At 41.7% G+C, this 144,179-nt stretch overlaps 1 protein-coding gene across 1 annotated transcript; it reads left to right on the forward strand.

Annotated features, from left to right (window-relative positions):
• Positions 1–37,705: 37,705 nt before the first annotated feature.
• Positions 37,706–115,513, forward strand: LOC113409635 (chromodomain Y-like protein 2). The gene is made up of 7 exons (XM_026663778.2): positions 37,706–37,778; positions 79,464–80,058; positions 95,266–95,483; positions 106,355–106,527; positions 111,677–111,887; positions 112,536–112,679; positions 115,181–115,513. Exons 1-7 carry the CDS (start codon positions 37,755–37,757, stop codon positions 115,337–115,339), a joined length of 1,524 nt encoding a protein of 507 aa, XP_026519563.1. The 5' UTR covers positions 37,706–37,754; the 3' UTR covers positions 115,340–115,513.
• The last annotated feature ends 28,666 nt before the right edge of the window (positions 115,514–144,179 follow it).

The following is a 144,179-nucleotide window of genomic DNA, read 5'->3' on the forward strand; positions in this document are numbered from 1 at the left end:
ATGATGATCCAAAGAATCTCAGCAGAGACTATGTAGAAGTGCAGCCAGGCAGGGAGTTGCTAGGAAAGCTCTGTGACAATCCTCCAGGCAGGAGAAGGCTATGAAAGGCCAAAGGGAAGACACATTCAGGATTCCCATTTTGAACTAATTGACTATTTGATGAAGTGATAACATTAATGGACATTCAGCATTATTGATACGAAACCCAAAGTAGCTAGATAAAGCCAAAAAATGTACAGACACTGTTAGCAAACTGCTGGGAGGACACCACAGAATATCCACCCCTTTCACAAACAGAGCGGCAAACACACAGATAAAAGTATCTGCTACGATATGAAAACTGGGTCCTAGACACATATTTTGGTTGCTTCCACTAAATACTTGAATGAAGAATTTCCTAAAATGGTCACTGATTTTGGGTGCTCAACATGAGACACATGGAGAATGACTTTCAGAGGTGGCGAACATCCAAAAACAACAAGAAATAATCTAGAAATTAAACATTGTGCTGCTGTAGTCTAGCCTGTCCGAATTCTCTGTCTCAGCATCGGCAACTAGTGCCTCTCTCTGTGTAGTAGAGAGTCTGAGGAAGTCAATAGGAAACATGGCACTGCATAGTGTCTTGTAGAAGGTGTGACAACTTCTTAACTTCCTGTTGAAACTTGTCTACTCTGGCACTTTACAGTGCTGCACTTTCTCGCTAGGGGTGTGAAAAAACACCCCCCTGAGCGCTGCAAGTTTCAGTGCTGTGAAGTGGCAGTGTAGACAGTGCACCAGCACTGGGAGCCACACTCCCGGCTCTGGTAGCTACTCCTCTCATGGGGGTGGGTTTTTTACAGCTGCCATGTTTTTACACAGCCATGTTCAAGCACTGTGAAGACATACCCTTTATGGCTCAAGAACTAGCAGAGACATCAAGTAACTTACACCTAATCCACTGCCAGCTGAAGACAACCAAAAGTCAACATCTTTATTGTAATGCAATGACTAAACTTAACTGGAAGGAACTTGGTGTGATCCGGAAAGGACTCCATGTGGAATCTGTTTTGGGTGGGGATGAAAGATGTCAAACAACTGCTTTGGGTAAAGACAATGCTTCCCCCCCCCCCTTTTGTCTAGATGTCTCTTTGCGGGATTCCAACATATATCGGATGCTGTCTCTACTGACACAGGAGGATAGCAAATCTTATAATTTGGTACATTATATATTTTCTCCACACACTGTACATTTTGTGGACAAACCTCTGAGACACAAACCCTCACAGCATATTAGCATTAAAATATAACATCAGTGCCACAGTGAAACAAATATAATTTTAAGAAACATCATCATCATGTCACCAGCATATCGCCCCAGAAAAAAATACTATAAACACCGCTGCTAAAAGTGTAATTTTTATTCTTCTTTTGTCACACACACAAAATGTCTCTACTCTCAAATTAATGCCAGTAGACACAGGCCCTACCCAAGTACTGCTCTTATCCTCTCCGCAAGGAGATTATTCCCATGATTTCTTCATGCACAAGTCAGCCAGGCTGTGACTTTTATCGATCCACAAAAAAAAGCATCATGCTTAATATTACATAAAATACCACAAAGCCTGGTTTCCAGGCACAAAAGCAAGAGAATTCACAGTGAAGAATGTACAGCTTCTTTTTCAAAGGGATCTTTGACCTGTGGTCAGTTTGCATCATTCTAATGTCAATCTAATGAAAATAGCAGCCAAATTCTGCTCTGTGTTGCACCCAATGAATATTGGCTTCACTAGAAGACACAGTTACAAGAATACCCGATTTGTGGAGTTCATCAGGGTATCATTTCTGCTACTGATGGCATATACAACGCTCCCATTGATTTCAATGATATTTAAGTGCACATAAACGCAGGCAGCATGTGACCCTGGATTTGTATGATTTCCCACTGGTCTGAGACCTCTAAGAGCATTTAATTAACAGGGTTATAAGCACTTTTTGGAAAACCTAAAATAGAGAATTTTAAAAGTTATAACACCAAAGGTTCCTGAGAGAAGAAAAAGCCTTCTTTAGATACAGGGATGCTGGAACAATTTGTATAGTGGGGGTGCTGAGAGCCATTGAACCAAACTGTAAACCCTGGATATAATGGAAACCACTTCAAGCCAGGGGGTGCAGCAGCACCCCCCATACCACTAGTTCCAGCACCTATGTTTAGATATGTCCATAGGCCAAGTACCTGGAAATCTGTCACATTCCTATGCACCAGGCAATGATGGAGGGCTTCGCCATGTGAAGTCCTCAGTCTATAGCAGGGGTCGGCAACGTTTGGCACGCGGCTCGCCAGGGTAAGCACCCTAGCGGGCCGGGCCAGTTTATTTACCTGCTGACACAGCAGGTTCGGCCGATCGCGGCCCCCACTGGCCGCGGTTCACCGTCCCGGGCCAATGGGGGCGGCGGGAAGCCGCGGCCAGCACATCCCTCGCCCACGCCGTTTCCTGCCACCCCCATGGGCCCGGGACGGCAAACCGTGGCCAGTGGGGGCCGCGATTGGCCGAACCTGCAGCGTCAGCAGGTAAATAAACTGGCCCGGCCCGCTAGGGTGCTTACCCTGGCGAGCCGCGTGCCAAACGTTGCCGATCCCTGGTCTATAGGGACTCTGTTACCTTCTGTAGTTTAAAATAATTTTGAGATCAGTGTACCGTTTGGAGAGCAAGTACAAATGATAAAACCCACCCCTAAGCAAGTGTTTGGACTCCCTCTCCCTCTTCCCCCTCCCAACCCCACACACTTTTGTCTGTAATAAAGCACAGCTTCTAGCATCTCGTCTTGGTCACATAGGAAATCCATGGTGACAAAAATACATGTGTTGTGAAACATGAAGTCCCAGCCAAAACTACTACTGATAGTAGTACAATTCTTCTTACAATTCACAGCGCAACAGAAAACTATTACTTGCCTTCATTTATTACTTTTAAGTCTTTTTCCCCAGCCGTTGGGTATGAATCACAGACTAATATTACTAATCTGTGTTCTCCCCCCAGCATCTGTTGCGACATTCTATAGATTATGTATGTCTCAAATTTGGCCTTTCTGTAATTTATCTGCATTTTTGTGCCAAACAGCTTAATCTAAAATATGTATTTGTTCTTGTCAATCTATCATAGTGTTTATGGGGGGGGGGAGGAGGAGGGAGTAAACACTGCAATTTAGTTGTTAGTCAAAACAGTATGACCGAATATTAAGCTCCTGGTATGATAACAACTATGAATATTTAACAACCAAATGAAACCTCCGAGTGAGTGGGTCACTGTGGTTGAAAAGGCTTTTTGGCTTTGCACTACATGAAGTTGATGTGTTTTGAGGATTTCCTGCATAGATTCCTGTCAAGGTTCTAGAGGCTTGTTTGTTTCCTGCCCATAATCTTTGTTTTGATGCTTTTCGCTTGGGCACATCATGTTGTTCTGTGTGTATGAGAAAGTCTGCTCCCCGAACACAGGAATGAAAGTGGGGGGAGCATGAAGTACTGTCCCTTGAGTATATTGGGAACCAGCCATCCTATGTGAAGCAAAGCAGAGTTATTGTACCAACGCTGTTTCAAATGTCTTTCTATACTTCCTCATTGTTAGACTCAAACATAAGACAGACATGCCTAGGCTGGAACCAAGTCAAAAAGAATTTGAGGACCCTAAGTTTCTATGAGTCTGAAAAAGACCGAAAAATCTAGATGCACAAGGAAGAGTCAGATGTAAGCTGCTCTGGACTCTAAGCTCACCGATTTGACTCCATTCAGATAAAGTGAGAGGCTGGGGAAGAAAGAACTAGATGAGCAAGTGCCAAGATGCAGGGGTGGGTTAGAAGGAAAAAAAGAATAGCTTCTCTAAGTGAAACTGCATGCAAGACACCAAGAAGTCTGAAAACTGAAAGTAGCAATTGAATCAAGCCTTTTCCCACAGTGTGAATCACTGCCCAGCTGCAATCCACGTCATCACTGGAACAGGCAAACTGTGAAAAGCACATTATAAGAGCTTCTAAATAAAACAAGTACAATAACTTTGGAGAATCTGCCTGATTGGTTAAGGACAATTCTCACTGTAGTCACTAGTTAACAGGGTTCTGAAAAAAACAAAAAGGTGCTGTCAAGAGATACATCTGAACCTAGGAATTACCATATAAGAACAGATCATTGGTCTATCTAACATAGTATACTGCCTTTAACAGACCCAATACTTCAGAGGAAAATGATGCACCTAAAGAACCAGTGCAGGACTGCCAAAAGCATCTGTCCCAGTCAGGAGGCCAATTGAAAGACCTAGAACACAGGGACAAGTTCTTCCCAATGGGTGAAATGCACTCATGAAGCAAACTAACGCAAGGCCCAGGCACCACTTAAGTCCTACTTATGCTGCGTTGTCAACTCTCATGATTTCCTTGGTAGCAGTTTTGACTAGGGCTGGAACCAATCTTGCAATGACAAAAAGCTGCTCCAGCCCTCTCATGAATTTAAGACACCACCACAAGGCATCATGGCAGCATTTCCAAACCAAAATTTTCTGTATTAAACCAAAAGTTTTTGGCCAAAAATTTTCATTTTGCCACTGAAAAGTGTTCTTTTTTGGCCAATGCCCACCCCCAAAAATATTTTGGGACAAGCTCTAAAGGTAATCCTTTAGAACTGTCAGAATATGACACATCATGTCTTTAAATAGCTCTAGGAAATACCTCCAGATTAAATAATTCAATTAAAGAGAAATAAGTATTTATTTAACTCAAATGTAAATTCAATTTACTATGCGATTTCTTTAAGAAAAGTCAGGAGGGTCAGATTATATACTATTCTTCATTCCAAAGACTCCATCTTGATTCAAAGATTGCCAGAAATTAAACCTGATGACCCTTCTCCACCTACTTTACAAAAGTGATAAGGCATGAAAACTATTTAAAAGAGCAAGTTCTCTGAGGGCAGATGTCAAGTTACTAGATGACTAAGCTAAGGAGACAATGACTATGCCAATACCTGTATTCAGCCTCTAGGCATGCACATAGTGAGCTAGTTGAAAAGACTGAGCCCTGGTCTACACTATGAGGTTAGGTTGAATTTAGCCACGTTAGGTCAATTTTATAATGAATGCATCTACACAAACAACCCCGTTCCGTCGACCTAAAGGGCTCTTAAAAATCGACTTCTGTACTCCTCCCCAGTGAGGGGAGTAGCGCTAAAATCGACCTTGCTGGGTCGAATTTGGGGTAGTGTGGACGCAAATCGACATTATTGGCCTCCGGGAGCTATCCCAGAGTGCTCCAATGTGACCGCTCTGGACAGCACTTTCAACTCCAGCGCACTAGCCAGGTACACAGGAAAAGCCCCGGGAACTTTTGAATTTCATTTCCTGTTTGGTCAGCATGGCGACCTCAGCAGCACAGGTTACCATGCAGTCCCAGAATTGCAAACGAGCTCCAGCATGGAGCGAACGGGAGACAATGGATCTGATTGCTGTATGAGGAGAAGAATCTATGCAGGCAGAACTCCGATCAAAAAGAAGAAATGCTGATGTATATGCCAAAATCACACAGGGCATGATGGACAGAGGCTACAAGAGGGACACACAGCAGTGCCATGTGAAAGTCAAGGAGCTCAGGCAAGCCTACCAAAAGACAAAGGAGGCAAACGGTCACTCCGGGTCAGAGCCCCATACATGCCACTTCTATGATTAGCTGCATGGCATTCTGGGGGGGGGGGGAATCCTACCACTACCCCACCACTGTCTGTGGACACCTGCAAGGGGGGAGTCTCACGCAACACAGAGGAGGATTTTGTGGATGAGGAAGAGGAGGAGAAGGAGGAGAATGCGCAGCAGGGAAGCGGTGAATCCATTCTCCCCAGCAGCCAGGACCGTTTCATCACCCTGGAGCCAATACCCTCCCAAGACGGGATCCCCGACCCTGAAGGCGGAGAAGGCACCTCTGGTGAGTGCACATTTGTAACTACCGTACAGGGTTTAAAAGCAATAGTGTTTAATGTTTGATTTGCCCTGAAGACTTGGGATGCATTCATGGCCAGTACAGCTACTGGAAAAGTCTGTTAACGTGTCTGGGGATGGAGCGGGAATCCTCCAGGGACATCTCCATGAAGCTCTCCTGGAGGTACTCCAAAAGCCTTTACAGAAGGTTTCTGGGGAGGGCTGCCTTATTTCATCCTCCACGGTAGGACACTTTACCACGTCAAGCCAGTAGCAAGTAGTCTGGAATCATTGCGGCACAAAGCATGGCAGCAAATGGTCCTGGGTTTTGGTTGCATGCAAGCAACATTCAGTCTATATCTTTCTGTGTTAGTCTCAGGAGAGTGATATCATTCATGGTCACCTGATAGAAATAGGGCAGGGGTCAGCAACGTTTGGCACACGGCTCGCCAGGGTAAGCACCCTGGCGGGCCGGGCCAGTTTATTTACCTGCTGACGCGGCAGGTTCGGCCGGTCGCGGCCCCCACTGGCCGTGGTTCGCCGTCCCGGGCCAATGGGGGCGACGGGAAGCTGCGGCCAGCACATCCCTCGCCCGCGCCGCTTCTCGCCACCCCCATTGGCCTGGGACGGCGAACCGTGGCCAGTGGGGGCCGCGATCGGCCGAACCTGCCACATCAGCAGGTAAATAAACTGGCCCGGCCTGCTAGGGTGCTTACCCTGGCGAGCCGCGTGCCAAACGTTGCCGACCCCTGAAATAGGGGAATTTTTGTAAGGGAACAGTAAAAGGACGCCGTTCATGCTGGGCTGTTTGTGCTTGGCTAAAAGGGATCATCCCTGAGAATAGCCACGCGGTGGGGGGAGGGGTGAAGGGATCATCCCAAATAGCCACGCGGAGGGGTGGAGGGAGGTGTGTGCTGCACAGCCACCCGAAAACTGCAGCCCCTCCTTTTAAATGGCAAACCCAACCGGCATTGCTTGCTATGGGAAAGGAGGGTGCTGCAGTTTGAAAACATTCCCACATGTTATGAAGGCGTTAGAAGCCAAACCCGCGTACCCTTTGGCTTACCATGGCTGCCTGGAAACCGAATTCTGTTGCCCAGCCGTGTGTGATGTGTCACCATACCAGCAGGCGCTCAATATAAAAGGCAAAATGCGACCTTGTACCTAAAGCACATGTGCTGTCTGCTGTGAATTGCTTGATTCACTGTGAAAGAGTCTCCCTTTTGTTCTCAGAAATGTATCATCTTAAATTTTACTCTCCATTTTTATCTCCCCACAGGTGCAAATGTTTCTATGCTCCCCCTAGCATCTCCATCCCTGAGGTTATCGCAGATTAGAAGGCGGGGGGGGGAAACCACTCGCGATGACATGTTTTCTGAGCTCATGCAGTCCTCCTGCACTGATAGGGCACAGCTGAATACATGGAGGCATTCAGTGGCAGAGTCCAGGAAAGCATTAAGTGAGTGCAATGAGAAGAGGCTAATGGGGGAGCAAATGGACATGCTCAGGTGTCTGGTGGAGCTGCAGGAAAGCCAACAGTCCACCGCTGCATCCACTGTACAACCACCTGCCCTCCTCCCCAAGTTCCATACCCTCCTCACCCAGATGCCCAAAAACGCAGTGGGGAGGCTCCGGGCACCCAGCCACTCCACTCCAGAGGATGGCCCAAGCAACAGAAGGCGGTCATTCAAACAGTTTTGATTTGTAGTGTGGCTACAATAAGCAATGTGGCCTTGTCCTTCCCTCCTCCCCCACCCCACCCGGGCTACCCTATCAGTTATCTCACTTTTTTTTTATTAATAAAGAAAGAATGCATGGTTTCAAAACAATAGTGACTTTATTTCCTTTGCCAGCTGTGATCGAAGGGGGGAGGATGGTTGGCTTACAGGGAATTAAAATCAACAAAGGGGACAGGTTTGCATCAAGGAGAAACACACACAACTGTCACACCGTAGCCTGGCTAGTCATGAAACTGGTTTTCAAAGCCTCTCTGACGCGCAGCGTGCCTACCTGTGCTCTTCTAATCACCCTGGTTTGTGGCTGTTCAAAACTGGCAGCCAGGCAATTTGCCTCAACCTCCCACCCCGCCATAAACGTCTTCCCCTTACTCTCACAGATATTATGGAGAACACAGCAAGCAGTAATAACAATGGGAATATTGGTTGCGCTGAGGTCTAACCTAGTCAGCAAACTGCACTAGCGAGCTTTTAAACATCCAAAGGCACATTCTACCACCATTCTGCACTTGTTCAGCCTATAGTTGAACTGCTCCTTACTACTGTCCAGGCTGCCTGTGTACAGCGCCGCCCAGAGGATTCAGGGGATCTGGGGCAAAGCAATTTCGGGGGCCCCTTCCATAAAAAAAAAGTTGCAATACCATAGAATACTATATTCTTGTGGGGGCCCCTGTGGGGCCCAGGGCAAATTGCCCCACTTGCCCCCCACTCTGGGCAGCCCTGCAGAACTGTGGCTAGCATCGACTCATGGAGCGGTGCACTGTGGGAAGCTATCCCACAGTTCCTGCAGTCTCCACTGCCCATTGGAATTCTGGGTTAATGCCTGATGGGGCAAAAACATTGTCACGGGTAGTTTGGGGTACATGTCATTAGTATCTTCTCCCTCCCTCCCTTCCTCCCTCCGTGAAAGCAACTGCAGACAATCATTTCACACCTTTTTTCCTGGGTTACCCGTGCAGACGCCATAGCACGGCAAGCATGGAGCCTGCTCAGCTCACCGCTGCTGTTGCAAGCATTGTAAACACCTCGTGCATTATACTGCAGTATGTGCAGAACCTGGCTAAGAGACGGCAGCGCGAGAACGATTGTGAGGAGGACATGGACACAGACATTCCTGAAAGCACGGGATGTGGCAATTGGGACATCATGGTGGCAGTGGGGCTGGTTGATACAGTGGAACGCCAATTTTGGGCCTGGCAAACAAGCACAGACTGGTGGGACCACATAGTGTTGCAGGTATGAGATGATTCCCAGTGGCTGCGAAACTTTCACATGCATAAGGCCACCTTCCTGGAACTCGGTGAGTTGCCTTCCACAGCCTTGAAGTGCAGGAATACCAAGATGAGAGCTGCCCTGACAGTTGAGAAGCGAGTGGCAATAGCCCTGTGGAAGCTTGCAACGCGTGACTGCTACTGGTCAATCGGGAATCAATTTGGAGTGGGCAAATCTACTGTGGGGACTGCTGTGATTCAAGTACCCAATGCAATCACTGACGTTCTGCTATCAAGGGTAGTGACTCTGGGAAATGTGCAGGTCATAGTGGATGGCTTTGCTGCGATGGGTTTCCCTAACTGTGGTGGGGCGAAAGACGGAACACATATCCCTATCTTGGCACCAGACCACCTTGCCAACCAGTACATAAACCGCAAGGGGTACTTCTCAATGGTGCTGAAAGCACTGGTGGATCACAAGGGATGTTTCACCAACATCAACATGGGATGGCCGGGAAAGGTGCATGACACTTGCATCTTTAGGAACTTCAGGCTGTTTGAGCAGCTGCAAGAAGGGACTTACTTCCCAGACCAGAAAATTACTGTTGGGGATGTTGAAATGCCAATAGTTATCCTTGGAGACCCAACCTACCCCTTGCTTCCATGGCTCATGAAGCCATACACAGGCAGGGCCGCCCAGAAGGGGGGGGCAAATGGGGCAATTTGCCCCAGACCCCACAGGGGCCCCCACAAGAATATAGTATTCTATGGTATTGCAACTTTTTTTTATGGAAGGGGCCCCCGAAATTGCTTTGCCCCAGGCCCCCTGAATCCTCTGGGAGGCCCTGCAGTACTGAGGATGCACTCCACCGACTTAATGCGCTTAGTGGGGACATATACAATCGACTGTATAAAATCGATTTCTAAAAATCAACTTCTGTAAAATCGACCTAATTTCGTAGCGTAGACCTATCTTGAGCAGTCTCAGTGTGATATGACTGTTCACATAGCTAATACAAATACTCTCTTCACTCCTGACAAAACCTGCCTCTTGAGAGATCATTAAATATTTCAGTTTCTGCCTTTAGTCACACCCATGCAGCTCCATTAAAGCCAGGTAGAATTTAGCACTAAGATATTAATATGATTAACTTTATTCTAGACTACTTTGCAAGGCTGACTCAGAATGCCAAAGGCACCTCCAATTTTATATTATATAAACAACAATTTTTCATGTTGAAATTTTGTTTCAAAACAAAAAATTGAAACATTTGTTCTAAAAATGTCATCATAGGATGTTTCTGTGTTTTCAGAATTTTTTTCCCCCCAATTTTCTTTCAAAACAAATTGCTGGGAAGAATGACCATTTCAGAACCGAATAATCCAATAGAATATCAAAATTTCTCTGACCAGTTCTATCTAAAAGGCAATATGTAGTTTAAAATTATTACATAACGAGTAAGAGATGGACCTTCCCACCAGTTTGGGGTTGAACCTAACAAGAGGAAAAGCTTCAAGACACTTAGATGAAGAACTGCATAGCTATCCAAACTGAAAAAGAAGGACCAACTTTAAGACATATAGCTCTTGGAAAAAGCAATTAAGGATTTGGAAACTACATTTCCTAAATCTAACTAGGGAGATGTAACAAACATTACAATGTTATAGCAGGGATTGTTCCTTTAGCTCGAATAAAGACGCCTATGAATTAGAAAGAGCAGCAAATTGCTTGTCGATCAGCTTAGACAAGACAAGCCAACGCTCTGTATTTCATCCATTATAGAGTGAAGACGGGAACCAGTATCATCAAAGCTAAATAAGGCTTCGAAATATGGCTTCGAAAATCTGGTGTCCTTTGTCCATTTTTCTCATCAGGTCAATGGACTCAGTGCTTCGAAGCTGCACAGGCTCAGGGATGGAGTTTGGAAACTCATCACCCCAACCTGGATAACTGTTCCAAGGAGAAGTTGGCAGACCCAGCACCTCAGGTTTAATTTGAGCTCTAATTTCATGAGTTATATGATGCCATTGACTATAGTTCAAACTATTCTATGCATAAAAGACTTTTAAACTCTAAGATCTTTTCATCATATAAATTGATAGTGCATAAAGCCCTGGGTACTGAATTGTTCTCAGTGAATAGAGACTCCAGTGCATAACACAGTAAAATTTTTAAAACGCTTTAGATGAAAATTTTGATGCAGAAAAAGTTACGAGCTGAAAGGACTGGTCCTCCCCTCCATGCAACTGGCACAGACCTCCTCAGCCACAACTAAGTCTAAAGTCCTAAATCCATTCTTCTTCTCAACTGCTGTAGCCCATGTGGAGCTATGTCCTGGAGGACTTGCAAAGCATCGCATGGGTTGGGTGGGGAATGTAGACTGAGGACAATAGAGTTGGTTTTGTCTGGGGAGAGAAGCCTGGATTGAACATTTCACAACAACTGAACAGTCAGTCATTCAAAACTTAGTTCAAATGGAAAAGCATTCGCTCAGTTTCCTCCAAGGTTTCCAGAAAAGTTCTTTCTCCCTCAGAATGAGCCTTCAAATTTTGATAATATAAGGACTGGGAGATTCTAGATTTAGATCCTGCTTTATTAAGGAACACCAGCTACTACCTTACCTCTGGAGAGACAACCAGTCTTTCCATTATAATTATTTTAATCCTCATTTTTAAATGTAGACTGTCACTCCGGGCTCGATCTTGCTCTCATTGACATCAATGGGAACTATTTCATTGACCTCACGGGAGGCAATAATTTGTATGCTGGTTATTGCCATACCATTGATCCTAAACATTTTACAGAGAGCAAGCACTGAAGAGGACTATCAACAAAAGTGCAACATTTGAATCTTTAATCTTTGTGGTTACTGATTTATATGACACTCACTCATTAAGCAGTGAACTTCCACAGGCTTTAAAACAGCTTACTTCTGTATGCCATCATCTCTGGCAATAGCCAATCAAATAAGATACTGTGCCACCTCTTACCATCCATTTTCATTGAAGGTGACTGCAAAAAATGTGTGTGTAATTAATGTGACCTGTTCAATCCATGCCTACTGGGCACTGTATCAGTCAAGGATTTACTGACATACGTCAAGGATTTACTGACATACATCTTCTGAGATTCCCCCCACCCCCAATCACAGAATATGAGTTTATTGGGGTCAGATTCACCTGCTTTTGCTTCTGTATCTTTTCTGCTGATTTGATTCTATTACCCAAAATATATCATTCAGAGCATTTTGTTTTGTTTTTGTTGGGGGGGGGCTGCCTTTGGACACTTGAACTGATTTAATAGAATATTTAAAGGATTTACATGTACTTTTCTGATTAAACAACGTTAATTTGAAGAGGACTGTACTCATTGCCAAAGTACAAATTTCTAAGGAGCTCCCTAAACAACTAAGGGAGGGCCTATTCTTTTCTCTATATACGTTTCCGGTCACTCTTGATAAGCATTGCATAGGGCTAAGGATCTGATCCAAATCTGAGTGAAATCAGTGGAAACTCTTCCACTGATTTCAGTGAACCTGGATCAGGTCATAAGCGTTTTTTCTGAAGTAACAAGGATATAGTGGCGGTCATGTCAGTGCTGATCGGGTACCAATCCTTTTGTCTTTACCCACATTTCTCCAAATGCCATTACTTGTTTCATGTCCTCTAACCTTGATTGTCAAATAACTTTGTACGATTTAATAAGAGCAAGAAACACATTGGTGCTTATTGGCCTTCACTCTAAATTGCAGTTAACACCTTCTGGTATAATTTTGCCATGCAACATTCTGTTCACCCTGGTTTCTTCTGTCAAAATCTGCATTCTATGTTAGTCTTCCTTACAGAGCCCATACAAAAAGCATTGCTAGACCCCACAGGTGGATCCTTTAAATCCAATGAGCTCTCAAAAAGATGAATTCTTCATTAATACTAAACCATATTATTTTAGCATTCTATAGCCATGGATTTGCCAACATCCTGGCTGCATATAACGCTATTTATTCCAGTACTTGTCTGTTCAGTAGAACTAAGATGTAAGATATTAGCCTTGTCTCGGTGACCTACAACTTTCCATCACACACAAAGTAGATTGTCTCAAGGAATTCTCTGGGACTAAGTCATCCTAAATACTTAAGCAAATGCTGAACTAACACTGCCATTTGGATCTAGCTGTATATTTGGCCATTCAAAATGTACCATCTTCTACTTAGAATTTATTGTCCTTTTCTTTTTATGCTCCACATTTATGAAAATCTATTCCACCCAAGATGAAACCGGTTTATCTGAATCTTAATCGCATACTGAATCTTACTTAAAGCAAGTTAGATGTTCAGCTTTTCTACAATCCTCTGAATTGCTTTAAGTCAGTCTTGTCTATATATTTGAGAATATCATTGTAATGTAATTCAATATTACTGAATATGACCTATATAAATTATACTGCCTTAAACTGTGATTATGGTCAGAGAATTGACATTAGCCTGCTTTGGTGATAAAAATATGGTTTTACTATTCTTTACTCTGCAGAGTCAATAGAGCTAAGGAAAACTGAGCTAAGGTCTGTTCTCACTCCTGCATCATCCACAAACTTAATTAAATAAGTTCTGAATGCTGGATCTTTATAACTGGCAATATGCCCAAGCCAGAAGAGAGACACCTGATTTTCAGATCACAAAACAGACTGCAATGTCAGGCAGAACAAACTCCCATATTTTTCCTAGTGAAATAATCAGTATGTATATACTTACTGAGAACAAACAACTCCACAATGTTATCATTACGGTCACTTTTCAGAGTATAACTGCACTTTAAAAACAAAGGGGGAAATGCAAAATACATAGTCTTGGAAAGGGGGGTGGGATTCTCACTTAAATGAACAAAGGCCAAAAGAAGTTAAAGTTGGGTTAGTCCTCTGTTACAGTAGCCTCATTCAACTTTCGCCATCCAAGTCAGGAATTGTAGGTCATGTTATATCAGGAACTATGGGTGATCCATTCTTCAAGCTGTAGGTACAACTGTTTGATTTAACAGCACATTAACCTCCTGGCCTGAGACCTCTTTGATATATTTCAAACCTACTCTGACTCAATTTTCTAAACTGTCTTCATTTTGTATGTTTAAAACAAATCAAGACCTGTATAATTTTAACAGGGATTGGTATTTATTCTTATGTTAATAAAAGATTGCATAGGTTAGAATGCAACAGCATACATAGAACCCAGTTCACACGCATTTTGTGTCAGTGTAAACCTGCTGGCTTCTGTGGAGTGACTCCTACAAACAAGAGGCAGATCAGGTCCAAAATATAAAATTTTGCAATGTATACAGTTTAGAAAAGTAAGAACAGGATAAACATGATACAGGAAAACTGTGAAAAATGAATTTAGTAGGGAATATATTTTCCATGGTTCAGTCTGACATCCCCTCAAAGGTTTGCAGAAGGCACTTCATGAACCATTAGGAATCAAATGGAATATTTGTGGCACAAATGCATAAAACATAACATTTATTGAGCTTATCTACCAGACATAAAACACACTGGATACGAAATGTGAACAGCAAGATCATTTAGAGTATTTTGTCTCCATTTATTTACCTGACCAGGACACACCACTGGGTTTTAGAGCTCATTTATGATAGAGTCTTGGGAATATGGCAACCATGTAAATAATAACTTGAGTCAAAAAGCAAGGCAATGACCATAGGAAAAGTAAAATTGCTTTTCACAGCAGTTCTTAATCAGTGTTTTCCTTACCAAGGAAATATAAACAAGTTAAATACACCTCTACCCGATATAACGCGACCCGATGGAACACGAATTCAGATATAATGCGGTAAAGCAGCGGTCTGGGGGGGCGGGGCTGCATGCTCCGGTGGATCAAAGCAAGTTTGATATAACGCGGTTTCACCTATAACACGGTAAGATTTTTTGGCTCCTGAGGACAGCGTTATATCGGGGTAGAGGTGTATATATCAATCTTTAACAGTCATGAATAGAAGATATATAAGCTTTATAATGAAAAAGAATGGACTTAACAAAATCTTTGTTCCATAGCAAATTGATATCATAGACCTTATTTGTGACAATATTATAGCTTCCAATATAAGTGATTATGATGTGGGGTGTAAAGAACTATGATTTCACTAAACACAAAAGGAAGGTTAGAGCTAATGTCTTACCTGGTTTAATTAGTAGGGCTGTCAATTAATCACAGTTAACTCACGCGATTAACTCAAAAATTAATTGCGATTAAAAAATGTATCGCAATTAATCGCAGTTTTAATCACACTGTTAAACAATAGAATACCAATTGAAATATAGTAAGTATTTTTGGATGTTTTTCTACATTTTCAAATATATTGATTTAAATAACAACACAGAACACAAAGTGTACAGTGCTTACTTTATATTATTTTTACTACAAATATTTGCACTGTAAAAGTGATAAACAAAAGAAATAGTATTTTTCAATTCACCTCATACAAGTACCATAATGCAAGCCATTTATCGTGAAAGTGCAACTTAAAAATGTAGATTTTTTTTGGTTACATAACTGCACTCAAAAACAAAAAGTCCACTCAGTTCTACTTCTTATTCAGCCAATCGCTAAGACAAACAAGTTTGTTTACATTTTTGGGAAATAATGCTGCTGCTGGCTTCTTATTTACAAGATCATCTGAAAGTGAGAACAGGTGTTCGCATGGCACTTTTGTAGCCGGCATTGCAAGGTATTTACATTTCAGATATACTGAACATTTGTATGCCCCTTCATGCTTCAACTACCATTCCAGAGGACATGGTAGCTGAAGCATGCTGATGACGCTCGTTAAAAAAAATGCATTAATTAAATTTTGACTGAACTCCTTGGGGGAGAATTGCATGTCTCCTGCCCTGTTTTACCTGCATTCTGCCATGTATTTCATATTATAGCAGTCTCAGATGATGACCCAGCACATGTTGCTTGTTTTAAGAACACTTTCACTGCAAATTTGACAAAATGCAAAGAAGGTACCAATGTGAGATTTCTAAAGATAGCAACATCATTCAACTCAAGGTTTAAGAATCTCAAGTGCTTTCCAAAATCTGAGAGGGATGAGGTGTGGAGCATGCTTTCAGACGTCTTAAAAGAGCAACACTCTGATGCGGAAACTACAGAACCCGAACCATCAAAAAAGAAAATCAACCTTCTGCTGGTGGCATCTGACTCAGATGATGAAAGTGAACATGCGTTGGTCTGCACTGCTTTGGATCGTTATTGAGCAGAACCCGTCATCAGCATGGATGCATGTCCTCTGGAATGGTGGTTGAAGATGAAGGGACATAAGAATCTTTAGCACATCTGGCACGTAAATATCTTGCAACGCTGGCTACAACAGTGTCATGCGAACGTCTGTTCTCACTTTCAGGTGACATTGTAAACAAGAAGCGGGCAGCATTATCTCCTGCAAATGTAAACAAACTTGTTTGTCTGAGTGACTGGCTCAGGACTGAGTGGACTTATAGGCTATAAAGTTTTTCATTGTTTTTCTTAATGCAGTTTTTTTTTGTACATAATTTGTAAGTTCAACTTTCATGATAAAGAGATTGCATTATAGTACTTGTATGAGGTGAATTGAAAAATACTATTTCTTTTGTTTTTTACAGCACAAATATTTGTAATAAAAAATATAAAGTGAGCACTGTATTCTGTATTGTAATTGAAATCAAAACATTTAAAAATGTAGAAAACATCCAAAAATATTTAAATAAATTGTATTCTCTTACTGTTTAATCGCACGGTTAATTTTTTTAATCACTTGAAAGCCCTAATAATTAGCAGTAATTCTAACTGAAAATAATAGATGTAGATCTGTCTTTGTTCATCAGTGGCTGAAGTTCGTTTTTAATTTGCAGATGGACCTTATCCATATCTCATTTGTGTGCACACGATATTTTACACACATACATCTGCATGTGCACATTACATGGACTAACCACTTGACGCTGAGAGCTGCTATAATTTGCACAACACAAGTGATTACACTGGCATGTGCAAAACCCATTTGTGTGCACAGATGTTAGTGTCTGTCACACACACACAAGTGCTGGCGTTAGCAAAGGCATGCCCAGGTGTTTTTTAAGTAAAGAGTTACAGGTGCAAAATGGGTTGTGCTATTTTTGGAAAGTCAACTTTTTAAGAGTCATTGGCAAGGGCACAATAGGCCAGGCTGTGGAGAGAACAGCAGCCAGAAGCACCCAAAAGCAGTGATTTCTCCCTTCACTTTTGAAGATTCTGTAGGGGTCTGCACAGTCTGATCTAAGTACTGCTGATGAAGTCAAACTCCTTGGCTTCTGTGGCTTTTTTTTTTTTTTTTTTTTTAACTGCACCAGCTATCCCAGAACACTCTGGTTGGACAACCTGCTGACTCATCCTTCCCTATGCAGAATACCCTGCTTTGAAAAACCGCTGACTCATTCCATCACACACTGCTGACTGACATCCCATTCAGCAGTACCAAACTTAGGTCTCCACAGAACCCATGTCTGGTTTTTTTTTTATAAGTAGCTGCAGTGCAAATAAAATATTCTATCCCTGCCAGTTCAATATGCCATACATAAAATAATGGTAAAACCTGAGGGCAGAAGTACCTCCTCATACGAGAATATACATTTTCTCTGAACTCTCAATGAGAAACTTACTTCTAAATGGAGAAAAATAAGAGGGAACATAACCCCAACACGTTTTTCAAGCTCAACTCATTCTAAAAAAAAATAAAGTGTCGTGTCTTTTAAAAAAAAAGCATGACTTCCTGCCAAGAAACTCCTATTTTCCAGCTAAAATTGGTATTCAGACATGACAATTTTATCCTAGTCCTCGAGGATGGAGCAAGCCCATATAACAGCTAATCACGGACTATCTTTATTCATGAAGTCTGATTTCCCATTACTGCTATTTTCCAACAACTGTGGTTTAAAAAACACAATTTTGCACATTTTACTTCATTTTTCTGATACGGAAATAATGAAAAATTGGTTTGTCAGTTACAATAAGAACAATCTATGGAAAGCTGAGCTGTTGTCACGTGCTGCCACACTCTGCTCTGCTACACTGGTGCAAACCCAATGACTTCAAGATGTGGCTTTATGGGCAACAAAGAATGAAACTGCAGCTAGTTTCACCATAGACAATTTTGGAATGAAAAGGCAGAATTTAGGGTCTATAAGCAACAGTATGAGGAACATGGAATTACATTTTAAAGCTGAACTATGACTCAAAATACTTATTAATATAACTCTTGAATATATTAATGTCACTAAAGAGGCATTAAACCTTCTTGCAAGTTGTGTTAACATAAAGATCACTCAATTATTAGCAGCGTAAAGCACCCTACTGCACTTTGGAGTACTTCAGCGTTTGTAATGTATGCTAGAAGACAGGCCAGGTTTCTTTTAACACTTTTTACCAAAAATTAAATTAGAATATCCCTACAGTAAAAACATTCTAAGCTCATTTAGCTTTCTCTGTATAAGAAATGCTGGTAAGCGTGTGTAACGATGGGGCGGTCTCATTGCTATTGTCTTTAAAAAATGGTTTATAACTGACAGCTGACACTGAAGCACTGCACTGAGCAATCATGAAAGCCTAGAGAGTACAAAAGTAGTTTTTACCATGCTCACTGCAGCTGTGTAGACTCAACCTCTAACAGGTGAGCTCCACCTATCTGAAAAGGCCAACATTAGGGAGCAGAACTGGTTGCAAAGTAATGTTTTTCTCCTGTGAAAAATGTCGATGAAAATGTTTCTGTCAAAAACCAAAACAAAGTTGGTTGCCAAAAACTTACATTTTCAAATTTTCATTTTTTGGTTGAAAACCCTAACATTGTTGACAAAAATGGAATTTTTTGGCCACGAAAATTTCTCTTTATTCAAAAAGCCATTTTTTGTCAAAAGTTTTGACAGAAAATTTCTGAGCAACTGCATGAGGGAGTTTTACTTTTCTAATTAAGGGCCTAGCAGCTACTGACCTTGGTATGTTCACCAGAAGTAATGGTGTAGTGCTGCCAGCTTCCTGCTAATCCCACTCCATTGAGAGGGCCCAGAAGCAGCCCAGGCAGCCCCAAATTGGATGGGATTGGCTCAGGAGGAGCATCACCTACCCGGGTGGAAGAGACACTGATTAAGCATCTGTAATGGGGGTAAAATCACCACTGAAACACCCCCACAAACCATGATAAGGGGTTGATGGTGTTCTTTCACTCTAGTCCCTATGGTCCTGGGTCTGCAGCTTCTGTGTCCCAACCCTCCGGCCAGGTCACCTTTCACATTCAGGGTAGCAGAAAAGTCCAGACAAAAAAAACACCAAAGTCTAATAACCTTTATGACAGGCCTTCAGCTCCCATATAGTACTCATCAATCTTTGCCTCTTTTAGTCTTGAGACTTGTACTTCCCGTCTGGCTGGGGGAAGGGGAGGAGAACCCAGGTCTGCCCTCTCCTTTCCTCTGAGGTCCAGCGGGGTCCCTGTGTGTTAGGCAGCTAAGGGCTATTCCTTACAATCCTTTGCCACTTCCCTAGGCTGCTCCTACCTTTTCCCATTTATTAGCATCTCTCAGAGGGACTGCAACCACCACTACGCCTGCTGTCCTTGTGCAGCTTCTTCCCAACTCTCTATTGAAGAGTTTTCTCAAAGCTACTCCACTCCCAGCCTCTACCTGTATGGTGCCCTATCCTCCTTCTCATCTGGCCGATACTAAATTAGGCCTGCCCTTCTTCCCTCCCCCACGTGTAGCCTGATGGGCTACCTAGGCACTAATTCTCCTATTAACCCTTTATTTGCCAGTATGGGACACATGACCCATCACAGCATCTCTCAGGCAACCTTCACTGAAGGGCTCCTAAGGAACCTCTGCTGGAGTTCAGTCCTGCCCAATCCTGCAGTACTACCACCTGCACTAGGGGAATCCCCCATCCAGCACACTTGCCACCACAGGAACAAGGAGATGCAATTTGCATTCTCCTGTGTCTGCAGGGAAAAATCCAACCCAAAGCAATAAATAGGACAGTTCCCAAAGAGAGCTGGGGGGAAAGGGGGAAACTGAATGGTTTTGCATGCAAAAGTGACTGTAGTTCAATGTATACTGTACCTTTCCCCAGTTTTGGTATCCTTTTTCCAGGGGGAATTCTGCACGTTTTTGCATCAATAAAAGGTTTATGTGTCAGTAGAGAACCTCTGTGCAGTAGAGCAGGAAAATTCAGTTCAGTGCATCACCACTCTGGATCTGAAAAGATCATAAAATGTACCTTTTTTTATATTGCACCCTTTATCTTAAAGGCTCACAAAGCACTCTTGAAATAAATTGATGAACAAACATATCTCCCATTTCTTGGGAGTTAAACAACTGCTGTATGCTTGTGATCTTTGAATTTAATTGCTACAGAACAGACTTGGATCAACAGTCATTGACATTAGCCAGCTCATGATTCATTTTCATGTATGTGGCTTACCCAAATCTTTGTTCAACAGAACAAAAATATTTTTCTCCCTGGTTTATCCTTTCAAAGTCAGAAATTATTTTTAAAACTTTAACATTATTGCCTTTAGTAACCTCTATATTTACATTGCCTACCATTTTCGATTATAAAAGATTCTGCAAATAGTTTTGTTTGTTTGTTATAAACCTCACAAATCTCCATAGTTTGCAGCTGGCCCTTGAAATTCAGTAGGGAGAAAGCACTCTGGCTAGACAAGTGCCTTTTCTTTTGCATTCAGGTTTCGCTGATTTATAAACTGTTAAAAATGACCATTTCCCCTCTCTTGCTTGCATTGCTCAGGAAAAATTTAGGATCATGCCAAAATAAGAGTTGAACATGAACTCTCTAAAGAGCCAGCTGCATACTGCTACTGTTGGAGCAGTGGTGGGTACAGGTTCTTCCACTCCAAATGATATCTCCCAGACGTTGCACATAGCTTCAGCACCCCTTCCCCTACTACATGGATCAAGAGTTCCTTCCACTCCTGGAAGGGTGGGAGAGAGAGAGAGAGATGAGGAAGTCAGAGGCATTGTGGGAGGGAAAGTGGTAATAAAGGCGATGGAAAGAGGGGAGGATTTACACACAATAAGAAAGAGAAAGAAGAAATGGAATGATGAGCAGCATGAAACCAGCACTATTAGGGTACAGTGCAAGACCCATATCTTTTCATTGGCATTCAAAGCAGACGGGCCCTGAGGTATTTGGTGTAGGAGTAAAACCTCTGATCTCACAAAGATAGTTTCTCAAGGGCCTGATCCTAATCCCACTGAAATTAATGGGAGCTTTCCTATTGATCTCAAAGGCCTTTAGATCCTAAAGGGGAGTTCCAACTTCTAGCAAAATATTACATATCTCTTATGTTTGGCACTGGAACACAGTCCCTAGATAATATAATGATGAACACAGTAGAAATACTTATAGGGAGAGAAATAGGCAAAAACAAAGAACCAAAGAAGAGAAAATGCCTAGGAGGGGATGTCATCTCTTTGAGTGGGCAAATAACATGTAAATAAGGATAATGGCATGAAATGGGACCATTGGTTGTGTATTAGGAAAGACTTCCTAATGGTGAAATCTAGTAGAGTGTGGAACTGATGAAGACCTCATTGCTTGGGACAACTGAAAGTAGATGGACCAAGCATTGGAAGAACAATCTCATATTGGCCAGGGAGAGACCTACACTAATAAATCTTTTCCATCTCTTATTTCTTGGAATATTTTTATATATTCATCCCAATATGGTCCTTGAACTTTCCTGAGAGAGATTCGGAGCAAGACGTCTGACAGCAGTAGCATCTCCTCCTGCTCATTTCATTCTTTGGGGGCAGGGAGGAGAGGCTCAGCTCTGTCCCACTTCTTCTCTTCTAGTTCCTCTGCTGAGAAGTGCGTGAAAGAAAAGCAAAGGTGAGAAAAGGGGCAGCAGTGTTTCCTCCCTGGAAGGTGAACACTGAACAGTGGCATTTATAAATGATTTAGTATTCAGGGTGTACTTGAGACTGTTCTCACATCATCTATCACAGACACACACAAAGACACAGAAGTTAGAAAATTAGTACCTTAAAAATAAATTTACCAATTGTAATGTGGTATTCTTGTTCAGTCTGGCTTTATGAATTACATCACTCAGATACCACTACACAATATCAGAGCAGAACCTTATTATTGTAAAGGTTGTTCAGCCCTCAGGCTCGAGAAGTGCCTTTTCTTTATCCTGTGAAATCACACATTCAGGCATAGCTGAGTGACGAACTGTTAAAAATTACCATTTCCCCTGTAAGCTGGCATTTTACAATCCCTAGGAACAGACCCAGGCAAAATTAGCCTCAGCATCAGAGTGATACTGCCTCTCCAGAGATGACACTGCCCCCTTCACATGCATAGTCTGTCCCTCATGTCCTAACACAGGATCAGGCCCTTGCCTGGATGAATGAATAAGCATCAGCTAAGGAAAGATTTGAACATGGGCATAGCCAGACATTTGGAGTTCTCCCATGCTAAAATAGCTCCCTGCCTGTAGTCAGTAATAAAAAAGAAGGAAGGAAGTAGCTGTGTGGTCCATACAGTACTGGAGGTAGGAAGTCCCTCAGAATTCTCCTATATTAGCAAAGACCCCCAAACACAACAATTAGAGTAGTGAGGCTGGACTCGTTCATAATTGAAGGAACAGAATCCCCATTAGAAAGAGGGGGCCCTCAGGAGCCTAATCTCACTCCCATTGATTTTGTTGTTATTGTTTACATTCAGCATATAAACTGGACCCAACCACCCACTGTCCCTAAAATAAAGCTACGCAGAGAAATTAATCCCAAAGGTTGCTAAGCAGCAAGTGGGCAAATGGACTGTGCTGAGGGCTGGGGGAGGGGGAGTTAGCTTACCACTCATTGGTACAATCTCTCTTCCTCTTGGGCAGCTATATAATTTGCCACCAAGAAACTGTTTTATTATGTGGGGGAAAAGTGAGACTTCTACTGCAGAATAAACTGTGCCCAGATAGAGTGACCTTTTGGGGCTTACACAGACCAGGGGTGATAGAGGAGTTCTGTTTCTATGTCCATTCAATCCCTGGCCTGTCTTCTAATACTGCCTCCAAAAGATTTACTGGTTTTTGTGAACTGGAAAACATCCAGTACAAATGGGACTGAGGCCCCCAAACTCACTTCACGCAGGTCACCAAACAGCTATCAGATGATTGCATCTTTGGGTCACTATTCACCTGAAATGGATTTGAACTGCTGATCTTTCAGAAAATTTCAAGAAGTGGATTTAGGAATAGCTTTACACCTAAAGATTAAGGTATAGATGCGAACATCACCTTGATTGATCGGTCCATCAGCCTTCACAGAGTGCTGATCACAACATGTCATTTGTGTTGTTCTAGCCAGTCGTTCAACCATTCGTTGGCCAGGCTGTCAGTGGCACCAGACACCCAATCAGCATAGCACGCTACAGCCCAGAACCCTTGAACTCAAATGCTCCGCTAGCCACAGAGTTCCAAGTAGCTGGGATTACAGGCGCACACCACCGCAGATGTGAACATACAGCTGCACAATTCAGAGACTGGCCACTTACAAATTCTGAATGCCCAATTACAGGTTTGCTCTATTAGTAGAGATCTGCAATCACACATTTTATTAGTCTGAGAGCAACACAGTCATATCATAATAAACACAGGCAACTCATGCACAACACTCTCATGATTATCTGGCAGCTTTACCTACTCCCTTCCTCTTTTCTTTAAAGTTGCACTAGTACTTTGTACAAAATGCAGTGAAGGAAGACAGTAGAACAATGTGGATAGCAGCTGCTCTAGTAAAGGGTACATTTTGCCACCACCCCATTTAATTATTATTTGCTGTTCGAAACTGTGTAGATTATCTCCACCCACACAAGATAATTTGATTGCTTTATTTCGTATACCCGTGTACTAACATGACATTAAAAATTTCAAAAAGTAAAAACTTTATGACTGCAGTTAAGGATCCTGCAAAAAATCTCAGAGCCTTTTCTTTGGGTTCTAATTATTTTATCAGTATATCCCTGTAACACAACACACAGACCTAACACAGTGTTTTGCAGACAGAAGGATTAAACCTTGTCTCTAAGAAGCATATTGACAGCTGGGGTGAAATCCTGGACACACTGAATTGGAAAACTCCCATTGACTTCAATGATGGAGAGCAGGAGGGCAGGATTTCACTTCTGGTGTTCGCCTTCATTACAGAAGTTAAAGGTGAAATCCAGACAAAGGAAAAGAGGAGGTAGGGAGTCGGTGTCAAAGATTGTTCCATCAGGGAGGAAGAAATAGTATAAACAGCAATAGCGGGATTGGAAACCATTTACATTGCGACTTTGAGTTGGTACATAGATGCTCTTTAAGTCAATGTGCTCAAGAGTGTGGAGTGAGACTGGATGATGGAAACTCAGCTGATAAAAGCTCTCTCCTTGATGGCTGCCAGCACACATGATTTATCTCCAGATGAAGACTCTGAGTCAAATTCTCAGATGATGTAAATAGGTGTAGCTTCACTGAAGTCACCAATTTACACCTTCTGAGAATCTAGCTTTCAAGCTGTTAAGATGTCCCAATTTGTATTTAAAGACCTTAGTTGTGTTGGAAGCCTGCTTTTGTGCTTAAAGATTCAGGCCTGATTCTCTTCTTACTCTGGTTTTACATCAATGTAACTTCATTAACTTCTACACAGTTACTCTGGATTTACACTAGTGGAAATATGAGGAGAATCAGGCTCTCAATTTTAATTAGGCTTATTAGTTAGCTTATTCCTTTTAACTCAGGCTCCAAGAAGTCATTTCATCGTTGCCCCAGAAAGCCACCTTATTAAGCATGTGGGTTAGCCAATACCCATCTCAGACAGAGATAGTTGGCCACACCCTTATATAATCTCCATTAAAAACAAGGTAAAATAGATTGGTTACTATTTGTAAATCACTTTTAACATGGAAAGGGTCAAGTTCTTTGGATGAATTTCAAATTTTTACTGAATTTAAGTCATTCTGGGTGGAAAAATTATAAAAATGAAAGGTGGGATCCACAAGGGATGCAGGCAATGCTGAGTGTCGGGGCACCTGGCTTTTAAGCACTTAGAACAGTGCGGGGCAACCTGCAGCCCATCAGGTTAATCCGCTGTTGGGCTGCGAGACAGTTTGTTTACATTGACCGTCTACAGGCATGGCTGCCCGCAACTCCCAGTGGCCGCAGGGACGTACTGGCTGTCACTTCCCACGGCTCCCATTGGCCGGGAACGGCGAACCACAGCCACTGGGAGCTGCAGGTGGCCATGCCTGCGGACGGTCAATGTAAACAAACTGTCTCGCAGCCCAACAGCGGATTACCCTGACGGGCCGCAGGTTGTCCACCACTGACATAGAAAAATCACAGGAACAACTCCGCCATCCATATAGCCTGAGTTAGGTGCCTCGATTTCTATTCAACTAACAGGGAGCAATCAGCATCTCAGAATGTGTTCCACAAGGCCAGCAATAGGTGAAGAGAGGCCTAAACTAGCCAATGGGAGATAGAGAGGAGAGGGGTGTGGCCTAAGCCCCACCCATCTCACAAAGATAGGCAGCTATCTCTGTTTGCCATCCATGAGCCAGGGAAGACAGGTGACCGAATGCCTAAGACACATGCAATCCCTGAAACAAAACAGTCAGGGGGAAGAGGAGGACACTCTCCCTTATAACTTTTAGTCAAGTGGATAGGCTGCTGTGACAGGCTGGCACTCTGCCCCTGCTCTGTGGTATCACAGAAACCTGCTCAGACCCTACTGGTTAGATATCCACACTGTGCTGTTTATTTCAGATCCCTCCACCAACATCTTTACAGTTCAATGCAGCAACACTATGTACAATGTCCCTTGTATCCTCAGGCCTTTTCCCAGGGCCCAAGAGAAGACGTCTCCCTTCCTGCAGATCTCTCTGACTCCACGCTCAGCTTGCCTGCTCCTCCCTCTTTCACTTTGTTCCTGTGCCTTTTTATCAGTCCTCTGCTGATGGGCTAATTAATCCTTTAGTTCACCTAGCCTACTATAATTACTATTCATCCCCCCAGTCTGACCTCTCTGGGGCAGCCAATTAATGCCAGAGTGATCAGCGTGCACGCTCACCTGTTAATTCCCAGCACTCTGTCACAGATGCTCACCCAGGATGTGGGAGACCCCAATTCAAGTCCCTGCTCCTCCTGAACGGGAGAAGGGCCTGGACAGGAATCAGCCACCTCAGGTGAATGCACTAATCACTAGACTATGAAAAAATCCAATGTGGCTCTCCCTCAATCTCTGCCATTGATGTTGTTCCGCTTTAATTAAATAATTGAATGCTTAAATATTAACTGGGCCATAGAAAGCATTGAGTAACTCTACAACCTAGCGGTTAGAGGACTCACCTGAGAGATCACCGATCTCTGTTCAAATCCTGTCTCCCACTTAGAAGAAGTGGGGGAGGGGACTTGAACCAGGGTTTCCCACATCCTGGATGAGTACCCTATACACCAGGCTAAAGGCAATAAGGGAGCTCTGCCTCTTCCTCCCTACATTTTGTGCGGTGTTACACAGCCTCTAAGCACAGCTACTGGATTGGGCCTGCACAAGCAACTAAGGACACTGAATGCCTATTTTCCCCAGTTTCTGACTTGCTCTGGGGCTTAGATGGGAGATAGGTGCCCGGGCACCTAGAGGGAGGCAGCAGTGCATATGCTCAGAGTCAGAAACATAGGGAGCTTTTATTACAAAAGCTTCGGCACCGAGTGAATTTAGGCACCTGCAGGGTTAGATGGCAGCCAAGCAAGAGTTTTGTGCTTCGCAGTGGTGCATAACAATGGGACTTACGCGTCTAAGTACCTTTGTGGAGCCCACCTGAAATTCTCAACATTTTGAAGTTTACAGATGAATTTAATTTCACAGACTAAGCATCCCAGTATATAAATAAAGCAGTATCTACCTAATATCTGAGAACATGACCAACAGGATATCAGCTTTTTTGCAGATTCTCTTTCATAAAAACTGCATGAGAATGGTTTTTAGGCTATTATACTTCATTTTCAATGCCCCGTCTTGTAATCCTTACTCTCAATAGTAGTCCTGAGGATTAGTCCCATGAATAAGCATACTTAGGTATGCACCATAACATTGAATAGTCACTTATAGTGGTCACACTTAAAAACATAATTCCTGTTGTATAGCTACTATCAATTCCAGCAATATTCCCTATACATAAATGGAGAGTTCTAGCTGATAATATTTAAGTGCACCCACTCTAATAATAAGTAAATAACAAACATATGTAATAAATTACTATTTTTAAAGAACAATATGGGTCTGACTAAAATATAAAGCACCATATACAGTCTACTGTCTAAAAACAGACAATATATTCAATAAAATAAATCAAAAGGGACAAGCACTTATTTCTGCCTTTTTTAATCTCCAGTCTCCCAAACAAACTTCTCATAAATACACACAAGGCCAACAAGATGGAGCCTCCATCTACATAACTAATCACAAAATAAATCTCAGAATAGACTTCATATAAATTCAAGGATTTCCATTTCCTCTTGCCTAGCCTAAAGAATCTTTTTCCTGTTACGCAACATCCAACAGACCTTTGCGTCAAGATCCTAGACAAGAGTAGATTATTCATGTCCCGTTCACAAGTAATAGTAATGTTTTGAGCCACTATTGCAATCCTTACCAACCACACTTTTTTCCCATTTGGAGCCTCAAAATAATGCATGTGTTTTTCCTAAAAGCAATCAAAGTCAAATCCATGGTAATTCTCCCATGTCCAGGACCTCTTTAACTGCAAAAGAGGTTTCTTCAAAATAAAGTAAAATAAAATAAAATAATCATCTTAAATAGTAATGCAGGAAGCACAATTAATTCAGAGTTAGGAGACCTGGGATCCATCTCTGTCGTTGCAACTCTTCATGAGCTTGGGAAAATCATTTAGCTTTGCTGTGTTTGAACTTTCCCATCAGAAAGTTAGGGATAATAAAACAGCCATACATATGGAAAGTACTTTGAGATTCTCAGATGAAAGCAACTGCACATGTGCAAATAGTTAATATTAAACATAGTAATAAATACAACAAAATTATGATTTTTGCATTATTCTGTGTGTACTGCCCATTAGTAAAGAAATTGCATCAATATGTCTTTAGCGGTTCTTTTTTCTGAAATGACATGTGTCCTGGCCTGGCTTCAGAGCCACTGGCATATTTAAACACACAGATTTCTTACTATTGTGCCACGGAAACAAATACTATGTGTGCAATGGAATTTTTGTGGGTTGCAATTAAAAACACAGATCCCTAATTTGAATCCATGACTGAAAAATGAACAAAGAAGAAACGTACTCTGGGTTAATATATCAAATGTTATTATCCCTGAAATATGAACATAATTTGAAATATCTACATCAGGGGTCGGCAACGTTTGGCCCGCGGCTCGCCAGGGTAAGCACACTGGCGGGCTGGGCCAGTTTATTTACCTGCTGACGCGGCAGGTTCGGCCGATCGCGGCCCCCCACTGGCTGCAGTTCGCCGTCCCAGGCCAATGGGGGCGGCAGGAAGCTGCGGCCAGCACATCCCTCGCCCGCGCCGCTTCTCGCCGCCCCCATTGGCCCGGGACGGCGAACCGCGGCGAGTGGGGGCCACGATCGGCCGAACCTGCCACGTCGGCAGGTACATAAACTGGCCCGGCCCGCCAGCGTGCTTACCCTGGTGAGCCGCGTGCCAAACGTTGCCGACCCGATCTACATAGTAGTAATTGGAAGCTTGTTGGTACTATATTGTTTTAACACCAAATGTCAGGGGGGACAAGCTATCAACCTGTTTCTGTGCTTTATTATATCAAGACCTATTAGTACGTAGGGTGAAGATGGCAGATGTTTTCTCAGGAAGTGACTCTTATTTAGTTCAGGTAGTTCTACTGGTGTTTTCCATCTTGTCTGTCTACAGATGGCTCCTTCTTAATGATACTAATATGTCTTGCTGTGGGTGACCCTACATCTCTGACTGCCAGAAGCTGGGTCTGGACTACAGGGGATGGATTGATCACTCAGTAAATTGCCCTGTTCTGTTCATTCCCGCTGAAGCATCTGGCACTGATCACTGTTGGAAGACAGGATGCAGTGCTAAATGAACCATTGGTCTGACCCAGTATGGCTGTTATGTCCAGACAGCATGTTCACTCTTAACATTTTCTCTATTTGGCATGGCATAAGTTTCAATTTCCTTATTCCATTATAACTTCTGCAATTCTAAGCTGTTTATATTATTTCATGCACCGCTTGATAGCAGACACAACCCGTGCTTGCCGAGAGTGGGGGTGCAGAGGGAGGGCAGTCAGCTTCAGCAGTGTTACTAAGCATGCTCAGTCCATGTGAGCATGCTCAGTACAAGACAAGCAGCAAATCGGTGGGGGGGAGAACGTGACTCCCCATGCCCCTCCAATACGTGTCGCCTCTGCTTGATAGAATAGACCACCATAGCCATCCATTTCAGACTTGCAAATTTCTACTCCTATAAAAGTTAGACAGTTAACTGATGTCTCTGACCATGTTCTCTCATTTTATGTTTAGGACATACTGGAGAATTAATTGAATTGTCTCATTAGACTGACCCCCAACTTGGTAAGGCAACTCCCATCTTTTCATGTACTATGTATATATACCTGCTACTGTATTTTCCACTCCATGCATCTGATGAAGTGGGTTCTAGCCCACGAAAGCTTATGCCAAAATAAATTTGTTAGTCTCTAAGGTGCCACAAGGACTCCTTGTTGCTTTTGCTGATACAGACTAACACGGCTACCCCCTGAAACCTTAAAAAAGAATGCTTCTCATCTGCCCCTTCTTTGTGTCATCTGAGCATTTCCTTACTCTTGCAAAAATTCAGCCATTGAACTGTTATTTTAAAAAGCTTTTTGTAGTATAGTACAGTAATTTTCCATATGACATTGACATCCACCTGATCTACGTGTTCTACTATTTTCCCTCTTTATTAGGTATTTTGTCTATGGAGCAAGCCTCCTGTCTGCTTAAACAAAAATGTTTTGGTATCTGTCTATTATCTATCATGACATGTCTGCACTTGCAAACAAGATAGAGCAGAATCTGAAAAGATGTATTCTTGGTGTCACAGGGAGAAACCTGAAAAAGAACATGTGTGTTCAGGTGGAAAGCTAGGTAAGAGATATCTCAATAGCAGAGAAGAAACTAAAGTAATTATTTTCTGGCATTAGTGCAAGAAGATGGCCTACACTTCTAAAATAAGGTTGTAGGTGGTACAATGAATGGTAAATACAGCTAAGGGAATTTAAAAAAAAAAAAAAAAGAGGGAGAGATTAACTAGTAACCTGGGTAGAAGCCATGCTCCGATCCAAAGCCCATAGAACTCAGAGGAAAAAATCCCATTAGTTTCAATGGGGTTTGGATAGGTCCTTCATGATCATACTTGTCCTAGAACAGGGATACCTGCTGGTAATGCATCTTCTGCAGTGGCTGTAATGTGGTTGTGATGATAATGAATCAGCAATGTACTTTCCACTGACTCACATCAGAAACTAATCATGAGTTATCTGTCCTGGCGACAAGTTCTACCCACTACCATGTTTTCTTCTTATTCTTTTCAGTGACTGCTGTTACAGAATGGTACTTTCATTTGTTCCGGAAAACACTGTTTTGACAGTGATGTCTCTTTCTCTAGTGATGTCTCTAGGGTAATTTCTGTCCTTTCTTTTTCTATATGGCATAGCAATGGCATATAGTATCTCTGCTTTATTTTCTTATGGTCCATCACTCCATGCCCTATTTTTTAAAATCACTGCAGCCTTCTCTGAGTCTTTTCCTGATTTTTCCTATACAGTTCCAGTCCATCAAACTGATCCATATAGTAATACCAGAGAAACTCTATTTTGTGTCCCTGGCTTCCATTTTGTGTCCCTGGCTTCCATTTTAAATAAGCAAGCATCACTCCACCATTAAATGGAGGCTAAAGGTACATAGCACTAAAAACGAAATTGGTGAGAAAAGGTGATAAACAGATCATAACACTGTGAGCTAATTTAGAATATAGGCTAAAGGTCACATAGTAGAACTGGTGAGAAAAAGAAGGTGGTAAACAATGATTGACAGATACAAATAATAGTCAAATGGTACAATGTCATGTCTAAAAATAGAATTGAAATAGTATAAAGGTCAGTGTGTCAGTTGACTGCTGACAGTTGAGAGTTGACAGGCTTGAGAAGAGGTTGAGAAAGCAACTGAGCAGAGAGCTAAGAAGGCAGAGAAAGGTGTGAAGGTGGTGAGGATGAGATGAAGGAGAAGAAGCAGCAAGCAGAATGACAAGAGAAGGATGCATCAGAGGAGTGAGAGAGAGAAATAACAGGAGAAGATATTGTGCTGTCAGCTGAGTAAGTCTGTCAAAGTAATAGTTATAGTTATAGCAAAGTATCGTATGTTAATGTATATAAGTTTGGGGGGGGATGGTTAATAAAGATGTATGTATGTGTGTTGGTTGTGAAAGGGATTTATATACGTAAAACCTAATGAACATCTAAAAATTGCTCTTAGCTATCCATGAATGACTGATCACCATAAGCAGGGACCAGCCACTTCGTATCATTTCAAACTATAAGGCAATGTGGTTTGAATTACTTTAATTTGTTATAAGGGATTTGTATTTAGATTGTTATTTTGTCAAGGAAGGTTATTTGTATCAATAAAAGGCATCTTGTTTTGGAAAGAATACTGCGTGTGTCAATCATTTATCAGAAGACTGTATCCACATCCTCCAAGTATTTCCTTAGCCACCTTAGAGTCCCATACCTAATGAAAACAGATTGGTTATAACAAGTAAACAGGTTATCAATTCTGGGGGTATGCAAATTCTGTTTTTGGGATAACAATTGATAGGTTTTGATTCCTTTTGTCTTTCATTTCTATCTTTAACCCTTCAAACTAATCCCAAATTAAGTGAAAGTATTAGAAAAAAAATTTCCACCTATTTCCTTGTATACAAATGGATTTCCAGTCTCTGGTAGTCAAGCCTCTGCCTCCTTAATTCCTAAGGTTATATGGATGGCAATAAGAATACATAACATTGGCTTATTAGATTCTGATTCAGGGTATGGCTTGTTATGGCAGACATCTCAGGGTGGTTTACTAGATATTTTTCTTAGCATTCATTTTCTCGCACATCCTAGGTCAAAGTGTTGAATTATTCCCACAAAACAGAAAGACAAAATAATATTAAGCCATATCATAAGTTTTGTGAAAAGCATCAAGCATACTCTAATGGAACACGGTTGTACAAATTAGAGTGGCTCTTAACAACAACTGCAATTAAAGTATACTTTCAATGCTGGAAGAACTCCATTCAGTTGCATATGAAAATCATTGAATTCACTCTGTCCTTAAATTCTATACAAAGTTGTTAGCGTATTAATGCCTAAAAAGATAGTGGACATCTTTTGAATTTAGAATCAGAACCAAATGATCACAACCATTTGTTTACCTTTGAAATGACGACTGTTCAGCATTTTCATGAGTACAAAGAATACTCTTTTTTTCAAATCCATTTTCTCCCTCTACAAAATGTACAAATTAGTGACCCAAAACTTGATCCCCTCCTATTTTTCCTTCATACTCACCTACTCATGCACTTTTAGCTACCATCTCTAAGTTGATGATTCCCGTATCTTGCTGTCCAGCGTCCGTTTGGTCTCATGCCTTTGACAGTGTTTCTGGCATGTTTCCTCACCAGTTCAAAATCAACATGTGAACACCAACTGCATTTCTCCAGCTGTGTCAAAACTTCCATTGTCCTGCTCATCACCAAGTGCAAAACAGTGGTGTCACAATAAACATTCCTCTCTCCTACTCTAGACAATTGCCATATCCTGTCAATTCTTCCTTTACAAGATCTCTAAAACCCATTCCTTCCTCTTCACCCCCACTGCTAAGACACCTATCCATACTTCGGTCACCTCTAACTTTTCGTCCTGAAATCTCCACGTTTATGGACTCCTTTTCCTCACCTCATTCCTCTATTGTATTTCCAAACAACTGCTGCTGCTGAAACACTCTCATGTTCCACTTGGATCATGTCACTCCCTTCTTCAGATCCTTTCAAGGGCTTCCCTCCTCCTTTTTGCATCATCACATTTCTCATCTTCAAGGTTTAGCACAGCTCTGTCCTTGCCTACATCTTTGGTCTCTTGTCCCCCTCGTCCCATCCCATTACTTCTGCTCATCCCAACCCTCCTTCCTGAATGCCCTCTTCTATATCCTTCTCCCATCTCATCTTCATGCCTTTTTTCCTTCCTGGCCCAGATTATAACTCCCTCCCTCCCTCTCCTTCTTCACCTAATGTCTTTCCCTCTTTTCATTCTCATTGCTCTTTAAAACACAATTCAGCCATTTATGATAACCTGACAAATGCCCCACCATCCACCCTATATATCCTATATATTAAGACCGTATTACCTGTCTCTAATTTAAGGCCTGATCCTGCTAAACTTACTATTTACCGCCAGTTGCAGACACACTGAAGTCTAGAGGACTAATCACAGTAGAAAGCATTTTGCTCAATAGTGATTAAATGTATGGTTTAGGTCCTTATGCCTTGATCCTGCACTGGGTTCCATAGGAGGAGACTGGCCCACCCACACAGAGTTCATTGCAAGATTGGGGCTTAGACTGTAACGTCCTTGGGGCAGGAACTATATTGTTGGCTATATGGTATTTACACAGCATTGAGCGTACTATGACCAATCAATAAATCAATATCACAGACATGCTACTATCTTTATTTTTAAACTAAAAATAGTGCAATGGTTTCACTTAACAAGTTTCTTCCATTTTGAAAGATTCTGCCAGTTTGAGAGATATTGAATGTACTTAAAATGGAAAGTACTGCTGGAACCCAAAATATCTAATCAAACCAGAAACACCGTGTGATCACTTTGCATCATCCTCAGAATCTCTCTGCCTTCCTTCCATAGTGGAAGAGAGTGGAAATGGAAGGGAGTGGAAATAATTAAGAGGATGAAAAGTGCATATTTTGCAATGAATGTTCAGTCTAATGTTTGTAATAGTGTCCAAAAATATGTGATTTTTACAACACAACTGTAATTTTGCAGTAACTTGACTTCAGAATAAAAATATATTCTTAAAATTTAAAAACAATTGTTAAGATTTTTTTAAAAATACTCCCTTTAAAAACTGTCTGCAGAAACTGAAACACAGTTTAATAATAAATTTCCATTGTTGTCAGACATTCTTTCTGGTTTATTCAGAAAGACTCAAATGGATATTACTCATACAAACTGATGCGTTAAAAATAAGTGTGTGTTTCACTAAACAGATAAATATCTCTTACATTTGGGTTTTTATTTTTTTTGCCAAACTTAGGAGGAAAAAAACCATTGAGACCATAATCAACTTTTCATGGATTAAATATTCATATAAGTCCTCTTCCTACTCCTTACTATTGACTCACACTTTACTGCATACCCAAGGGACTACATATTCTAAAAACAAGGAATGAGTAATCAGGAAAAAGATGTTTCCCTTCTTCAAAGTATTCACTAAAGCATTCCTCTTTTTAAAGTATCCAACACATAATGCTTGGTGTAATATTCTTGCAAGCACATTTAAAATATTAACCACCTCCTAGAAGTTTCTCCAAGTGTGACTAGGGGGTGGTTGTTCTAATTCTCATTGGTTTAATAACAAGATGACATGGAAAACTAGAGATATCTTTTAGATTATTGAGATGTACCATAAGGTATCAATGTATGTTCTTCAACAACTAGAGAAGGGACATTTTTAAGACATCTTTGAAATTAATTCTTAGAAAAAATTGTGAAAAGGAAGTCGTAGGACTCACTTGAGAAGTGACTCACTTGTTTTGACTGCCATTTTGGGTTTTTTGCTGTGGAAAGGAGCACAATGGCAGGCATGTGTCCTGCAAACTAGATTCTTAAGGGCAATTAATTAAAATGTATCTATATCTAAGGAGCATTCTGCTCAGTGAGCATTCTAAAGGGCTGAGTTGCTATCGTAAACTACCAATCTCAGTTTACTTTAGCACAAAATAATGTATTTGTTTTCTGACAAAGGAGTTCTACAATAACATCAAGGCAAAACCACTGGGTGTGATTATCAAGTAATACATTTATTGGGCATAAAGGCATTTCTACTGTGCCAATTATTAATTATGCTCCAGTCATGGGTAGTTTATGATATTTCTTAATCCTTTCAACATGTTACTACTTAAATATCAGATCTCAAAAAATTCAAATATTGCCGGCAAATTGATAAGCCTAAAACAGAACTCCAATTATTCCCTTGTACAAAACTATTAGCTTTTCGGTAAACAATCTAGCTTTGTTCTTAGGAATTTAAAATTGATCATATCATCAAGTAGACCACATGAACCATAAATGGCTTTAAGCTCCAAAATAAAAAACTATATAGTTTTTATTGACCCATATGTCAATACTAATCTGGTTAGCTGGCATGTTCATAATCACCAGATGTAATATTCACAATTCAGGATACTGGTAGGTTGAATAGTCAGTCAAGATATATATAAATATTTCCTATTGTCATGGTAAAAGAGAATACAAAACTGAAAAAAAATCAATTGTAAGTACTGAGCACTGGTAAATTTCTGTTACTTACAACAGTATTTAGTACTTATTCTATTTGAATCCTTCGTTGTAAATGAAAATTCTGAAGACAATGCAATGCCAAAAATAACCATATTTACTAGTAACAAAGTAGAATTACTATATAATATTTTATCACTGGCTTCCACCTTGTAGTCAAATCTGTCTCTCTTAACATATTTCATATTCATGTGTATTATAGAAACATTCAAAAGGATGAGATCGTACAACCAAAATGACAAATACCAATCAAGTGAGGGCAAATAGAAAACAGGGCCAAAACACAGACACACCTGACAGCAACCATGTCATCTGTCAAGGCACTGTGACAAGGACCATGCTATTTACAGGTCAATGGTGCCTTGTAGAGAGGTGAAAACATCAAATCTGAAACCAAGTAACACAGTGCTGCTAACAACAGGGTCTCTATGAAGTCAAGATGCAATGGTTCTAGCAAACCAGAATCTACTTGCTTTCTTCTCCATTGTCAAGAAAGCTGTTATTGAGAAGATGATCACTTTTTAGCTGGGGGGATAAGTCTCTCTGGTTGGGTAGATCTGGGGTTGTGAAGTCTCAGGAGAATCATTTATATTACTGTAATGGCACCCCATTGCAAAAGAGTCTTTTGCCTCCTCGAACATTTTAATCAGTTTCTCCAAAATGTAGCCCATTTCCAGATGGTTTCTTTGCACACAAAAAATGCAGCTCCCATCCCATCCTATGCAAAGCAGAGGCTCCATGGGTGTTCAGCACATTCCTGGGGCATGGTGGCTAAACAGATCTAGGGAAAGACTCCTAGTCTGGGCATTCTGGAGTATGTCCCAGCAGAATCCATTCAGCTGGAATCCCCGGTTGCTTTTTTCCTGCACAACCTTGCCCAAGGGCAAAGCTGATCCATCCTAGTCTGCTAGCACCTTTCTGTTCTAATAATATGGTATCAGGCTGACATTACACATGGACCTAAGACTCCTTCATCCAGTGGACTCTCCTCATCCTCTGCACGGGCTCCAAACCCTAATGGGTTTCCCAAACATTTCAGATTAGAGGCAAAGCAGAGGTGGAACCTAGCAAGTTTCCTCTTCTGAGAAATTTCTCTGAACGACTCCTCACCTCTGTTGCAAATAAAGGGGGTGTGAGCTGAGAAGAAGGGGGTAAATGCCTTTCAGAGCAAGTTGGTGAGTCTTCCATGCTCCAAGGAAGGAGCAAAGTGGAACGGAGAGTCTGTTCCATATTTCACTCTCCATAAAGACACTGTTTCATGACGTTGACTACCTGTCTGTATCTACTGGAGGAGGGTCTTGAAGCCACTCATGGGCAGCTCCATTGATGGTGGCCACCCCAAGTGTAGGATAGTTGAATGAAGCCAAGAGAAAACCTCCATTTTCCTGGTGGTGGCCGTTGATGGGGTGGGACATGGAGGAAGTCAGTGGCCAGTGGAGCAGAAGGAAAGGGGAGAGGGGTTTGAAGGGTGCCATTCTCTCCTCATCGTTCCCTACAGGTGGCCATTGACGGTTATCAGACCTCCATGTCCTTGATAGCAGTCCTTGGGTGGATGGGGCTTGACGTAAGCCCTGGCCACCTTGGGTTCCCTCATGGTGGTCATCTTGTCCCTGAGGGAGCTGGCAGGCACCAGCTCCCCCATGCTCCCAGAGATCCCTAACACTCCACTACCACCCTGCAAGCCCCACAGCCGGCCTTGACCTTGGGCGGGAGGCCGGTCTACCTCCCGCCTAGCCGCCCGGCCCTGGCTGTGCCGGTGTGGTGTCACCGCAGGTCCGGGCTCCCCCTCGCTCTTCCCTTTTGGGCCGTGGAAAGAGTTGGAAGCGCACCCGGCTGTCCGGGGAGGCGGCACGTCGGCGGGCCCGGGGACTTTCCCGGCGGCGTGTGTCGGGCGCAGCCCTCCTCCTCGCCCGCCCCTAGGCTGGAGGGGGGGGGCGGCTGAAGCCACAGAGCGCAGCGCCCTGCTCCGGAGCTGGTTACGCCAGCCAGCCAGCCCCGCCGCCCGCCCGCCGGCTGCCTCCCTCTCTCGCCGTCTCTCCTCGCCTCTGATTCTGCGCACAGCCGGCCCCAGCGCCTGTCATTCTGCACAACACAGTTTACTCCACGGCGAGCGGGGGAGACAGAGGGAGAGGTGGCGAGGAGGCAGCCGAGCAGCCAAGTCCCGCAGCCCAGCATGGCTTCGGGGGACCTTTACGAGGTACGGGGGGGGGCAGCCGTACCCAGCCGGGCGGGCAGCGGGCAAGGGCGGCCGGGCGGGGAGGGGAGGCAGCGGCAGCGGCGGGGGGTTTGTTTCGGAAACGCTTAGCGGAGCCTGGTTAGTTCCTGAAGCGGGGAGGAAATCGCCCAGGCGGGGGTGGGGGGAGCCGGGCTGGGGCGGCGGGGAGCGGGGGGACCGGGATGGAGCGCTCCCCTCCCTGCCTGGCTCCCTGCCTGGCTCCCTCTCCCTCTGGCGCTCCCTACTTTCCGTGGGGCTGGAGCGCGGCAGGCCTTGCGGGAGGGAGAAGGAGGAAGGAGCGAGCGCGAGCCGGAGTTAGCGGGAGGATGGGAGGTGTCCGCCGCCCGGAGAGTGGAGAAAGTCCAGGTAAAGTCCGCGGCGGCGCTGGACGTGCTGAATCTGCAGATGAGTGCGGAGGAGCGGGGGGGAAATGCGCCGCGGCGCTGCTGGGGAGGAAGGCGCAGGGATGGAGGCGGCTCCGCGCCTGGCCGTGCAAAGTGCAGGAGCAGACGCCCGGCTGCTTCACCTTGCGCCTGGGGGGCGGCTGGAGGTGGCGGCTGGGGGTGGGGGAGAGATCGGGGGCTTGGCGGGCAGGGGATCGGGGCAGCAGGGGGTGGCTGTCAAAGTTTGGGCAGGTCCCTGGTGGCTGGTTGGACCTCAGCGGCCAAGGGAGGAAGGGAAAAGCTGGAGCTCGTTGCATCCTGCCCGTCTTTGGTTCCAGGCTCCCAATTTGTACCATGCACAAGTCTGGCTGCTCCTACTGCGCCAAAAAAAAAAAAAAAAAAAAAACAGGACCCCCGACTAAAAAACCAAAACTGGCCGTAGGGTCTTGCTGGGTCCAGCCAAATGTTAACCCCGAGCACGCAATTTTAAATGTCCAAAGCAAGAGCAAGTCTAGTCCCTCCTGCTGGTCCACAAGAGAATTTGGACCCAGGCACTGCAAATACCTGGGTCCAGCGAATGGATCCAGCTGAATCTTGTCAAAATGTGGTCCAAGCCCCAAATTCCATCATTGAAATAAAAAAAAATCATATCTGGTCCTATAACTGCTACTGAATCAGGATGCATCAAGGTACACCTTTTTTCAAGTGAAATTGGAATGGCTAGACTTCTTCTTAGCTGATTTTTCTTTGTTTAAACTGTACACTATGAGACTTGCAACCAAAAATTGTCATGTTCCAGTTCCATCCAAGTGTCAAGGTTTCTACAGCACTCATATACCAGGATGCGCCTCGGTCTGGTGCAGTAAAAGTAGCTAGGCGTGTTCTCTATTTTGATCGTAGAATTTGGGGTCTTGCATCCAAAACTCACAGGATCTGTGATCAACTTTTCCCTTTTACCATGGCTATTGCCTTTGAAATCCCCTAACAAAGGGCGTAATTAATGTACGATATTGATCAGTTGTGTCTTTCTTGTGCTGAACTGGACTTTAAGTTTCCTTGAAGTAAGTAGAAATTGGACTCTCATAGGTGAGATTAAATGCTCAGAGACGTGTACTGATCTAAATTAATATTGTCAACTTGTTTTCGCTGGTTCTTCATAGATTTTGTAGTGTCAGTTTGTAATTAGTTATTAACGGCATTGTGTCAACTTTATCTGTGCTCTGACTCCATTGTAGTCTATAGGAGATCTATCAAGGATGACTTTGGCCCATAACTTTCAGTGAAGTAAAGGTTTGGTTGGGCCCTTCTTTTACTGCCGATTTGTAACTTCTGTGAAGCATGGAGAAGTTTTAGATAATCTTGCACCCCAGAGACATTTCAGTACATGTTTAGATTAGTTCTGGAAGGAAACAAACACATACCGCTAACATTGACACTGGCTGTGTTATTACAGCTCCTATTCATTAATTAAAATCTGTGCTCTTTTATGAGCCCTGAATGAGCAGATGACCTATAGAAATGGGAGATGGGCTCTGCATTTAATATTGTGTATTGTGCCATGAAAATGCTATGTGAAATCCAGACTTGCAACCTAGGAAGCACATCGAAGCATGATCATTTTAAAGGCTCTAGTCTAGGCAGTGAAGCCATCTTTGACTGTACCATGAACTTAACTTAGGCAATGCTGAATGCTGTAGTTTGCAGCCTGTGGATTATTCTTGATCATTCCCTTTGGGCTGTTTTTGCTTATCAATATATAATAGAGAAGAGTTGTATCCATCAGGACAGGTAAGTGAAAGAATGGATCTCCACCTCTACTTTGTTGATATGTCTAGAACATGACCTTCTGAGATGGTACATGGTGTTACATCATTGCATTTATGTCAAGCTGCTGGGAAAAGTATGTGCAGTGCTTAAGTTAGCAATTCAATCTATGCAGTGTAAAAACCTTTCTACTGTGAAGGTACTTGTGACTGGGGCCAGAGAGAACCACTGGAAAGATGAATAGTTTATATTCTGATATGCTGCAAGTTGGCAGTTGTTAGGCTCTGGTTAAATGACTGCTAAACTTTCCCACACACGCACACACAACCCCCCACGTCTAAAGATCTCTTTGGGTTTTCTGGAGTCTTTAGAAAGAGGCTTCTAACAGTTGTGTAGGTAGTGATGTCAAATATCAGTTAGGTTGCATGAGAGATGATGTTATCACCATGAACATGTCGTGTGTTTGGAGTCCATACCTTATTTTTTGGTTGTATGCGGCATTGTTTTGGTTGCTTGTTTGGACAGATAAAATGTTGTGATGTCAAGATGCATATTAAATAGCTTATGATTGTCACCTTTAACAGGTTGCTCTTCTGAATGATCTGGGGCTTAAAGCACCCTGCATAACATTTTTAATTGTAGATACACCTTATGAATCTACTAAGTATGTGTAGAACTGCCTTAACAATATCTCAGTCCTTCAAAGATTTTTACTGAAGTTCAATGAATCATGCAAGAGCAGTTACCTCTGTAATAGTAAGCAAATGGTATTGGCTAAAAATGATTTTACTACAGCTGATTACGGTTACAGTAGTTATGACTAAAAAGAGTACACTGCATTATTACCCATCTAACCCATGTTAAAAATTTTCCTTGGTTGTATCTACATTATGTAACATATGAGAAATATAATTCAGTGCAAACCCTTAAATTTTGAAATCTAGATCTGTGATTATATATATAACAATTCATCCATTTTGTATTGTTCAATTATTTTAAAAACAGATTTTTTTTTCAACACAGTGTTGATTTGAAGATAAATTTAGTGCATGTGTCGAGGTTAAAGGAAATGTAAGATTACAGTCAAAACAACAATAATATTTTATGTTGTCCTGCTACACTTGTCAATATCAAATGGCTTCTAGTCATCTCTGCTTGAAATACGTTCTGTTTCTCTAGGATTACAAATTAGTTTTCATTTATTCTACAAAATGAAGAGCATCCCTAGAGATTTCTATGCTTACTGATAATAGGGTTCTAGGTTTGTGTATCTTAGAATCAAGATGTGTTACACTTGAGGATAATATCTTGCATCAGATATTATTAGAAAGTAGGTGTTAATTTTGAAGACAGAAACAAATATTCTTTTTTGTGTAGAAATTCACTTAAGATTTTCTCTTTAATAAATTTTAGATCAAATTGAAGTGTGGAGAGGCACTCAGACATTACGATGATGAGCACAGTGTAAGAACCGGAATAGAATAGAATAGAATCTCAAGCACAGCTATGCATTCACAGGTTGAACAAAAGGCCAGTTCTGGTTTGCTTGTTTTGACGTAATTATGACTCTGAGCTTCTCCCGGTGGGTGAGGAGGTTCTTTATTACGTCGATATTTGCTCAGGCGATGTAATCTTTTTAAATATTTAAGAAATATATAGCACAGTATTTAGACCAATAAAAATTTAAATACAAACTTTGGCAACAGCATATCCACAGTGACCTTCAGTAGCATAGCACTCTTGAGCTTTCTAGTTTAGACAACTTGTTGAATGTATTGATGTAATGTCTTTATTAATCTCAGTAACAGAGAACAGGTAAAATAATCAAGGGTAAATTTCAACATTTCTCATTGGTGCTATGAGTTTTGCTGTCATTGCCTTGGTATATCCTTTCGTATTCTCCATCTTGAGTTCACTTAAGACTCTCTCTTAACAGAATTAGGTCTCTTAAGAAGGCTATTGCACTGGTATTAAATATGAGATGACAGTATAAAAAACAAAACTTTTACTTCAGACCACTGCACACAAGTTTTTTCTAGCAAAGAGAATGCAATTTAGTGCAATAAAACATAAGCTCTGGTTTATGATGATGAATAGCTGATATCATTTATCAATAACATGCAGAAGCTTTTGAAGATCATGGGCATTTTTGTTTTGAAGTGTAGTTTTTATTTTGAGCTAAAATTGTCTATTTTTTCTCATTGTTTATAATAAACCAACATAATCAGAGCTTTTGGAACAATGAGATTAAAACTTAAATATTTTCTCATAGTTCTTTAAAACTATTGGAAATCCCAATTATGGTAGTTTATTAAACAGTATCTTAATTCAGAGATCTAATGAATTAGCAGTTAAGTCTCTCGAGAGGAATGTGGCAGGTAGATATCTCTGGACCACAGTAATTTCATCATTATTTAAAACTATTAGCCACTAAAGTGCTATTTTACTTGGAAAAGTGACTTCTTAAAAATGAAACTGTCTTAATCAAGAGATACAATGCCTAAGTGTATTCATGTCTACCTACATCAGTGACAAAAATAAGATTTAACTACATTTTACTCCTGTTAATACGGCTATGTGAGAGTGGGCTGCAGTCTATTCCCGCTCACATTATCAACAGGATTGTTAATTAAGCTCCAACTGAGTTGCAGTGTCAAATTCTTCTCTCAATTATACCTGTGCCCTCTGCACAGCTATCAGTGAGGACAGAATCTGAAAACAGTGGTGCTCCACAGATGTAAATGAGGGCAGAATATGGTCCACAGAATATTTGTAACCTGTCTTGATGTGTGAATCAGAAAGACTACAACTTGAATTTCACATTCCCGTTTGAGTTTACAGAACTAGGGTTTAGAAATTGACTTTTGGCTTGTAAACCGAGCTAATGTGATTACCAGTCTGTAATAAAGATGGAAGCACACAATGCTCTTTTCATGGAGTCACTTTTCAGTATAGAGCCACACTTTAAACTGCTGTTATCTTATGGAAAACATTTGGGAAGGGGAAATTTATTTTAAAACAAGTTCACGTCCTCCTCTTTCAATACAGAGGTGACTCACTTGAAAACAGAATGTTTGTTTAAGAAGTAAATACACTTATTTCCAAACCGAAGTCAACCTCTTTATTGACATAACAATTGGTTGTTGTGGGAATATGTGTGATGTCACAAGCAGAGAATGATGACTTCAGGAGCAAATGATTTTATAAATAATGAAAATTCTATTGGAGTGAGGGCAGAAAAATATAGTATATCGAGACAGATTCTCAGCTGGTGTAAATTGGTATACCTCTATTGACTGTAATGCTGATTGCAATAGAAATAAGCCTATTTACACTGGCTGCTGATCTGGCCTTATTACATTTAAGCAAAACTGCTGCGAAAGAGAATGCTTTATCAAGTCTCTCTAGGAAGAATCAGCAATTTAACTGACCATAAACTTACTTCTGTATCATTGTGTCACTGAAGGATTATCACAACCAATAGTATTTGGGAGACTTATCTTAATTTAAGTAAAATTAACTTGTACAAATACTACTCTAGTTCAGTTGGTAGAAGTCTCACAGTGGAGTGAAGCTTTCTGGATACAAATCCACGTTAAATTTGATCTTGTACCCAGTGGTGACAGTGTTATGTAGTTCTAGATTGGGTAATCTGCTGGATGAGAAGTTAAATTTAGGTGTCAACCTTTCAGTAAGAAGTTAAATTGAGGTTTCTTCTACTCTCATCTTGTAGTTCCGCATATTAAAGAAAAAGTTTCATAATACTCTAAGAAAAGAATAGGGAATAACTCTGCCAATATTCCCTCTCAAGACATGTCTACATAATTGCTGCTACAGTGGCACTGCAGCTGTGCCACTATAGTGCCACTATAGTGCTGTAGTGTAGATGCTTCCTACATCAATGTAGTTAATCCATCTCTCCAAGAGGGGGTAGCTATGTCAACAGAATTCTTCTGTTGACCAAGCCAGATCTACCCCAGGGGTTAGGCCAACCTAACTATAGTACAGTACTCAGGTAGGGTGACCAGATGTCCCGATTTTATAGGGACAGTCCCGATTTTTGGGTCTTTTTCTTATATAGGCGCCTATTACCCCCCCCACCCCCATCCTGATTTTTCACATTTGCTGTCTGGTCACCCTATACTCAGGGCACAAAATTTTTCACAGCCCTGAGCGATGTAGTTGGATCAATCTAATGTTTAAGTGTAGTACAGAGTTAGTAAGAGACTCTGGTGTCAAAAGCTATGTAAAACATTACTGTGCACACAACGACTGTCATGTTTACCTACATTGTCACTGTGTCACCAGTATCCAACTTCCTCATTGCATTGGAAATTGCTTGGGACATTTTGAGTATGAAAAGACCTATTGTAAACCAAATGATTTTCTATCGCGTTAGTGTTTTATGACCATCTTGATGAAGTTCTTTCATCCAGAGCATGATATATTTCCTCCAAATGTAGGTTAACTCAGGAATGTGCATGAGATGACCATGTTCCTGATTGGATAAACTATTGGAAATATACTTTCTATTATAGTTAAATCACCATTAAATATACAAGATGAAGTACATTTCTCAAAAAAAATTAAACTGAGTATATTTCCCTTCACTGTCTAGGTACATATATAATCACATCATAACTTTTCTGATAGCATTTGGTCAACTACAAAAATGTAAAAATACAAAATGTATTGCACTTAGATTGGTGTTTTATTCAAAATTGTCATGTAATTATGTAATTCAGGGTTCGGCAACATTCGGCACATGCTCACCAGGGTAAGCACCCTAGCGGGCCGGGCCAGTTTATTTACCTGCTGACGCGGCAGGTTCGGCCGATCGCAGCCCCCACTGGCCGCGGTTCGCCGTCCCGGGCCAATGGGGGCGGCGGGAAGCCGCGGCCAGCACATCCCTTGGCCCGCGCCGCTTCCCGCCACCCCCATTGGCCTGGGACGGCAAACCGCGGCGAGTGGGGGCCGCGATCGGCCGAACCTGCCGCGTCAGCAGGTAAATAAACTGGCCCGGCCCGCTAGGGTGCTTACCCTGGTGAGCCGCGTGCCAAACGTTGCCGACCCCGATGTAATTGTTTGTGTTTTGTAAGTTAAAATATATTTAGAACAAACCTAATACAAATAATTGTGAAATTCAAATGTGATCTGATACTGAGGAAAATTAGCTGATTTTTTTTTCCATCAAAGGCGGAATTGTAATGGCTAACTACTCAGTGAATAATGTTTCTTTGTCCATTCATTTGACTTTTAGCACTGTTGCATTTTCTTGGCTTTGTATATTTTCATCAGTGTAGATTATTTGTTGTTACCTCTTACCCATATATTTTGGGAAATAATTTTATAATATATTTTATGCCATAAACATATTGGTATTGTCAACAAGCTGGATGAAAGACTTAACTATTCTTTTTATTTAAGTGCGTGGAATTATGTAAAGTTCGTATCAAACCATTTAAACGTGTAATATTTACAGTGGTAGAAATTATGATCGAACTGTGTGAGTCCCAACATGTTTTACATAAATAAAAATAAGATTATTCTTCTATTTCCTAGAGAAAGAAAACTGGTCTTTTGATTTAACGACAGTGCCACAATAGCTATGTTTATTCCAAAGCCCTTATCCTATAGATGGCTAGTGTTGTAAGGCTGTGGGGGAAATATGGTGTGTCTATTTTCTTTTATCACACACCAACTGTAATGTTGTCATTGTTAGATACAGTGTAGAATTCAGTCTTCTGTAGTTATTATTTATAATTTAAACAGTGACCTGTATATTGCAGGGTATATTTAAGGTTTCTCATATCTTTCTTGACATTGTTTAGGTTGATACAGATGGACAGTGTAGGAGCCAGTGATTCTTGTTGTAACTTAGCAAAGCATGGGAAATAGATCACCCATTAGAGTACATCCTGATACCTGAATAGCATGGGGTTACTTAGTGATAGACAATGACAATGAAAATAGTGCTGAAAAAATGTCTGCCAAAAATACCCTTTTCTTTGCAAACTGCTGTTATATCACTTGGGATGTGATTTTTGCTATGCCTCTTGGAGGTCCAGCACAAAACCTGCAGCCCAGAGGGAGTGGGGACTAAACTGGCTTTAAGCCACCTTTGTATGCCCCTGATGCTGGGTTGTTCCAGAGGCTGGTGCAACCCCTGGCACAACTTAGGTAGCCCATCCTCAGCTGCCTATGGATGGCAGTGTCACCCAGAATCTCCACATGCTGTGGCATGTGCAAATATGTTATGCTTAATAGACAGTAGTAATAAACTTGACTGACCACCTCAATTTTGGTTGAAAATCCTTGCAAAAGAAATTACGATAAATTAGAAGGCATTTTAGTGATACGTGTAGAATGAGTTAACCTGTAAAATCAATGTTGTTGTAAATATATATTAATAAAAGAAGGTGTTTCTAATGGCCTAAAATAGCTTTCTCCTCTTTTATAATTTTGCTTTGAACAGAGAAATCATTTCAAGATCTGTGCTGGGAGGATTTATTCCAGGGCTTTCTGTTAATTTAGATTTTGGGGTGCATCTTCAGAAGTATCACACTCTATACAATTTTATGTTTTCTCCCCATTAATCTGAAAAGACCTAGTTTGCTGTTGTGTGCAAGTGGTAGTTTATTCAAACTTTTATTTTAGTAACATTTCACAGAAACCTTATTAAATGGCTATATACTTTTTCCTTATTACCCTTCTTATAAATGCTGATTATCAATATATTTTAATGTAAACAGCTACCTCTTGTCCAGCAAATCTGCTCCATTTCAGTGAGGCCAAAATTCATTTTTTACAGCATCACATTCTCATTCACTGTGATGAACGGTGATGTTACAAGCTATGCTCTGACATCAGTGAGTATAACAGGCTGATTGTAAAGGAGATAGCTTCTGTTCACATAGCTTATTAGTCATCCATGATAGGGGAAGGAGGACAAAAAGAACGCGACTGTATGATAAGGTTTGGTAAAAGGATTACCTTTTTTAATGTTTAATGCTGTTTAAATTATAACTGATAACTACAGACAACTGAATTCTATACTGTATCTATTGAAGATTACCTTTTTTTAATGTTTAATGTTGGGAGATGGATCTTCCCCTAAAATGTTGTGCGTTTGGAGTTTCCTCAAACTAATAACAGAATGTCTTAAATTATTAAAACCTCATTAATTTATAGGATTGATTAACAAGATGTAGTATAAAAATCATTACATTTAATAAATGAATATACTGGATGAATTCCTCTTTCAGAAACCTCCTTGTGACAGGATAGCAGGTGTTTCAGTATCGGAAATGTGACAAGAAAAGTGGAGCATATCCTGAATACTGCTGGGGAGTTCGTGCTGAGTGTAGTGTGTGTAGGACCAAAGTGTACAAATGGAGTTTTGCTAGAATCAAGAATGACTTCTGGAACTTTTGAAGAGGGAGTCAAGGCAGGTGATCGTCTCAGAAAATTTTCTGATGACAAGTATGAGTAGAGAGAAAATATTGGAGGTTAACGGATAGAAGCATGGATGGAGGAGAGTTGGTGTTCATGGATCATCAGAATGCCTTCTGTGATGAGAAGAGACTGTATTTGATGGTTTCCACTTAAGCAAGGATGTAACAAATTCCCACTTTCAAAAATGGCAGGTTTTGTTATGGCAGCTCTAAATGAAGTAGTCACATGTGAGAATGGATGCTTTAGCATAACTCCAATAATCAAGCATGTACTTTCATCATACACCGTAAGACAGATGAGGAATACAGTCTGCATCACAAGTTAAGTACTGTAATCAGAATGACAGGAATTATAGAAAAAGGTGCATTCATGTACTAGTGTCTCCACAAAAATACAAGGAGAATGGGAAATAACCCAGAAGTTCCTGAAGTAATACTAAATTATGGAGATTATGACAAAGAGAACATAACTGAAACTTTGTGGGTTGAGTCTAATAACGAAAAACTGGAGCATAACAGTCTCAGTTGGGGCATGATCGTTTACTCCCATTTTGGAATGTCAGATGCACGCTGTGTAGAAAAGGAAGTGGCAATGGGGAGTAGGAAGTACAATATTTACCAAGTCAGTGAAATACACTTCAGTGGCAAAAATGGTAGAGAAATACTTAGAGATACAGGAAGAGAAAGACAATCCTCGGGATTGGAGAAGAGCAAGAATGAAAACTTCTTGACACAAATTTCAGCGAACTCCGTACTGCAGAATACCTTTCACAAGAAACAAGTTAGTTACCCAGATAGCTATTGGGTAGCCAGTTTGGCTAAATGTGCATCAACGTTCAAAAGGCTCTTACTCCCAGCTTACGTAGAAGACAGCACTGTGATCCAAGGAGTCAAGAAGCAGAGATTCCAACCCTGTGAAAAACCATCCTGGATCGACATCTTGCTGGTGAGAACAAAAGAAAAGGAACTTTTTGAGAACACAAGGATAACAAGGAAGTTCTTGGAGCTATTGATTACAAGCTACTTGAATGCAGCATAGTAAGGAATGCTTCACAGAATGCAACAGAACTAGAGAATTAGAATTCAAAGCAGCAAATTTGGGAGAACTGAGAAATTTAGTGTGCAATGGGAAAAAGTATGAAAATCCCTGAGTGTAGAAAAAGACTCAAGAATCCTAAGAGACACCAGAGGAAAAAAATCCTGTGAAAAAAGAAGAATGCAAGGAACAAGAAGTGATCAGTGTAACTTCATAAGAGACAACTCACAAATGTGAGGATAACAGCTTTGTTCAGGAAATGAAAAAGGGAGATAACCAAACAACAGCACACAAAGTCCATTAAGGCTTGCAGGAAAAAGTTAAGGGCAGCAGAAAATAGAATTTGTTAATGTTAGGATTCAGTGGATTAAAATCCTTTTCAAAAATATCAGACATTGGGGAATATGAGGCAGAAAGGAGGCCTATTAATGAATGAGGAGGGGGATGATGGCTAAAATACAAAATGGTTTTGTTTTAATCTATCTGTAAAAGGAAAACTAAAGAAAAGAGATTGAGGCAACTAGGAGGGAAAGAAAAGCTTGAAAAAAATTAGCTATGGGGGGGGGTCTCCAGGATGGTGGAGGGGATTGGGGTGCAGGAGAGGGTGATAGGTGTAGGCTGTGGGAGAGTGTTTGGGTGCAGGAGAGGTCTCCAGGCTGGTGCAGGGGATTGGGGTGCAGGAGGGGGTGAGGGGTGCAAGCTCTGGGAGAGTGTTTGGGTGCAGGAGAGTTCTCCAGGCTGGTGCAGGGGATTGGGGTGCAGGAGAGGGTGAGAGGTGTGGGCTGTGGCGGGGGAGTTTGGGTGCAGGAGGGAGCTCCAGGCTGGTGCAGTATTAGTGATCACTAACTTATAATGTTACACTGGGAGGATTTTCTCCTATATTACACACAGAGACACGCTCTATTCCCATCAAAGGAACAAAGGAATGGTTCTGGCACAGTTTTTTTTTTAAATACTGTTTGGCATTTCATATCAGGGCATGGTCATCTGCAGTATATTGTGGAAGTCTATGGGTCTCTCACAGAAAGGGTCACAGGGTTAGAACAATAGAATCATAGAAGATTAGGGTTGGAACAGACCTCAGGAGGTCATCTAGTCCAGCCTCCTGCTCAAAGCAGGACCAACCCCAACTAAATCATCCCAGCCAGGGCTTTGTCAAGCCGGGCCTTAAAAACCTCTAAGGATGGAGATTACACCAACTCCCTAGGTAACCCATTCCAGTGCTTCATCACTCTCCCTAGTGAAATAGTTTTTTCTAATATCCAACCTAGACCTCCCCCACTGCAACTTGAGACCATTGCTCCTTGTTCTGTCATCTGCCACCATTAAGAACAGTCTAACTCCATCCTCTTTGGAACCCCCCTTCAGGTAGTTGAAGGCTGCTATCAAATCCCCCCTCCACAAGGGCACACTGTTGACTCATATCCAGTGTCTTGTCCACTGTAATCCCCAGGTCCTTTTCTGCAGAACTACCGTTTTGCCAGTCAGTCCCCAGCCTGTAGCAGTGCATGGGATTCTTCTGTCCTAAGTGCAGGACTCTGCACTTGTCCTTGTTGAACCTCATCAGATTTCTTTTGGCCCAATCCTCCAATTTGTCTAGGTCACTCTGGACCCTATCCCTACTCTCCAGCGTATCTACCCCTCCCCCCATCTAAGTGTCATCCGCGAACTTGCTGAGGGTGAAATCCATCCCATCATCCAGATCATTAATGAAGATGTTGAACAAAACCAGCCCCAGGACTGACCCCTGGGGCACTCCGCTTGATACCGGCTGTCAACTAGACATCGAGCTGTTGATCATTACCTGTTGAGCCCGACAATCTAGCCAGCTCTCTATCCACCTTATAGTCCATTAATCCAATCCATACTTTTTTAACTTGCTGGCAAGAATACTGTGGGAGACCGTATTAAAAGCTTTGCTAAAGTCAAGATATATCACGTCCACCACTTTCCCCATATCCACAGAGCCAGTTATCTCATCATAGAAGGCAATCAGGTTGGTCAGGCATGACTTGCCCTTGGTCAATCCATGTTGACTGTTCCTGATCACCTTCCTCTCCTCCAAGTGCTTCAAAATGGATTCCAAAATGCTCCATGATTTTTCCAGGGCCTGAGGTGAGGCTGACTGGTCTATAGTTCTCCGGATTCTCCTTCTTCCCTTTTTTAAAGATGGGCACTATATTTGCCTTTTTCCAGTCGTCTGGGACCTCCCCTGATCGCCACAAGTTTTCAGAGGTAATGGCCAATGGCTCTGCAGTCACATCAGCCAACTCCCTTAGCACCCTCGGATGCGTTAGATCTGGACCCATGGACTTGTGCATGTCCAGCTTTTCTAAATAGTCCTTAACCTGTTCTTTCACCACTGAGTAGGATGACCAGACAGCAAATGTGAAAAATTGGGACGGAGTGATGTGTAATAGGAGCCTATATAAGTAAAAGACCCAAAAATCGGGACTGTCCCTATAAAATTGGGACATCTGGTCACCCTACCACTGAGGGCTGCTCACCTCCTTCCCATACTGTGCTGCCCAGTGCAGCAGTCTGGGAGCTGACCTTGTCTGAGAAGACTGAGGCAAAAAAAGCATTGAGTACTTCAGCTTTTTCCACATCATCTGTCACTAGGTTGCCTTTCCCATTGAGTAAGGGTCCCACACTTTCCCTGGCCACCTTCTTGTTGCTAATATACCCGTAGAAACCCTTCTTGTTACCCTTTGCATTCCTTGCTAGCTGCAACTCCATTTGTGCTTTGGCCTTCCTGAAAACACCCCTGCATGCTTGAGCAATATCTTTATACTCCTCCCTAGTCATCTGTCCAAGTCTCCATTTCTTGTAAGTTTCCTTTTTGTGTTTAAGCTCACCGAAGATTTCTCTGTTAAGCCAAGCTGGTTGCCTGCCATATTTGCTATTCTTTCTGCACATTGGGATGGTTTGTTCCTGTGCCCTCAATAAAGCTTCTTTAAAATACAGCCAGCTCTCCTGCATTCCTTTCCCCATCATATTAGCTTCCCCAGGGATCCTGCCCCTCAGTTCCCTGAGGGAGTCAAAGTCTGCTTTTCTGAAGTCCAGGGTCTGTGTTCTGCTGCTCTCCTTTCTTCCTTTTGTCAGGATCCTGAACTCGACCATCTCATGGTCACTGCTGCCAAGGTTGCCACCCACTTCTACTTCCCCTACCAATTCTTCCCTGTTTGTGAGCAGCAGGTCAAAAGGAGCACGGCCCCTAGTTGGTTCCTCCAGCACTTGCACCAGGAAGTTGTCCCCAACACTCTCCAAAAACTTCCTGGATTGTCTGTTCACCGTTGTATTGCTCTCCCAGCAGATGTCAGGATGATTGAAGTCCCCCATGAGAACCAGGGCCTGTTTCTCATAGCAGCAAAGACCTCAGTAACTTGCTTAGTAAACAGGTGCTTTGCACCAGGTTTCTCCCTTTATCAGTTTTTCAGAATTTACTCCAGACCTTGCTGAATCCATTAGTGGTCTGTTAGTAATTTGGGGGGCACTAAGGGAATAAATAATGCCCTCAGATTTAGTACCAGGGATACTGCTTTGTAACCTGACAGTAGCAGAAGGGACAGTAGAACAATCTGCCCCTCCCATGTCCTCAGTTAGTAAAGAATGTTCTGATGTCACAGCAAGAAGACTCAGTCTCCTCCCTGCATGTTCTTCTCCTGACGCGTCCTCTCCAGCAATAAATGACTTCTGGTGCCTTTCCCGTGCACTGGCATGCACTTGCATCAGATGACAGATTAAAGCAGGGGTGCCAACGTGGCCTTGCCATCTCTCCCTGCTGACTAAGGCTTTGCAAACAGCATGTTGCACCACATTTATCAAGTGGGCCACTGTCGAAATTACAAGTTAATAAGGAGGCAACGTGTTTTTTTTCTTTCACATGTAACAGATGTGAATTGTTCTTGTCAACCTTTTGCTTGAACATCAATAGGACACACTTCCATCAATAAACATCACTGCTCACCATATGGATTGGGTCCGACCTGGTTCACAGTTTGTATGAACTATGGATTTTGCTGCCCCTTCAAGGAATTGTTAGCAGAAGTGGAGTAAGACAATCTCTCCTGGATGAGTAATTTGTCTGCTTTTTCCCAGATTTGTCACAAGCAGGATCCTTTTCCCCATCAATATTCTCTGACCCTGCAACAACAAACTCGCTTTCTGACACCAAAGATAAGTATTTGCAGTGATTGTCAATGCTAGTACAGCTCTCACTATTAGATGTGGTATCAAATATCGCAGTACGTGTGTAGTTACCAGTTGTTGACAATCCAGTGTGGGCTGTGTTTTAAATTCTTCCACAACTGTGCCACGGTTATTTTCTCTGCTGCATCTGTTCTAATCAAATGTCACTGACAACCTGCCCTGTTTAGAAAACAAAGGCTTCTTTTGCTTGTGAACTGGACTTGCTATTTGCACACTTAACTGTGCAAATTTTCTCCAGGGTTGTCAACAACTGTTCTGGTAGCCTGTGTAGTGCACAGAGAAGAGGGACATTGCATAATGAACAATAAAAATATTTGTGCTACCCAACTGCTTTTGGACTACTGCCCCGTCCTTCAGTGTTAGAATGTTCACACCCCAATTCTTCACAATCCATTTCAGGATTTGTGACTAAATCACAGTCTACAGGCTAAGCAGAAAATTCTTGGTAGCTGCTTCCATTCTCAGACTACAACCAGAATTCCTTCGGTAACAGCTACCACTTTTGGCTCAGCATTACATTTTCTAGTGAAATTCTAGATTCCCAAATTAAACTGATTTCTTGTGTATCTCAGTCATTATCTGACAGCGTCTATCCCAGGGGTCGGCAACCTTTCAGAAGTGGTGTGCCGAGTCTTCATTTATTCACTCTAATTTAAGGTTTTGCGTGCCAGTAATACATTTTAACATTTTTAGAAGGTCTCTTTCTATAAGTCTATAATATATAACTCAACTATTGTTGTATGTAAAGTAAATAAGGTTTTTAAAATGTTTAAGAAGCTTTATTTAAAATTAAATTAAAATGCAGAGCCCCCCGGACCGGTAGCCAGGACCCGGGCAGTGTGAGTGCCACTGAAAATCAGCTTGCGTGCCGCCTTCGGCACACGTGCCATAGGTTGCCTACCCCTGGTCTATCCACATACAACCCCATTCTCTCCCCAAGTGTGCTTTTCCACTTGCTGGTGCTCCTGCTGGCCTCAGCAGATGGCCATTCCAAAATCTTGCAACATCTCTGCTATTCATGGGCTGAAATATGATGGTAATTATCTGATGAGATCTTAATTTGCATGTGTACCAGAATATCATACCTGAAAGTTTGCTTAAGACCTAGGGTTGTTTAAGACGTAAAGCCAGAACTGTAGGGATGTGTTGAATGTGTATTTGAACACATGCACCTCTAAATGCAATGGCATTTGATTAAGGAGGTGTCCCACCAGATTTGTAATATTTGGTGTATCACCTTCCCAGGACTAGGTACTTATTTGATTGCTAAGACTCACATCTATTAATAGTAATAGTCAGGCCTAACTTTTCATTTCTTCTCCAACTGATTCTTCTTTATTAGAATAGTAATAATAATACTATAACAGGTAGCTTGGAGGGCCAGGCAGCCTAATGGTTAGAGCATGTGGCTCTCAGTCCCCTGCTTGGTTGAGGAGCCTCAGTCTTTAAGGCATAGATGGACCCAGGCCCTCCCACTCCACTGGGTCCCAGTCCAGGGACCTGTGTATGTCCACCCCTAAATGGGGGTGGGGGGCAGGTCCCTCCTAGCAGAGAGGCAAAATCCACTGCCCTAGGATAATTCCTACCAGTCTTTTCAGTTTGGGGTATGACCCCTCTAGTCCAATTTATTGGGTGGCTTGCTTCCTATAGGGTCCCCGCTTGGGTCTTGGGCAGCACCCTACCATGGTCCAGGCTTCTTCAGGCAGGTCTGCTGCAAGTTGGTGAGGGCGAGCTCCACAATGTCTGTGGGGTTCATTCACTCAGTTAGCTCAGGTGCTGGAGGCTCCTAGGTCCCCTTTGCAGCTTCCCTTGGCTGGGGAGACAATGCTTCTTCCCTGTTGGCTGCCTTGACTGGCTAGCACTCCTTCCCCTCAAGTAGGGGGGCAGTTAGCTCCCACCTCTTCACCAGTCAGCCCCAAACTGAGCCTGTCTCTCTTCTTTTCTCCCCACCTCCAGGCTGGCATTGGCTGCAGGTATAGCGGGGCGGGGCTAGCTGGGTCCAAAGGCTCTCTTTAACCCCTGCTGTGCTAGCTGGTAGTTTTCCTGCTCATCACACACTCATGTCTACTAATACCAAAAGCTGAAAAGCATGGTAAATATAACAAATAAAAAGCCTTATAGCTAAGTATAGTAAAAATTCCATAAAAAAACCCTTCAGCTGAACATGGTTGACCTTACATTTCAAGGTGCTAGAGGGATTTGGTTCTGCATAGTTATGAACTTAGCATAGTTTAAATGATGCATCAAAAGCTAATAATGGTGTAATGTCAATGCTTTTTGACTTCTGCTAGGGCATCATCGACAGCCTTCGGCACAGATGATTAGGGAAATATCTGATATAAAAGATTCTAGTGTTTCTTAGGGGAATATGTCATTTACATATTTTAAAACATAAACTGCTAATGCTATAGTCTGATCTTTCCTTTCTTCCTCTTTATGAAGCCCCTTTAGAGGGGTTTTCAAACAGACAGCGAAAACAAGACAGTACTACCTCAGGGCCCAACCAAGAGAGAACTTCCCAACCTGTGCAAGCATGTGGATGCTAGCTGAATGGCAGCCTGATCTAGTCAAGGAAAAGGATGGCTACTTGCAATAGAACACACGTGAAAAAAAACAGTTCTATAGCAGGGAATTGGAGAATTACTTTGGGGGAGTGAAGAAGAGGAAAAGTGTTCATGTTAATGGGCTCCCATTTCCCTTCCACTACACAGTTCCTTGTGCCTGAGCTGGGCTGCTGCTTTTCCCTTCACCTTAGTGTTCACAACCCAAGGAAGTAGTAACCCTCCAGTGCAGCACAAGGGTGGGAGATAGGTGGATCCTAGCCACCTTCCTGACCAGCAGGGACAGGTAATTTAGGGCTTCCTTTTCCTGATCACCAGAGCTGACATGAGGAGGGACGCCTTCCAAGTTATCAAAATCCCTTCCTTCTCCCTTTTGCCAAGAGTTAGGGGAGAGAAATCTTCAACCCAGTGTCTTCGCCTTTAGTGAGTTCTAAAATAGATTTGTCAGCTCAGGACACTTCCACAGGCCCAACTTTACTAAAATTCTTCCCTGGCTGATTGAATGTCAGAAGGCAACTTGTACCTCATTGTGGGTCACACTGAAAATGCTGGTACTCCACACCCACCTGCAACATCATCCCTTTGAGCACAGTTGCCATATTTTGCAATTAGCTGGGGAAGAGTCACACACTTTGTCCATGAGACGGGGATAATAATAGGCTACTGTATGAAGATTGAGGTATTGATAATAAGGACATGTTTTTGTGTCTGTAGACCCAGAGAAACCTTTTACAGTCAAGCAGGGAAGCTTTTATAGGCAGGTAGCCTACTGTCTCTTAAATAGGTGTTCAGATGACCTCCAGAATGCCAACAAGTGCTGGTCCAGCTCTGTTAGATCCGTGACCAACAAATGTTGTTCCCTTTTACTTTAGTGAAAGTACCAAAGTTGTATTCCTTCATCTTATGCTGTATCCTGTATCATCCTGTCTTTGGAACTTCAATTGGACTTCACAGGAGTTTTGTATGCAGATCAATGGCAGGATATGCTCTTTGCTTTTAGAGTGTATTTGACAAAAAATACTGATGTTTTAACCAATTAGACAAAAATACATACTACAAACAGACATATTTTCTCACAATAGTGACTCAGAGAAAATGACTAGAAATTGGAAAGGTTTGGTATCGACCCATGTTGTAAGTATAGCTAACAGATGAAAAATTATATACCCTCTGTGATGTTTACAGACCATTAGTTTTAGTAAGTACGGATATATGCTTATTTTTCTTTGTAGATTACCACTGTGAACATTCCCGTCAAGCCTTAATTTTAAACTTGGCTTGAAGACATGAAGTCTCTAAGTATTCATTCAAACAATTAATGTATAATAACCTAGGACATGCTTTTAAGGACATTAAAATGGTATCAGTAAAACTGGCTACATTACATGCAGCTTCCAGAAACTATAAAATTCCTAGAAAATATTAGAAAACTTTTAAAAGTATTAGAAAACAGAGTTTCTCAGATAGCCATTTCAAGTCCCTTCTTGGCACTCAGTTTGACAACTACACTTCTGAGGGATTGTTTTAAGTAGTGAACTAAAGTATTTTATCAGTCATATAAAGCCGGCCAGGACCAGTGAACTCATGTACCAACAAGGCAAGGCTACTTGAGTTATTTTGCCCTGTGGTGTTCTCTGAGCTCTGAAATGCAGAGACCTGGCTTGTTTCAGTGGAAACTCACTAGTGGTGAATTTCAGTGGAAAACAATTACTAAATTTTTGTTTCTTAATTCACAGTCTGCTCTCTAGGAGTTAAACAACAATATTGCCAAGGGTGTCTTTATGTGTATCCAAGTGGTACAGTCTCACCAAGCTGTCTTTTAAAAGTGACCGTGATAAACCTTTCTCATTCCAGAAGAAAATCTTCCTTCATTCAGCGTAAAACTCTATGAGGGAAATTATTTGTGCCTTGTGAAAACTTTTCAGGGGTCAGCCTTAACCATGCCTCTCCTATTTTAAGGTATATTGGAGGGATATCGATCTTGATAGTGCTGTGTAAAAACCAACTCAGCTCAAGCTCTTCCAATGAGTTCTGCACCACACTGTGGAAATTTGAATAAAACAGACATCTAGAATACAAAATACATTTGGTCTCCTTCCCTACATGTTGATCATCACATTAGGTGGATCCTTTTAAAACTAGTGCATGTCGAAATATTCTTTACAACCACCTATGTTCTGAACAGATTCTCGAATACACCACATGTGTTTTACAAAAATTCAACACATAGAAGACTGTTGATTTTTAAAAAGGCAGATGATTAAACTCTACAGGATTTATGTTACTCAGATACATGACACTTTTTTTAGTGACTCAGACATGCATAATGCAGTAAGTTTAAATACATTCAAAGAAACAATAAGCACTTGGATTTTGAAATGCAAATGAGGAAGGTGTGTATTGTCATCCCACTTTAGAAAGAAAGGTTAAAGATTTATGCAAATATAAAACAGAATGTGGGCAAGTCTATAGGTATGTGCAGTGATCCAATATGCAGGGGTTCTCAACCTTTTTCTTTCTGAGGCCCCCCAACATGCTGTAAAAACTTCATGGCCCAGCTGTGCCACAACAACTGTTTTTCTGCATATAAAACCAGGGCCAGCGTTAGGGGGTAGCAAGCCGGGCAATTGCCTGGGGCCCCATGCCACAGGGTGCACCACAAAGCTAAGTTGCTTCGGCTTCAGCCCTGGGTGGTGGAGCTTGGGGCCCCCGCCTGCATTCCTGCTTGGCGGGGCCTCAGCTTTCTGCTCTGGGCCCTAGCAAGTCTTATGCCAGCCATGCTTGGCAGACCCCCTGAAACCTGCTCGCAGCCTCCCAGGGGGTCCCGGACCTCTGGTTGAGAACCATTGCAATATGGGACAACATGGGGAAACTATTCCTTTAGCCAGTAGGACTGAACACATGGTTCCAGATGCAATTTAGACAGCTACCAGCTGAAAACTGTGTTTTCACAGCTACAACACAATGGTGGCAGAGAAATTAGTATTAAACATCTTCCTTGCAGGATGGATGAAAATCAGTGATTTTAAAAAAAATCAATTTTTTAATTTAAAAATTTTTAAATTATTTTTTTAATTTAAATACAACTGTGTGGGGTTTTTTTAAATTTTTTTTAAAAAATTAAAATTAAATCTGAAAATGACAACCTATGTTAAGGCCTAAGCTCACTATAATCTATTAAAATGATTTAAATTATATTAAATAATATTAAGTGGTACATTTGCTGCCAAGTTTTAAAGAAAGTCAAACCACCGCACTAGGGGAAGTCACTGACCAAGCTCCTGGAGCCAGATGAAGTGCTAAACCAGCTTTCAACAGCAATAGCCTCTTTGGCAGGTGCAGAGAGAATATTTTCTTAGTTTCAGTGTATTCAATTAGTGGAGTTCAGTGACTAGTTCATTCAAAGTTAAGAAACCAGTAGTAGTTGAAAAAGCAGGAAAGCTTGTTGACCTTTTCCAAAATCTTGAAGTACATAGTGACCAGAAACAATGTTACATGCACTAACTACAGCTTCCTTTATTTAACAAATCAGTTCATTTTAAATGCAAATTATGTTTTGGTATACTTCCTGATAAACCTTTTTCTTATGTATCCAGCATATTGAGGATAGTGTTATTTAACTAATAAAAACACATTTTAAAATGCTGTTTATGCATTATTTATTGAATTTGAATTTCCATCCAAATAGAGTTTGACACAATTCACAAGTAAAAAATTAATTATTTAGTAGATAAGAAATGCATCATTCACCATTTTCTCACATAATAAAAAATTAAAAATTTAGACTCTGAATAAATGTAAATTAAGCTATATAAATGCTTAAATAAATGTGTACAGATATAGTGTATCATCCTGGTTAGTAAACAGAAGTACTAATTTTAATGTAAAGGTTACATTTAGTTGCAAATCAATACATTTTAATGGCTACCAGCCAATGAGAATCAACCTTTAGAAAAATTACTAAAAAGTACAAATGCAAAACAAGATTAAAATCAATTATTTAAATCAAGGGGTGGCTAATGAGACTGATCTGGGATCCATAGATCTTGTCACAATTGGGGCAGACATTTCCCAATGGAAGGGGCAGATCTGGATTGTTGAGTCGGACTGAGTCCTTTCCCATTTCTCCATTTCCTGTTGTTTCCTGAAATACTGGGATCCTTGACACATGGTTCTTTTTCATTTTTGTCAGTCGAAGGCTTGGGTTTCCCATTAGTTTATGTCAATACTGCACTTTTTCATGTTGGCTTTGAGGGTGTCTTTGAAGTGCTTTTTTTTACCCACTCCTTGTCCGTGTGCCATGGCTCAATTGTGAGAACATGACCTGCTTCAGGAGTCGATTTTCTGGCATTTGAAGAATATGACCTGCCCAACGGAGTTGGTGGTGGATGATAATAGCTTCAGTGCTGGAGGTTTTGGCTTGGGACAGAACACTGATGTTGGTATGTCGGTCATCCCACTTGATTCGGAAGATCTTGCAGAGGCACCACTGATGGTATTGTTCAAAAACCTTCAGGTGTCTATTGTACATGCCCTAGGTTTCAGCACCATACAAGAGAGCAGGGATAGCAATGGCTTGGTACACGAGAAGCTTGGTTTAATTCTTGATGTCACAATCTTCAGACATGTTTTCTCAAATGTCCAAAAGCTTCATTGGCGTACTGAAGGCGGTGTTGAATTTCTTCATCGGTGTCAGCTTTCTGCAACAGATGACTGCCGAAGTAAAGGAAGTGCTCAATATTCTCCAGTGTCTCTTTATTGATCTGAATTACAAGAGCAGGATCCTGGTGATCTGGAGTATGTTGGTGGACTTTAGTTTTCTTGATGTTGAGTGTGAGGCTGAGTTGGTTGTAGGCCTCAGAGAATGTGTCGACTATTTTTTGAAGATCTTCTTCCAAGTGGGCACACAGGGCACAGTCATCTGCATATTGGAGTTCAATGATTGATTTAGTAATAGTCTTTGTCTGGGATCAGAGCTGAATGAGGTTGAAGTGCCATCCATTCTGAATTGGATGTCAAGACAGGAGAAGAGCTTGTCAGTGATGATGAGGATGACAGCAAGGAAGATGGAGAAAAGGATTGGCATGACAACCCAGCCGTGCTTAACTCCTGTCTTAACTAGAAAGGGGTCCGTTTCAGATCCATTGCTGACAACCAACATAGACATGTTGTCATGGAGGAATCAGAGGATGGCAATGGCAACAAATTTTGGCAGGCATCCAAATTTAAGGAGAATTCTCCACAAAGCCCCAATGGATCGCGACCTTGATGTGGTGGAGCAACTTAATCGTTCCCATGATCCTGAGAGTGATGCTGTCTGGAGTTCACACTCCTGGCAGAGTCGCCAAAGGTGGGAAGGTCGAAGGTGAGGTTCCAGATGAGCAGCGATCCATCACTGGAACACTGTGTCTAGTTCTGGTGTCTACAGTTTTTAAAAATATATTGAAAATTTTGAGAGGATTCAAAAAAGATCTATAAGAAGGATTCAAGATTTGGAAATCTTGCTTTACCATGAGAGACTTATGAAGTTAAATTTACTAGAGGTTACTTGATGATCATCTACAAGAACCTGCATAGGAAGAATACTTCTGATAGTAGAGGGTTCTTTGATCTAGGAGGCAAAGGCATAACAAGATCATATGACTGGAAGACAATTTAGACAAATTCAGATTAGATATTAGGTCCATATTTTAGAAGTGAGGGTAATTAGCCATTAAAACAATTTACTAAGGGTAGTGGTGGATTGTCCATTACTTGAAATCTTCAAATAAAGGTAAGATGTTTTTCTGAAAGATATGCACCAGCTAAACTAGAAGTTCTGGGTTTGATGCAAGAATTACTGGGTGAAATTCATTCCCGTGTAATGCAGGACAGATTAGATGGCAATAATGGTCCCTTCTGGCCTTTACGTCTAGGAGTAAGTGAATCTATAAATACTGCCGTGCATTTCATGGACATCCATCCCAGATAAACAATTGAGGCTGGGCAATTATACCTAAAGAGCACAATGCATCACTCCTCAACAGGACTTAAATCAACAACATTATCTGTGGTGAGCGCTATCATTCTTATCATGCCATCTCACATGCAACTTATTGATGTGTAAATCCAGGGTACAGTATGGATAATTCTTGGCCTTTTTCCTTACCAAAATATTACTCGGTCACTGCATCCCCAAACGTTTGATGGTTGAGGGTCAATTATTTGGCAAAAACCAATTTGCTGAAGAAAGAAATTTTTACATTATTTTTTGAAATGTTCTGGATGGTTATTACCATATATAAACTCTTATAGTTTTTGTATTTTAATTTTCAAACTTTAATATGCAAAGACTATATTTGAATATCTGTTATACAAATATGTGCACAGCCACAGCAATACTCAAAACAGTTCACTTAAGAGAGAAATAGGACCAAGGTGCATATAGTGCCTCTCTCTTTCACCATCCTTCTAGGATCAGCTAGTAAACAAGGTAGTGGCCCTGCATTTTAAGTATTGTGGAGCAAAACCTGCAATTTATTAAAGAAGAATGTCCACCAACTGAGTTATGAGTGCAGAATAAGTCAAATTTTATTTTATTTTGTGAATAACATACTGAGTATCACTCTTAGGTAATGGAAACCCCAATATTCTACAGACAGAAATAATAAACTAATTTAAAATACATATAATACCTGTTTTTGCAGCTACTATTTACACATATCTAATGTCTTAGTTTACAAACATTCACAGCTTAGTAGAAATAAGCATAGGTTTCATATCCAACTCTAGTGGTTTATAAAAAAAATCTTTAGAATTGAAAACAAGACAAAGCATCAGCTAATATTGTTCTCTTCACGTGCAACATAGTGAAGTTATTAGAGTATGTTACTCACTGAACACTGACACTGAGATCTCACAATTGGTTATATAATTGGATTTAATATTGTTGACTTATTAATTCCACAAGTACCTGGTTATTATATTGGTAAAGGACATTCCCAGATTCCAAAATGCAAAACTTGTGGTTGGAGCAGAGACAGGAAAATATTCTAAAATTATTTTTCTTGCTAGTTGTTGGCCCCCAAACACCTACCATCACGTACAGCAGAAAACAATAGTAAATGCAATGGTCAAAGCCATTCAGATTGTCCAGTTGAAGAAAAACTGAAATGATGCTCCTCCAGCAAAATTTAAATGGCTTATTGATTAACTTGTACCTGACTCTCCACGGTCGTACAGTCATTCAGTCATTGATATGAGCGCAAAGTGGGTGTAAAACACTCCTGAAACAGAGTGTACATCAGAAGACAGTTGAATAATGTAAGCCATTCAGATTGTCATGTTGAATTAAAAATGAAGTGATGCCATATGATCAACAGTGTAGGTTATTTCACACCTGAGAATGCTCTACTCATTGAGACAACTCTTCAATAAACCTCTTAAATTTTGTTTGATGACTTTATATACCACATATTCCTTAGCATCATCATCTTTAGAGCATTCTTTCCATAAATAAAGAGATACATTTCCCAATTTTTCCTGTAGCTATCAGTTAACTACTATGTATCTTTGAAAAACTAATTACTTTTGTTTAAAGAATCTCAAACTTCCCTTTAAAAGTAACTCTCAGCTCCCAAGTACTACTCTTTTAAAATCTGTACTGATTATTTGCAATTGATTGTATTAGCAGAATCAGCAAGACAGGAAATATTGAGATAATGTAGCACACTGAACTGTATGCCTTGTATTTGCCCCTGCATGGCATATTGTATATTTTGAACACTGCATATGACATTCAACAGCCCAGGGGAAGGTCTTTGTCAGAGCAACAGAGAATCTGACATCTTTCGTGCTCACCAGTATTTATAATCCAAAAGCCAGTTCACTATTGTATTTTGTCATCCGTGTGTCCTGACTGTTTAACCAAATATACATGTTGGATCATTGTGGCACACGATATATTACATCATGAAGTGCTCATTGACCCAAGTTACATCTCTACTATTATTAATAGCTATTATTCATAGAGTACCATAGTTGTGTATAGTGGTTTACAAGCCATTAAACATTAAGTGTCAAAGATCAATAATTTGGGAATGCTCAGCTTTGTGGTGAAGTTCTCTATTAAAAGATAGTTGTTCAAATGGTCAACTTCACTACAGCTCATTTTCTCATGATCTACAAATGTAAAGTGGATTCTTGATTCCTCTTCAAACAGCACAGAAACATGTGCACAGCTCCTAAAATCCTTAGTAAATCCATGTAAAATATATTTTGCCTTATTCTTATCTGAAAGGCTAGCTAATATTCCTCTAAAGATTCCAACTTGATTGAGATTTAAGTTCTTCATATTAGTCTGCACCTGACAACCATAATATGGGTAATGCTTTCCCCAATATTTACCTTGCTTACTGTAGTAGCTCTGTTGCAGTAATAAGCATATGATATCCCTTCACCTTGTACATTACCACTTATTTCGGCATTATTTTTCCTATATGTGCCTTTGTAACCCATATACTTTTTGGAGGAGAGGACAAGCTGGTATAGGATCATGAATTCTGTACATAATTGCATAGTCATCTAATCCTGGATGGTACATTTTTGCTCTCAGCAAAGAAAAACTTGCATTCATCATATGAACCTGCTGTTCCCTCCTAGCATCCTTGGATCCTCCTGGTCTTTTCAGGACACTGCATTGCATAATATACTCACATAAATGCTAAATGCAGGTATCAGCTGGCATAAATGCTAAATACAGAGAGACAATATAAATTAATTATCTTTCTTTTCTTCCATTTTACGCTGTTTCCTAAGCTTCCAAAGAAATAGCTTCACACATTCTCTTCATCATAATTTTCAACTTGCAAACAGATTTAGACATTTAATACCCTGTTTCCCCGAAAGTAAGACATCCCCCGAAAATAAGACCTACTTCCAGTTTTGCCTCTCGCTGTAATATAAGGCATCCCCCGAAAATAAGACCTCCCAGATAATAAGGCCACCCCGGAATATAAGGCCCCGAAGCTCCAGGAAAAATAAGACCTCCCCTGAAAATAAGACCTAGCACATCTTTGGAAGCAAAAATTAATATAAGACACTGTCTTATTTTCGGGGAAACACGGTAGTACCTTCCCAACCTCTGATAATACCACCTAGCTATCATAGTAATTTTCATCTCTAGATCTCAAATCACTTTACAAAGAAGGCAAGTATCATTTTACAGATGAGGAAACTGAGGCACGGATAGGTGAAGTGACTTGTCCAAGGTCACCCAGTAGGTCAGTGGCAGAGCTGGGAATAGAACCTCAGTCTTCTAAGCTCCAATCCAGTGGTCCGTCTACTGGACAAAACTGCTTCTAGGCTAAACATCCAAGCAAACACTAAAAGTAGACTACTCCTTCTGTATCCTTTAAAGAGGGGACTTTAGCACCAATAGCTACTTCACGGTATAGCCATTTAATATCACAAATTGCCCATTTAGTGATTAAGAATGCACCCTATATGAGACCCTGCAACAAACCAGCCCAGTCCTATCTTGCCCTAAAATGTCTGAGGAAATAGATGATTCTCGCAGTGTGACCTGAAAGTCAACAAATCCTGGCTCAAGGATCAAGGAAGGAAGAAGTTCCAGAGTTGCTCATGGGAAATCCCCTGCCAGCAGCTTCCTAAGCCTGGCATCTGTTAGCTCAATCACATTAACTAATTACAAATACCACAGAAAATTTGGCCAAACTTTATATTAAAGTTCCATTTATAAATAATTTATACAGAATTAGTAAATGATTAATAGATATTATAAACATGTTATGAACATGAGTAATATATGTTATAGAGGATTATAAGCACATCAGTAGAAAGATAGATCATGGTTATAAGCCATGTTTATAAGTAACCTAATTAGCTGCTAGACTCTGACAGTCCCTAATAATTAGTCATTTATTAAAACAACTTTTAATAATAAATCATTTATAAATGGAACCTTAATGCAAAGTGTGACCCAAAACTTTATAAGTCAAAACCAACATCTGAAATTCCACCCAGAAACTAACTGGAAGGCAACGTAGATCTCAGAGCACCGATATAAGTGTTCTCTGCATAAACCTTCACTTAATAAGGAAGCAGCTGAAACCTTTACCAACTTAAGTTTGTGAATGGTATAGTGCCATGGAGAGCACTGCAGCAGCCTAATCCCAATCTAACGAAGGCAGGGAGAATTGTAAAAAGTCCCATATCAGAAAGTCCTGTGTCTGGGCTACTACTTCTGTATGTCCATTCCTGAACAGAGGAGGATCTAAATCAATCCTCATCCAGCTAACAAATGTCAGAAAAACTCCCTCAGTTAAGGGGACTGATATAAATCACCATTTCTTCTGGTTGCTTTCCCAGCAGCACAATCATACCACAGCCATCCCTGGATGGAGCCAGAGCTTCATCTGAGCTCCAGTTTCACCCTGTTGCTGTATAAGTCTCTGTTCACCAAAAGGGTCAGGAGACACGGAGATGGGTGTCATTATCATAAAGATATTGTAGCCCAGGCCTCCTCATTAACCTAGTAGCCTCATATGCATGTTAAGCAGGATGGACAACACCTCAGAACCCTGTAGTACTCTGCATGGGAGAGCCCTCAGGACAGGTGAGCAATTCTTAATGCCACCCTGTCTCAGAAAGAAAGAATGGATACATTCCATAGCAACGCCATCTATACGTGGGAGGTCTGCAGACATGTCACTGAAACCTCATGATCAAGAATAATGAAGGAGGCTGGCAGGTCTAAAAGAACCAGCAAGCAACAGCTAATGGTGCTTGGCTTGTGTACAATACCGAGGCTGAAACCAGATTGAGTGGGGTCAAGGAAAGCTGAAGATTCTGGATATTGCCAAAGTGGCCTCACAACAGGGTCTGTTTAGCTGTCCCTGAGGAGAGCAGAAGGGAACATGTGATTGTCTGACTCTTCTGCGTACCAATCTCACTCTATCCTCCCTGTGGTGTTTGTACTTCACTTTCTATTGCCATCAGAGTTATGTGACTACATAATAACTTCTTTATTCAACACTCTAGCTATGGTTAATGGGGGGTGATGGGAAGAACTGACTTCACTGCCTGTTTTTGGTCTTACAAAATAGCAGAGAGTTCAGACTGATTAATGCGAAGGACTCTAGTCTGAATTTACAAAGTGTTACTTTCTGCATGATGACATAAGCTCTGTAGTGTGCCATGCAGTATGGTGTAGAGTCAGAACATGGCTCATTTCACACACATCCCACTTGTACAAGCACAGTAGTGTTAAGGCTTCTCCATAGCAAGTGGTCTTTCATTCACATTGTGAGGAAACGGTCTTTCACACACACATTGCCTCTGATGACCCCAGAACATGTACTTACATCAAAGCAGTTAAATATGCTCCTGCTCCATTGCTTCCTGGCCTTTGCAGACTGCCAGTTTCTTAATGTAGCCTTCTAATCAGCTATTCTGTGGATTCTTGGAAACACATCAGCCTGATATCTGCTGACAACTTTCATAACTGTCTTTAGCACTATCAGTAAGGTAGTAGTTGGTTCCTTCCAGGCACCCATAATATATTGATTTTACATTGGGATAGATTCTGATCTTAACTACACCAGTGTAAATCTCGAGTGACTCCACAGAAGCCAATGTGATAACTTAGGGTTACCATACATCCGGATTTTCCCGGACATGTCCGGCTTTTTGGTCCTCAAATCCCCATCTGGGAGGAAATTCCAAAAAGCCGGACATGTCTGGGAAAATAGGGAGGGGTCGTGGGGCTTGGGTCTGGGCTGGAGCCGCTGGGGCTGGAGCCGGAGCCGCTGGCGCCGGCGGTGCTCGGTCGCCGGCCGGCGCCGCTTAGCCGGGGCTGGTGCCGGGCCGGAGCCGCTCGGCCAAAACCGGGGCTCAAGCCGAGCCGGGCCGGAGCCACTGGGGCTGGGGGTGCTCAGCTGCCGGCCGGGGCGGGCCGGAGCCGCTCGGCCAGGGCCGGCGTGCTCGGCTGGAACCAGGGCCGGCGCCCCAGGGCCCAAGCCGAGCCGGACCGGGCCGGAGACGCCGGGGCCAGAGCCTCTTGGCCGGGGCTGGCCGCTGGAAGGAGCCGCTCGGCCGGGGGGGCCGGACTGGGCTGCGCCTCCTCGCGCCCGCCCCGCCCTGCCCTGACCCAGCTTACCTGCTGCCTGCCTGCCTGCCTGCCTGTTTCAGGCTTCCCGCGAACATTTGATTCGCGGGAAGCAGGGGAGGGGGAGGAGCAGGGGGCAGAGCATTCAGGGGAGGGGGCGGAGTTGGGGCAGGGACTTTAGGGAAGGGGTGGAGTTGGGGCGGGGCGGAGGAGGGGCAGAGTTGGGGCGGGGAAGGTGCGGGGGCGGGGCCCCGTGGAGTGTCCTCTTTTTGTTGTGTTAAAATATGGTAACCCTAGATAACTGAGGTCCTAATCTTGCCCAGTGACACTGCTCACCTGAATGCTGTTTTTGAGAGGATAGTAGACTATCATTCTTCCTTCTTGGTAGTTATTTTTATGCTGATCAGTATCATCTTGTTATCTTGCACTTCCCCTCACCTATCTGTTGTATCCACCTGTTGTCTCTTGTCTTATACCTAGAGCATAAGTTCTCCACAGCCAAGAAACTGCCCCAGAAGAATACCTACTTATATGTCCCACTGCAAGAAGCTGGAAGAAAAGAGCATCCCTGAATCGATAAAGTTCCTATTGACTTCTTTGGAGTTGTGGGTGCTCAGTATCTCTGAATATTAGATCCATGGGCTCACCCACTATGAACAGACACTTCTCAAAAGTTGGGCCCTACCCTCTTTTTGCTTGCATTTACCACTCTGTTGTGCAAGACAGCTATACAAATACTTACCTGCCACACACGAGTGAGGAGGCTTATTTTATTACTGATGCTGAAAGAGGGGCACTACAGCACAGAAGTTCAAACTATTATTAATATAGCATTAAAAGTACACCTTCATTATTATCTTTGTTCACTGAATCACCACTTTTGGCTGATCTATGGGGTAGAGGCAACAGGGTCCAACTGAAGTGACTAGTAGTACTCTATGAGGTGAGGGGTGAAAACATTTTCTACTGGGTTCAGTGGGCATTAATCAGGTCCATAGGGAAAAGGAAAAGACTGGAAGAAATTTACAAGAACAGGAGACCTAAATAACCTGCAACTGAATGGGGAAATAGAAGCACATGAAAGACAACAGGCAGAGCTCATTAACGCTAATGGTTTCAGGTACAGCATTTATGTAAACTAGTAATTGCTTCCTGCATTTCTGGACATTGTAAAATAGCCCCCTAGCATTTAGTTTGATGCTAGTGAAAAGCATCTTTAATGACACTCAAGTTAAAAATATAACTGCTTCTAATATGTTCCTGTACCTGTTTAAAAACATGACTAATGTTAACATCTTTCCAGCATATTCCATTGTTAGAGCTGTGCTGCTGTCACAGAAATACCAGCCCTCTTAGGGTCTTCACATCCAGCCTGCATCCTACTCACCTCTTCTTACTCGAATTATTATCATTGCCATGAGCAGTACTGCTAAAGTTGGGCCAAATCCTACTTCTGTGGAGGCAATGGGAATTTTATCATTGATTTCCAAAGAAGCAGGATCGGGCCCTTAGCAGAAAGAAAATATAGCCAAATCCTATAAAAGCAGTTAGTATAATCAATCAAGTACAGTGGTATTTTTATGTGATGCTGAGTTTGAAATTACCTCTTTAAAATTCAGATTCTTCGGTTGATACAGATTTTTTTTTCAGGTAAATTGGCCTTAGCAGATAAAACTAAGATTCTCAAACAAAATACAATGGGCCAGAGCCTCAGTTGGTTGGCCTCAGTATAGCCTCATTGATTGCAATAGATCTATGCCAATGTACACCAGCCAAGGGTCTGTCCCTTCATGCTTTCCTGGTCAGTAGGAGTGCAATGAGGAGGATAGAGTAGTGGGTAGAACTGGGCAGTAAAGTGGTAGAATCTATAGATATTTAATTCTTTGCAGACTTTGTCAACTTTTTTAATTAAACAAATGTTCTCAATTAAAGAAAGATTTGTACATTTTCAGTGAAATACTCCAGTAATAATAGTGTATGTTCTTACTGTTAAGGTATCTCAGCAGGCAACCAGTAAGTATTTTGCACAAGACCTTCAGCTGTGAAGTTTAAAAAAAAAAAACCCAGTCACCACCACTCAAGTTCCCTAATTTTAAAACCAAGAGAAATAAAAATAATTCCGATCTCGCACCTGTGTAAATTAGCAGCAACTCCATTGACACTAATGGAGTTATGGCATTGGAAAGCCAGAGTAAGTGTATTCAGAATCAGGCCCTTACTTCTTAATGCTCATCAAAGTTGTACATCTTTGTGCTCATCTTAATGTACTTCTTAATGCTCATCTGAATCGGCGGGTAGAAATCGACCTCTCGGGGATCGATTTATCGATCCCCGAATCGGCGCTCTAACTCCACCAGGGGAGGTGGTAGTAAGCGCCGCCGACAAAAAGCCGCAGAAGTCGATTTTGCCGCCGTCCTCACAACGGGGTAAGTCGGCTGTGATACGTCGAATTCAGCTACGCTATTCACGTAGCTGAATTTGCGTATCTTAAATCGACTCCCCCCTGTAGTGTAGATGTAGCCTAACTCTTGCATCCTCGTGCACCTGCATCCTGTTTCATGTTTCACTCCCTCAGTACATATGACTAAGCTCAGATGGGCCAAATTATCAACTGGCCCAACACTCCATAGCTATGCTGAACTCAAAGGGAGCTATGCCAATTTACACCACTTGAGGATCTGGCCCACAAAAGCTGAAAGCCGAACTTGCATCTCCTATGGTAGGCAAGCATTGTAGTGCTTTACAAAAATGTTGATGCCTCATTTCCCCTGTATTCATCAATGTTAGTCACAAAAATAGACCATACAAACATAGCTCTACAAACATAGCTGTATTTAAAACAAAGTTTATCCACTTCTCAAATCTTTTGCATTAACACAATGTACAGGCTTTATTTTTAAATCTCACTTTTAGCAGTAAATAGGAACCTGTACTTATTTTTTCCTTTGTTAGCATGCAAACTGAAAACACATCTATTGTTTCTATATTTAAAGTATGCACTACACCATTACAAAACAAATTTAGTTGCATAGTAAAAACTACCAGCTGTAGCTTAGTAGTGAAATAAAAATAAGTATTCGTCATCAAACTCAAATGCCAGCTTCATTTTGAAATAAGTTATACTAGCAGGATTGTCGAGTGTGCAATCATAGCCAAATTCTAATTTTTTATCCAACAGAAGCTGAGACATTGGGAAGCCTGGCTTCTTATTTTGTGCTTTTTGTAAAAAAAAATAAACACTGAAGAACATTCATTGGCTTACTTCCTGTACAAGGGAACAGTTTACCCCTGCCTTAGAAAATGGTGATTTGGCAATGTAATTGCATCATTATTCTTTAAAATAAGTGGGAAACCCATCTTCATTATCTTTCTACATGTTGTGCTCTGTGCTTTGACACTTTGTAGGTGAGTTTTGAACTATTTAGACAGGCATTTTTGTTATGAGAGAAGGGAATGTGACTATTTTGATGGGAATTTATTGCATTCAATATTATTTTTGAACAGACTAGATTACTTCACAGAACTAGTTAGCAACTACTTTGAAAATTCTAATCAACTACTCTTTGATTAACCTAAAGAAGCCTCATTCACTGTTATGCATCCTAGTCCTTTTGATGTAATGGTGCAAGGGTATGGTCTATGTTTTAATCTTTTTAGGTACAAGAAATGTTGTCTGTGTAAATTAAATCTATCCAAAACCAAGAAATTTTCCTAATAACACGGCTCTTAATCCTGAAAAACGAATCAGTTTTCCAAAATGAGAGTGTCAGTGTTGTTTAAAAATAATTAAATGTAAGAGTTACCAATTGTTCTGCTAAGCGACCTAGCAAGAAAACTCCCAGGGCACAGTCTGTGTGTGTGTGTAACACAAACATGTGCATGTCCTGTCATCCCTCTACTCCCCTTTTCTGGCTCTGTTCTTGAGGGTGGTCACAGTATTGAATTATACAAAAATTCCCTTCTTCCAGAGTAGGATTCTTGTATATTTCATGACCCTGACTGCTCACATGAATAGTCAGCAAACACAGCATTTTCACCATCGGTCGTGTTACAGTATGTACACCCACAAGTAAAAGCTTGGTAGGTCTCTTTTTTTCCTGCCTGCAGCCTTGGCAGTGTTCCTTTAATAATTTAAATATTAATACTTACAATACAATGGCAGATGGAATTTCAAAATCCACACATTGCATTAAGAATCTGCCTTTCATTTGAATGTATGTTGGAACCTTCTATATAGGCTTTTAGACAAGAGTCCAGCTAGCAAGACACCCTTAAAAGCTACAAGTTGATGACAAAATTAAAATCCACAAAAGCTAGGGTGGGGGGGTTATGGTATTTTAACTGCATTTGAAATTAAATGGACCTTGCCCAATGGGAAAGGCACCATAGCACTGTGGACTTTCCTGAAGGATGCTAATGTATTTTGTATGTACTAATGCAGTCAAGTGGTTTAGAAAATCCCCTTGAGATTAGGGTGGGAGAGGAATATGGTTTGAACACAGGTATTATTTTGACAAATTGGAATAGGTAGAAGGGAAAGGCAATTAGATCAGACCAGGAGAAAGTTGCAATAATCAAGGTGAGAGAAGACATGGGAATGAAAATAGGTTTTGGTAGCAGAGACAGCAAGGAAAAGATATTAAAGAGGAAGAAGCATTGGACCTTGTAAGAGACTTGAAATGGTTGGAAAAGGTGAGAAAGGGGGAGATAGAGAGAAGATTACACTGAGACTATGGGAATGAAGACAGGAAACATAATGGCAGTTGTCAAAAAGAAATAGTGAAAAGAGGCAGAGGAGAGCAAAAATTGGAAGGCAAGATGAGAAGTTCAATTTGAAAGAGATTGAATTTCAGATAGTGGTTGGAATTCTAAGAAAACATGCCAGGAGGCAGCTAGAGATGTGAGCATGGATGGAAGAACCATAGTTGTGGTCTGTTTGGTTTTTTGCAAACACAGCAGGGTGTGGGCCGTAGCCTCCTTTGGTGTAAACTGGTATAAAGAGGAGCTGGCCAGCTCTATTCCCAGGTTTCAGCCTCAGAAAACCAGAAGATTCCGGACACAAAGAAAGGGAGAGAACTGTATTGCCTAGTTTCACACAGTGTCAGGTTTATGCTTCATTTTCTTCAATGGAGTTGGACACTACGCTCATGTAGGAAAGAGAATAGAGTGTACCTAAAGTAGGAAAAATATGAGGCCCTGATAATATAGGGGTGTGTGTGTGTGTACTGTACAGTACATTGCTCTCATGTTTACACTCCTTGTTAGAACCAGAGGTCCAGGTACACCATAAGAGTGTAGACTGCCTCTAAAAAGATCTTTGCTTATGAAAACTCCTTCTGGCCCCTATGTGTCAACCTCTAGTCCTGATGCAATTATTAAAATGGCTGACCCCTCCAGTGCCCACCCTCCACTCGCCTCCCAGGCATATGCAGCCACCCAATTCATATCAATACACACACAGAAACATTTCAAGTATTTCCAAATACTATTTTGAAATTTCAATGTTTCACTTTTATATTCTGAGTATTCTTTGTAGTCTTCTAAGACATCACAGCAGGCAAACCAGTGAACATTTAATGGGCATTTTTAACAGTTCACTCACTTCAGGAGAGATTCCAGAGGATTAGAAATTGGTAAACCTAGAAACAGAATCTAGGAAGGGGAAGAAGTAGAGCCTCATTAGCACCAGAACTTTGTCTGTTGAACTTCTTCCCTGAAGATGTCTGTTGAAGTTCTGTTTGTGGGTGATTTAGAACAAGTAAAATTTCCTTTTATATATTCGTAGCTATTTAGCTTTTCCTCTTTCCTTCACTATGCAGGTTCAGTAAGGTGGGTTTTTTCAGTTGGGTCATTGGATCTCTTCTAGTTTTTAAACTTTGTGTTGGATTTTCAAGAAAGGCCCAGCACTCAGATGTTCCAATTGCTTTTAATGTGGGGGCTGAGCACTGTTGAAAAACTAGTCCTGTATTTTTACCACACATTGCCCAGATTACTATTTACAGCATCTGTCCACATACAGATAGATGTGGTCAAAAAAGAGGTAATTTCTTCTGCCCGTTCTGGAAATCAGGATTTAGGTATGTAATCTTCCAACCATATCCTGTTGGAAAGGTGATTTGTTTTCATGATTAGGCAGGCTGAATTATATGTAATCTTGCTGAAAATGTGAAGAGTTTTATATTGCTGTGTAGATCTGATTATCTGAATTGTGACAGCATGCACAGTGCTTTAATTATACACCAATGCCTGTTGACGTCATTGAACTGAGAAAATTAATTTTTAAGGGTTGAACCTACAATTTTTTTGAGATTTGATCTACTACTTCTATACACAAATGATTTGTATGTTGTATTTTTTATGAATGAGCAAAATGTGCATGCTGTGTATGCGGTATGTATCATCTCTGTTCAACAGTCCATGTTATACAAATTTTGGAAACCACTGATATAGAAGTTCAAGTGCTAATTCAAGAACATGCATAGACATGACTTGTGCAATTTCACTAATTACGTTTAAGTGGTTATTTGCTCATGCAATCACTAATTGCATGCACAAATTCTGCATTCACATTTTAGCTTACAAAGTTCTACAGATCTGTACCATTGTTTCCTGATCTAATACTAATACTGTGTCCCCATATATGTATTTAATCAAAAAGGATGTTATTTCATTTATGTCATTCCTCTTAACCTATATAGGTGAGAATACTGCTAAGATTATGAATCATCCACACTTGAAAGTTGAAAAGTAGCATTAAAAATGCATTTCCACAGATGTCATGGTTTCATTCCATTTCTTCTCTTAAAACATATTTAGTAACATTTCGATTCACCCAGAATTAGCTTGTATGCCTATCGTATAGTCAAAAGAAGTAATGACACATGTAAAATTCTGACACTCTTAACTATGATACTTCGACAATGTACTTGTGCTTATAAAAGATAGGACAGCAACGTAATTAGGTAATGTTGTTTTTATTAGATTAAATATCTAGTTTTCCAAACCAAATGTAATAAATTCAAGGTGTCAAATACAAGACTACCAAGACTGCTTTTTGCAGATGTTATACATTGTTCATTGAAGAGTGAACTGATGGGAAATACGGAAAATAAGAAGTGGAAGTAACAGAGATCTTTCTACTTAAACAGAAATTGTGTATTCTGAGAGAAAAACTAAAATATCATTTCCATTAATCACTAGTTGTCAGAATAATTTCTTAAGAACAATTCCTATGAATTTCTGAAAGCTTACACTAAATGCAAGAAGATTATTACAGAGCATTTTCAACTGATATAGTAGAAATTAAAACCAATCATTTTGGAAAAAATATATGGCCAATCATGCTGTTGGTGTTCACTGCACATTGAAGGGAACTGGTGGAAGTTGTACCACGTGATGGGGAACAAATATGAAATTCATGTCCGAACTGAAGCACTGTTGTGCTTCTGCTGAATACATTTAGAGGGCAGAGCAGCACTCCAAAGGGGGTTGGCATAAATGAAGGACATGAAGCCACAGGGAAAAGGGGGCCAGGTTGAAAGGCCTAGTAATTGTGCTTGATGCTATAACGATATTCAACAGTGTGAGTTTATAATGCTTAGTTTGGGGAAACCTACAATAACCATGTAATGTATTTTAACATAAATTACTAATATGTACTCTTGCCCTTTACTACATCTCAACATAATTTTGAGCTGTGAATGGATAAAAATATGTGGGATTGGTTTTATATCTAATCTGGAAAAGCATTGGACACTTTCGTTTTATACCGTTTAAGAAACAGACCTCAGTTGCTGATAATGGGTGTTGCACTGTAGTTGTAATCATTTTAACTCTAATGAATTATTTTCTATTTCCAAATGGATCTCTTTCCTTCAGGATTCTATTGATGCTGCACTAAATAGATTGATTTAAAACTATGAACATTCAAAGATAAACACGCAGACTCAAATTTCTTGGATAGTCCTGCATTTCATCTGTATTCTCTTTCCCATAGTTGCCCATTAAAATGTGTAAATACCAGCTTTCCCCTTTCTAATCACCATCTCCTTTTGATGCTCAGTCCCTTCAATGATTTCATACACCCTATCATATAAGTAATTGTTATGCCTAAAATATTAAACTGAAGCATCACTGCAAGACGCAGGTAGAAGTAGCAGTCTGCTTATATTCTTTTATTATTCATTGACGGCCACAAGTGTGCTCAGGGTGGCAAAAACATATATGAAGACACAGTCGCTGCCCAAGAATAGACAAAGGTTTCTTGGAATTTATTATTTATATGTCCGGATATATGTTGGGAAAATAACACAGCGGGGCACAGACTATCCAACAAATTCTTGGACTGCATTGCAGACAACTTTTTATTTCAGAAGGTTGAAAAAGCTACTAGGGGTGAAGCTGTTCTAGACTTGATTTTAACAAATAGGGAGGAACTCGTTGAGAATTTGAAAGTAGAAGGCAGCTTGGGTGAAAGTGATCATGAAATCATAGAGTTTGCAATTCTAAGGAAGGGTAGAAGGGAGAACAGCAAAATAGAGACAATGGATTTCAGGAAGGCAGATTTTGATAAGCTCAGAGAGCTGATAGGTAAGGTCCCATGGGAATCAAGACTGAGGGGAAAAACAACTGAGGAGAGTTGGCAGTTTTTCAAAGGGACACTATTAAGGGCCCAAAAGCAAGCTATTCCACTGGTTAGGAAAGATAGAAAATGTGGCAAAAGACCACCTTGGCTTAACCACGAGATCTTGCATGATCTAAAAAATGGAGTCATATTAAAAATGGAAACTAGGACAGATTACAAAGGATGAATATAGGCAAACAACACAGGAATGCAGGGGCAAGATTAGAAAGGCAAAGGCACAAAATGAGCTCAAACTAGCTACAGGAGTAAAGGGAAACAAGAAGACTTTTTATCAATACATTAGAAGCAAGAGGAAGACCAAAGACAGGGTAGGCCCACTGCTTAGTGAAAAGGGAGAAACAGTAACAGGAAACTTGGAAATGGCAGAAATGCTTAATGACTTCTTTGTTTCGGTCTTCACCGAGAAGTTTGAAGGAATGCCTAACATAGTGAATGCTAATGGGAAGGGGGTAGGTTTAGCAGATAAAATAAAAAAAGAACAAGTTAAAAATCACTTAGAAAAGTTAGATGCCTGCAAGTCACCAGGGCCTGATGAAATGCATCCTAGAATACTCAAGGAGCTAATAGAGGAGGTATCTGAGCCTCTAGCTATTATCTTTGGAAAATCATGGGAGACGGGAGAGATTCCAGAAGACTGGAAAAGGGCAAATATAGTGCCCATCTATAAAAAGGGAAATAAAAACAACCCAGGAAACTACAGACCAGTTAGTTTAACTTCTGTGCCAGGGAAGATAATGGAGCAAGTAATTAAGGAAATCATCTGCAAACACTTGGAAGGTGGTAAGGTGATAGGGAACAGCCAGCATGGATTTGTAAAGAACAAATCATGTCAAACCAATCTGATAGCTTTCTTTGATAGGATAACGAGCCTTGCGGATAAGGGAGAAGCTGTGGATGTGGTATACCTAGACTTTAGTAAGGCATTTGATACGGTCTCGCATGATATTCTTATCGATAAACTAGGCAAATACAATTTAGATGGGGCTACTATAAGGTGGGTGCATAACTGGCTGGATAACCGTACTCAGAGAGTTGTTATTAATGGTTCCCAATCCTGCTGGAAAGGCATAACGAGTGGGGTTCCGCAGGGGTCTGTTTTGGGACCGGCTCTGTTGAATATCTTCATTAACGACTTAGATATTGGTATAGAAAGTACGCTTATTAAGTTTGTGGATGATACCAAACTGGGAGGGATTGCAACTGCTTTGGAGGACAAGGTCATAATTCAAAATGATCTGGACAAATTGGAGAAATGGTCTGAGTTAAACAGGATGAAGTTTAACAAAGACAAATGCAAAGTGCTCCACTTAGGAAGAAAAAATCAGTTTCACGCATACAGAATGGGAAGAGACTGTCTAGGAAGGAATACGGCAGAAAGGGATCTAGGGGTTATAGTGGACCACAAGCTAAATATGAGGCAACAGTGTGATGCTGTTGCAAAAAAAGCAAACGTGATTCTGGGATGTATTAACAAGTGTGTTGTGAGCAAGACACGAGAAATCATTCTTCCGCTCTACTCTGCTCTGGTTAGGCCTCAGCTGGAGTATTGTGTCCAGTTCTGGGCACCGCATTTCAAGAAAGATGTGGAGAAATTGGAAAGGGTCCAGAGAAGAGCAACAAGAATGATCAAAGGTCTTGAGAACATGACCTATGAAGGAAGGCTGAAAGAATTGGGTTTGTTTAGTTTGGAAAAGAGAAGACTGAGAGGGGACATGATAGCAGTTTTCAGGTATCTAAAAGGGTGTCATACGGAGGAGGGAGAAAACTTGTTCACCTTAGCCTCTAAGGATAGAACAAGAAGCAATGGGCTTAAACTGCAGCAAGGGAGGTCTAGGTTGGACATTAGGAAAAAGTTCCTAACTGTCAGGGTGGTTAAACACTGGAATAAATTGCCTAGGGAGGTTGTGGAATCTCCATCTCTGGAGATATTTAAGAGTAGGTTAGATAAATGTCTATCAGGGCTGGTCTAGACAGTATTTGGTCCTGCCATGCGGGCAGGGGACTGGACTCGATGACCTCTCGAGGTCCCTTCCAGTCCTAGAATCTATGAATCTATTACTGATAAGTATTATGGTCAGCAGTTTTTCAGCATGCTTTTTTTAATCATGCCTTCAGAATTTGAGGGCATCAATTTTATGTATGGAAAAAAATGTAATTGTGCAAACAAATCAACATATGCATGTGCAAAATGAATTCAGTTGGACATTTTTGTAGTTTAAAGGGTAGTTAAGGAGCTAATAGTAGATATGTCCAGAAAGGAATAGGAGATAACTGTTAAACAGGTATTTAGTTTTGGCGGGGAGAAGTGAAAATAAGCTGAGGGAAGTGGCACAGTGCATGTAAACATGCCGACTTTTCACCTCAGGGGACCAATAAAAGTTGTTGCACTAACCCATTTAATTTTTTCTTTGTCTGTACCAGTACTGTTAACTTTTGCTTTATACATCTGGAGACCTGAATTAAGTTTGGTGTCAGATGCAAATCAGTTAGTTTCAGTTTAGTGTCAGTCATCAGAGGCCAGATTTTCAAAAATAAATGTGCTAAGTTCACATACACTGATGTGTGTGCACAAATTTCAGTGCAAACACTGCATCCATAGAGAAATCGGACTTTGGGAGAGCTGGCAAATATAAAAGTGCACACACAATGTTGCAAATGTGGCCCTCAATATACAGGATGACCACACAATTTAGTACGATTTCTTTGCGAGATAGTTTCAGAGATGAAGTAGCAGGAATTCCTATAGTTCAGGTAATAAGAGAACTGTCACTATCAGAGCATACGTACACACGTTCAATGTATAAAGAGTGCAGCAAAAGATACTTTAGCTTTTTTCAACGGGAGATAGCTGAGGAGGATGACAATATGGTCTCATTTTAGAAATGCAGTTTCAATGGTAACACACATTCTTTACTGATCCTAAGCCTCGTATATTCCCAGAGTTAGCCATACTCAGGAAACACGGTGTACATTATTACAGTTAAGATTCCTTCACAGGGAAAACAGGTGAGTGCCTGCAAATGGGATTGCTATTAACGTACCAAATGGGCCAGCAAAGTTCCTCCATATATACAGCCAGATCTGCTTGTGAGCATTCTTTGATAAATGGGAACATTTAGCTGTGATACATAAATGGAATATCAAGCAGTATATGCAGGAGCCAGGTAGGCCACATCAACAGTCAGCCAGGGTCTATTGAGGATCTGATGGGACTACAAGTGTGGGGAGGGGATCGGAGAGGTTTCTAAAAAATGAGAATATGTTTGATCTGTTTGGCAAAATTTCTGTTTAGCCTGCTTAGACAGTACACAGCGTTCAGTGCCAGAATGCAATATCAGTTTATATTCACAATAGGGACCTGATTCTCATTTACACTAAGGTCCTGGTAAACAGCCTCTGGCAGTGTATAGGATCCTTAGTGTAACTGGGGATCAGACCCTAAATGTTTTTCATGACTGAATTGTTTTTCTTTCGAACAGCTAATGGTATCTCCTCTTTTTCTATTAGGTTGAGAGGATTGTTGACAAAAGGAAGAACAAAAAGGGCAAATGGGAATATCTTATCAGATGGAAAGGCTATGGAAGCAATGAGGACACGTGGGAACCTGAGCATCACCTATTGCATTGTGAGGAATTTATTGATGAGTTCAACGGACTACGTGTCACTAGAGAAAAGCGAGCAAAACATGGGAAACAGACCAGTGCGCCAAAATTTTTACGAGAAAGCCGAGGGTCATCTGTTGAGAAAATATCACACAGACCTTCTGAATCTGGGAAGGCCAAAGGGTCAACACATAAAAGAAAGCGAATTAACCCATCTCTTCAAAAACAGAAAAGAGGGTACACAGCAAAGCCGGCACCTGCTGGTGACAGGGCCGCTAAAACTGTGACTTACCGAACTACCCCCAGTGGTTTACAGATCATGCCATTGAAAAAGCCTCACAATGGCCTACAGAATGGAGATGCTGGTCACGAGAAAGATTCTAGACATTTTGGGAATGGCTCACAACAGCAAAACATGGATTTAAATGGCCACGAAGGAGAACATGATTTGCCCAGCATGTTGGAAGTTAATAATGATGTGCCTGTTGTGAATGGAATCGGTATGTGATTTAAACAGCAACAGTCCTTTCTGTTGGGTTTTAATTATGGCAATTGATAAAAGAGCCCAATTCATGGAAAAGTTATTGTCATACTGCATGAGTAATAAGCACATGAAAAAGGTCCAGACTCTGCACACAATTTTCCATCGATCCACTTCTTCACCTCCCTCCCTTTTCCCGCTGAGTCATGTGAGGCAATGTGGACTGTGTCACACACCTCTCTGGTGTGTTTTATTTACAGGTATTTGTGGGGGAGGGATGCCGAGGAATGGTGTGGGGGCGACAATTGAGGTATGTACAACACTGAAATTCTGGCTATACCTCTTACCAACTCACTATTTGCTTCTCAATTCCACAAGTACCGGCCAAGCACTCCAGAAAAGGCAGGATCTTGGAAACTATCTTAGTATTAATTTGTTGCCTAAACTTTGTGATAAATGTGCCTGGATAATTTTACGGTACTTATTACTGCCACTACTAACTTTCAGGAGGTAATTATTCAGGATTGCCATTCCAGATGAGCCCAGAAGTCAGTATCTCTTGACAGTGACTTGATTCATAGGAAGGTGCAAGACAAAGACTTCATTGGAAGGTACAAGGAATCCCCTAGTAGACAATTTATAATAACCTGCCCAGAGGGGACATTTATTCCTTAACCCAGTAGTTAGTGGTTGGCTTATGTCCTGGAGAATGGAGTTTATACCCCTTATAAAAAAAATCATCCTGTTTTAACATAATTGTGGAGTTTCTCATTGCCCACAGAATTGTCAAATCCTTTTTAAATCGTACCTTGATGATACCTTGTATAATTTCTGTGGGTTAATTACGTGTTGTATATTTCATTTTATCAGTTTCTCCCTTTCAATTTCATTGAATATCCACTTGTTCCTATAGTCTGTGAAAAGGTAAATAGGAGCAACCAATTTCTCATGCATCGCCTCAATAAGCCAAGGAGTGCCAGATCTTTTCAATCTCTCCCCGTATAGCAGTCTTGCCATGTTTCTAATGATTTTCATTGCCCTTCTCTGGCCCCTTCTGTTTCTGCTGTATATTTTTGGAGACAGTGTGAGCAGAACTGAACACAGTATTCCAGGTGAGGGTGTACTGCTGACTGATATAATAGCACTACACTGTTTTCAGTATTGTTTTCTATTCCTTTCCTTATATTGCCTAACATTTTGTTTGGGTTTTTTACTGCTGCTGCACAGCAAGCAGAGGTTTTCATTGAGGTGTTCACAATGACCCACCAATCTTTTTTCCTGAGTGATTACAGTTAATTTAGAATCCAGCAATGTGTATGAGTAGTTCAAATTCCTTCCATTTCATCTGCTGTGATGTTGCCAATTCAGGACTCTCTCTCTCTAGTTCCTCACAATCTCTTCTAGTCGTCAAATTTTGTTCACTACAGATGTTTCTATCACTTCACTTCCTTTTCAGATCATTTATATGTATATCAAACAAACCAATCTTACTACAGGTCCGTAGGGCATCCCACTGTTAATCATTTGCCATGATGGAACAAATGGTTTCTTTTCCACTCTTTATTTTTATTAGCCAATTTCTAGTCCATGATAGTATTAGTTTCCTTAATAGCCTCTTGTGAATGACTGACTGTCAAAGGTTTTCTGAAATTCCACATAAATCATATCATATCACCCAGTTTTCCATTATCCACTACATTGTGGACACACGTTCAAAGAACTCTAGTAGGTTAGAGAGGTGCAGTATTCTTTGACAGGAGCCATACTAGGTTGCCCCAACATGGCCATCAAGGTGTTTTTAATTCCTTAATTACCGTTTTGGTATTGTTTCAGTGACATGAGTACGCAGTATATTTCTTTGCTAATCCCATAACCTTGATTATTATAGTTACCCCAGCAGTTGCCACACTACACAACCATTGCTGTTATTTGGGTATTGCATAAGAAGTTCACACCTGCATTTTGTGAAATTAAAGCCTTGCAAGTGAGATGCACCGAAATGCCCATTAACTTGAACCCTTTCAAGTGCGCACACAGGCATTAATGCACCAATGTTCATGTTAGCCAGTGAAGGCCTGAGGCTGAAAATAAGGCACCTGTGTTCCAATCTGAGCATCCAAATGTCCTGTCCAGAGAAAGCTCATCTTTAAGCGTATGAGTAATCCCAAAGGCTTCAGTGAGGCAACTCTCGTGCTTAAAGCTGAGAGTCTGGGCTTCTGGGCTTTGCTGGGTTTGGGTGAAGGAGTCTGTTTGAAAATTGAGCTTCAGCTGTGTTGTGTGTGTAACCCTTCTGCCCATCTAAGTTGGCAGCAACGAGGGCCGGGTTCTGTATCTAGGGGTTCCGTTTCAATAACGCAATGCAAAACCGGCTCGAGCCCCCACCCAGTGACAATTACATACCACCCCCTGGGCGCCTTTAAGAGGCAATACTTCCCCTCTCGCGAGCACGGAGTCTGAGTGTAGCAGAAAATGTTCAATAACATGAGGTAAACGACATCAGCATTAAATTGGAAAAAACACCACAAACAGGATTCCTAACACAAACCATGAGCAAAAGACCCACCGCAGCAAATTGGGCCGTGTCCCTTCCTTTGGTTCTTGAATCCAGCAACCCAAAAATCACCCAGAGTCCCCAAAGTCCAACACCCCCAAAGTCTCTTGGGTCCAGCAACCACCCAAAGTCCCAAAAGTCCAACAAACCCCAAAGTCTCTGTCCCTGGTCAGTGCAGCCCCAGAGTAAAAGGGCGGCACGCAGAATATTAAGGGGCACCTTACGTGATCCGAGGCCAACCAGCCCTCTCTCCATGGGGTTCCGCTGCAGCCTTCACCACGAGCCAGTCCACTTCCTGCCGTCCCACAAACTGCTCTGCTCTACGAGCTGCTCCGCTCACCGACCTGTGAGCCACTCCAGCCGTCCCCTCAAACAGCTCCGCTTGCCGTTCCTTGGGCCACTCCAACCGTCCCTGCAAGGCTCCGCGCCGCTCCTCCAGCCGTCTCCGCAAACTGCTCCACCAGCCACTTAGCAATATAGCTTCAGGCTCCCCCACTAGTTAACACAGCACTCAGTGATCTCAGCTCTTAGTAACTTTAGCTCTTTTGTGATTTCAGCTCTTAGTGATTTCAGCTCATAATAGGGGAGTCCCAGTGCTAGTGCACCATTGGCCCAAAGTGAATTCAGCTCAGCAGCCTGTAATTAGACTCCTAATGGAATCAAAGTTAGCTCTGACATTCAACAGTGGAGAGAGGAGGTGGTGCAATTGGTGTTTCAGGCCCTCAAAAGGGCCTGAACAAAGAGAATTTTTTCACTTCAAGGTCCCAGAAACAAAGGCAAGGTTTTCATCTTGAGGCCAAAAGACCAAAAACATCAAGACACTTGATCACGGCCTTGGATAGACCAAGAGACTACCTACACTTGACCAGAGCTCAAAGAGCTAAGAAGCTGTCCCCATCCTCTCTCAATTCACTGGGTTGTGGAACCCATGTCCCTTGTCTAGTGAGTGCTACTTAGGTGATGGTGAGATCCTCTGTCATAAAACAGTTTCATTGTCCTTGATTCACATAATCAGGGTAACAACACTTTATTCCTCCTGCCCCAATAACAGAGAAACTGGGGATCCCACCCCATCCAAAGTAACCACTATCAGTTGCTGTTGTCTCATGCCAGGCGGGTGGGTGTGCCTATGCAAACAAGATCAGCCCCTGAAGTTCTTTTCCACACTCGCCATAATTAACCACCAGATGTCAGGATAGAGCTCATCCTGACTCTGCTTACATGTGTATAACATTTAAGTTATTTTTCTTTTTTGTAGTTATAGGTTTTAATGAATGAAAGTTTTTAATGCCTATTGCTCTTAATTCATTTTCCAGTACACAATGTATTTATTCACAATGCAGTGGTTTTTACACATACCTTCCTTTTATATTTTAAGATCATTTTGTTAAAAGGGGAAAATAAAACAAGAACTCGAGGGGCAAATAAACTTTCATTTGTCCCAACGGGGGGGGAAAAAACGGTATCTCCCATTCCTTGAATAATACCCTTGACAGGTCTGTCTAGAAAAAAAGCCCTTCCTTGCCCTGAGCTCCCAGGTGTGCAGACACTTATGGATATTCCTTATGGCATAACAGCAGATGGCCCAAACTATCTGAGAACATTTCTTTATAATGATTTTTACATTGTATCTGCCCCACACCTTCACTTCTATTCTTGTGCTTTACACTCGTCTTGCTCCCTTCACTCCATTCTGTTCTTCCTGCAGCCAGAAGCAAAGTGAAGCTGAATTTTGATCTCTACATCTTGAGTTGAGATGCATATCCTCCAAAAGTTCTATGTCTAGCAGCACTCCTGAGTTGACGATTCCATCCAGGCTCACTTTGCAGTGGCCAACGTGCACAATGGAGAAGAGAAAAAGGGGACAAACTATGCAACCAAAATAAGAGGGGAAGGGATAGAAAACGGGCAAGAAGGAGCAGGCAAGACAGACTAAAAGTAATGCTTTTAAAGTTTTTTGCTATAGGCTTTTGAAATTTCTTCCATTCCCTGTCAGGAAGAAATTAGAGAGTGTGACAGAAACCACAGGTAAATCAAAGAAATCTGCACTGCTATTCATTTCCGGCCGAGACGAATATGTTCTCTCCTCAGTTTGCACACTTACAGGAAGGCTTATTAGCATTAATACAGATGCCAGCTGTGATGAGGGCATATGTCCACTTAGTACTGGACTGACATCACCAACTCCTTTTACATAGGACAGCAACTAAGTCTTCAGTCATCCCCAATGTTGGCTATAGTCCAACCCATAGCCTAGAAGTGAAAGGCCCCATATCCCATCACCCTGAACCAAAAGTGCCTTTCATACTATAGCAATAATGAATAATTGAATTAACCTGATAATTAAATTTATGCCATAAGCTGAGTAACCCTATAATTAAATAACCTGTATTTTGTCTATAAAATACCACACATACTAATGGTGCTGTAGAAATAAAATAATATATGTTCGGGGACTGAGGTTCAGTGGCTCCCTAAAGTGGCCTCCACTAATGCATGCCCCGCTTTGTATACACATATACTTGGATGGGCTATCACCTGCACACCCCACGGATACAATTTTCACCAACAGACCCATGGTGTACTTGTAGATGTGTGTGCACGCGCCTGCACGCACATACCTGCATGCACATTACTGGAGGTTTGGACCACTGTGCAGCCATGTCAGACTCAGCAGAGCAGCTGGGATAGCCACAGACACAGCTTTTGCCTCTGCATCCCATGGACTTGCTTTCTTCCCAGGATCTGCTGGATTGGGAGACTACACCTTTTGCCCACAATCTGCACCCTCCCTCCTGAGGAGATAATTGCCTGGAAAAATACTGCCTCTTCCATAGACTTCTCTGCCGAAGGGAAGAATCCAGCCCCAACCTTGAAAGCCCAGATCAAGTAGTGCTTACCATCTTCTCCTATTATCTTTTAAGGGAATCAACAGCTGGTGATAAAAGCTTCAAGCACCTCACAATGTATATTAATATCTGTATCTTTAAAATTCTAATGTTCAACCCCACCTTTTAATACATTTACCAACATAAAAAGAAATCTCCATTCTGCATTCCTCCACTTACTCTTAATTTTCCTTAATCACAAGATTACTGTATTTTATTAGTTCTGTTACCTAGAATGGCAGAACAGAACCATGTAACAAATGACTATATGAATACTTATATCTGCCTCCATTAGGGTAAAAGTTTTTTGCCTGGTGGACATTAGAGGACAACATAAATCAAAATGCCCTGAGCCGCACTGGTTCTGTCCACTAGGGGGCTGGACTTGCCATACACACTAGCTAGTCCATTTCAACACACAGCATTGTAATTCCCGTGAAATAGCCACATCCGCTCAGCTCTTCCCTGTCAGTAAGTGTAAGGGTGTGCTGTAGGTTAATGTACACTGCTCTCTTGTTTCCTTTGCATCTTGCCATAAACTAGGAACACCTATTGTTTTGATGTTGCTAAGGAGATGCGTGCTGTTAGCCTTGGAGGTCTGGACTCTTGCATTGTGAATGACTATAATAGGCCAGGCCATGAGGAAAACAAACACTAGGTAAACTCTGGAACATCTGTTGAAAAAACTTTCTATAGCTTGAAGCAGTATTCTGATGACATTTGTTGTCTAAAGGTGCCACAGGACCCTCTGTTGTTTGTTGTCTTCTGTTATCCCATTGCTATCGGCTTCTTTCATGATACTGCAATTGAGAGTGATTGTTGTGTCAAATTCTTTGACAGCATCAAATTTTCCCCTTTAAATAGTCTTCTTCCTGCCCTACTCTAGTTCTGCACACCGTCTGCTGAAGAATTCGTGCTTGTTATGTATCACTAACCTCTGTATCTTTCCATTATGAAAACCTTCATAGTGTCATGGTGTCCTTAATTTAAATATTCTCTATCAACCCAGTTTCCTGCTTCCTTTTATTCCCCTTGTTCTGTTAATTATAGGAAACAGTAAAATGCAACCAAAAATACTCACTTTCTAAGTGTTGTTGTGGCCAAGTTGATCCCAGGATATTAGAGAGACAAGGTGGGTGAGGTAATATCTTTTATTGGACAAACTTCTGTTGGTGAGAAAGACAAGCTTTGGAGCTTACAGGGCGCTTTTTCAGGTCTGGGAAACATACTCAAAGTGTCACAGCTAAACACAAGGTGGAACAGATTGTTTAGCATAAGTAGTTAACACATTTTAAGGGACCATTCAAGGTAAAGTGGCTATCATGGGGGCGGGGAGGGGGGGGAGGAAGGAAGGTGAGGGAGGCAGCTGGGGGTGGGGGGTTATGTGGGTGAAACCAGACAAGTCAGTATGCTCTCGAATGAACTCACACAGGAAAAATTATAACAACAAAAACACATCACCTGTGGGTGAGCACTTTTTACAAAGTGATCTGACCTATCAGTCCTCATCCTCAAAGGAAACATGCACAACAACACTTTCCAATGGACTGAATAGACACATTGTAGTAATAAACCATAAATCCAATAATAATCCCAAACCCCTTGCCCCCGCTGCCTTTTTCCTCTTTCCTTCACCCACCTATAACTGGAGGGGTGTTAACACGCCACTTCACCTTGAATGGCCCTTTGAAATAAGAACATAACATAAGAACATAAGAACGGCCATACTGGGTCAGACCAAAGGTCCGTCCAGCCCAGTATCCTGTCTACCGACAGTGACCAATGCCAGGTGTCCCAGAGGGAGTGAACCTAACAGGTAATGATCAAGTGATCTCTCCCCTCCCCATCCATCTCCACCCTCTGACAAACAGAGGCTAGGGACACCATTCCTTATCTATCCTGGCTAATAGCCATTAATGGACTTAACCTCCATGAATTTATCTAGTTCTCTTTTAAACCCTCTTATAGTCCTAACCTTCATAACCTCCTCAGGCAAGGAGTTCCACAGGTTGACTGTGCGCTGTGTGAAGAAGAACTTCCTTTTATTTGTTTTAAACCTGCTGCCCATTAATTTCATTTGGTGGCCCCTAGTTCTTACATTACGGGAACAAGTAAATAACTTTTCCTTATTCACTTTCTCCACACCACTCAGGATTGTATATACCTCTATCATATCCCTCCTTAGTCTCCTCTTTTCCAAGCCGAAAAGTCCTAGCCTCTTTAATTTCTCCTCATATGGGACCTGTTCCAAACCCCTAATTATTTTAATTGCCCTTCTCTGAACTTTTTCTAATGCCAGTATATCTTTTTTGAGATGAGGAAACCACATCTGTATGCACTATTCAAGATGTGGGCGTACCATGGATTTATATAAGGGCAATAAGATATTCTCTGTCTTATTCTCTATCCCTTTTTGAATGATTCCCAACATCCTGTTTGCTTTTTTGACTGTCGCTGCACACTGCGTGGATGTCTTCAGAGAACTATCCACGAAGACTCCAAGATCTCTTTCCTGATTAGTTGTAGCTAAATTAGCCCCCATCATATCGTATGTATAGTTGGGGTTATTTTTTCCAATGTGTATTACTTTACATTTATCCACATTAAATTTAATTTGCCATTTATTTGCCATTCATTTGTGTATTAACTGCGTATGCTAAACAATCTGTTCCACCTTAGCTGTGACACTCTAGTCCAGTAAGAGATATTACCTCACCCATCTTGTCTCACTTTCTCAGATAAGTCTGGATAGAAATGTGTTGATTTAAGGAACCCTGCAGGTGTGTAATTGATTACATGGCTCTAAAACTATTACCAAAAAACACACCTGAGAGTTTAATGCAACAGAACTGTCTCTGGGACATTCTTATTTTCATTTGCTCTTCTGGACCATCCTTGCAACAAGTGAGTAACAAACTTGGTTAAAGTGTGAGAGACTCATCATTAGGGCCCTACCAAATTCAAGGCCCATTTTGGTCAATTTCACGGTCATAGGATTTTAAAAATTGTAAGTGTCATGATTTCAGCTGTTTAAATCTGAAATTTCAGTGTTGTAATTGTAGGGGTCCTGACCCAAAGGGGTTGTGGGGAGTTCACAAGGTTATTGTAGAGGCTTGGGGGTTGCAGTACTGCTACCCTTACTTCTGCCCTGCTGCTGGCGGTGGTGCTGCCTTCACAGCTGGGCAGCTGGAGAGCGGTGGCTGCTGGCTGGGAACCCAGCTCTGAAGGCAGAGCCGCCGCCAGCAGCAGCACAGAAGTAAGGGTGGCATGGGATGGTATTGCCACCCTTACTTCTGTGCTGCTGCTGGTGGGGCGCTGCCTTCGGAGCTGGGCACCTGGCCAACAGCCACTGCTCTCCGGTTGCCAAGCTTAGAAGTAAGGGTGGCAAATTGTGACCCCCCCCCTAAAATAATGTTATGACCCCCCTGCAGCTCCCTTTTGGGTCAGGACCTCTAATTTGGGGAACACTGGTCTCCCCCATGAAATCTGTATAGTATAGGGTAAAAGCACAAAAAAATTTGGTAGGGCCCTACTCATCAATTCTTAGCTAACATGGTAGCTAGAGAGACAGTGTGGTCTAGTGCATAGGACACTTGACTGGGTTCTGTTCCTGGCTCAGCACTGAACTGCTGTATGACCTTAAGCATGTCACTTCTCTGTTTCCTTTCCCACCCTTTGTTTCATCTTTTTAGACAGTACGTCTATCGGGAAGAGTTTTGTACAGCACCTAGCATGATGTGGCCCTGAAGTCAGCTGGGATCTCTAGACACCAATATAAATTTTGTTCCCTTGGTGATTTACCAACTCTTCTTCCCAATCTTTACATGGCTCTTTCTACACACCTTCACAAGTTTTACTGCAGATTATTTATAACCCGGTATTTAATTTATAGACCTAGCTAAATTAAGGAAACATTGTCTCGTGCTCTCTTTCACATATAAACTGAGAGCACCAAAAAGCTGAACTAAAATTTTCATCTCTGTGCTTAGGCTGGGAAATCAAGTTCAGAGGTAGCTAAAGCTTCCTGTGTTTTTTTGTGACATCTCTAATTTATTTCACATACATTATTCATTGTTTGGGGGATGGCTAGCTTTACTCCATGCCACAGTCATTTTTCATCTTGACATATTAAGGTGTTAACTGTTACCCTACCATGTACTAACCAGGTGATAAAAGTTAGGCACCAGGGCCGGCTCCAGGCACCAGCTTAACAAGCAGGTGCTTGGGGCGGCCAAGGGAGAGGGGCGGCACCTGCGGCAATTCGGGAGCGGCAGGTCCCTCACTCCCTCTAGGAGCAAAGGACCTGGCACCGAACTGCCGCCGCCGATTGCGGCTTTTTTTTTTTTTTGCTTGGGGCGGCGAAATGCTGGAGCCGGCCCTGTTAGGCACCATTTTGTTTTAGGCTGAATGTTCAGTAGGAAGACACATTATTTAATTATAGCTGCAGAGGTTGATATTCACTCTCTTGGCCCATCTCAAAAGTAGATAACTAAATTATGATTAGGTTCCAACAACTAGAGATGAGCGTCTGAGTTCCATGCTGGAATACTGATATTGACAGACAGGCAACATTGTTCAGAATTTTGATACAGAATTGCACTATCATGGGACTATCAGACATTCCTCCCATAGATAATCCATGGATAGTTATTGGTATTTGTATCAGTTTTAGGTTTCATGCAAAAACGACCAGACCTATTTTAGTTGCATTGGTGTAAATCTTTGCATGAAACCTAAAACAATTATAGGCAAAGTGGGTGTCAGCAGACAGGATTTTAACCAACAGAAGGTCTACATGCAATCTACAGTGTCATTTGAGGAAAGCATAAATTAGAAAACATAGGTGCCATTGTAGATTGCATGTAGACCTTCTGTTGGTTAAAATCCTGTCAGCTGACACATACTTTGCTTATAATAATTGCTGTGAGGTTAACAGCTTCTTTTGTCATATCTTTAACTTCCCCACTTGGCGCACTATTTGAACAAAATGAGATGCAACAAATAATGATGATAAACTGATTGACGAGAGGCTTTTTGTTTTGATGGATTTCCCTTAAGAATTAAGCCCCAACCCTTCCCTTACCATCTGTACTTAGAACAGCTGTTGCTTATTCCTTAATAGTATGCAGATTACCAATGCAGTTAGCCCGAGGCTGCTTCCATCTCATGTCCATTCTTGCATCTAATTTCCTAAGTTCTTTAGACTTTATTGCAAAATCTCCCTCTCCAGCAGGCTTGCAGATGGACCAAACAACATAGTGAGCACGAAGCAGAGCAAATAGTGCACAAAAGTGGTATTGGAATCTTTGGTCCCCAAAAAAAAGGAATTATTCACAACCCCAATTATTCATTTCACATGAAAGTTTATACAAGAACTTTTGTTTATTTATAAGAATGTTTGTGAAAAATGAAATTGATGAATACCTAAGTAGAAGTTTGCTTAAAGATTCATACCAGAAGTTGTTCACAGATTTAAAGGCCAGAAGGAACAACTATGATTGTCATGTCTGACTTCTTTCCTAACAAGGCTACCTATTCAAGTAGCCATCTTGAAATTTCTTTGCTTTCCCATTAGGGTTGCCAACTTTCTACTCGCACAAAACCGAACACCCTTGCCCCGCCCCCTGCCCCGCCCCTTCTCTGAGGCCCCACCCCTGCTCACTCCATCCCCCCTCCCTCTCTCGCTCACTCTCCCCACCCTCACTCACTCATTTTCACCGGGCTGGCTCGGGGTTGGGGTGCGGGAGAGGGTGAGGGCTCCGGCTGGGGATGTGGGCTCTGGGGTGGGGCCACGGATGAGGGGTTTGGGGTGCAGATGGGGGCTCCAAGCTGGGGGTGGAGCCAAGGAGTTTGGAGTATGGGAGGGGGCTCTGGGCTGAGGCAGGGGGTTGGGAGGGGGTATGGGCTCTGGGCTGGGGGTGCAGGTTCCAGAGTGGGACCAGAAGTGAGGGGTTCAAGGTGCGGGAGGGGGCTCTGGGCTGGGGCAGGGGGTTGGGGTACAGGGCTCTGGTGTGGGGCTGGGGGGGGATGATGGATTTGAGGTGCAGGAGGGGGCTCTGGGCTGGGGCTGAGGGGTTTGGAGTGCAGGAGGAGGATCAGGGCTGGGGCACAGGAGGGAGTCGGGGTGCAGGCTCTGGGCAGCACTTACCTCAAGCAGCTCCCAGAAGCAGCGGCATGTCCCCCCTCCAACTCCTACACAGAGGCACTGCCAGGTGGCTCTGCGTGCCGCCCCGTCCGCAGGCGCTGCCCCCGCAGCTCCCATTGGCTGTAGTTCCTGGCCAATGGGAGCTGCGGAACTGGCGCTTGTGGCAGGGGCAGCATGCGGAGCCCCCTGGCTGCCCCTACACATAGGAGCCAGAGGGGGAACATGGCACTGCTTCCGGGAGCCACAGCAGGCAGGGAGCCTGCCTTAGCCCCTCTGCGCCACTGACCGGACATTTAACGGCCCAGTCAGCGGTGCTGACCGGAGCCACCAGGGTCCCTTTTTGACCAGGCATTCCAGTCAAAAAACCGGACACCTGGGAACTGTATTTCCCATCTACTATTTGTAAAAAAGCTACAGTCTTCCAGTCAGGCACAAGAAACAGTACCATGCATCCTAGATGACATATACTTAGTGAACAGAAAATAGATGAAGACCTAGATAAAGGAAGTTGGTTGCAAACAATGACAGGCTGAAATGCTTTCACAAAGTATTTGCTGAATAATTCTGAATGCCGAACAAATCTGTAAAAGTCAGTCAGTCACCAGTGCTGCAGACGCTTCTACACTGCTTATCGTTAAGCACATGAATACTCCCACTGACTTCCATGGAACTCCTCCTGAGTTTAAAGTTAAGCACATATGCGTTTGCAAGATTGAGACCTCAGTTTGCAAATAATTCATGAACAGAAAAAAAAGGAATAAACTACCAGACAAGTCATTGTGCTCTAGTAATGAGTCACTATAAACAAGGAAGAAGCCAAAAATGTACAAGTTATAATTTTTAAAATTTCAAGCATTTTAAAATGTGGTGTTGGTCTGGGATTTTTACATTTGAAAATAATTCTTGTCAAAAAACAAACAAAAACCCCCTAAAGGCTTCAAATATTCTTTCTAAACTAAGAAATTAATTTAAATTTAATGTTTCAATTAATAAACCATTATTTAATTGAATATATCTGCTAGAGCTCTACTAGAGAGTGTTTATAATTTAACTCTAAAAAGAGTTTTATTGAATCCCTGAAAAAATAGAATTAACAAATATGTATATATTAAATCAGGCCAGACTCTATCAGCTGAATACTATTAGACATTTAATATAGTTTAGTACTAAATATAATAATTGCAGGGTATAAACGGATATTTTACAGGACGTGAACATTTGCAGAGTCCAGGGTTTAGTGACGGCTAGTCATGTCATTGAATTAGCTACTCAGACATCAAGTAATGGAAATATTAAGACTATCGAAGGAAGATGTCTGGCTCCTATTAGGGAATCTTTCACTATAAATTCATCACTACAGTCATCAGTAACAATGCGTTTTTAATTGGACAAAGATGATCTAAGCTACAAAATTTAAATCCATGTCCTAATTTCCATCCCTCCTCCTCAAAAAAAACCCTCTTAGCTTTTTAATAGCAAAACCAGGAGGTTGGTTTACTCTGCTCTAGAGGTAAGAACAAACAATTAAATACAGATTCAGGTTTAGATGCAGACTGTACTCCTCTTTTTCCTTCCTGCATGTTTGGAGTATTTTGGGACCATCTCTCTCTTTTTTTTTAAAAAAAATGGCCAATATATCAAGTAAATTGAGCAACTTTAACTTCTGCTTTTGCACAGTCTATATAAGAACATAAGAATGGTCTGACCCAGTATGGCCAATGGTCCACCTAGCTCAGTATACGGTCTTCCGACAGTGGCCAGTGCCAGATGCTTCAAAAGGAGTGAACAGAACAGGGAAATGTATCAAGTCATCTACCCCGTCATCCGGTCTCAATTTCTAGCAGTCAGAGGTTTAGAGACACTCTGACCATCTTGACTAATAACCATTGATGGACCTATCCGCCATGAACTTATCTAATTATTTTATTCACCCATCATTTTAATGGTAATGACATTTAAAATATCTATAACTGCAAAAAGGAGGAGACTTACAGAAAGCATGTGTTTAGGATATTTTTATGACTCCATAACACAGCCTTTGGCCTACTTGTGGATTGTTACTAATGACAACATATTTCCTGACTATCCCATAGGAATTATAAATATGAACAAAGCAGGAGTTACAATTTACTGCAAGCAGAACTCAGGATAAACTGAATGTTTCTCAGTAAGATGCTGTTTTGTTGTGGTGGTTTTGTTTTTAAAGAGGAAGCATGTATTTCTTGTCATTGATTTAGTGTTTTCCTATCAATATGTGTTCTGCAAAATGGCACCAGCATTAATACATTTTTTTGCAGTTTAATGTTATAAGTACAGGTGATTAAAAAGTCAGTATTTTACCTACTGTTACTACACAGTGGTATATGAGATACCACAGTTGTGTCCTAGTCTCCCTTTTGTGGGGAGGGGACTTTTTATTAATGTAAAGTTACAATAAGACATTAACATACTTCATTATATATTATTACTTATTAAGGATCAGCTTAATATTCAAAGAACCTGGCTAAAGATTCTGGCTTCCTAGTTGGAGAGCCCTCATTCTCCGAGTATGCTAAAAAGGGTGACCAAATTTTTTAAATGGCTATCCTCTTTTTGGCACTTCTCTTGCGTATATACTTGGTGTAAAAGCTTTTCTAATATGAGGACAGTATGTATTTTACTATTCCATGATTCCATTGAAGGAGAAGTAATATTTTCCCAATAATGTGCAATACAAGGTCTTGCTGCTAACAATAAAAAAAAAATTTAATTTGTCATCCTGTTTAAAATGTAGATCCTTTACTGGAGCATTCGGTAATCAGGTCAGGGGACCTCGAGGAAGGTCTTTTAGTTTCCTCCCAAAACTGTTTTATTCTTGGACACAAACTCCACATATGCAAATAGGTTTGCCTTTCCCTGCAGCCTCTCCAATGGAGCACCTTGTATCAAGTTGTATCCTAATTTGAGCATAATCTCAGATACCACAGTGGGATAACAATGGGTAAAATACTACCTTTAATGGTGACCGCTGGAATTATAAGGAAGAGGAGTGTGATAGTGGAGTCAGTTTAGCTGTAAATGTTTGATATGAACTGCTCTATCTTGCTCTAAGTCCCTGTAGAGATGTACAATTGAGGACCCTGTTCCTACATTAAAGTTGCCAAATGGAGTTGGTAATGGCTTTAGCTCTGTATACAAGGAACAATATGTATCTTAGGAAGAGATGATATGGACTAAGTCAATCATGCCCAGCTTTGCCAAAGAAAACTGAATTAGAATTTTCCCATGAACTGGAGGGTCACCCCAAATTCACATAAAAGAGCAGGGTACAGCTGCTCTCATTTTCCACTACAGGCACATCTGTTGAGACTACCAGCCCCAAAATGCAATGATTGATCTACATCAGAGTGGTCTTCTGCTCAGATCATGATAGAGCATTTCATGCTGGGATACGCAGGCTGAACCGCTGTAGTAAAAATGAGCAGTCAGGGGACACACTAGAATTCGTGGGCCACATTTGGTTGCTGGACACATTTTTGCCCACCCTTGGAATAGGATGATCTAGACATCAAGTGAAATTCAAGTTAATAATACACTACACTGTTTTCTTTGGAGGTATAGACATGATCACATGTATCCATTTTGGTTGTTTGCATTTGAAAGGTTCCTCTCTGGCCAATGGAGGCCTGAATCTGCACAGCACTGTGAAAAGGAAACTGGATGGGGAGAAAGATTATGTCTTTGATAAGAGACTAAGGTACAGCGTGCGTCAAAATGAAAGTAACTGTCGGTTCAGGGACATTGTGGTCCGGAAAGAAGATGGTTTCACACACATTCTGCTCTCCAGCCAGACTTCAGATAACAATGCACTGACCCCAGAGGTAAGCATGTAGCCATAAAAGCAAAAGAAAGCCATCTTAATAGATGGGAATGTGGTTAACCTGAAAATTAAGGCAACGCTCAATCTGTATTTTTAGAGGGTGGGGTTCCCTATTGAATATCTTTTTAAAATTTATGGAGCTCAAATATTCCATCTTTCCATGCTTGGAATTTTATCCAGATGGATCTAACTCTTATATGCAATGGAAATTATTTTTTCAAATAATTTCTCCGCAAATAAAAGATGAAGAGTAAGAAAAGGAAAGATGTGATCACTAATCCCTGCCTGCAGTTTTAAGAAGTAGTTGTTCAAATGTAAAAATTACTACCCTTAATAATATGTTTGATTAGTAGTGCAAGGATTTATACACATATACATCTCAAATCAGGATCTTATCTCAGGATAAAAATTCAAAAAATTAAAAGTCATCTTAATCCTTCACTGCTTTTATTTAATTGTCCATTTGACATTTTCATGCATTGTATTCTTTACAAACTGAGGCCCCAACCCTGCACTCAAATGCACAGGGATTCAGGGTGTCTCTGTATAAGTGATGTTATTGATTTCCATTGAGTCAGTCATTCTACATCTAGGATTGTTTTGTCTTGTTTATCAAGACTTCTATTAAGTAACAAATGTGTCATTTTGAAATTAATTCCCAATAATTGAACACAGCTAAAAGCATTGCCAAGCACATTAGGCCTTAAATTTTACCTCCCCCCTCAAATAATTAAGATCCAGTGGGGAATGTACTCTGTCTTTCATATTGGGGACACACAGACGTTAACGCTGTTGGTACCATACAAAACTAGACACTTACCACCCACAGTTTTTGCAATATTTATAGGTAGGGCCCTACCAAATTCATGGTCCATTTTGGTCAATTTCATGGTCATAGGATTTTAAAAATCGTAAATTTCATGATTTCAGCTATTTTAATCTGAAATTTCATGGTGTTGTAATTGTAGGGGTCCTGACCTAAAAAGGAGTTGTGGGGGGGTTGTAGTACTGCTATACTTAACCCTGTGCTGCTGCTGGCAGCAGCGCTGCCTTCAGAGGAGGGCAGCCGGAGAGCAGCGGCTGCAGGCCGGGAACCCAGCTCTGAAGGCAGCGCTGCTGCCAGCAGCAGCCAGATCTAAGGATGGTATGGTATGCTATTGCCACCCTTACTTCTGCACTGCTGCTTGCAGAGCTGGGCCCTCAGTCAGCAGCTGCCACTATCCGGCTGCCCAGCTCTGAAGGCAGCAATGCAGAAGAAAGGGTGGCATGGTATGGTATTGCCACCCTTGCTGCTGGCGGGGCGCTACCTTCAGATCTGGGCACCCAGCCAACAGCCACCACTCTCCAGCCACCAAGCTCTGAAGTCAGCACAGAAGTAAGGGTGGCAATACTGCAACCCCCCCCCTAAAATAACCTGTGATCCCCCTGCAACTCCCTTTTAGGTCAGGACCCCCAATTTGAGAAATGCTGGTCTCACCCGTGAAATCTGTATAGTATAGCGTAAAAGCACACAAAAGATCAGATTTCACAGGGGAGACCAGATTTTACGGTCCGTGATGCGTTTCTCATGGCCATGAATTTGGTAGGGCCCAAATTATAAGGAATACTGTAGTAATGGTAAATCCTATCGAGCAGCAAACATCCATTTTAACGGTACTCACCTTACATATAAAAATTACATTAAATCCATCATTCCTATAGAATCCATCACTTCATTATAAGGCAAACAACTTTATGTATATGTATGAGACTACTGTACTATAACTAAATGACTGCTGACTGAGGCAAACCAAAGATTTGCCATGTTAACTTTAAACAGACATAGCTTTGTGTTGCTGGCCCTGAGAGCTCATCCCCAGATCGCCAAGAGGAGTTCAAGTTCATTGAGCAGTGTGGCTAGAGCCCAAAATTCTCCAGAGAAGCCATACCTGGCCTACTCCTTTGAATCTTTTCTGTAACCCAGCAGCCCACCTCTATGCATGAACCACACAAACAAATATGGTGGGCTCCTTCTCTCAGATCTGCAGCACTGACAGTATTCCCGGTGCTGGGCTGAAATCATTGCTGAAGCTGGAAACATGGAAATAAATAGCCTTTTTATTTCTAAAGCTACATTAATATCTAAGGTCTGGATGGTCAGGGCTTAGTAGGGTGACCAGACAGCAACTGAAAAAACGGGACAGGGGGTGGGGGTAATAGGCACCTATATAAGAAAAAGTCCCTAAAACCGGGACTGTCCCTATAAAAACAGGACATCTGGTCACCCTAGGGCTTAGTAACAGGGTATCTAGCTTTTCACATCTAGCTTGCGTGTTTAAAACCCACAATTTCAGCAACGAGACCAAGGGCCATGCAGTATGGAGCAAATCTCTGGTCCCTAGTGTGTGGTTTCTCCTAGGCAGGGTTGAGACAATATTCTGCGGGTGAACACAGAGCTTCAGTCCCCAGGGCTGTCAGTTTGACACCTTTTACCAGCACTAACCACACATGTGCAGAACACTTACAGAGAGTGGGGAAGAGGGTTTGGTTTTGTTAAAAGTTCCTATGTTCATTTCAGACTCTATTAGAAACATAGGAAAAAACGTTTGCTCAAATCTGCTTAGAGCAGGTCTAGCTGACGTGGAAGTTAAAACTTGAGCTGCAGAAGGGGAGACAAGAGAGAAAGTGTGAAAAAGCGGGAGGGGGGTGGGGGGGGGGGGTAATAGGAACCTATACAAGAAAAAGACCCCAAAATTGGGACTGTTCCTATAAAATCGGGACATCTGGTCACCCTAGCTGCAGCTGTCATGGTCGCTGCCACCAGTAGAGTAAGTAGACAAGGCAGCAAGGCTTGTGCAGCCCAGAATCATTATAAACTATACATTACACAAAGGCCCACTCTCTCCATAGCTTCTCTGCTTTCCATTGTGATTCCTCCTGACCCAGCCACAGCTGGACTTCCTTTGGGCTTTAGCTGTTTCGTTAAACTAGTGATTTACGCTGTTTATCCCCACTTAATTAAAGATGTCTAAAAACCCAAAGGTTACATATTATAGAGTTCTCTGCACGTGTCAAAGCAGAGCCAAAGCAGAGCCAAGCAAACATTTGCCTGACAAAAGATTAACCTCAACTATGGTATGCAATTCAAGTTATTATCACTAGGCTTGTTGATATACAGAGTAAAGGGAGGTAAACGAACACTAAATGGATCATAATTCATTGCTAGTAACTACATCATAGTTGAAGTTCATGCAGCTGATTTTAGCATAAAACATGCCTATGTTCCTTTCTTTTAGGATGTGCATTGATTGTAATTGGCTCAGTGCCATTGTGGTTTTTGAAAAAAAGATTCAGATTACTAACGGGATTATTTCCTTTTATCTTTAACTAGACATTGCTCATTTTGAAAAATTGTAATTTTGCTTTGGTATTTTATTTCATTTTTTAAAGAGAGTCATGCAAATTTTCAACATAAATTCCACCAATGGGTTATTTAACTTCACAGGTCACTTGCTAATTTTGAAGAATTGATTCCAACTTTTTTGAAAGTTTATTACCTAAACATATAGAAAACTTCTGTTATTGTTTTTTAAACTCAACAGCTTTTGGTAATCCAAAATCTGTTTCAGACCCAGGAACATGGTTAATCCATTGTTTTTATTCTTCCTAGTTAGGGTAACAATACTTCTGGGGATTAATAATTTACTGAGTTAAAAAGCAGAAGAGTAGATGAGAAAATATATTCTAGATTGATGATGGCTTTAGTAAAGATTGACAAAACTACTCCATATGCATTATGAGTCAAAAACTGAAAGTGGAGGTACACACATGAAATACCAACATTCATTCTTCTAGACATGAAAAAATGCAGTGCTTGTAGTGTTATGGATATATGTCACATCACTGGTTTACTTGCACTCTTCTCATGAAATATGTCAGGTTCAAGTTGACAGCTATCTGTATTATTATTCTCCTAGCAGACAGATTGCTTCTTATGGCAGACTTCAATCACAAGTATTGCCCTATCATTCCAGTAGAATTTATCATCCATATAATTTATCAGATATCCTTGTACTGGAAAGGCTATCAAAAGTAATCACTGCAGAATAGTTATAAAAATGCTACCAAGGGTTTAGAACGTTTTGCTCATTGTAACATTTTTAGAGAATGTTTATCTTTTAAAAATTATATATATCAGCAAATGGACCATTACAGTTTCAAATAAATACATGACATTTAATTTTTTAAACCTGGTACTTCTATTGGTTTATACAGGTTATGTGTAGGCGAGTTTAGGGATAAATTCCCAATTCACTGAGACTTCCTGAATATAAGCAAAGTTTAGAAAGAAGTCTTTAAAAACACCCATTTGTAAGAAGGGGAGGGGAGAGGAGAAATAACTCAACTAAGCTCTTAGAAAGATAGTAGTCTAATTTTTTTTTAGCAGTTTAAGTACATTTTATATCCGTTTATAAAAGGGAAATCTTGCCAGACAGACAAACCTGGTTGCTTTTTTTATAGGACTACAAAATTAGCAATCTAGAGAAAGCAGCAGTTTTAATATATTTGGATTTCAGCAAAGCAGTAGATGCAGGACCGAGTCTCAGCTGGCCCAAATTGGTGATTTGGCTGATTTACACCAGCTGAGGATCTGGTCTTGTGAATTTTTGCTCATAACATTAAATCATTAATTCAAATAGAACTTGGGTAGGAATAATCTCCTGACAAATGAAAACTGGTTGAAGGGCCATAAAAGAAAAGTTAAATGATAAACAGCAGTGTATTGAGTTGGGGGAGATATCTACTGGGCCACTGCAGGAATCAGTGCTGGATCTGGTCTGGATGACAAAAATAAACTACATTTTAATGAATTTCACAAATTATATTAAGTGGCAGGAAGGTGAAAATAAATACCAGAGAGGCCAGAGAAATAGTACATGGGACCCTACAGAGAGTCTGGAAACAGACAGAAAGAATATATTATACTGAGTTCAGTGGGGAGCTCGGCTTAAAAAAAACAATGGCATGAACTGGACCAAAATGATATTCATTTTGGAATATTGCCAGCATTCAGTTGTGTAGCCGAGAAGTAGATTTTGTGCTCATCCTGTATGATCATCAATAAGTATGCTACGTCTATTTATGTATGTTTAAACATCTATAGGAAAACAATCTAAAACACAGATATTCAATGAGAAGTGTGGAAAACTATAATGCCAAAGGAGACTTAGAAGAATCTGATCGCGAACTGCAAGTTAGAGACAAATGTGCACCATGGAATAGTAGAAAGGCCAATAGAATTTTAGGCTGCACAGAACCAGGGAATTCTGGTAATCCAAGTATACTCTGTTCAGTTTCTGAGCACATCTTTACTAAAGAAGTATTGACAAATTTAAAGAGGAGCAACAAAAATCATCAGGAGACTGGAAGGGCTAACCCACGATAGGCTTTCTAGGGTTTTTTTCCTTTCTTTCTAATTTTGGGTGTTTATATTAATATGAATTATATCCCATTTGTAGGGGTGAAAATAAGTTCTCATTTATATTTTTTAAATGTTTTCCATTTTAAAATGTCAGAAATTTGGCCTCCTCTGATTCAACTTGATCCCAGGGACTGACCTTTAAAGTCCTTCGGCTCCCTCTGCAAACAAACAATCTTCAGCACTGGGGAGGGGGAGGGAATTGGGATGGGGGAGGAGTGTTGGGTACATTTAATAAAACCTTTTCTCAAATTGCTGCTTCTGTGTGGTTTTACAAATTAAAACATAGATATTTGTTCTGAGGTCCAGAAGGAGGTGGGAGGCAGACCAGTTGAAAGTCTCTGGGTAAAAAGATAAAAGGGGTAAAAAATAAGGTGACATCATGGTAGGGGTCTACTGTAGACCACCAAATAAGGAAGAGGTGGAGGATAAGGCATTTCTAGAACAAATAACTGAAATATCCAAAACACGAGACCTGGTAGTAATGGGGGACTTGAACTATCCAGACATCTGTTGAAAAAGTAATTTGGCAAAACACAAAATTTCCATTAAGTTCTTGGAATGTGTAGGGGACAACTTTTTGTCCCAGAAAGTGGAGGAAGTAACCAGGGGGGACAACCATCTTAGACTTGATTCTGATCAACATGGTGGAATTGGAAGTGAATCTGAAGGTGGAAGGCATTTTGGGTGAAAGTGAGCATGAAATTATGATTTCATGGTTTTAAGGGAAGGAAGGAGTGAGAGCAACAGAATAAGGATAATAGACTTCAACAAACTCGTAGAACTGGTAGGTAAGGTCCCATGGGAAGAAAATCTAAGGAAAAAAGGAGTTCAGGAGAACTGTTAGTTTCTCAAGTAAACAATATTAAAGGCACAATTGCAAACTATCCTGATGTGAAGGAAAGATATGAAGCATAGTAAGAGGCCAATATGGCTCTAGCAGGAGCTTTTTAATGACCTGAAAAATCAAAAAGAAATCCTACAAAAAGTGGAAATGAAGACAAATTGCTTAGAAGGAGTATAAAAGAATAGCACAATCATGTAGGAATAAAATAAGACAGACTAAGGCACAAAATAAGGTACACCTAGCATGGGACATAAAAGGCAATAAGAAGAGGTACTTTAAACACATTAGGAGCAAGAGAAAGACTAAGGAAAATGTAGATCCTCTGCTTAGCGGGGGGAAAAAGAGCTAATAACTGATGACATCAAAAAAGCGGAGGTGTTTAATGCCTATTTTGCTTCAGTCTTCACCAAGGAAGGTTAAATGGTAACCAGATACTCAACACATTTAATATTAACAACAAGGGGGAAAGAATGCAAGCCAAAACAGGGAAAGATCAGGTTAAAGAATATTTAAATAAATTAGATGTATTCAGTTTGGCAGGACCAGATGAAATTCATTATAGGGTACTTAAGGAACTAGCTGAAGCAATCTCAGACTCATTAGAAATTATCTTTGAGAACTTCTGGAGGACGGGTGAGGTCCCCAAAGACTGGAGAAGGGCAAATATAGTATCTTTGAAAGGGGGAACAAAGAGTTCCCAGGGAATTATAGACCAGTCAGCCAAATTTCAACACCTGGAAAGATAGTGGAATAAATTATTAAACAATCAATTGGCAAGCACATGGAGGATAATAGGGTTATAAAGAAATAGCCAGCATGGATTTATCCAGAACAAATCATGCCAAACCAACCTAATTTCCTTCTTTGACAGAGTTCCTGACCTAGTGGATAAGGGAAAGCAGCAGATGTGTTATACCCTGATTTTAGTAAGGCTTTTCACCCAGCCCCACATGACATTCGCATAATGAAACTAGGGAAACGTGGTCTAAATGAAATTACTATAAGGCAGCTGCACAAATGGGTAAAAGACCTTACTCAAAAACTTATCAATGATTCGCTGTCAAACTATCGGGAAATTTGTGGGGTCACCCAGGGGTCAGTCCTGGGGCTGGTACTATTCAGTATTTTCATTAACAACTTGAATAATGGAGTGGAGAGTATGCTTATAAAATCTGCAGATGACACCATGCTGGGGGGGAGGGTTGCAAGTAGTTTGGAGGACAGGATTAGAATTCAAAATGACCTTGACAAACTGGAGAATTGGTCTGAATACAACAAGATGTGAAATTCACTAAATCCAAGAGCAAAGTACTTCATTTAGGAAGGAAAGATCTGCACAACTACAAAATGGGGAATAAACTGGCTAGGCACTAGTACTGCTGGAAAGGATCTGGGGGTTATAATGGATCACAAGTTGAATGAGTCAACAATGTGATGCAGCTGCAAAGAGGGCTAATATTCTACAGTGTAGAAACAGGAGAGTCGAATGTAATAAACAGGAGGTAACTGTCCTACTCTGCTCGGCACTGGTGAGGCCTCAGCTGCAGTACTGTGTCCAATTCTGGGCACTGCACTTTAGGAGAGATGTGAACAACTTGGAGAGAGTCCAGAGGAGAGCAACAAAAATGATTAAAGGTCTAGAAAACCTAACCAATGAGGAAAGGTTAAAAAAACTGAGCATGTTTAGACTTGAGAAAAGACGACTGATGAGGGGACCTGATAACAGTCTTCAGATGTTGAGGGCTGCTATGAAGGAGACTGTGATCAATTGTTCACTGAAGGTCAGACAAGAAGTAATGGGCTTAATCTGTAGCAAGGGTGATTTAGCTCAGATATTAGGGAAAATTTTCTAACTACAAGGGTAATTAAGCTTCCAAAGAAGGCTCTGGAATCCCCATCTCTGGAGGTTTTTAAAACAGTTTGGACAAACACCTGTCAGGGACAGTCTACGTTTAACTGGTCCTGCCACAGCGCAGGGGCTGGACTTGACTTCTCAAAGTCCCTTCAAGCCCTTCATTTCTATTATTCTATCCATTTAAACCTAAGTCTAGAAATGTTTATGTGGGAAAATGAAGAGATCCAGATATACATATGGGCTAAGAGCGAAACAAGTATTTGAAGGATAACATCATCAAGGAAGAGAGAAATTGTAGATGTGCATATAAACATATTGGGATGGGAACATTAAAGTTGAATATCAGGAGGAATTAACTGACAGAGAGTCATATCCTATCATCACATTTGAAGCAAAACTCCCCATTACGATCAACAGGAAGTTTTGCTTCTAATTTGACCACACAATATTGCCCAAACATGTTGATTACATTATAGAATCTGCCAAGGAAACAGTGGAAGTCCCAGTGTTGGGGACACGTAAAACATTAGAAAATAGACTGACGAGAGCAATCTTATAATAGCAGGGAGTTGGACTAGTCAATCCAATAGAGCTCTACCTTACACAGTTCTATATCTTCTGAAATAAATGTTTAGCTTTGATCAGGTCTAAAATCACATGCAAAACTTTACGAGTAGATTGTTCTCACTTCACAGATAACAAAATTTGCATATGCTGTTCTCCCCAGCTGCATTTTTGCATGAGTGTGGGTTAATATTCTCAAAAGGACTGAGGCTCTGCCTCCATGATTTGGGCGTAAATTGCCCTCACAAAATTGGTGCTGCCATTTTTGTACATGAATTCTAGCTACAGAGCTGAGAGAACTTCTGCCTATAACTACCTGAATTTCACACACAGTCAGGATTGTAAGCACTCGAATGTGTACCTACAAAAGAGTTTTTACCTTCTGAAAACTTACCTTGCCATTTCTCATGTCCAAGTTTTATACACACTAGAATTCAGATCTTTTTGTTTGCACATGCAAATGAGGTAGACACCACGGTACATGATTCGCACAAGCAAATGCAAGCTTGTTGCCATAAATCAGTGTTTCCCAAACTTGGGACGTTGCTTGTGTAGGGAAAGCCTCTGGCGGGCCGGGCCGATTTGTTTACCAGCCGCGTCCGCAGGTCCGGCTGATCGCGGCTCCCACTGACCGCGGTTCGCTGCTCCAGGCCAATGGGAGCTGCTGGAAGCAGCGCAGGCCGAGGGACGTACTGGCCGCTGCTTCCAGCAGCTCCCATTGGCCTGGAGCAGCGAACCGCAGCCAGTGGGAGCCGCGATCAGCCAGACCTGCGGACGCGGCAGATAAACAAACCGGCCCGGCCCACCAGGGGCTTTCCCTACACAAGCGGCGTCCCAAGTTTGGGAAACACTGCCATAAATCATAGAATTTGTGTGTGCAAAGCCTGTCCAAAAAAAGTGGCATGCATAAAATTGCATCTCTACATTTAGTGACATTTTTTAAAATAGATTTGGATTAGAACATGTCTGTACAGCACTTCAGAGATGTAAAACACTTTTCAAGCATTAAGTAGTGAAAAGTAGTAGTTGCCACCTGAATGTCTTATTTCTCTACATCTGTAACTCATCAGGCCAAATTTTGCAGTCTTTGAAAAATTTACCTGTACATCCAAATCTTTCAGCATAAATGAGAGCAGAATTTGGCCCATGACGCTTAGGGGCCTGAATCGATAAGGCACTTAAATACCTGTATGTACAAAAGTTTAAGCAAACGCATAGTCTCGCTAAATGAAATCATAGTACCACTGGAGTCGATAAGAAAACTCCCATTGATTTAAATCGGCAGGATTTCACACGTAGAAGTCAATAAGAGTAGTCAGTCAACAGGGCTACTCATATGCTTAAAGTTATATAGGTGCTTACATGCCTTGCTCAGTCAGGGCCGGAATGAAAGCTACCTGCAGAAATTTATGAAATATTATTCCCCTTCTTAAAATGATTAGGAAAAACGTTGTTCTTGCAATAATAATAGCCTCTTATTTCAACACCAGTACATCAAGGTCTTAAAGATTTTGACTAGTGTTTATGAATAATTTGATCTAATAGTAAATCAAGCGGTAAATTAGTCATCTTTCTAGTGGCTTTTATTACGATAGCATTTGTAGACTTTAAAAATGTCACTGACCATAGCACTATAAACAATAAATTAGCCATAAATCTGTGCATTTAAAGTTGTATTGTTCCACCTGACTGATACAGACTACCCTAACTGAACTGGTGGAAGAACTGAAGACCAGGGTTTATATATTTCACTCAAACACAGAGCTTACCATGCTATTGCTGTGGTAACAACGTTGATGGTACAATGATGTCCATCCGTTTATTTTTTTAAAAGTCATAAGAGCAAAACAAGAGCCAAGAAACAAGAAATCTGTCAAATATCAATAGAATAACACAATTTAGGTAACCAGAATTTCCCCCATAGGATAAGCAAAGAAATGCCACCTTGTCAAAAATGGATCTGAATTACTGCATGTCCGCAAAGCACTTCAAAGATGTAAGAGCTTTGTAAACACTATTATAATTCAAATAACTTAAGTTACAATGGCCAAAATATACATCTCTAACAACAAGTACAATTTTATAAAGCAAGATAAATTATCTTGCAAAGGCATGCATGTCGAATTGTTTACTTTTCTTTATCCACAGATCATGAAGGAAGTTCGGAGAGCATTGTGCAATGCATCAGCTGATGACAGTAAACTCTTACTTCTCAGCGCAGTGGGAAGTGTATTCTGTAGTGGCCTAGATTACTCATATTTAATTGGCAGGTTATCCAATGACAGAAGAAAAGAAAGCACTAGGATTGCAGAAGCTATAAGGTGACCCAAGCTTACATATGATCTCTAAATTATGAAATGCAGTGTGTGATTATAAAAAATATCTGTCAGGTCGAAGAGTGTTATATATTTAAGTGTTGATTGTATGCTAATTTCAGTCCTACAAATTCATTTAACAAGAAAAAGGAATGGATTTGCTGTAGCTTTTTCTTATGAGACAGAACTCTTATTTCCAGTACAATGTGTTAAGATTTATTTAGTTCCACTACCTCAGTGTATTTCAAAATTCTTCCTCAAGTCTCAAATTCAAATTGAGATGTAACTTTGTTTTTTAAATTAGCTGTGGCTTCATGTTTTAACATTGTTCCTCGAAGCCACATTTTACTTGTTTCAGTTTTCATCATTTTAATGAGTTTCAGTACAAATGGGGATCTATGACTTAGTCGTGTTATATTAATATAGCAGGCTTCTAATGTATTTCAGAACCTTATTAGAAAGGTTTCTGATATTTTTCTTACATTTAAATCATGTAATTTATATGTAAATGTAGTTCTATTTGCATAACTAAAATGTGGTTTTGCTTAAAATATCAGATTATTTTAATAGAAATCCAGGGTTTATGAAGTGCTGTCTATAAATCAGTCTACACTATAAACCATCAAATGTTCCCATTATCCACAATGGTATAAATATATGACCAGATCTTCAGGGGATGTATATCAGTGTTACTCCATTAGAGTCAATAGAACTACATCTTTTTACACCAGCTGAGGACTTGGCTCAGACTTATTATTTCCTACAAATATGTATTCCTCTTTTGAGAGCTTTCAAATTTTATGCAGTACATTCTGACATTATTATGAAGGAATCCAACTAAAGGGGATGGTTTGCTATAGATCTGGACTTCAGCTATATTAGGACAACTTGTTTTATTGTTTCATGATATAAATTAACAGAATTATCTAACGGAAGCCAAGCCATTTTAGTAATGACCTCAGTCTGTTGATTACCAGTGTCTTAGTTACTGCTGTGACTATTGTCAGTTTCAGGGCAATTGCACCTGTATTTCTTAGGGTCCCAGCAGTCACCTCTCTTGGGCAGAGACCCGCATGTCACTCCATCCTGACTGGGGGTTCTTTAAGGTTATACAGTTCCCTGCCTACACTGTGATCTCCCCAGCAAGCTAGACTGCCAAAAAAGCCAGTGTTGGTTCTTTTCTTTCTCCCCGGGGGCTGCCACCTGTGTATTGCTGTCAGTTATAAGTTATCACACAGCTCATTCTAAGCAAGCACATGTATTCTTAAGATAAAAGCATTACAGGGAAAACATTAAAAACAATAAAAGAATCTACATGCATGCTGAAAAGGTTACCAGAGCTCACCCCAACTCCAACCTTGAGCCCTGGTCAGTCCTTCAAAACCCACAACTGGGTTTTCCCTGTGGTAATAAGTTCATAATGGTCTCAGATTCAGAAGCAGAATCCCAACTGCAGTACAACTATTTCTTTATACAGCTTGGGCATGTGATCTGCAGTCTCCTGGAACAGATAATCAGCAGACAATTACCCATTCCTTAGGGCATAGTTTCAAAAGGCTGAGTTTTTGCATAACTGGAAGTGGGGAATTTGCATTAACCTCTCCCTAAGTAGATTTCCTGGGGAATACCTCACATTTAATGTCCCAAAGTCCATTCTTGTCTGGCACATTTTCAATGTAGACCTTTGAACTCCCGGACTTCACTTCACATCTGCCTCCTGGAGAGGCTACATACAATCCAAAATATATAAGATTTGCATTGAATACAATGGACCCCAAAGACACTTCAACTTAATTCAGTAAGGTCTCCCAAGAATACACAGGAAATTGCCATATCTGTCACAACTATTACAGTACAATTTGGATACTTCTATTAGACATTTCTGAAACTTAAAGTAGAGAAAAATGAACGTCTTGTAAATTTAATTATATAATATTATGGCTTAAATTTTCAGAAGTGTCTTGTGAGGCTGAGGACACCTGAAGGAGGCCTAATTTTTATGGGATGGACGTTCAGCACTTTCTGAAAATCAGGCACCTTCAAAGTGTGTCAAAATCACTAGTTATGTATGAAATTGTGTGTGTGTGTGTGTGTGTGTGTGTGTGTGTGTGTGTGTATATACACCCATACACACACACAAACACACACACCACAATCAATATGTAAATACTTGTTTAATGTTTGTTTTATAAATATGAATGACTAAATAAACATACATTTATACACACAAAAATCCCATAGATGTATAGAGTCATACATATCCATTCAACATTTAAACAAGTATGGACCAGACTGTGATACTCTGACTCACATTGGTAGTGCCTTACTCCACAAACAGTCGCATAGATTGTAAGCTACTATTCAGTGCAAGGAAGGGTATTGCAATATGGCCCTGTATAAACTGCTCAATGAAATCTGGTATGTCCCTCATATAGGGCCTGACAACAAGCAGTGAAGTCAATTGGATTCTTATTTAAAAGGGGTGTGGATCAAGTCCTTATACAGTCCATTTTGCCATCCTTTCTTATGTTAAAATCAGTAGTAGTCTCAGAATAACATCATTCCTCTCAGCAAGAATTTCAGATTCTGGCCCAGTCGGATTAGATTTTATGAGCATGGAAATACAATATTCTTAAACTTTTAACTTAAATGTCAATGCTTTTCTGTTGTTCAATCATTCCCTGAAAAGGGAGAAGCAGTTAACTGACTGACACAAAATAACACTGTAGAGAGAGAGAAAATGTTGCTTTATCAGTGGTTAGGGTGCGCCAGTGTATAGTAACTTACCCGTGTCCATTCTCTGTATCAGCTGAGAGTGGAATGTGTTCATATCAATATTATGAGATGAAAAGAATAATTCTCACAGTGTATTCCTTCTGTCTGTGCTATAGCTCTCATATGTTGATCATAGCCTAAAACAACAGGATTGCAGTTTGTTGCACAGGCCCTTTAACGGACTACAAGCCCTGATCCTGCAATGAGAGTGCTGTGTCCATGCCAAGCTCATTGCAAGATTCAAAAGTGCACATGAAGACCATATTTTCATGTCTCCTCTAGTAAAAACAAAAGCCTTCCAAACATAACATTTTCCCCTTTCACTGTAATAAGTTCCACTGTGCAACAGTGTTTACAACTTCCAGTGCAATTCTAAGAATGTCCCCTCACATTCTGCTCTCCCCTCCTGGGGTCCCCCTTTCTCCTTATAAGGCTGTCTTGTTTCTGCCAGGCTGCAGACTGTCTCCCCATGCAGCGCGTTTAGCTGCTGCCTCTGATCTGTGAAGGCAGCTGCAGGGGCAAAGGGGGTTTCCTCTGCCTTCTGCACCTAGCAGTCTGGGAGTCTTGATTTTCCTCTGCATTAGGCTTTTCCAGTTTCTGATCTGTACCAAAAATCAATAGGCTTGTGCCCATTGGTGCCCAGAATACTCTGAAATTTTGGAATTGATCAAGGTCACATTACAGGCAGAGAAATGCCCTTGAGTTAATCATTGGGCCTTGCTTTGCTCAGCAAAGCGTGAACTATAATTCCCCTTAATCTCCTCCTTTTCCAGTAATACATCTTTGCCTTCTGAGCCCATCGATACAGTACTACTTGCCTTGCCTAGTAACCTGTTCCGGTTTTATTGTCCATTGTATGAGGCGGAGCTCCTGAACTCCCTCTTCACTCCTTATTTTCTCATGTTCAGACTCAGGCCTCTTAATATTGATCATACTGTACCTCTTTGAAAAACACATCACTGTCGCTGTCAGTCCCTTTCATACATTGTAAACGCTAATATTGGGTCATCTCAAAGTCTCCTCTCTTTTTTTATTTTGTTGTTGTTGAAAATAAACCCCTTTCTCTTATATCCCAATCCAGCATAGTACCTAAGGACATGCTTAACTTTAAGCCTGTATGTAGTCACATTGACTTCAATGGGGCTAGTCACATGGTTAAAGTTAAGCATATGCCTGTGCTTTGCTAAAATCAGGGCCTTAATCTTTCCATGAGATCTGCTTTCATCTCCAGTATCCAAATCCTGCTCTCAGATGCACAAGTATAGGTCCCATTGATCTCAACAGGAAATCTGCAAGCACATCCAAGGACAAATGTCTTTAAAGGAATCATGGTCTTCCACAACATACTCCATATGAGACTTGGCAGTAATAGTATCACCTCTTGCTTTGCATTTTCCTTCTGCTAATATAATTTTGTATTTTGTTTGCCTTCTCTCTTGCTGTGCACTGGTTTGATGGAACCCATAATTTGTCCACAATTACACCCACACTTTTTCCTGATCAGTGTACAGACTGTTCTGTTTCACAGAGATTCCATACCCTTGTTCCTAGAAGGCAGGTGACTTATTTCAAAGCTCTTATTGCACTAAATTTACTGTGTTCTCACCCTCTCACCTAAATGAGCCAACCCATTTTGCATTTGACTGCATTATTTCTGCTTCCCCTCTTTTATCTCCCCCCATCAGTTCAAATTTGTTGTAAGAGGTGGGACAGGGAGATCTTTGTTATACCTTAATCTAAATCACTTCTAACAAAGATCCAGCAAGTGACCTCTGGTTACCACTCTAATAATCTCATTTCAATGTAGTTTTTTCCAATCTGTGGCTCCCCTTTGTGTCTCTCTCTTTCAGCTTGTGTGTACTCTTTAGATCACCCTGTTTTATCTCTATTCCATGGCTCAGTATGATACCTTACCATTAATCTTTGATGCAGAGCCTTGGGTTCTTTAACGTATGTATACAACAGTGCACTCATTGAGTTTCCCTCCTCTTTCATTCTGCAATATATTTAAAGGATTCCATCAAGTTAGCTAAGCAAGACCACCTGAATCCATGCTGGCCTTCCTTGAATAGAGTGAGAGCCACTAAGTAATAATACTAGCCCTAACCATACCGCAAAAAGGTACCATGTTCCAGGCATTCCAGTTACGCTACACAAACCAAATACAATTTAAGAGAAATCATTTGATATTCCATAGTATTCTTATAAATTAATTACAGACAAATCAGCTGAAGTGTTCATCTGGGGAAAAGCTCAGTAGAAGGCATAAAAACTGAGCAAGGCATTTGACATTCAGATCTGTTTTCAGATACGTAGTTTAAACTCAAGAACTAATTTAAGTGTTTCCCTATTCAAGAACTTCCTTTTTTTTTTATTTTAGGGATTTTGTAAAAGCTTTTATTCAATTTAAGAAGCCAATTGTAGTTGCTATCAATGGCCCAGCTCTTGGGTTGGGAGCTTCTATCTTACCACTGTGTGATATCGTTTGGGCAAGCGAGAAGGCTTGGTTTCAGACCCCATATGCGACGATCCGACTCACTCCAGCTGGCTGCTCATCATATACATTCCCACAAATACTGGGTGTTGCTCTGGTAAGGCACTTTTCTCCTAGAATTGCTCAGCAGGCTTGGTTAATTCCATACTGTTTTGCACTGTTTTTATGACTGTCACAGAATTTGACACATTTTACAGTCTCTGGTTAAGAGAGGGACATGAGAAGAGGGGCCATTTTCAAGGATGTGTCAGGGAAGGGACAAATTGCTTTGGCAAAGCTAAGGTGGGAGGTTTCAAAGTATCTTTCTGCACCATGCTAGACTCATGCAATAGCTAGTTAATAGGGTACACTGGGGCTTTACACTGCTGTCTGCTTCACAAGTGTAAATCTGGAGTAATTCCATTAGTCACTTAGTTTACCCCAGTGTAAAAAAAGATCAGAATTTGACCCCCATAATAGCTTATACTTGCTGTCCTGGATCAGTGTCGTATCATTGTCTATATACTGACAGTTACCCTTTCAAAATCACTGACATCACTATGCTGATATGAACAGCTAATGTATTTTTTTAATTTGCCCATACAATGCTTAGATGTCACTGCCAAAAACACTTTATAAGTACTTCTCACTAAGGAGAAGGATGAAAATATTTGCAAGTCTTATTTGACCACAGCACCAGGCATATGTGGTCTAGGACAGAAGGAAATCACCACCCAAGAGCTTGAGTGAGCCTTTTCTTTTGCAGGCAAATGAAATGTTGTTCTGCGGGAGAAAGCTAACAGCACAGGAAGCGTGCAGCAGAGGACTTGTGTCACAAGTATTTTGGCCAACAACATTCAGTCAAGAAGTGATGCTGCGAGTAAAGGAAATGGCATCTTGCAGCGCAGTGGTAAGAAATCTATCAGTTTTTGTTTCTATCAGCGAGATTACAACTCGTATTAAGGAATTAAATAGAAACTTGTTCAGTTATAGGCAAAAGGAATTTAGAACTATAACTTCACTGAAAACAGGGAAGGTGTGCTACAAGGGCTAGGCATGTACTAGAGAACTAGATTCTCAACTCCTGTAGTAAAACCTCTGGAGAGGAGAGCTAATGGAAGGAAGTCTGCTCATGGATTTCTTCCCAGGTTGTTTCACTTCCTCTTCCCAATATGGAATGGATTGTAGGGCTCATTGATGAACCAGGGGGATCCACACACAGAGCCAGGGGGTCAGCAGGAGACCTGCACCTCCATGTGGACTCTCTGTCCCTCCCTGAAGCTTCTCCTCTGCTCCCTGCAGCATGGCTCCAATGGAGTTGCATTGCCACTGCCTTTAAAAAAGGGACACCCCCCCACCCCAGTGAAGGGGAGCCAGTGGAGGGGAGGGGAAAATGTATGTCCCCATCTCCTGCTTTCATCCATCACCAGGCTGCCAATTCCCTCCCTCCCTCTCCCCCCCCCACCATAGTTTCTGACCCCACAAAGCATTCTTTTGAGGTCCATGTGGGAGAGGTGAGATCCATGCAAGGATCTTGGGAGCCAGATCTGGTCCAAGGGGTTATTACTTCCCTGTTTTCTGATTGCAGCTTAGTGGCTGTTAAAACCTCTGCATAGCCCTCACTTTCCAAGGCCCTTTTCCCATGTATATTCCTGCATCAGCCCCATCTAAGCTTTTAAAAGAAATGTAATGTAAACAGTAACAATTGAAACCACAGCCTCCCTAAAACAGCACTAACAAAATGAAAGCAACTGGTAGCCATTTGTACTTAATTCTTTAGTTATACTGCATGCCCCTGGCATTCTTAGGGCTTGTCTACACTTACATTGTATAGCGCTCTTACTTGCTGGCTCAGGGAAGTGAAAAATCACCCCCCTGAGCGCAGCAAGTCTGAGCGCTTTAAAGCGCTAGTGTAGACAGGCTCTGAGCACAGGGAGCCGCATTCCCAGCACCCAGAGCTAATCCCCTCGTGGAGGTGGATTATCAGGAACGCTGGGAGAGCTTTTTCCCAGCACTCGCACACGACCACACTGGCACTTCAAAGCGCTGCCACGGGAGGGTTCCCGCGACAGCGCTTTGAAGTTTCCAGTGTAGCCATGCCCTTAGCATTCTTTGACTTCACTTAAAAGACCTGTCGTTCAAGGCACAGTAGAGGCACAGAAGATTTTTAATTAAATCAAGTTTAGATTACATCTCGGAAAAGACACTCAGAACTAAACCCACCATGAATTGGTCTTTGGAAATGCAGCATAAGCTTATCAGATCAGGCTGATACGTCCTATATTATATGAGCTGGGAAGCGCTCTGAATCTCATCCTGCATTCTCCATTCCCCCACACACGGATCAGGTGTACAACAGCATCTTCTACTAAAGTCTGTTAGATTGAAGGAAGGTGTTAAGATAGGTGTTAAGCAATGGTCTCAAGTTGCAGTGGGGGAGGTCTAGGTTGGATATTAGGAAACACTATTTCACTAGGAGGGTGGTGAAGCTCTGGAATGGGTTACCTAGGGTGGTGGTGGAATCTCCATCCTTAGAGGTTTTTAAGGCCCAGCTTGACAAAGCCCTGGCTGGGATGATTCAGTTGGTGTTGGTCCTGCTTTGAGCAGGGGATTGGACTAGATGACCTCCTGAGGTCTCTTCCAACCCTACTTCTATGATATGACCAAGCATGAGCTACCTATCAAAAGGGTTAAAATTTATAAAGGAGTTAGGAGTCTAGATTGAGCTCAAAAGTAGAATATAATGGTCTCATTCTAGTTCCTTGTGGACAATTGTGCATAAAAATACAAAACAAAAACCACCATAAAGAAAAAAACCAGCAACCTTATAATTGACCTGTTTACAGTCTATTGAGAAGAAACACAGTTCTGGAATAGTAACAAGTTACAGTGCAAAACTGAGAGGATACCTTAGTCTAGGACTCAGTTGTTTGGCAGAGCTTGCTCCCTTTTGTCTCCCTTTTCTACAAACACTAACATCTTGTATTAACCCCCTGCCCTTAGAACACAGTGAAGCATGGAACATATCCCAATTTCATTTAACTAATAGAGTTCCTTTGGGGTTTTGTATGTAAAAAAAAGTAAAGAGAGACAACCTAATTTGGCTTAAGACAGTTTCTAAATTAAGGCGGCCTAAGTAAGGCCCCCAGTAATGGAGGCACCTGAAATCACTATTTACTTTTGAAAATCTTGGGACTGGTGCATAAATACAAATGTCTGTGCTGAGTATCAGCAGCTTCCACTGACTTCAGGTGGAGTGGTGGCTGCTTAATACTTCTGAAAAATCAGGTCCAACTTCTCTACACCACGGAGATAATTATTTAAGTGGTAAAACACTGTTAATACTGCTGTCCATAATAAGTCGAACAGATCAAAAATTTAAAAACACCTTTGCTAATATTTTCACTTTAGGTATTAGAAGAGTCTAAATGCCTGGTGCGGAGCTTCCTGAAATCTGGACTTGAAGATGTGAATGAAAAAGAGTGTCAGATGTTAAAACAGCTGTGGAGTTCTTCCAAAGGACTGGATTCATTATTCAGCTACTTGCAAGACAAAATCTATGAAGTCTGAAGTCATAGCTTAACTTCGAGAGAAAACATTCCAAGTGTAAACAGAGTTCAAACATTACCTGTGTTTGAAAAGCAGAGGGAACGCATCCTTGAGATGAATTTGTGACAGTGTATCTTAATACATATGGTTGTGTCAATTTCCTTGTGAGTTAAATTGAGAAGTTACACAGCTGCTTCTAGCTGGTTTGATTTTGTGTAATCAAGATGGAGGCAGGCTTGGTCAGTGCACATAAATTCTACTGAGTGCTGCATCATTCACATGCTCATCCAGTTAGAAGTGTACATTCCACATGCTGAAAAGCACTACTGTGGCCCAGTAAGGCACACCATCTGTAATGATTTATTTTGTCTGTCCTTTTTTTAACTTATTCTTGCTTTGCAACAAATGTCTGTGCTGACACTGAGGGCTCGATCTGAAAATCAGGTCACAGTAACATTCTGCAGACCCAGATTATTATACTTCAGAAATCTTTTAATTATTTTTTTAAGTTCTAACAATGTAATGGAAAAACCTGATAATTTATGTGTATAATATGTAAAGTTAGTTTTGGGGAAAAAAAAACTACTAGGATTTTTTTCTTTCATTAAATTTATTTAACTTATTTATTTTATGTTTTTATGCAACTGTTTATTGATCATATAGATATTATTTTCATACTTCCCTTGACTGGATTAATGGTTTCACATGAGAATGCAAGTAGCCCAGTGCATTTTTAACAGTGAGCTGTGTATACAATAAAGAACATACAGAAATCACCAAATGTCTGGGCACTAAAAGTGACAGCCATGTACGTGTTCCTTTATGTGTGAAATTGTACAAAGATGTATTGAAGTCGAGTCATAGTTTGTTAAACTTGTAAAGGAAAATCAGTGGCAGCTGCAATAGTGAGTCCCACACAAGTCTCTCTTCACTTCCTGCCTTCTTGAGGAGCACTGAAGGGCTTGCCAACAAAATGCTTTAAGTTTACTATTTTCTTATTAGCTGGACATTAATAACAGGGTGTGTGGTGCCCTTATGTGGCATCATAGTGTTCTTCAGGTTTAAACATCTCCTTTTGGTCTGAAGTCTACAAACAAACCCTTGTGAGCCTTAGTCTATCTGCCTGATTGCTCAGTTGTGGGATAATTAATACTCTGGAGGCGTCTGGGTCTGGGATAGGAGTTTTATAAAAAGGTGCTAGGTTTTGAACTGGGTGGAGACAGAGTTTTTGTTTTGCTTTTCCAATACTCCATGGCTGGCCACCCCATGATCTGGTTATGGGGAAGGAAAAAAAAATATCTATGGCTGTCCATAAAAACAGTCTGTGATAAGTGAAAGAAAAAAGAAAATTCTAATTTGCTGTTTTAAAATGTGACCCTAATATTTTTCAGCGACACTGACTTTTGAACACTGGATTCAAAAGTCTAGCAGGCAGTTAGGGAGGAAATAACATGAACATGTTCAGTGAATCGAACTGCCATATTAGTATGCCCAAATCAAAATCTCTCAAAGCAGAAAATTTGCACCTTTGTTTTTTTTAGTGATTTGTGCACTTGCTCTCCATCCTTGAGCTCACTGCCCAGATTACAGTTTAAAAGAACCACAAGTGAGCTGAGGGGTTTGTTTGTTTTTTCCTTACAATCTTTCAAAAAAGAGTCTCAATAAAGTCTTTCAGAGACTGCAAACTGACAATTCTAGTGAGCGGTAGGTTTCCACAAAGTCCATCCATCTTTTCGTTTTTCATAGTTAAAAGTAAAATACCTTCCATTTACATTCTATATATGTTCCTAGGGCCAAATTGTGCCATTGATTTTTTTTTTTTTAAAGCAGAGCGCTAGGTTGAAGTCATAACTTCCCCCCGCCCCCCAATTCTGCTTAGAGTGTAAAAAAATAAAAAAAATAAAAGGCAGAATCTGACCCGTAGTTAGAATTTGTTTAAATGTCTTCGAAATGCAGCATTGTACATGATTATGGAGTGACTTATTTTTCAGTGGTCTAAAATAAAGGGTAATTCTTTCAGTACAAATATGAAATGGTTGATACAGCACTTGTTATATGTTAAGGGTTGCTTACTTCTTAGGCCCCCTAGCAAAATTTAAGTGTGTGTTCAGGTTACGCACATGCTTAAAGGCTTTGCTGGATCAGGGCCATAGAACCCAATCATATAAGCATGCACACAAGTCCCTTACTTCAGTGGGATTAGTCACGTGCATAAGTGTTTGTACAATCAGGCTTCCAGTATGGGACTTTAGAAAAAAAATCAGGAAAAGTATCATGATGCCCCAACTTCCATTTTTTCTTATACTGGTCCAGAGAGGTACAACTCCAGGTCATGTAAAATACTAGAAAGTTTATTTCAATACTGTGCTTGTTATATGTTGATATAGCTAGGAAAATTGCTCTCAGCAGCATGAAGATGCATTTTATCACAGAAGGTTTTAGAACAAAAAAGAATCATAATTCAATCAACTTTAAAATGCACCATTTCAATTGCATTTTCAAATATTCACATTAATATTTTGTTTGACAAAGGAATGGTTGAAATATGTTTTTTCATAAAAGGAGCTAATCATATTTAATGTTTAATTATTCACATCTAAATAGTTACAATCTAGTTTCTATAGAATTTGTTTTTCTTTCAGAAAAAGGCTAATAATTTCAAAAGCTTCCTTTTTGAGTATTTAAGGCTCAGAATTGATTTTCTCTTCTGTTTCGGTCTTTACTTGCTATTCAGATACATAGATGTACTGTACATATTAGTCTGGGTACCTTTACTAATATTCACAGTATTTAAAAAAAATGCAATTTGTTGTTAAGTATGTTATTTTATTCTTGTGTAAATTGTTTTGTACAATCTTTAAAAATCTGCAGTTCTGCATTTGTAGATATTCAAGGTAAACAAATTAATTTTGTGTTGTCTTGCATGTATATTTTTTGCTGTAGATAAGTGTTGTTTAGTTTACTACTTCAGTACATTTCTGTTTTAACCAATAAGCTTACAAACTTTAATACAGTATATATTTTCAGAATATAAACTTTTATATTTCTGTGGTAGGTTAGGGTATGCGTTTTAGGCAATCTTTTTCACTACTATTAATTGTTCTTTTAATCTATAGTATACTGGTTTTGTGCCAATAGTTTTTCACTAGAATAAAATGCTCTTTTAATGTTAGGGATATATACAGACAGGTTTGCTGGGGGTGGTGCGCAGGTCTTCTGTTTTGTTTTGTTTTTTGCCAGCCTTGAAGTAACTGAGTTTAAAGTGTAATTTATAAATTTATTGCATTTGTGAATAAGCCTTACCATTAGGTACAACAAATCTTAAAACTTCGCAACTGCATATGTAGTATTAAGGACTTCCCCAAGTAATCTCTGCAAAACAGTTGGCAAAATCAGAGTACAGGGCCTTAAGTTTTTCTTGTGAAAAGGATAATACGGGTTGGTTTTTTTTTTTAACAACATAGTTAGAGACTTGTCAGTTTGGGCTTTGTTCTATATAAAATGTGCATATTGTTCTCCCAACCACAGTAGTTAATCTCAGGCTTTTTGTGGCTGGGTCTATAAAAGTCAAATCTGGCTAAAGCCAGCACTCTTTAGGAGACACTAAAGAAGTTTACATAAGAGACTTATAGACAATCTTAATCATAGTACATTTAAGTATTCAGTATCCTGGATGTGTTATCTGTGTCTACCCAGTTAACCGTATGTTTTAAGCCATATTAAATCTCTTTACCACTACTTTAATACTACACTGAAAGTCATTCCCTAACTTATCTACAGGTTGACAGGATTGTGATTTCTAGTGAATAAAAATATTATGCCTTCCATAAAAACAAAGGACCAAAGAACTACATTATTCTAACAAAGCATTAGTTACTTAGCAAGTGAACTAGTCTGACATTTATAGTGACGATCAAATGGTCTCTTCCTGCTACAAACATTTCATTCTCATTCATTTTAAGCATAAGGGGGGAAATGTATCCACTAGACTATTGGAAAATGAGCAATGTTCTGTTAAGCTGGCATGTCTATTGGTAAGGCTTATTACCAAACCTCTGAGATGAAGCAAAGAACCAAAAATTCACAAAATCTGTCTATGTAAATTTATTTGATTTCAAGCTAATAACTTGCACAAGAAATTAAAGGTAGAACTTTGCAAATTAGGCCCTTACGTTATTTTGTCAGAACGTCATGGAACAGACTAAAACCGTTTCTAATATTTGTAATGATGAGTACATAATATAATATTATAAGGGTACAGGCACCCCTTTATCACAGTGTTGTAAATATTTTCTGAAACTGGTACAGTACGGAGAGACTTGTATCTTGATATATCAAATATTGACTGTCTACATCAAATTGTACACAATATATTTGTTGATGGTCCTGTAACTAGTGTATGGACACATTTCTGGGTGCCTTAGAAGTTGTATTTTTCATGTGTGTTAATATGCAGTATTTATACATTGTGAGAAGCTGCTTTGAATAAAAACATTGAAACTTCATTGCAATTTAGTGATTTTCAATTTTACAGGAATCAAAATGATTTTGGTAAATAGATGCCATACGGAAAAGGGTGTATTATAAAGTGATATGGTAAAAACATTGAATACACTCCTACACTTTATAAGAAATTAGGCATACCGAGGTTTTTATTATGAGAGGACATTAAATTTAAAACTAATCATCCATCCAAAAATTGCAAAGATCACATCAATGAGAAGTTCTCTTAGTAATGTAATGAGTCTAACTTCATTCCACCTGACCTTCTGTTCACATCCAAGAAAATTAGCAAAGAATCATGGTCTTCAATATAATTTTCTAAGACTACTTCTACTCCACCATTGCTACCACCCTTGCTTTGACATATGCGAGTCATACGAAGTATGACACAATATGGCTCATACGCTCTAGAGCCCAGGACTGTCAGCAATTATGCAGTTCTAAATACAGGAGTGGCTGTGCGAAGAGATCTGGCTTTGGAAGGGTCATTCTGCACACAGGACTGCACTGTGCAAGTGGCACAGAGCCCTGTGTTGCAGCCAATGTGGAGCAGCACCATCCCAGTGGAATTTCAAAAGGGGCACAATCCTGTGGATTCATCTATGCATAGGGCTGATGTGCAGGTTGTGCCATGCTTAGTGCCTCCTCTCTGACCCACTTAAAAAAGTATGACCTCAGGGTCATAGAGAGGGAGCAGTCACTTAGTTCCCCCGAGCAGAACAGCAATACGAGAAACCTCTCGTGATGAGGCCTGGCTTATCGGTGGTGCTGCGTAGTGGTAAGGTCACTGGGTCCCAACTCTCCCCCATCTCCAGCATCCCTCACCAACAATCATGCCAACATTGTGGTGGTCCACCTTCCAGGGTAAGAGAGTCCAACAAAACATAGAAGCCAATATCCTCACAAAAGAAAGGGTCTTCAGCCCCTGTATGGGGCATGCCCTTGACACAGGGCTTACAAAGTCTCAAGCCTCTCCTCTGCCAGGGGTGAGGAGATTTATGCCCCCTCCACAAGTTCCCAGGCCCTCCCTCTCCATCAGTCTCTAACCGAGGGTACTAAAACACCCTGGAGTGCTTCAGAGCTGCCTCCCTGGGCCGCTTCCCACCACTGGCTTCCCCACAAGGCCTCAAAGTCTTGCACTTAAAAGTCCAACCAAAAATAGCACAAACAACTGAATCTTCAGCCCAGCTGGGCTCAGCTGCTTGCCATCTTCTTTCCAGGCTAGCTCAGTTTCACACTAGCCCAAGTTTCACTCCCACTACCCAAGGCTGTCACACTCTCCCTCTGCCCACAGTTTCAGACAGGCTGCAGTCCCTGATCAGCCTCTGTCTCCAGTCAGGCTTCCAGCTCAGGACTCTGCCTCCCAGGTTTCTCTCAGCCCAAGAGAGAAAACTCCCAGCTGCCTCATACCTGGGTCTCCTCTCTGGCCCCTATTCTAAGGCTTAGAGTACCTACCATTTGCAGGCCTCACCCTTACTCAGGCACTCCCAATATAGGTCTCTCCTCCTCTGCCATTTCATTTTCCTTCCTCCCCACCCCTTGTTAATCTCCTCCATCAGCTGCAGCAGGCTCTACAGGTGGGGTGGGGTGGAGTCACCTAAGCCCAGAATCACTTCTTAACCCCTTCTGGCCTGGTGTGGGGTTTATATACTCCATCACACCCCCTGGCCTGGGGCATACAAAGGAGGGAGTTTTTGCATAAGGACTACAAATAATATGGAGCCAACCCTAAAAGCAAATCTCTGCACCCACACAAAGCCCCCTTAACTCTTGATGTGCTTGGAGACATGCAGTATCAGGGCCCTAGTCGTTACTATTCATTTAACTGCACATATTATCTAACTTCCACAATCTGTGCAACACTAACTTACCTCACAGACTGGCAACTCTTGGGCTGAAAGGGATGAAACATACACGGCCCTTCCAAAACTGGAAAACCTATTGTTTTTTTCTACGAACACCTAGACAAAAGTGACTAAAAGTGCAAATGTATTGACAGAGATTTTCCTTAGGGGAATGGGGAAACAGTTTCTAGCCTTCATGGTTCTGGAGAAAAGTTTGAAAACATGACCCAAAAGCAACCTGAAGGCTAAAAAAAAGAACCCAAATATTAATTGTTTAAAAACCTCATGCTTTTTGAAGAGTTGGGGTTGGCAATACGGTTTTTATATTTACAATTTATTTTGTATAAATGCATGGAAGCATGTACTGTGCACTAGTATTAGAGAAACAAACATTATTTACTCAGAGGCAACGGTCACATCATAAAGAAAAGATTGAAAATGCTGAAATTCACTTTAATGGAAAGCTGCATAGGATAAATTGTGTGTGCAGTTCCAAAGGCATCCAAACACTTTTTTACATTACTGCTTACTTCCATTAAATTATCATTTTAACGTAGAAGCTAAATTTAAACAAAAGAACTAGAAAACAGTCATATGCTATCACCAAAAAAAATGTGCTTAGCTTTACAATTATAGACACTGGTAGGTAGTGGGGTCAGCCATCTATAGCAATGGGATGGGAGCCAGGATTCTTGGGTTCTATTCCTGGCTTTGATTGGACTTGCTACATGACTTCATGCCAGCCCAGAGGTGGGCAAACTATGGCCCATGGGCCACATCCGGCCCGCGGGACCGTCCTGCCCAGCCCTTGAGCTCCCGGCTGGGGAGGCTACCCCCGGCCCCTCCCCTGCTGTCCTCCCTCCCCCACAGCCTCAGCTCGCCGCGCCGCCAGCACTCTGCAGGGCAGCGCGGCAGCGTGTCTGGCACCAGCCGGGCGGCGCGGCTGCCAGACATGGTGCTTTGAGCGGCGTGGTAAGGGGGTGGGTGGCTGGGGGTCCTGGGGGCAGTCAGAGGACAGGGAGCAGGGGGTGGTTGGATGGGGCAGAGGTTCTGGGGGGGGGCGGTCAGGGGATGGGGAACACGGGGGGTTGGATAGGCGTGGGAGTACCAGGGGGCCTGTCAGGGGACAAGGGTGTGGATAGGGGTCGAGGCAGTCAGGGGACAGGGAGCAGGGGGGGCTGGATAGGGGGTGGGGTCCTGGGGGAGCGGTTAGGGTCGGGGGGGGGTCTCAGGAGGGGGCGGTCAGGGGACAAGGAGCGGGGGGGTTGGATGGGTCGGAGATTCTAGGGGGGCAGTCAGGGAGCGGGAAGTGGGAGGGGTCAGATAGGGGGTGGGGGCCAGGCTGTTTGGGGAGGCACAGCCTTCCCCACCCAGCCCTCCATACAGTTTTGCAACCCCAATGTAGCTCTCAGGCCAAAAAGTTTTCCAACCCCTGTGCCAGCCACTTAAATTTTTATACCTCAGTCTAACCAGCTTTAAGAAAATGAAATAATACTTGTCTCCTTCACAGGAGTGTTATGAGACCTAATCAATGTTTAACGCTCGGAGGCCTAATTGATGTTTGTAATGCTCTGTGGTTGCATTTATATAGAACTTTTCCTCTGAGGCCACTTATAATATCATCCTCAGAGGACTTGAACACACATATAATTTAATCTTGTTTAACCAGCACCATAGGCCAACAATTATTGATTTATATTTAGTAGCGAAATACTGTACTCTTTTCATGGGTTAACAAAATTGCAGTTTCCCTTGAAAGACAATCATTTCCACATGGTCTGCAAGCTATTTCCTAAATATGGTGTATATGTAGTGTTAACGATACTGTCAACTTAAAAAAACGTATGTTGTACACAAACACGGTCCTTCATTAACAATACTAAAAACCCCTTAGATTATTAAAGGTAAAAAATCTAGTTTACATAGCACTACTTATGTTCCTTGTTTCCTTTCAGCATTTCTCCCACCGGGAACAATGGAAATCAACAAAGTCAATTTTACTTCTGTTTTCACTCAGGGGCTGCCTACACTACGTCTGTGCTGCTGTAGTGTAGACACTTCCTACATGGGTGGAAGCGGGTTTCCCTTAGATGTAGATAACCCACCTCTCCGAGAGGTGGTACCTAGATTGACGGAAGAAGTCTTCTGTCGACCTAGCTGCACCTATAGTGGGGATTAGGTCGACCTAACATAACTATGTCACACAAGGCATAACTTTTTTCACAGCCCTGAGCAACATAGCTAGGTCAACCTGAGTTTTAGGTGTAGACCATGCCTCAGTTTGACATCTCAGCTTTCAGTGCTGCAATTTATACATTGTGAGCAGTTGCTTTGGATAAAAAACACTGACACTTCATTTCTGTGTACTTTCAAAAACTGCAAAGGAGTGTTTATTACTTTAACAACTCCCTTTTTAATTGGAATTTTTTTTAATTGTGTACCAGTCCTTTTGAGCTTTCACTTATAAAAACTTTACAAAACTTAACGTTGCATCCAAATTGTCTGGATAGTGCCCTATAATATATACAGGGAAGAAAGAAAGGGACAGATTATTATTTTAATTTTTAAATATTTATGAAATGCTAAGATATTATGATGATAGAAATATCAGGTAAAATTTTCAAAAGTGCCTAAATGTCATGACTGAGATGTGGGCAATCTGATCTAGTGGCTGGAGAAGACTCGGAGCCAGGCCAGGTCAGTTTGGATACCAGTAGATCAAAGTCTGAGATATGCCAGAGGGCAAAAAAAGAGTCAGGTGCCAGGGTTCAAAAAAGAACTAGATAAATTCATGGCGAATAGCTCCATCCATGGCTATTAGCCAGGATGGACTGGGATGGTGTCCCTAGCCTCTGTTTGCCAGAAGCTGGGAATTGGCAACAAGGATGGATCACTTGATGATTACCTGTTCTGTTCATTCCCTCTAAAGCACCTTGCATTGGCCAGTCAGAAGACAGGATACTGGGCTAAATGGACCTTTGGTTTGACCCAGTATGGCTGTTCATATGTTCTTATGTAGGAAGCAGGCAGGATCAGGCTATCAGCAGATCAGAGACAGGAAGTAGGAGCAGGTAGCACAAGGGAGGCTGTCCTAAGCAAGGGAAACCCAGTTGCATGGACATCTTCCTGTTCCTGTGCTCAGTTTAAATACAAGCAGGGAACCGGTCAAGACCCCCACCATTCTGCCAATCAGATCTGAGGACCGGAGTCCTCTGTCAGAGTGCAGCTTCTAGCTCTGGCAACTGTGAGTAAGACAAGTTCCTGACATCGCCCCCTCACTAAGGGGTGCCGTAGGGTGAAGTGGGACTTTCGGGGGTGATGCCTATGGAACTTGTGCAGGGTGAGGTGTATATTTTCCACTGGCTCCAAGGTACTCTCCACAGGACCATGCCCCTCCCAGTAAGATACCAGAGCCTGCCATGTTTACATTTAGAGTCCAGGATCTTGTGAACCATGTATTCCTCATGGTCTTGTACCTGTACTGCTGGAGGAGGGGCTGGCTTCTGTGAGAGAAAGGGTTTTCCATGTAGGATTTCAAAAGTGATATGTGCACAGGTAAATCTTCAGAGAGCGGGGTGGTTGAAGTTCAAAAGTGACTGGATTAATCTGTCACAGGAAGTTAAAAGAGCCAAGGAACCACAAGTTGCGAGCAGGTCTGTCTGTGTGGAGACGCTCCCTGGAGAGCTATACTTTTCCTCCCACCGGGTAGGTTTGACCTTGCTGTCAGTGCTGGTCTGCATACCATTTATAGTCTGATCTTGCTTTTTCCAGGTGATCCTTCACTTCTTCCTGGGCCTGATGAATCCACTCCTGGCAGCGATCCTTCCAATTCCGGCGGGAGACCGCCCGCGAGTCCCCCGTCCCTGAGATGCCACACTTCACCATGGTGCCAGCGGTGGAGGCGGACAAGCAGTGGGGGGACTACGACACAGCCTGGAAGGCCTGAGCAGAGGTGGACTATAGAGAGCCGGGTGGGGCGCGGGGCCCCACGGACCCCTACGACATGGCCAGCTCCGAGGGTGAGTCGGGCAAAGTTCCCCCAAATTCACCGGCCAGCCTCTCCACTTCCGTGGGGGCGAGAATCACCACTCGGCTCCCAGGACATCAGCAATTGTGTGTGGGGGGTTCTTCTCAGGGCCCGCGGGCAGGCGTGGTGGCTGTGCCCCCTGGACACACAGGGATCAGTGAGGCACCAGTTTAATAATGCTGCGTAGGGCCCCATAAATCCTAAGAATGTCCCTGGGTGCTGGCATCATTATTCCTTTTCTAGGGGGGTGAGTTGTCAATAGGATACATCCACATGCATTGGCTCGGCGGGATGCACTGATCAACAGTTAACAGAACAGAGGTTAGGAGAGTTGCAAGACACTTCTTTTTTCCTCCTTCATTCCTGTAACCAATTGTCTGCACGGATGGTGAGAGCCACAAAGCCATCCAGACTCACAGGCATCTCCATCTGGGCCAATTCATCTTTAATTTCTTCTCACAGGCCCCACCGAAACTGGTACAGATGTGCCACCTTATTGCAATCTGTATCAGCCATGAGGCAGCAGAACTGCACTGCATAGATGGCTATGGTGCCCTGCCCATTGGAGCATCCTTAGGGCAGCTTCCACCATTCAAGCTCAGTGTAGATCATCAAATAGCACCGCCATGGCTTGGAGAAAGACCTCCCAGCTTGACAGTATCAGGCTGTCACACTCCAAGAAGAGGGATGCCCAGTCTAATGCTTCCCTGGACAGCAGGCTGATGACCAGGCTCACCTTTCATAGAATCATAGAACTGGAAGGCACCTTGAGAGGTCATCTAGTCCTGTCCCCCATACTCAGGGCAGGACCAAGTATTATCTAGACCATCCCTGACAGGTGTTTGTCCAACCTGCTCTTAAAAATCCCCAATGATGGAGATTCCACAACCTCCCTAGGCAATTTATTCCAGTGCTTAACGACTCTGACAGTTAGGAAGTTTTTCCTAATGTCCAATCTAAACTGCCCTTGCTGCAATTTAAGCCCATTGCTCCTTGTCCTATCCTCAGGGGTTAAGAAGAACAATTTTTCTCCCTCCTCCTTGTAACAACCTTTTATGTACTTGAAAACTGTTATCATGTCCCCTCTCAGTCTTCTCTTCTCCAGACTAAACAAACCCAATTTTTTCAATCTTCCTTCATACGTCATGTTTTCTAGACCTTTCATCATTTTTGTTGCTCTTCTCTGGACTTTCCTCCAATTTGTCCACATCTTTCCTGAAATGTGACGCCCAGAACTGGACACAATACTCCAGTTGAGGCCTAATCAGCGTGGAGTAGAGCGGAAGAATTACTTCTTGTGTCTTGCTTACAATACTCCTGCTAATATATCCCAGAATGATGTTTGCTTTTTTTGCAAAAGTGTTACACTGTTGACTCATATTTAGCTTGTGATCCACTATGACCCTCAGATCCCTTTTCTCAGTACTCCTTCCTAGGCAGCCATTTTCTATTTTGTATGTGTGCAACTGATTGTTCCTTCCTAAGTGGAGCACTTTGCATTTGTCCTTATTGAATTTCATCATATTTACTTCAGACCATTTCTCCAGTTTGTCCAGATTATTTTGAATTTTCATCCTATTCTCCAAAGCAACCCTTCTCAGCTTGGTATCGTCCGCAAACTTTATAAGTGTACTCTCTATGCCATTATCTAAATCGTTGATGAAGATATTGAACAGAACCGGACCCAGAACCGATCCCTGCGGGACCCCACTCGTTATGCACTTTCCAGCCTGACTGTGAACCACTGATAACTACTCTCTGGGAACAGTTTTCCAACCAGTTATGCACCCACCTTATAGTAGCTCCATCTAGGCTGCATTTCCCTAGTTTGTTTATGAGAATGTCATGTGAGACAGTATCAAAAGCCTTACTAAAGTCAAGATATACCACATTTACCGCTTCCCCCCATCCACAAGGCTGTCAAAGAAAGCTATCAGGTTGGTTTTACACAATTTGTTCTTGACAAATCCATGCTGACTGTTACTTATCACCTCATTATCTTCTAGGTGTTTGCAAATTGATTTCTTAATTATTTGCTCCATTATCTTTCCGGGTACAGAAGTTAAGCTGACTGGTCTGTAATTCCCCAGGTTGTCCTTATTTCCCTTTTTATACATGGGGTCTATATTTGCCCTTTTCCTTTGCACTAGCAGTAGTATCAGACTGAGGATGCATCATGAACAAGCAATGACTTTGGTTTATAAAACCTTGGAATTGCTGTATTGGGGAACAGAACTCTGCGAGCATGCCTGGAGTGCAGCGTTTTTGCTCCTGCAATAGTTGGTTCCCTGAAGTCAGCTGGACAACCCACGCCTGCAGGGCTTGGTTGTTTGCCTGAAAGCAGGCAGCTCTCTTGAGCATGTCCAGTGCTCCCAAATAATTAGCCAGATCCATTCTGCCGGCCCTGGGCCCACTTCTGTGCCCTAACTGGTCCATGCAAACTCTCACGCCTAGGACATGGACACTCTGACTTAGTGGACTGAGCGGGAGCTGGGAGCCAGGCCGGGTTGGAAACCAAGAGATCAGACTCTGGGACTAAAGGACTTATGGAAATGTCTGCACTTCAAGCTGGGGGTGTGATTCCCTGCTTGAGGAGACTAGCTATGATCAAGCTACCGCACTAAAAATGTAAGTGAAGCTGCGGTGACACAAGCAGCAGGAGGGGCTAGCTGCCCCGAGTACATCCCCATCCAAGACACTAGGCATGTACTTGGGGTGGCTGGCCCCTCCTATAGCTTGTGCTGCCGCAGCTACACATTCTGGCATGCTAGCTCCATCAGAGCTTGCATGGGTATGTCTCCTTGAACTGGGAATTAACCCTTCTCTAGCTCCCTGATGGAGCCTAAATCCCACCTTCAATAGTGACTTAGGGAGCCTACATCCAGATGATTTTCAATGAGACTTAGGCTCCTTGGCACCTATCCGAGTAACTTTTGACTTAAGTGCTTTTGGAAAAATGCCCCTTATTTACTAATGATATTTAAAAAAAAATTTTATCTCAGGTGTGTCCTGTTTAGCCCTCAGAAGAAACTGCAGCTGGATAGGATGAATTTCTTAGAAGTCTAAAGATGAAATGTGCTCTTTAGAAGGAAAGAACCCTGTAGAAACTTTGCCTTTGAATTGAGTGAATTGACAGAGATGAGTTTATCCATCTACAGCAGGGATCGGCAACGTTCGGCACGCGGCTCGCCAGGGTAAGCACCCTGGCGGGCCGGGCCAGTTTATTTACCTGCTGACGCGGCAGGTTCGGCCAATCGCGGCCCCCACTCAGCGGGGTTCGCCGTCCCGGGCCAATGGGGGCGGCGGGAAGCGGCACGGGCCGAGAGATGTGCTGGCCGCGGCTTCCCGCTGCCCTCATTGGCCCGGGATGGCGAACCGCGGCCAGTGGGGGCCGCGATCGGCCGAACCTGCCGCGTCAGCAGGTAAATAAACTGGCCCGGCATGCTAGGATGCTTACCCTGGCGAGCCGCGTGCCAAACGTTGCCGACCCCTGATTTACAGTGTCTTCCCTGAACGTACAGCTGAAAAGAATAAATCACCTCGGGAGCATGCGGTGGTGGTGTAGGTTAATGAACTAGCAAGTTACAGGGAAGAGGAACTCACCAAACCCAATGCCTGTAAAGATCCTCCCTTTAGAGAAAAGTAGACAAAAGAACACATTCTGTTTGAGACACCAGAAAGAAAAGATGCAGGCAATAAATCAATGTTTTCAAACAAAGGCAGCATTAAAAAAACAACCCAAAGCACCATCTCACTATGACAAATCCTTTCTGGTTTTGAGCCCTAGTCCTTAGACAGGGACAATACTACGTGTGGGAGGAGCAAGGAGAGGCTTTGAAGAAAATGAGGGAACAGCTCATGAGAGGACTTCATGGACACCATGGGAAGCATTTTTGCACACAAATTGGGTGATTATCTAAATGACCTGAGACTCCATAACATGGAAGAATGGGAGGTTCGGACAATGAGGAGGAGAGCACCAGGGTGAAATTTTGGTTCCATTGACAAGTTGATGGCAAAACCCGCACTGAGTTCAATGGGACCAAGATTTCACCCCCTATTCCTCCCAGTGTCTTGCTATTGTTGAGAAGACTCTCACAGGGTCGACTGAGCTTAAGAAAGTATGACACAGTTCTGAGTATGTCTCTCAAGTCTGATTTCTCCATCTTAAAAGTCAAAAAGCTCTGCAATCGTAGCCTGGAGAGGGTTTCAAGTTACCAGTAAAGCTGGAGAGAGAACCAACTCTAGCATTCATACCATTTGCACTGTGCTTGGAACATTTTGCTTTAATTCATACTGTTCTTTCTTTTAGTTTTACAAATTTGCTCATTACTGATTTATCATAAAAATAGAATACTTCAGAGCTGTGTTGGATTCCAATTATTGTGTCCGTCTGGCCTGACACGGTAATTTTCACCTGGAGCAGTCGAAGTGTATTTTGTGAGTAAGAATGGAATTTCTCATTTAAATAAAAAGAAAGAAGCAGTTTGTCATTTAGCAGGGAATAAATTAATTACCAGACAAGGACTGTGAGGGAAAGACACAGGGATATAGAAGAAAAGAGGAATTATTTTTTGTAATGAAAGTCTGTATTGACGAGGATAGGCACTGAAGATGGGTGTACTAGAATATCTACATAAATGCATACAACATCCCTTTTTCTCCTCTAAACATTTTTGAGTTTACATTTTATCATATGCTAGGCTCAGTTGTTTGAATGATCTTAAACTGGACACATCATTTTTGTGTAGAAAGTCATTTGCAGAATGCCATTTTACTGGTTTCTGTGAAGCTCCCAGCACAAAAATAATAAACAACAATTATGCTGCTTACTGTAGCAGATACAACCCTGGGGAGACTATAATTTTACCTGTCCTGCAGGCAACTTCCATGGAATAACATGAAGTTCCTGTAAAGCAAACACTCCCTTTCCTGCAGGACAGGAAGGATGTTAACACTCCAGAATTATACTCGGTACATACATTACCTCCAATGTCTCCTCATGCATCAAATACATCAACAACGGAGTGCCAGGATTCCAGGGCAAAACTTACTTACTTTCTCACTCCCTGGCTCTATAGATCATGGAGATCCTTGGCCGCTCTCACAATTTGCCTCTACCTCTCTGTCAAGAGCATGTTTTCCCCACTGATGGTAATTCACCCTAAGAGCTCTTAGGTCTTGCTCCATATTATCCCGCCATCTTCTCCGAACTCCACTGCACCTCCCTTTAGCAAACTATAGCAGAGGCCAGCAATGAAGAGGGTGACTTGAAAATTCCTGAGCCAAGCAATACAGTCTTTTCTACTGCACTCAGTTTTTATTCACTCCTTACTCAGGTAAAAATAGCATTTGTTTCAGTGGGAGTTTTGCAGAGTAAAGACAACAGAATTTAGCCCCCTGACTCTTGTCAGTTTAAGTCAGCCTTTTAGTATTTATTAAATCAGTATTTTATTATTGTGATTTTTGTTGTGCTCAGCCCCCAGAATAATACTTCCCAAAATTCTCAAAGCCGAGCTTCAAAAAATTACTTTCAAGGGCTCAGCTGTGGTTTTGCCACAGACCCTGAGTAAAAGGCAGTGTGTAGCTGTACTGCTATTAGAACCAGACCAGGAACCATCTCTTGGAGAGAGACGTCTGGTCTCTGGTTGCCCCCTTGCTCCACTGGAGAAATAATCTGCACCATCCCTATATCTGGGTCGGCGGAGCTGGCTGGTATATTGTGGGGGAGAGCGCTAACCCTTCACTTATTCATTGTAACACCGACTCCCCGTCCATTTGCACAAGAGGGGAAATAGTGGCTTTGTAGAGCCTGCCCTCCCCCCACCACACTGCTACCCATAATTTGTCCCCTTACACCCATGCACAGGCACATAACCAGGGCATAATCTGCCCCTACATTTGCACCTGCCACACTTTGCAATCAATTGTTTGTATTTGCAAAGCTCAGAATCCACGGGCCAAATTTTCAGAAAGCTAGAATCCCAGGAGTTTAAGCAAAAGAGCACGGTGATATAGTACATCTACATTTGTACATGCAATGAATAATTACACATATAAATGGCCATTTAGGCACCGACCTTCCATCTGCATTCACAAATACCTCACTCTGTATGCAATTACCACGACTGAACAAGTAAAGCAAAATTAGGTGCAAAACTGCACACAGTTTCTCCACACAAACTGGGACCGCTCTGTTTTTCTGTAAATTTGATCCTACCTGTGAGAATTGGCTATTTGTGTGAACAAATTCTGTTCTATCCTATGTAGGTTCTTATTCTACCCTCGTCACCACTGTACCTGAGCTCCTCCCCACAGTGCCTTAAGTGACATGACTAACATCTGACAGATGTGGTTCATTCTCTCGCTTATCCACTCCCCAGGAGAGGATTGTGTGTGAGGTGAAATTTTTGGTCTGGTTTGGGAGGAGGTTTTTTTGTTTGTTTGTTTGTTTGTTTGTTTGTTTTTAAATGCACACGCTGCTTTTTGGTTGTTAGAGAAGGCAGGCTGAAGAAGTTCACCTTGCAGGAGATGCAGAAGGTGGGGAGGTTTGTGATGGTCCTTACTTCCCATGGGAGTTTGTTCCACAGTCTTGCACTGTCTCCTGCAAAAGTTCTGTCTCCTGCACAGACAAATCTTACCCTTATGTTAGAAAGTTCCATTTGTTAGAGAAGCGGTCGACCATGGTCCTCATCCCAGAGCTTTAGGCAAACTTTTACGTATCCCAGACCTTTGAGCCCCTTGAAGATAAGGACTGAAACCTTGACTCAACGTTGTATGGGGAGTGGAAGACAGATTTGATATGCTCGCAATAGCCCATGTTGCTGAAGAGACGCACTGCAGTGCTCTGTACCAGTTGGAGTTTCCTGAGGGCTGATGGCTTCATGCCAATAGAAGCTGAGGGCAAAATTAATATCTGCCTCAAAGCGAGAAGGATCTTTTGTGGTCACACAAGTAAGTCATACTGAGGCCCATTTTTATATTGTCCCAAAGATCTTCAACTATGAACCAAATTTTGATAATGAGCTTCGAGTTCTCTTCAGGATGACATCGACATCACCTGTGGGATGAATCAAAGCTCTCGGAGGTCTTTCCTCTGACGTTGGTGGCTTTTAGATCAAGCGCATGATGTAGGCTATGGTATGCTCTTTCAACATGGCATGTAGTGAATAGAAAGCAGTCTGATTGTTAGAAAGATCACATGGTGCTGACTAATAACACTAAGCTTATGGAGAAGGGATGCTCCATATTTAAGGAGTGTGGATTTAGCCACAGAGGCTGAAGCACTCAGACTAGGGGCTGGATTTACAAGGGAGACTTAGGCGTTGCTCCATTCAGCATTGCAGTGCCTAACTTATAGACCGCCTAGTGGAATTCAAAACCCTGACTGAGGTGTCCACGCCCCTTGTACAATACAAGGGGGTGTAAGCCCCATCCTCAAAGGGAACTAGGCACCCAGCTCCAATCAGGATTCACAGCCATGCACCCTTTCCTGGAGTTAGACATCTAAAGACAAACCAAGGAGAAGGAATTGGAACCCAGGCCTCCTCCTTCCCAGATGAGTATGCTAATGATCAGGCTACAGAGTCATTCTCTCTCTGGCCAAATGAATATCTAAGTATGTATACAAAGTGGAACAGCTTCAAAACAAAACACACACACACACTCACTCTCTCTCTCTCCCTCCCCCTCCCCCCCCGAATGCCCTATAGGTGAGTGGGTAAAGCACTCTCCTAGGAGATAGAAGATCTGAGTTCAAGCCACTGCTCTACATCTGGCAAAGTGGGGATTTGAAGCTAGGTTTCCCATATACTGAGCAAGTGTTCTTGGCCACTGGGACACTGTCTCAAAGGGGACCATGCCTTCCCCCTTTGTGTGGGGTTAGGTATGCTCTAAGCATGCAGACCAGCATAGGGTCCTCAATCAAGATAGGTGGGAGAACCCACCAGGGCTTAGACATCAGTTTAGGCATCAAGTTGCTCAGTGGTGTCAGGACTGAGGCAGCAGTGCGCATGCCAAGTGGAAGAAATGTAGGCACCTAGGGAGCTTTACAAGAGAAACATAGACATCTAGGGACTTTAGGCACTTCCAATGTTAGATAGCAGCTGAGTGGTGGTTTTGTGAATGCCAGTGATGCCTAAATGTTGGACTTAGTCACCTAAAGGGGCAGCTAGACATCTACATTTCTCTTGTGAATCTAACCCCAGGTCTCATGACAGTTAGAATAGAATTCTGCATTCTGAATGTCCCATCCTCCCTTGTGAGCAAAGAAATGCTGTGCTCTGTTTAAACTGCTCTCAGCTTCTCGGTCACATTTCCCATTATGGACTTTACTCTTCTTCTCCAATACAGGCACCTAGCGGTGTCCTGCTGGTAATTTAGCTGGAGACTCAGGTACAGAGACAGGAAAGAAAATGTCCTTTGCTGCTAAGGGATAATGGCAAAAAAAAAATTAAGTACATCAGATGCAGGAAGCCTGCTAAACAACCAGTGGAGCCACTGGACAATTGAGATGCTAAAGGAGCACTCAAGGATGATAAGGCCATTGTGGAGAAACTAAATTAATTCTTTGCATCAGTCTTCACGGCTGAGGATGTGAGGGAGATTCTCAAACCTGAGCAATTCTTTTTAGATGACAAATCTGAGGAACTGTCCCAGATTGAAGTGTTATTAGAGGAGGTTTTGGAACAAATTGATAAATTAAACAGTAATAAGTCTCCAGGACCAGATGGAATTCACCCAAGAGTTCTGAAGGAACTCAAGTGTGAAACTGCAGAACTACTAACTATGGTTTGTAACCTATCATTTAAATCAGCTTCTGTACTAAATGACTGGAGGATAGCTAATGTGACGCCAATTTCTAAAAAGGGCTCCAGAGGTGATCCTGGTAATTATGGGCCAGTAAGCCTGTCTTCAGTAGCAGGTAAACTGGTTGAAACTATACTAAAGAACAGAATTGTCAGACACATTGATGAACATAATTTGTTGGGGAATAGTCAACATGGTTTTTGTAAAGAGAAATCATGCCTCACCAATCTACTAGAATTCTTTGAGGGAGTCAACAAGCATGTGGACAAGGGGTATCCAGTGGATATAGTGTACTTAGATTTTCAGAAAGCCTTTGACAAGGTCCCTCACCAAAGGCTCTTAAGCAAAGTAAGCTGTCATGGGATAAGATGGAAGGTCTTCTCGTGGATTGGTAACTGGTTAAAAGATAGGAAACAAAGGAATAAATGGTCAGTTTTCAGAATGGAGAGAGGTAAATAGTGTTGTCCCCCAAGGGTTTGTACTGGGACCAGTCCTATTCAACATATTCACAAATTATATGGAAAAAGGGGTAAACCGTGAGTTAGCAAAATTTGCAGATACAAAACTACTCAAGATAGTTAAGTCCAAAGTAGACTGCAAAGAGCTACAAAGGGATCTCACAAAACTAGGTGACTGGGCAACAAAATGGCAGATGAAATACAATTTTGATAAATGCAAAGTAATGCACATTGGAAAACATAATCCCAACTATACATTATAAAATGATGGGGTCTAAATTAGCTGTTACCATTCAAGAGAAAGATCTTGGAATCATTGTGGATAGTTCTCTGAAAACATCCACTCAATGTGCAGCGGGAGTCAAAAAAGCTAACAGAATGTAGGGAATCATTAAGAAAGGGATAGATAATAAGACAGAAAATATCATATTGCCCCTATATAAATCCATGGTGTGACGGGTTGGATCACAGAAACCCCCTTGGGTACTGCCAACTGATGTGCCAAGACTACTTTTCCCCCTGCTTTCCCTGCCAGCTCAGGACCCCAGCACCCTGTCTTGCTGAGCCAGACACGCCCGTCTGCTCCAACACAGACCCAGGGTCTGAATTACTTGCCCCAAAGCTGCAGACATAACTGAAAGCAACTTACAGAAGTGTCTTTGTCTTTAACACTCAGATGCCCAACTCCCAATGGGGTCTAAAACCCAAATAAATCCGTTTTACCCTGTATAAAGCTTATACAGGGTAAACTCATAAATTGTTCACCCTCTATAACACTGATAGAGAGAAATGCACAGCTGTTTGCCCCCCCTCCCCCGGTATTAATACATACTCTGGGTTAATTAATAAGTAAAAAGTGATTTTATTAAATACAGAAGGTAGGATTTAAGTGGTTCCAAGTAGTAACAGACAGAACAAAGTGAATTACCAAGTAAAATAAAACAAAACATGGAAATCTAAGCTTAATACGGTAAGAAAACAGTACAGACAAGAACCTCACCCTTAGAGGAATTCCAGTAAGCTTCCTTTTACAGACTAGTCTCCTTCTAATCTGGGTCCAGCAATCACTCACACCCCCTGTAGTTACTGTCCTTTGTTCCAGTTCCTTTCAGGTATCCTTGTGGGTGGAGAGGCTCTCTTTTTAGTTAGCCTAAGACCAAATGGAGGGGTCTCCCAGGGGTTTAAATAGACTTTCTCTTGTGAGTGGAGACCCCCTCCTCACTCCTATGCAAAGTCTAGCTCCAAGATGGAGTTTTGGAGTCACATGGGCAAGTTACATGTCCATGCATGACTCAGAACTACAGGTAGCAGCCATGGTTCACATGCTACCTTGAACGTCCTCAAGTAGACTTCTTATGTGGATTGGAGCATTCCAAGATCCATTGTTCCTTAAGTGCTTCTTGATTGGGCACTTAACTTTGCAAATTCCTTTCTAAAGAAGCTGACCAAATGCCTTACAAAGCTTACTTAGAAATCAAGCAAGTATACAGCCAATATTCATAACTTCAAGTACAAAAATGATATATGTATACAAACAGGATGAATAGATTCAGTAGACCATAACCTTTACAGAGATAAATTACATGGCACATGTAGCATAAAACATACTTCAGTTATGTCATATTCCCATAAAGCATTATGGGATACATCGTCACACATGGTATGACCACATCTTGAATACTGCATGCCAGATGTGGTTGCCTATCTCAAAAAAGATATACTGGAATTGGAACAGGTTCAGAAAAGGGAACAAAAATTATTAGGAATATGGAACAGCTTCCGTATGAGGAGAGATTAATAAAATTGGGACTTTTCAGCTTAGAAAAGAGACAACTAAGGGGGGATATGATAGAGGTCTATAAAATCATGACTGGTGTGGAGAAAGTAAATAAGGAAGTGTTATTTACTCCTTCTCATAACACCAGAACTAGAGGTCACCAAATGAAATGAATAGGCAGCAGGTTTAAAACAAACAAAAGGAAGTATTTCTTCATTCAGCGCACAGTCAACCTGTGGAACTCTTTGCCAGAGGATGTTGTGAAGGCTAAGACCATAACAAGGTTCAAAAAAGAACTGGATAAATTCATGGAGGATAGGTCCATCAATGGCTATTAGCCAAGATGGGCAGGTATGATGTCCCTTGCCTGATGGTCCTGCTTTGAGCACGGGGTTGGACTAGATGACCTCCTGAGGTCTCTTCCAACCCTAATCTTCTATGATGCTAGCCTCTGTTTTCCAGAAGCTGGAAATGGGCAACAGGGGATGGATCACTCGATGATTACCTGTTCTGTTCATTCCCTCTGAGGCACCTGGCATTGGCCACTGTCGGAAGACAGGATACTGGGCTAGATGGACCTTTGGTCTGACCCAGTACGGCCATTCTCATGTTCTTATGTAAGGGATGTACTTGGAATGAGGCTATTCAGCTAATGTTACCTATTTGAGATGTTAGATAAACAGCAGCATCTAGCATAAGAGTTTCTATCATGAAACAAATTATTTGAGTACTATGAACCAGCGATCTTGATGTGTTAGAATTCAGTTAATTACCATCTTCTAAAAGTAAGTTATTCACAGTCAACCAGACGTGATTTTGATGTGTCTCTAAATAAGGGATATATTCTCAGCTACACCAAAAAGATCAGCAATTTGATACGGCTGTGTCTTTCTAGCCTTCTGGTTAGTGATTACATATGCTGCCTCCAAGCTCTAGGGTATTCACTTTCTACAAGAGGTTCATTAAATGGATAAAGCCATTCACGTAAAGCTCTTCCCATGCCTAATTATTCAAGATCTGTATTATTTTAGCCCCTCATTTGTTTATTCTGTATGCAGCTACAAGAAGCTGCTTGTCAGGGATTCAGATTCTGGCAAACAATCCCATCCAAGTCCACTGTTTGGTCATTAGGCTCATAACGAGCAACTCAAAAATCTCGCCAGCTGAGCCACCAGGGGATTTTCCCACTGCTTCAAGGTTAGGGGTCAAATGAACACTGCTCCCTTGAGAGGCAGCAACGTTTACTTGTCAGAGGGCAGGAGGTGGAATCAGCAATTCCTCAGTTCTAATCCCAGCTTTATCGCTGAAAGCAAAGCTGCTATAATGCCCAGGATCCAGCCCTCTAAGGATTCACCTAATGTAATGACCCTATATCTCCCCCTTAGTCTCCAGAACAGGGACTGTTCCCAGGAATAGCTACTGAGAAGTATGAGCAGCCAGATGTAAATCAAAGCAGTCTTCAAGCTGCTCCAATTTATGCCAGGAGCCAGGCATGTCCTGAGCTTGAGCAGTGCAAAGGTAGTTTAAAGCACCTATCCTAACTCTGCCCGAACTTTGCCCTGTTCAATCAAACCAGAAAATAGTTTATATATTTAGATATCAAATGACCTAAATAAAATAAATAAAAGGCATTTCTTCTGGGGCCTAATCCAATGGAAAGGTTCACACTGACTTCAGAGGGCTTTGGATTAGGCCCCTAAGATCTATGTAACTTTGGCAATTAACATAAAATCAAACCCAGCAACCTTTTCTTTGTAACTAGTCATAACACAGGAAAGACAAAGAGAAACAAGCCCTCCCTCTCTAAATATTGCCCATTAAGCAACAGCTCCCTCTCCCAAAAGCCCCCCCAAAAAACTTTATAGAAACAGCAGGCCACGTTGTAGCTGATTTAAGGTTAAAATTTTCCCAAACTGTTTTAAGTAGAAGTAAACCCACCAACACGCCACTAGGGTCTAAAATATTTATTAAATACACTCCACAACTGTATGATGGCTTCGTACCAACAAAATGAGTCAGCATTTTGCGAGGGGAGACTCAAGCGTCAGGAATGCATTTAACCGTCACTCTAGAGAACAGTTTTCTGGAGAGTAAGTTAGAAACACGCCAGAGCAAAAGAAATAATTTAGTGGAATTTTTTTCCAATGTGCAGACACGTGCTGAGTTTTCACATGACTCGCAGCTGCTCTCCAAACTTAAAAGAGGCGAAATGCTAAAAAAAAAAAAAAAAAAAAATAGCAGAAAAACAGAAATATACATGCAGACGTACAAGAGGGTCCAGCCCTGCAGTCCTTACTCAGGCCAAACTCCACTGATTTCACCTCAAGGCTGAGCACAGAGTGGTTTCATGACAGTGGTTTCATTGGGAGCTCTGGCACTGCACACTGCCCATACACACAGAAGGGTTCACATATTAATGAGGAACATATCACTCAAATGGTCTGCCAGACTTCCAGTACAAAGAGGGGTTTCTATGTGAGTGGCTTTACTTCATAGGTTTCCGGTCTTGTGTTTTATACATATGATGGCGTCACAAGATTTGAAAAAGGATCATTATTACTGAATCCCTTTTAAAACATGCTGCACTGCAGGGTGTTTCTTGTACAGTTCTGTTTCTCAGAGATTCTTCTCTTGTGACAGGAAAAACCAGAAGGGCCCAATTCTCCACTCCCTCACCCCTTGCACAGCTATTTACACCAGTGCAAAGTGGGTGTAAAACATTACCAGATCAGTGGGGCAGCATTTTATGTCTCTTTGTATTCACTCTTCACTGGTTTAAATGATGGTGCCAGGTGCAAGGCAGTGGACAATGAGGACTATGTTGTTACTTACACTCCCAGTGTTATTTACAGATAATTATAGAAAGGTTAAGAAAATAAGAATGGCCACAATGGGTCAGTCCAATGGTCCATCTAGCCCAGGCCCTGTCTATGACAATGGTCAGTACCAGAGCTTCAGGGGAAGTGTACAGAAAAGGAAAGTTAAAGTGATCCACTCCTGTCTTTCCCTCCTAGCTTCTGGCAGTCAGAGATTTAGGGTCATCTCAAGCATACAGTTGCATCCCTGACCATCTTTTCTAATAGCCATTGATGGACCTCTCCTCCATGAATTTATCTAGTTCTTTTTTTGAACCCAGTTATACTTTTGGCCATCACAACATCCAATAGCAATGAGTTCCACAAACTAACTTCATTGTGTGAAAAAGTACTTCCTCTTATTTGTATTAAACCTGCTGCCTATTAATTTCATCAGGTGATCCCCCCATTTTTGTAGCGTGAGAAAGGGTAAATAACACTTCTCTATTCACTTTTTCCACACCATTCATGATTTTATAGACATCTACCATATCTCCCCCTTAGTCATCTCTTTTCTAAGCTGAACAACCCTAATCATTTTTGTCTCCCTTCGTATGGAACCCTTTCTATACCCTTGATCATCTTTGTTGCCCCCTCTCTGAACCTTTTCCAATTCCACTATATACTTTTTGAGATGGGGTGACCAGAATTGGACACCCTATGGGAGTATAATGGATTTATACAGTGGCATTATGATATTTTCTGTCTTATTTTCTATCCCTTTCCTAACAATTCCTAATATTCTTAGATTCATAGATTCTAGGACTGGAAGGGACCTCGAGAGGTCATCGAGTCCAGTCCCCTGCCCGCATGGCAGGACCAAATACTGTCTAGACCATCCCTGATAGACATTTATCTAACCTACTCTTAAATATCTCCAGAGATGGAGATTCCAAGACCTCCCTAGGCAATTTATTCCAGTGTTTAACCACCCTGACAGTTAGGAACTTTTTCCTAATGTCCAACCTAGACCTCCCTTGCTGCAGTTTAAGCCCATTGCTTCTTGTTCTATCCTTAGAGGCTAAGGTGAACAAGTTTTCTCCCTCCTCCTTATGACACCCTTTTAGATACCTGAAAACTGCTATCATGTCCCCTCTCAGTCTTCTCTTTTCCAAACTAAACAAACCCAATTCTTTCAGCCTTCCTTCATAGGTCATGTTCTCAAGACCTTTAATCATTCTGAGAGGGTTTTTGTTTTTTTTTAAATCGCTGCTGCACACTGAACTGAAGTTTTCAGAGTACTATCCACAGTGACGCCAAGATTTCTTTCTTGAGTGGTAACAGATAATTTAGAACTCATCATTATATATTTGTAGTTTGGATTATTTATTTCCAATGTGCATTATTTTGCACATATCAACATGGAATTTCATCTACCATTTTGTTGCCCAGTTGCCCCATTGTGTGAAATCCCCCATAACTCAACATAGTCGGCTTTGGACTTAACTACCTTGAATAATTTTGTATCATCTGCAAATTTTGCCACCTCACTGTTCACTTCCTTTTCCAGATCATTAATGAATACGTTGAATAGCACTGGTCCCAGTACAGATCCTTGGGGGACCCCACTGTTCCATTTATTCCAACCCTTTGTTTCCCATCTTTTAATCAGTTACTGATCCATGAGAGGACCTTCCTTCTTATCCCTTGACTACTTAGTTTCCTTAAGAGCCTTTGGTGAGGGACCTCGTCAAAGGCTTTCTGAAAATCCAAGTACACTATCAACTGGATCCCCCTAACCCACATACTGTTGACACCCTCAAAGAATTCTAATAGATTGGTGAGGCATGATTTCCTGTTACAAAATATGTATTGACTCTTTTCCAACAAGTCATGTTTATCTATAATCTAGTGTCCAATCATTCTTTTCTTTATTCTAGTATCTATCAATTTGTCCAGTACTGGAGCTAGGCAAATTGGCCTGTAATTGCCAGGATAATCTCTGGAGCCTTTTTTAAAAATCCATGTAACATTAACTACCTTCCAGTCATCTGGTGCTTAGGCTTGCTTTAGCAATAGGTTACATACTACAGTTGTGAACTTGGAGGTGACTCTGCTCAGGAGTGGAGATGGATTTCTAGCAAACAACAGAAGAACAAGTTCTATCTTAGTGCTCAGTCCTGTAAACACATCCACATGTGAGTAACTTTACTCACTCACGCTGTCCCAATGAAGTCAATGGCCTGTACTGCCTCCTATTGCAAGATAACCCATGGATGAGGGGCTCTAAAGGAGGGAACCCCCGCCCCATGTTACTGCATTGGGAGTTAGGGTTTGTCCCCCTATGGAATAGATCTGGAGCCTGCCTAAAATCTAGAGGGATGCACAGGAGGCCAAGGACTTATTATGGAGACCCTATAACACTCTATTGCAGGGGTCGGCAACGTTCGGCACGCGGCTCGCCAGGGTAAGCACCCTAGCGGGCCGGGCCAGTTTATTTACCTGCTGACGCGGCAGGTTCGGCCAATCGCGGCCCCCACTCGCCGCGGTTTGCCGTCCCGGGCCAATGGGGACGGCGGGAAGCGGCACAGGCCGAGGGATGTGCTGGCCGCGGCTTCCCGCCGCCCCCATTGGCCCGGGACGGCGAACCGTGGCCAGTGGGGGCCGCGATCGGCCGAACCTGCCGCGTCAGCAGGTAAATAAACTGGCCTGGCCCGCTAGGGTGCTTACCCTGGTGAGCCGTGTGCCGAACGTTGCCGACCGCTGCTCTGTTGGCTCTAGTCACAGTTGCGTCCCCATTCCTCTCTGCAGCTAGCTTTAGGACTCCCCTGATCTGCTCATTCCTCACTCCAAGTCTCCACTATCATGCACCAGGAGAGGGATGGGGTTAAGCAGGCTACAACACTTCTAAGGTTTACTTTATATGGCCTGATCCTGAAATCCTTGTGCATCCCATTGCAATCAAAGAGTTTGGAATGCGTAAGGAATAACTGCTTAGTTAGCTAAGGAAATGTATTAAATTATGTTAACATGACCAGGGATCCGTTTTGATTGGCCTTGTGTGTGCGGTAATGTCACGGCCAGGGAATGGGTGGCCTGGTCTAGAAGTTAGTGTTGAGCACAGGTTGCAGGACCAGGAGCCAGTTACTGGGAATTAGACTGGGTTTGAACACCAGGAGATCAGAATTGAGATACAAATTGGAGGGCAGGGATCAAGAGTCAGTTTCCAAGACTCAGGTCAAGTCAGGATACAAGGAGGTCAGGTTCGGATGACAGAATCAGAAGGCAGGAACCAGGGGGTAGTACCAGGTTCAGGCTGAGTCAGGATACCAGGAGGTCAGGATCAGGAGGCAGGAAGAGGTAAACACCAGACAAGCAGTCCATGGCAGGGTGAAGCTCATTTATGGACAACTTCCTGTTTCCTCCTCTGGCTTAAATAGAGGCTACAGTCCAATCGGGAGCACTGGAACTCTCCCAATCTGAGCATAGGAGAGGGAGTTGTGCCCCAGTTGGGTTTCTTGGACCCTGGTCCTAGCAGCTGCCTGGGTTTGAGACCTGCAGGGCCTGACAGATATATAGATATAAGATTTTAGTTTATATATTGTATTTCCAGGGTGTATGCACCATTGAGAGAGCTGATGTGATTCACAGGGCCCGATTCTCCTCTCACTTACACGAGCAACTCCACTGAGTTCAGTGGAGTGACTCCTGAGAGCAGAATGAGTACCTGTAAGTCTTTACAACTTCTGTTTCAAGCACAGATTTTCCATGCAAACTTGTTAACTACTCAACTGGAAACAGATTCCTCTTTTGCACATGGAAAATGATTTTCAACTTACATCAATGAAACTGGTTTCAGAGTGGTAGCCGTGTTAGTCTGTATCAGCAAAAACAACGAGGAGTCCTTGTGGCACTTTAGAGACTAACAAATGTATTTGGGCATAAGCTTCTGTGGGCTAAAACCCACTTCATCAGATGCATGGAGTGAAAAATACAGAAGGCATGTGTATATATTACAGCACATGAAAAGATGGGAGTTGCCTTACCAAGTAGGGGGTCAGTGCTAACGAGCCAAATCAATTAAGGTGGAAGTGGCCTATTCTCAACAGTTGACAAGAATGAGTGAATACCAAGGGAGGGAAAATTACTTTTGTAGTGCTAACGAGGCCAATGCAATCAAGGTGACCCATTTCCAACAGTTAACAAGAAGGTGTGAGTATCAGCAGAGGGAAAATTACTTTTTGTAGTGACCCATCCACTCCCTGGACACTCAATAACAGACTTAAACGTGGCAATTCTTCAACAAATAAACTTCAAAAACAGACTCCAATGAGAAACTGCAGAACTGGAATTAATTTGCAAACTGGACACCAACAAATTAGGCCTGAATAAAGACTGGAAGTGGATGGGAATGAACAGAACAGGTAATCATCAAGTAATCCCTTCCCTGTCACTCATTCCCAGTTTTTGGCAACAGAGGCTAGGGACACCATACCTGTCCATCCTGGCTAATAGCCATTGATGGACCTATCCTCCATCCATTTCTTTTTTGAATGCTGTTATAGTCTTGGCCTTCACAACATCCTCTGGCAAAGAGTTCCACAGGTTGACTGTGCGTTGTGTGAAGAAATACTTCCTTTTGTTTGTTT

The sequence above is a fragment of the Terrapene carolina genome, unplaced genomic scaffold, assembly GCF_002925995.2.
Source record: "Terrapene carolina triunguis isolate 2854851 unplaced genomic scaffold, T_m_triunguis-2.0 Scaffold33911, whole genome shotgun sequence".
NCBI lineage: Eukaryota > Metazoa > Chordata > Testudines > Emydidae > Terrapene > Terrapene triunguis.

Bases quoted from the DNA above. Each gene is read 5' to 3' on its own strand.
- LOC113409635 (XM_026663778.2), top strand. From the start codon at position 37,755: ATGGCTTCGGGGGACCTTTACGAG. The intron at 37,779-79,463 runs GTACGGGGGGGG...TTTTTCTATTAG, and splicing joins CTTCGGGGGACCTTTACGAG to GTTGAGAGGATTGTTGACAA. The intron at 112,680-115,180 runs GTAAGAAATCTA...TTTTCACTTTAG, and splicing joins TGGCATCTTGCAGCGCAGTG to GTATTAGAAGAGTCTAAATG.